The sequence below is a fragment of the Malaclemys terrapin genome, chromosome 4 (genome assembly GCF_027887155.1).
Source record: "Malaclemys terrapin pileata isolate rMalTer1 chromosome 4, rMalTer1.hap1, whole genome shotgun sequence".
NCBI classification, from domain to species: Eukaryota; Metazoa; Chordata; order Testudines; family Emydidae; genus Malaclemys; species Malaclemys terrapin.
The window spans coordinates 124651846-124796024 of NC_071508.1; the positions used below are offsets into that span (position 1 = coordinate 124651846).

At 43.6% G+C, this 144179-nt stretch overlaps 1 protein-coding gene across 2 annotated transcripts; it reads right to left on the reverse strand.

Moving 5' to 3' along the window:
- Positions 1–2600: 2600 nt before the first annotated feature.
- On the reverse strand, positions 2601–79387 carry PRIMA1 (proline rich membrane anchor 1). 2 transcript variants are annotated; one of them, XM_054028587.1, is made up of 5 exons: positions 78753–79385; positions 78291–78427; positions 70407–70557; positions 39260–39389; positions 2601–7218 (listed from the first exon to the last, which is right to left on the reverse strand). In XM_054028587.1, exons 2-5 carry the CDS (start codon positions 78381–78383, stop codon positions 7122–7124), a joined length of 471 nt encoding a protein of 156 aa, XP_053884562.1. In that variant the 5' UTR covers positions 78384–78427; positions 78753–79385; the 3' UTR covers positions 2601–7121. The 2 variants fall into 2 exon arrangements, with proteins under 2 accessions (XP_053884562.1, XP_053884563.1); XM_054028588.1 differs by having other exon boundaries at positions 7125–7996; positions 78753–79387.
- Positions 79388–144179: the final 64792 nt, after the last annotated feature.

Consider the following 144179-nt stretch of genomic DNA (forward strand, 5'->3'; position numbering starts at 1 on the left):
AGCTTGTGATGCACTATAACCCTCCCTTTCTGCAGTACTCCTTCCTAGGCAGTCATTTCCCATTTTGTATATGTGCCATAGCCACTCATCAGCACCCTCCCCCTCTCATCTCCCACCTGCTCGTGATCAGCTGTTCAGCGGTGTGCAGGAGGTGCTTGGGGGGGGGGGGAAGAGGAGGAGAAGGAGGAGCAGGGGCAGAAAGAGGCGGAGGAGGAGGAGCAGGGACAGAAAGAGACGGGGTGGGGGCGAGGGCTTGGGGGAAAGGGTGGAGTGGGGGTCGAGCACCCCCTGGGAACTCAGAAAGTCAGCGCCTCTGCGTGCAGTTGATTGTTCCTTCCTAAATAGAGTACTTTGCATTTGTTCTTATTGAATGTCATCCTATTTATTTCAGATAGATCCTTGCAGGATTCTGCTCGATATGCCCTTCCAGTTTGACTGTAAACCACTGATGATTACTCTCTTGGAACAGTTTTCCAAACAGTTATGCCCCCAGCTTATAGCAGCTATATCTAGGACAGTTGTATTTCCCTAGTTTGTATAGCTCAGTGGTTTGAGCATTGGCCTGCTAAACTCAAGGTTGTGAGTTCAATCCTTGAAGGGGCCACTTAAGGATCTGGGGCAAAATCAGTACTTGATCCTGCTAGTGAAGGCAGGGGGCTGGATTTGATGTCCTTTCAAGGTCCCTTCCAGTTCTAGGAGATGGGATATCTCCATTTATTTATTTATGAGAAGGTCATGTAAGACAGAATCAAAAGACTTACTAAAGTCAAGCTATACCACATCTACCACTTCCACCCTATCCACAAGGCTTGTTACCCTGGCAAAGACAATTATTTGGTTAGTCTGACACGACTTGTTCTTGACAAATCCATGCTGTTACTTATCACCTTATTGTCATCTAGAGGTTGGCAAATTGATTGCTTGATTATTTGCTCCATTATCTTCCTGGATACTGAAAGTAAGCTGACTGGCCTGTAATTCCCTGAGTTGTCCTTATTCCCCTTTTTGGAAATTGGTACCATATTTGCCTCCTTCCAAGTCCTCTGGAATATCTCCCATCTTCCATGAGGTTTTTGAAGATAATCACTATTGGCTCAGCTCTCTCCTCAGTCAGTTCCTTGAATATTCTAGGATGCAGTTCTTCAGGCCCTGGTGACTTGAAGTCACCTAACTTGTTTAAGTAATTTTTAACTTATTTCCCTATTCTTTCCCCCTCCACCATACAGTGAGAATTTACAACTTTACATATAAAGTTGCTATGTACATTTCACCACGATATTATTGATCAGTGAGTTATTAGTTGTCAAATGCTACCTCACAAGGCATATTTTGTACTAAGTTTACTGCAGTATAGGGTGCAAATAGTGGTGCTTTGTCACAACTGTATAATATGATATTATTTATTGCTAAACTTATTAAATTGCAATCAAGAATTTGCATCAATATTGGATTTGGTTTTTTTCCAATTCAGAAAGTTCTTTAATTAAACTGGAGTATGAAATCCTCTTCAAAGAGCCATCGAAAGCTATTAAGCGTGAAGTAAGCCTGCTACTATACATTTTTGTACTGCACAAGAATCTTCTCTTGGGCATTAAAATCAGCCAAGACCCTTATATATTTGAAAATAAGTCCCTATGCTTCCATACAAAGGGCGAGGTTCTGAGCTGGGGTAAGTTGATGTAGTTCCATTGGAGCATTGGTCCAAACTTGGCAGAACTTTTCCTTTCACTGTTATGAGTGTTAAAATGTTAAGTTAGTCTAATAGACTTATAAATTGATAATGGTGTGATGGGTAAAGAACATACTCTCAAGATAAGCAGTATTTTTATTAGGCAAGTTACAGACCAACACAGCTACCACTGAATCAGCAAAAAAAAAAAAAAAGAGGAGTCCTTGTGGCACCTTAGAGACTAACGAAAGCTTATGTCCAAATAAATGTGTTAGTCTCTAAGGTGCCACAAGGACTCCTCATTTTTTTTATTAGGCGAGTTAGAGAAATTCTGTATTTTCCCCCATATATGATACCATTGAGCCTAATAGATAGATAGAAAATGCCAGGTGCTTTTAACCCTTTTTGGGCAGCTGCAATATTTTACTAGTTTCATTGCTTGGCTCTACCAAAAAGTTACTTCTTCACCACTTTTCCCTGAAACCAAAAACGTAACAAGTTCCTGGTTCTCATTCGTATGCATCCTGCAGCCTCCTAGTCTAAGATCTGTTGGGGATTAGAGTGTGTAGAGTTGAAAGGTGAAGTCCAGCACAGAAGTCGCACTGTGGGTTCATCATTAAGGCAAGGGAGGGTGATTTCAGTACTAAGCATCTGGTATAGAGACTACAAATAGATTTTGGCTGATGCAGTGCATGTATCCACGGCTAGGAAGCTCTGGTGAAGAGGATGTCACTGGAACTCCGCTAAATACAGGATGTGGACAATAGCCACAATTTGTTTTGAAATCATAAGGCACTATATTTTTAAACAATTGTAGTTAATACAGGTGACATTAGAAAAGCCCTTAAAAAGTACTTATTTCATTCTGTTTTTCTGTTTCCCTTTGATGCACATAGATTCTCAGCTACTCAAATGACAAGACGCAGGAAACTCTTATAAGTACATTTTTATTTAAAATAAAAATTAATTATGGTGCCTTTTTAAATAGGGTACTGCACAATCTGTATATGCAACACAGTTTTTGGTACAGAACATACTTATTGAGCAATATCCTTAAATTCTAAATATACATTAATGGCTTGTTTGAGAAACATGACAACATTAATTCTGATTTTTTTTCTCTTTAGTCATTTACCACTGATACAGATTTCCCATAAACAATATTTGTTTTCTTCTGTACATGTGGTACACAGTCAAGAAGGCAGATCTCAGAATATGTACATTCATGCATTAATTTTAACACATTATCTTTGCAGTATAAAATCCTATTTTTGTTTGTACAGATGCAGGGAGTATTGTAAATATATATATTTATAATAGGTCTGATTTTTCCATTGCCTTACACTATGTATAGTATTTATACCTCTACAAAGTGAGTGTAAAATGCCACCAAATCAGAACAATAGGTTTCTACCCACGTTGTAGAGTGTAAAGGACAACACACAGTGCAAGGCTGTGGAGAATCAGGTCTGTACATGTATAATCTATACCTTAAACCTAGTAGAACTGTTTGTCCTTTATAGTCTGTTTTTGCAGCTTCTAAGCAGGGTCTGGGCTCTATGCTACTCATGTGTGTGTTGTGTCTGAGTTCGCAAGGGACTAAGCACCTTCAACTCTCTTGATGTCAGTGAGGGTTGGGGACTCGGCACTTTGCAGGATCAGAACCTTTAGAGCTGGTCTCAGCTAGGAGTCCTCGAATTGCAAATATTTATTTAAAATTAGATTTAAAAAGAGAAATCATAGTTAATCCATTGTCTCAGACATCAAATATTCAGGTAGTTTATGTGCAAGTCTGACCACGATTAGGGGTTAAAGCTATAGTCACTAAGGAAAGTCTTGTCTTGGTAACAGAGGAATGCAAATCTAGAAACTCATAACTCTCTGAGCCAGCTCCTCAGCGAGTGTAAATCACCCTGACTTCACATCAGACACCAGATCAGGATCTGGCTCATCTAGCTATACAGGGCCTTTCAACACTTTAGCATTTTAGAGGCTAAAAATACACTTTCAATCCTGTGAATTTCTATTTTGAATCACCAATTCCTGCTCTCCAGGGTCACTGTTAAAGTGCAACACTTATCTCTCAAGACTGCTATATTCCTTTCATATTTAATTAAATGTGTAATAAGGGAGCACACAAGCCCCTTTTATTGAAGCTTTGCAGTCTTAAACAAAACCCTGAACTCATCAGAAAGCTTCAGAAGTTGTCCCCCAAGGCATTACCTCACTGGCCTCTCTTTTCTGAAGATTGGAATCTGCTTCCAGTATATTTCTCCCAATGACTCTCTCAAGAGCCCCTTAAATTTTGCGGCAATGTATTTGACTGCATGTGAGGAAGTCAGGATTCTAAAAGCAGAATTATCCCTGCAGAATTTTCTACCTATTCCAAAAGCATGATCCATGAATGTTCAGAGTAAAGTCTCTTTGGTAAAGCAGAGAAGCGAACTTGCTTATTTTAACTGTTGCTGTCCTAACTTGGCCAGCAAACAATGAAAGAATTTTAGATTTGTTTGTGCACTTCAATGCATTTAAAAAGCATTCAGCAATAAGGGATCAATATTATAGTGAACAACAACTTACAATTCATGTGCCTTAGTATGCTTATTGAAACTGTCCACAAATCTGGCTCCTACTTAGCTCCTATATCGTGCTTGTCATTATATATCTCAAGCCAGTGTCGCAAGGAAGGCAAGTACCATTATTCCCCTGTGGGAACTGAGGCACAAAGAGGCAAAGTGACGTGCCAAAAATTACACAGCAGGTCCGTGGCACAACTGACAATAAAACCCAGGTCTCCTGTCCAGTGCTCTTTCCATTGAAACATGCTGTCTCCCCATTTTGTGTTCACTGTTTAGGTCACACATTCCACTGTAAATAGTTTAGGGAGCATGGGTTACATTTTGATTATATCTTAAGTCATGGGTCAGATTCTCTTTCCATTGAAATCAATGAGATTAGGATTAAGCCCATATAGTCTGTGCTTAGATTTTTTGCAAAAACATACATTTTAATAGACGTAGTGATCTGCAAACCCCTTTGTAATCTTGGCCTTACAGAGCATGTCTTTAAAGCTTTACTAGGAAATAAAGAAAATCAGTGAGCATTAAGATAAGGTGCTAATCGGGAGTCTGGACCATGATCATACTATATACTCTCAGTTATGCATGCAACCAGTCTCAAACTATGGCACAGTTATACGAAAAAAAATTTAAAAATAAAAAAGACAAAACATAAGTAACTACACCAAAATAATCTTATGGATTGAGAAACCCTAGAAAGACAGTAACATGTTTTTATTATAGTATTTAGGGGATAATTGCCTTAGGCAATTAATATTTGGAACAGTGGATTCAAATTGTAAATTCTGTTATTGTTAATTCCACTTAAAAACATATCAGTGTATTTTGTGCAAGCATACAATATAAATACAGCAGGGAAATATATGATCATGTTCTTGAGGTGAAGGGTTACTTATTTCTTTTCACACTTTGCAGTTGCATTCACTCCACCTCAAGAAAGACTTGACATTTAAAAAATAATATTCATGTACCTAAATTGCTATATAGGGATGACAGGCTGAAAAAATAATCACATAACTCCATAGATTCCTCAACAACAGTATATAGCAGCATTTTGTTTTGTCAGTGAAAGGATACATATATTTACATATACCCTATCCATTCATTAGGTAACAGAAAACTAGAGATGGGTCTGAACCAAAACTCTTGACCTGAGTACCCTGGAACTTTAGTGGGGAAGGGCTTCAGAATCCAAATTTCACAGCTTCCCCATACCTATCCAAAGACTAAACCATGAGACATGGAAAAGCCTCAAACAATGGGGTGTTCGAAATTCAGATCCAAGTTTTGCAAATCAGGCCCGTCATTATGTAAAACTGAAAATATCAACATGTTTCAGTACTGACATGCTTAATGCCAACGTGCAGTTACTTTATTTAATGAGACTGCAATGGCTTGTTGGAGTTTTTCAAAGACACAGAGACGAAGTATTATTGAAGCTTGACAGCAAGATGAGAAGCCAGAGTGTGGTATAACTTTCTTTTCACTGCATTGCTATTTTCAGTACAGTGATAAATGGAGACCTACAAATTGAATGACAAAAATAAAATTTCCAAACATCCTATGTCAGAAGGTTGGCGTGGGCAATACTGTAGACTAAACACTGGCCTTTACCCTAGGGGATTACTGATTAAGTCTAACCTGAGATCCTAAGTGAAATGAGTCTGGTGGATTCAGCTTCACTTTTAATAATCTGCAATCCATGTCACAAAAAGGTACAACACAAAGCTATCACATAGAATTTGGCACAATTGGCAGTCTCTGCTCAGGAAATGCAGAGGACTGAGCTAACACGGGCACACCGATTTACTAGTCTCTAGTAAATAGTCCTCTAAGTCAGGCCTACAAAGTCCTTGGTGGGCCAGCTCAGGAAATGAGAAACCTCCAGGAAATGACACTTGTTTTCTGCCCCAGCAGCTGATCAGTGGATAGATAAGGAGGACTTCAGTTTCCAGTGCTGCTAGTCCTTTCAACATGGTCAAGCCCAAATATTCACTCCAAACAGTAAACAAAATCCTTTCTAGAGGGATTCTCTGATGCATCTGTGTGGTGCAAATACAGTAAATGTGCAGAACATCACGAGGAGGAGAAATCTAGAACTTGTTTAAGGCTAGGAAATAAAGGATATGCAGGGGAAAACAGAGGTTGATTATGAAGTAAGTGTTCAAATCACCTTTAATATTATCTTATCTTTAATAAACTATGCTAATTGCCAATGATCATACTTTGACTTCTTTTGTTTGAAAAGTCTTCAGCCATGGAAATTGCATAGTCACCAGACTGCAGCTGTATTTCCTGGGTTAACTCACAAATTCATGCAATTTTTGGTTGCTTGGTAGATTAACGGAAACCCTTTTCCTTCTAATAATAATAGTTAATTGAGACTATGGAGCTTCTAGCTTGTAAAAGAAAACACTGCACAAGCTGGGGAAGCATGCAGGTGAAGACTTCCACCCTCTGAATCTCAGACCCATTTATAATAAGTTGCTGCAACTCTGACATATCACCTTCACATCAAAGGACCCTGTTTAAGCAGCTCTTTGTGGACAATCAAAAATAAAGAGAGGGGGGAAAAAACGGAAGCTGGAGGCATCATGATGTTGCTTTCAACAGATGTGGCATGCAGTGATTATGCCTTTGTGAGGTCTTTTTTCTGGGTAGCCCTGATTGGCAAGTTTATCTTCCCTTTGACAATCAGCAAGGCTGAAGAGCAGTCTGCTTTTCTTCTCTGAATAACTGATACGTGCACTATTCCCGAAATGAAGTCCATGGCCACAGAGCTCCTTTTATTTCCTTATTTCACCCACCTTGCGTACTTTGTGTGTGTGCTTTTAAAGTTTAACACCTCCCATGTCTTGTGGGGGTCCTGGGGATTATACTACTGCATTATCAACTGTTTTGTTGTTCTGGGAGGACGTCATTGCATATTCAGCTCGACTTGTTCCATTCTCTTCTTTTCTCAGTGGTTTCCTTGGGTGATCACAAGTTCAAGGACAAATGGGGAAGGGAAGAAGAAAGGACAGAGAAACATCTTCATTATGAATACAGACTGAAAACAAGGACATTTCAGAAATGTCATAGGCTAATAATTAGAATGTTTTCTAGATGACAAAATGTTTTATTTTACCCCTTTCTGAATATAGGTCAAATCAAATATTGTTTTCCTCCAACCTTCTGCTCTCCCTAGAACATGTTGATTCAGTTACTTATGTCGTATCATAGACTCTTTGGCTTTTCAGTCCCAATCAGTATTTAAATATGTGAGTGAATTTGCTTGCTGGAAAGACTGCCTTTGGAAAAAGAATTCATGATTTAGCTAGCAAGCAGTACGTCCTGAGTAGGGGCATTGCAAATTTTCTCACACCCCCGCCACCATAGTGCTTCAAATTTGTCCTGGAGGGAGCGCATCTTGGGTTGAGAAAGTAGCTCTGTCTCCATGCTTGTTCAGTCCTTGGCCTCTCTCTTGAAAGGACCAAGTAATGCAAACTGTGATGATGGAGAAACAGGTCCACGAGGAACTGAATTTCACCTCATTTCACATAACCCACTTAACAGTCATAATGTGACAGTTTTCAGTTGGTAACAAAATGGGTTAGATTTGAACTAGTGACTTGAAAAGCTGTGCATACTGTGATCCATTCCATCCAGTCAGGCTGACAGTTGAACCTGCCACTCTTTTTACCACTGTCATTAGTTGGTAACAGTCTACAACCTTCAGCTCTGGTAGTGGCGCACTTCCAGAAATGTGCTGTAGGGGTAGAAATCTCTACCGATAAGTAACTGAAACAACCACTGAGCAAACACATCACTGTTCCATATTTCAAAGGATCCCTGCAGAGATAGACTTGAGCATAAGTTTCATATCTGAACATTTCCCATAATGTACCATAACCATCTGTGATGCATCCTACCTCCCCCACGAATCCTCTCCTCCAAAGTGGTATACCCTTCATGTAAACATGAATGTAAAAGGTACATCATACGGCAAGGGCAAAAGCACTAGTGGTTTTCATAAAGATGTTGGCCTTTAGCTTAAGGCACTTCTACTTGTTTTGTATGGCCAAGAAGACTAGAGGAGCAAACATAATATACCATTAAAGTATCTGGTATTGATTTGAGATGGTTTTGCAAGGTAAAGCACCAGAAATAAATTATTAATACCAAGACAATTCAATACAGTACAGTTTCAACGGGGAAAAAAGTTAGTTGAAGGGTTTATGATGACTGATTACAAGACAACAAATTTGTTCCAGTAATAATGTACACAGCACCTTTTTGCATTTCCTAGCTGCTGAGTTAAGGCTTGTTAATATTAATTGTGGTTCCAGCTGTTAGAGTCAATGGTATTGGAAGGGAAAATTACAAAGCTGCTTTGAGCTCTCTTTTGGTGATTATGTGCATACTTGTCTGTAATTGAAACACATTTGCTCTGGTACTATACCGATATTTAGTTATATTAAAAAGCACCCAACCCATCTGTCATCTCTCTGAGAAGAGGAATGAAGAACTGAATGGTGCCAGACCTTTTTGCTCTTCCTCTCTCCTTCCTATTAGAAACAAAGGGACAATTTTGTGAATTATTTTTAAATCCTAATTTTTTCAATATTCAATTTTGTAAAAATTTCAAAATCTGAAATTCAGCCCTATAGTTGTTGAAAAATGGGGGAATTTTGACCATCTTATCTATTCCCCATCTTTTTCTTTCATTCATCTTTTTATGTCTAACACCTTTCTACTTTTCTCTGATTGCATTCTCTCTCTTTTTCTGCCTTCTGCATCTTTCTTCATTGCTACATGGGTCTTTTTCTTCTAGTTTTCGCTATAGTTTCTCTTTTTCTCTGTATTACTTCCTTTTTTGAAGCTCTCTTTTTTCAGACTCTTTTGTCTTTCCATTCTCTTTCCTCCTTTTCATCATCTCCTTATTTCTCTTTTCCTCCCTTTTTGCTTTCTATTCTCCTTCACTACCATCTCATGTTCACTATCCCCGCTCTTCCCTAGTTTCTTTTTTTTAAGTGTGAAGTCTATATAGAGCTGGCCTATCCATCTTAAAACTTTCTCTGGGAAATTCAGAAAGACCTACCTTCCAGTGGGTGAGGCCTCTCCAACATCAGTAGAACAGAGAGGTCTACAGAGACACTCTATGACTGGCCCTAATACACACTTAAACATTGTGTTTAAGAGCTTGAAAATAATGGAATGGGATGGTATCAAAGTCATGGCATCCTATTTTGCCTCATCACTGCTTTAGGGTTAACATTAGTAAAGCAAAACAGCTATATTATTGAATATCAATGATATAGCAATTTGGGATATATACATTTCAGAATTATATTTTTTTGTTCAGGTTTGGAGGAGTGGTATGGTTCACAAATTCAGGAAATGTATTCTCAAATGTATTGCAGGTATATGAATTGTATGCATCAAATTCTCCTCTTAATTACACCAGTGTAATTCCATTGACTTAATGGAGTTACACGAATTTACCAGATTGGTTAATTTGACCCTGTGTGTGTTAAATGCTATCATCCTTTTCCTACAATGCTGAAACTGCCATTATATATGAGGCCTAAGATCATGGGCTCTTGTTTTTCTAGATATTAGCTTCATTGAGATCCAGGTATTCAATGAGATTCCATTTTTTTTAATAGCATGCTATTTAAATGGAGCTATACCTATCTCATAGAGCTGGAAAGGACCCCGAAAGGTCATCGAGTCCAGTCCCCTGCCTTCACTAGCAGGACCAAGTGCCGATTTTGTCCCAGATCCCTAAGTGGCCCCCCTCAAGGATTGAACTCACAACCCTGGGTTTAGCAGGCCAATGCTCAAACCACTGAGCTCTCCCTCCCTCCTATGCTATAGGGGGAATACTTTTATCCCGTTTAGTGTCTGATAAGATTGTCTGTTCCTCACCTCGCTCTGTATAAAACTCTTTGAATCACCTTTAAGATGATGTTCTAGACCAGTGATACTCAGACTGAGGCTCGTGAGCCACAATGGTTATATTATACTCTTTGCAGCACATGATATTAAAACTCTGTGATTTAATTATTAATCAATCTAAGTTATTAACCAATCAGGCTGCTTTTACTATGTTATTAACCAATTGTAGTTGATAAAATAATACTTGGTCAGTCATTTTGTTGTGAGAATAATATATAAAAATAGTAACTGAAGCCATGAATTCACACTACTGTGGGTCTTTTGGGTAATGTTGATGCTAATTTGGTTCCTAGACCACTGAAGTCTGAGTATCCCTGTGCTACCGCACTGTTATTTACACATTGCCACCTCAGTACTACTTTTCATGGGGTAGGTGCTCCAGAATTAGTGAGAGTGTAAGTGGGGAACTCTTCACATCCATGATACTCACTCAGTGGCAGGAGAAACAGGTGGTTCTCTAACAAGTGGTTTGCATCTCTTTAAAGTGCAATTTACTACACACACAGAACGTTGATGTATAGCAAATCGATCAGTGTACTCTTCATAGAGAACAGTTTCAAATGAAATGTACATGCAGCTCTGCATAGCTTAAAGCAGGTGACTATGGCTCCCAGTACATGCGTGTAATGGTGCTTCAAAGTCCATAATAACCTCTCCACCATGTATGCTTTAATGTGCATGTATCCTAAAATCAAGAGAGTATCAGAACAGCCATTTAATGGATACACTTCACATGTTTATAGAACCTAATGTTAAATAAAAGCTTAACATTGAATGGTAAATCATGTTTGTCAGATAAATATACATCCTCTTCTGTGCTAGCTCTCTGCAACACTGAAATGCAACCACAACAATGCAGTGCAAGTGGCATTTTTATGTTCTTTCTTCAGCAAATTTCTTAAAGGAAAAGCATTTTGGGCTCTTGATCTCAGCTAACTAGTGAAAATAGTTTGCCTGTTTTACAAAACCCCTTAGGTCAGCTCCTCAGCTGGTGTGCATTTGGCATAGCTCCAGTCACTGTCTCCAGTAAAGCTATCTTGATTTTACACAGAGGATGGTCTGGCCTTATTTATCTCATTGTGACATGATTTTGAATGGATGTGTAAGACCTGCTGGACAAAAAGAATAAAAGATCAGTGGATAATTAATTGAAACAAGAGATTATCAGGCCTTGTAATATTTGCCACAAGTAGGTTTATTAAAACTTCAAGAGGCTGGGACCACCTAGAAATGGGAATAAAAGTTTAGTTCAGAATGGCGACATGTAAATTACAAATGTAGGGCCCAAACCTGTGACATGCTCAGCAGCCTGAATGGGAGTTAGTGTCTCTCTGTACATTGAAGCATCTCCAGGCCCCATGCTGAAGAGGCTCCATGTGTGGAATTCACAGCAGCTAAAAGGATCAGGCTCTAAAATTCAGTATCCTGCTAATACTTCAAAAAAAATTTTTTTTACTATAGAAACACAAAAAGGGAGTTTTCAGTGCCTCTGTGAAGTGAAAGCAGGTTTTATTTCTGTTGAGTTCAGCATACAGGAGTAAAAAAATGCAGTAGTATTTCAATGTGCCACAATTCCAAAATATGGTTGCTTAAAAAACTATTTACTATAAATAGAAATAGTCTCACTTTTATCCACGTCTCTCAAAGGAAAAAGAAAGAGCCAGCGTAAGTGGCTTTCTGCTACCTTTCTTCCACCCCTTCGCTCGACCCTGGAGGCAGCTGGCGTGTCCTTTCGGTCCATATAACACATTCAAGCAACCTCAATAATGACCCATTTAGGGGCTGTTCTGTTGGCCCAGGATAGTTGGAGAAAAGCAAACTCCATATTTGAACCCCCCCCATGTGGGCTTTGGGCCAGGAACTGGTGGCGTAAACGTGGCAAAGCTTCCCCTTGCCAGTGGAATCCCAAGCTGTCAGCACCATACCCTTTGTGCCATTGGTGCTGTACAAAGGGGGCAGAGCAAACTCGAGGTTCAGGCCCTAAATGAAAACTGCTGCCAAGAGGAGAGAAGGCCAAGGGATTGAACATTCCTCTGCAGTGTTAGAAAACCAAGCCTAGATGAGCATTGTGGTAGCACACAGCAAGTGAACAGTGAAGTCTATAGACCCCCAAACCAATCTGCTATCAATGGCCAAAGTGAATGGAATGGAAAAAGTAAACAAACAGCCCCAATAGTGAAAAGTACATGCAATTGTTCATTTTCTTTCAATACTAACAATAAAGGTGCTATTAATAACACAGAAATGTGCATTGGACTTAATTCTCCTCACAGCAGTTTTACACTGGTGGAGTTGCTAACTTCGATGAAGTTACTAGCAACAGACATTGGTATAAAGGAAAGAATCAAGTCTATAATTTGTAATTTTTTCCAGGTCTCTTTAAATAAAATTATATGCCATAGGGGGAAGAAATGGAGTAGATAAATACAAGTATGAAGAGAACAATTCTACAGGTAGCCCATATAAACTAGAATTGGAAATTGTAATTCTGGGTTGTCTGTTTCTCCTGTGTTTCCCAGTTACACATTTCTTTCTTTCTTTAAGGAATGTGTCTCCACCTTCTCATCAGAATTTCTGTGTTATCTGTCAGGCATCAAACGGAAAAGTAAGGAAAGAGACAATATCAGGAAATGAAATGATCATTTATATACAAGCACTTCAAAGAATTAAAACTTCCTACCTTGATTTAGAGAGAAAAAAATAAAAATAATTGACTTTCATTGGAATTATGCAAAATAAAGTCATTCTCCTTCTTCGATTGCTATGCTGCAAGTCTAGACAAGCTGACAATTTTGTTATGGGCTGGCTTTAAAACATCCTGATTTAGCAGAAGCAGGACAGGAATGGAGGAATAAGTATTATACCATTATTTAATGATGTTACTTTTATTGGTCAATCTCTCTCATTACATATCACTGACCTGTACATTTATAATAAGTTTAAAGAAAACAAAAGGGAAGCCATCTAAATTTCAGCAAAGACAAACCGTTTGAGTGCTGGATGTGAAAGCAATCCTCCAATGTGCATGAACTGATAATGACTGATGGTGAGAAGTGAATTTTCTTTATAAAAATGATCTGTGAATTACAGGACCAGCTGATGAAATAACTTTACTGCACCAAAGACCATTATTTTCTGTGACAACGGTAAAACCTAGAATAGGGATCGGCAACCTTCGGCCCGCGGCCCGCCAGGGAAAGCCCCTGGTGGGCTGGGCTAATTTGTTTACCTGCTGCATCCGTAGGCTCACCATTCCAGGCCAATGGGGGCTGTGGGAAATGGTGCGGGCCGAGGGATGTGCTGACCGCGGCTTCCCGCAGCCCCTATTGGCCTGGAGCGGAGAACCACGGCCAGTGGGAGCCACGATCGGCCGAACCCGCAGACATGGCAGGTAAACAAACCGGCCCGGTCCACCAGGGTGCTTACCCTGGTGGGCCGCGGGCCAAAAGATGCCAATCCCTGACCTAGAACCTTCAGCTGCAAAAATCTCAGATCTCTTCCATTACAGCTAAAGGAACTTGTGCCAGCTGTAGTAGTATTAGGACTTACATGTAGGGCAACCATATTTCAATTGTTTTTTTTTTTTTTATTAAGATACTTTTCTGGCAACATTTTTCAAAATTATGAAATACTCAAGTGATCCGCATTCTGGCTTCTTCTTTGGATCTGTTTCATGGGAATCAGAAAGCTCCACCAGGAGCAAAAGAGCAGATCCAAAAAAGACTGACCTCAGCTCCTGCGCCAATGCTGCACTTTCTCTCTATGGTTCTGATGCCAGAGAACTGGCAGGTACTTGCCCTCTATCTCCCCTCCATCTCCAGGGGATAAAGCAGGAGGCTTGCACTGACCAGACTGGCTCACTAACTCACCACACTCATATTGCAATGTGTGAGCTTAGGCCTTGAATAACGGTTGGTGTGAAACACACACTTGCTATGTGATGAGCGTAAAAGAGGCTGCACAAAACATTTTACATCAGTACTATCATTAATTTGTAGTTTATAAAAAAAACCCTGAACATTCTGATTGAAGAAATTAAAAAAAAAACAACAGGATATTTTAAAAGTTCTTGGGACATGATATGGAAATCTGGGACTGTGGAGTAAAACTGGGAGGAAAGGTCTTTTTACTTACTTGCTTTTTAGGCCTCCAGCCACTAGAGGAAAACCATCACATATATGAGAGCAGGTTTGAACTTCCTTCCAGTGGAGGGCAGTGCTGATACACAAAAGCTAATACCTTACTTTTACTGAGAACTTCATAGATTCCAAGGCCAGAAGGGACCAGTGTGATAATCTAGTCTGACTTCTTATATAACGCAGGCCAGGGACCTTCCCCCAACTAACTCCTTTTTTAGGAGCATATCTTTTTCTAAAAAAACCAAATCCAATCTCCATTTAAATATTGCCAGTGATGGGGAATCCACCATGATTCTCGGTAAATTATCTCATTGACTTCAGGATTTGGCTCTCTTACTAGTATGTTTGGTAGCTTAGAAAGCTTTGGGGAGTCAGATTTCATCTGTGCTGCTGGAATTTCTTTTCCAATAAATGTCTCGATCTTGGCGCTTCAGGCATTCAGTGGCCTTACAGGGAGTTTCTCTTTGGAACAGCTGATGCCAAGGAACGAGAAGGGCAGATGTACTATAACTTTACCACTTCTCTGCTGACTCTAAGGCCTGGTCCCCACTAAGTCCCCACTTCGGACTAAGGTACGCAAATTCAGCTACGTTAATAACGTAGCTGAATTCGAAGTACCTTAGTCTGAACTTACCGCGGGTCCAGACGCGGCAGGAAGGCTCCCCCGTCGATGCCGCGTACTCCTCTCGGCGAGCTGGAGTACCGGCGTCGACGGCGAGCACTTCCGGGATCGATTTATCGCGTCTTAACCAGACGCGATAAATCGATCCCAGAACATTGATTGCCTGCCGCCGGACCCTCCGGTAAGTGAAGACGTACGTAAGACATCATCAATGCTGCAGGCTCTGTAGAACACTTCTGGACGTGTTATACCAGGACTTATGCCAAAAGCTTGTGATTAGGTAGATGTGGCAAGGGGATAGGGTATTTCATGCAGAGAATTATACTTTAGTGAGACAGATGCGCACACACACACAAGTCTGCCACTAATGCAGCATTTGTGAAATTCTGGAACATGAACAATTCCACCATGTAAAAATACTGCACTGTATATACACAGGGTTGTGTTACATGAGACTGCAGACTTTGCGAAGGTCTTTAGAGAGAAATCAAGCCAAGTGTGAAGGAGATTTTATGAAACACTAACATCTTTTTATTAAATGTTATAGTTAATGACCACTTAGGTGCCAGCAATATGCATCCACAGATCAACAACTAAGGTCTTAAGGTGCAACAGTTATACCATTAATTACTCATAGGAAGTGGTTACTGGCTTAATCACCTCCCACTTTCAAAGAAAATGCTCTACAATTGCCATAAAAGGCACCTGTAGCTGTGCAAGTTTCAGAAGCACGCTCAGTACTGTTCAATTTTTTGTCAGTGTCCAATCTTCTGAATTTCCCAAGGCTTTTGTACATATTTCAAGCAGTCCAGTTTCCCAATTATGCTAGCCAAGATGTTCTAGAGATTTAGGATTCTGTACCTAAAAAATAATGTTGTCCCAATATATATCATTGCAATATATCACCCTGTTAGTTTACTCTCAAATTGGAATGAAAATAGAAAAGAATGGATGGTCTATGAAGAAAGATTGAAAAAATTGGGTTTGTTTAGTCTGAAGAAGAGAAGACTGAGGGGGACATGAGAACAGTTTTCAAGTACATAAAAAGTTGTTACAAGAAGGAATGAGAAAAGTTGTTCTTGTTAACCTCTGAGGATAGGACAAGAAGCAATGGGCTTAAACTGCAGCAAGGGAGGTTTAGGTTGGACATTAAGAAAAACTTCCTAACTCTCTGGGTGGTTAAGCACTGGAAAAAATTGCCTAGGGAGGTTGTGGAATCTCCATAATTGGAGATTTTAAAGAGCAGGTTAGACACACACCTGTCAGGAATGGTCTAGTTATTACATAGTACTGCCTGGAGTGCAGGGGACCTACTGAGATCCTTTCCAGTCCTACAACTTCTATGAATCTATGAAATTATCTGTATGATTTAGATGGGTGTACATTTCAACTACATTCTATTTTGGACCATGTGGCTTGAGTTCTGAGTTACTTACATTAAGGCCCCTTTACACCCTCTGGCAGTGTAAAAGGGGCTTTCAAACAGGGCATAAAAGTAATATACACTACTTTAAACTGCCAGAATAGTGAAAGGGGGTCTTTGTGTACAAGAGAATTTGTCTATAATTTTATAAATTTTATCTTGTTCAAATCTGATTTCAGAGCTCACCACACTTGAGTCATTAATGAAGATACATTTGGCCTGATTCTCTTCTGTAATATCAGTGGAAATCAGGAGTGACTTTACTAAAGTCAGTAAAGTTACACTGGTGTAAGTAAGAGGAGAATCAGTTCCATCAACGGAAATCTTAAGGAAGATGATCACATTCTCACCCTAACTAGTGAAACTGGTATACACGTTATATTCCAGCAGGTAGTCTGTAGGTAATATTTACACTGATTCTGATCTCCGTTTTTCAGTGTACAGTAATACCCCTATTTTACAAACTAATTGGGGATGAAGGAATTCATAAAATTGAATATCTCATGATGATGATAGGTAGGGTGCATAAATTACAGTATGGTATGCAGCATCACTTTATTTTTGTTCAAACCATGGCAAATCAATTTCTAATGCACCAAAGACATCAGAATGTGAAAAGATGTTGACTTGTTCTTCGCCATCACTTTTCCCATGTGACATTTTGTTCCCCACAAAATGCTTCATATAACTGATTGTTCGTAAGATTGCTATTTGTAAAATTGAGGTTCTGCTTTAATTCCATTAATTTATAACTTCATTCCCAATTTACCGAAGCATAACAGAGCAGATCAGGCCCTCTGAAGACAACAATACTCTCTGTTCAAGGTTCATTTATTCAGCCAACAGCAAATTTATGTGTAAAAATCTAGAAGATAGTTATCCAGAATCTTCCTTATTTAGGTCTGTGAGTCATGTTAGCATATTGTGCTTGAGCTACAGTTACACACCTGCTTGGCCCCAAAACTCCCCATTCAGAGAGGTCAGGTGTGTCTGGTGGGTAACTGATATTCTTGTTCAAAACCATCTTCCAAATTGTTAAAGAGAGATCTCATTTCAGCTGGCCTTTCACCGCCCTGACCTTGCCCAAGCCTTTGTGTGACAGATCGGATTTACAGAGGAAAAGCAGCACACATTTTATGTGTCCACATCTTTTCTATCTCTCACAGATTAAATAAAAAAAAAAAAGGACTTTCAGAATTGCATGCCCCTATTCTATTAGGCTGCGAGGAAACACATTTTCATACCATTGCAAGTCACACTGGCATCAATGGGTTTTGGATTAGGCCCCACTTGCCTTATTTCTTAGGTCAGGTTTCTACTCTGTTTTAACCCTAGAGCCTTGTTCACACATTTTCAAATCGCCAGCATTTCACACTGACCTCTGCTCTCTCTGAAGGATGTTCTTAGCTGGCCAATTTCTAGGGTAAATTTTAGCAGGCCCTGAAGGCTTGTGGCTTATTTCCACTTTTGGATGCATCACACTCTTCAGCAGTGGCCAAATCTCCCCTTCCTGTGCAAAGACTGAATATGCTGCCTTCACCCAGGGGCTCTCTCAGGGAACAAAATGCTCTTCAGCTGTTCATCAGCATTTACAAGTTCCCCGACCTTGTGTTCAAAGGTGTCAGAGAGTCTAAAATGTGATTGTCTAAGCTCTTCCTTCTCAGATCTATCCAGTCCACTGAAATCAATGGGTGCGCCTGAAGGGAAGATCTGGCCTGTTTAGATTACAAATAACATTTCTGAAACCTAAAAGAAATTACAGGGGTGGGGAGCTTATTCTCACACCATTGTAAATCAAGAGTAACTCCACAGACTTCAATGGAGTTGATCAGAATTTAGTGTGGTATAACAGCACAATCTGGACCAGACAGCCAGAGATAATTCAATCATATTTCCTACTACCACTAAGTATTCCCCCTTTAAAACTAGTGATTTAACTTCTGTTCTTTGCTTATTGTCCACAGGATACCAGCCTTTAGAAAGAAAGGAGGCATTGTCGTAATACTGGACTACTTAATAAAGCCAATTTCGTTAAAAAAATACTCATAGCAACCCAACCTAATCCTACCCCACTCCTTTCACCTCCTAATTAAAAAAAAAAAACCCTCTAAAGAGAACGTAGAAAGTAATTTCTGACTAGAGAGATTTGATATACAGCATTATCCCTTAGTTGTTTCCAGTGCAGAACACATCTTTGATAGATTTTTTTGACAGTAGAGAATAACTGAATGGGCCTAAGGTAAAAAATGAACTCAGTTTGTTGACCGTTCCCACATGGTAAAAAGCCACTAAATAAAAGAAATCAGAATTCTCTGCTAAGGGAATCTGAATTAAATAAGCTGGAGCAGTGAATTATGCTATACTACGTGCCTAAGGAAGGGCAGCCTCTCTGGAACAGAAATGAAATGTAAGCCTCACAAACAACACTGAAAGCTAAAGGGATCCCACACTGCAATTTTATTTATCCTTTTTGGAAAAGGCTGGGCAAAACAACCACCCATTACTGGGAAGAAAGATGATCTTGTGACTAGGGCACTGGAGATCTGGATTCTATTCCCAGCTCTGCTGTAGACTTTTGATGTGACTATGGGCAAGTCATTATTATCGCTGTATGGTAGCACCTGGATAACCTAACTGACATCAGGACCCCAATGTGGTAGGCACTTGACATAAAAGACAGATCCTGCCCTAAAAAGCTGAGACAATTCAAATAGACAACACGGACCAAGAATGGAGGAAATTGTTGTCCCACATTTAACAAAGAAGGGACGGAGAGATTAAGGTACTTGTCCCAGGGTAGATAGGAAACGTGTGGTAAAGCAAAGAATTCCACCCAAATCTTCTGAGTCTCAGTGCCATGCCTTAACCACAAGCTCATCCTTCCTTCTCAAATCCTTTACTCTGCCAGTTTCTTCAACTATTAATTAGCAATGAGGGTTTTCATTCATGCTGATGCAATATAGCTTGTGGCAAGTCTGACTGGAGCAGGAATGTCGTGAAGAAAACTCCCTGTAACATCTTCAGTCTTAATGAAGCTGAGTCTAAACTACCTAGGCCTCATCCAATCCCTAATCTCAGCCAGACATTGGATGAATCACTTAACTGCACTATCTGGATTTTACGAACTAGAGATGTAGAGCTGGCTGACATCTGCATACTGAAGGCACCATCTCCCCAAATAGTCTTGCATACATGTTGAACAGGAGTGGTACCAGAAAAGAGTTTTTGGTGTTCTCCCTGTGCAAGATCTCCTGGGGCAGACAAGCACAAATTGGGTGTTTCATCTGCAATACTGGAGGCAGAATTGACAGCGGGGCTCACTAAAGTTGGAGCCATGGTGTGCATGTAGTGGTGGAAGAGGCTTTATGAGAAAACAAGCCCAACCCCAGATTCTGAGTGTGTGTACTCACTGTTTTGCACTGGGCAGGACTAGTGGCCAGTCTCCCCAGCCCAGGAAGGCCTCATTGCCATGCCTAAGACTGTTTCTGGACACAGTTTGATTCTTCAAATATAAGAACATAAGAATGGCCATACTGGGTCAGATCAAAGGTCCATCTAGCCCAGTATCCTGTCTACCGACAGTGGACAGTGCCAGGTGCCTGGGCCAGCTCCAGGTTTTCTGCCGTCCCAAGCAGCAAAAAAAAAAAAGGCAGCAGCAGCGCGATCGCATCGCTCCACTCTTCGGTGGCATTTTGGTGGCAGGTCCTTTGCTCCGAGAGGGACTGAGGGACCCGCTGCTGAATTGCCGCCGAAGACCCAGACCTGCTGCCCCTTGGTATTGGCCGCCCCAAGCACCTGCTTCCTTAGCTGGTGCCTGGAGCCGGCCCTGCAGGTGCCCCAGAGGGAATTAACAGAACAGGTAATCATCAAGTGATCCATCCCGTCGCTCATTCTCAGCTTCTGGCAAACAGAGGCTAGGGACACCATTCCTGCCCATCCTGGCTAATAGCCATTGATGGACCTATCCTCCATGAATTTATCTAGTTCTTTTTTGAACTTTTTCTGATATGGTCTTGGCCTTCACAACATCCCCTGGCAAGGAATTCCACAGGTTGACAGTGCATTGTGTTTTTCCTTTAATTATCTGTTAGTCTTAAAGGTGCCACAGCACCCCTCTGTTGTTTTTTACAGATCCAGACTAACATGGCTACCCCTCTGATACCTTCCTATTATTTGTTTTAAACCTGCTGCCTATTAATTTCATTTGGTGCCCCCTAGTTCTTGTGTTATGAGACGTAGTAAACAACACTTCCTTATCTACTTTCTCTACACTAGTCATGATTTTATAGACCTCAGTCATATCTCCCCTTAGCTGTCTTTTTTCCAAGCTGAAAAGTCCCAGTCTTATTAACCTCTCCTCTTATGGAAGCCGTTCCATAACCCTAATCATTTTTGTTGTCCTTTTCTGAACCTTTTCCAATTCCAATATATCTTTTTTGAGATGGGGGGACCACATCTGCATGCAGTATTCAAGATGTGGGCATACCATGGATTTATATAGAGGCAACATGATATTTTCTGTCTTATTATCTATCCCTTTATTAATTATTCCCAGCATTCTGTTTGCTTTTTTGACTGTCGCTGAACATTGAGTGGATGTTTCCAGAGAACCATCCACAATGACTCCAAGATCTCTTTCTTGAGTGCAGCGGCGTATTAGCGCCTAGGCCAACAAGGCCTAGGCCTAGGGCGGCAAATTTGCCAGGGCGGCAAATTTGCTCTTGCCCCCTCCCCAACTCCACCCCTTCCCCAAATTCCCGGCCCGCTTCCTCCCCCAGGCACGCCGCGCTTCCCTCCTTCCACCTCCCTCCCAGGCTTGCCGCGCTGGGAGGGAGGGAGAAGCAAGTTGCAGCGTGCTCGGAGGAGGCGGAGCAGAGGTGAGCTAGGGCCCGCGGGCGCAGGGAGTAATGGGGGGCCGGGAACTGCTCCCCAGCCTGCCCCAGCTCACCTCTGCTCCACTGCCGCCGCCATGCCCCGAGTGCGCCGCAACTCCCCTTCTCCCCCCTCCGTCCCAGGCTTGCTGCGCGAAAGCGCTGGGAGGGAGGGAGGAGAAGCGAGTAGCGGCGCGTTCGGGGGATAGCGGAGGTGAGCTGGGGCTGGCCGGCACGGGGAGTAACTCTTGGGAGGGGGGGAAGGGAACCACTCCCTGCCCCAGCTCACCCCTGCTCCACTGCCGCCATCCCTCGAGCGCACCACAACTCCCCTTCTCCCCCCTCCCTTCCCGGCTTGCCGCGGGGGAGCAGAGGTGAGCTGGCAGGGGGGCGGCAAATTTGTTAATCTGCCCCTGCTTGAGTGGTAACAGGTAATTTAGACCCCATCTTTTTATATGTATAGTTGGGATTATGCTTTCCAATGTGCATTACTTTGCATTTATCAACATGAAATCAGAAAAACTTAGTCGAAACATCAAAATAAAAGCAGTTCCTCTGCCAATCCTGTGCTACAGCTCCCAGAGGCTTTCCCCCTTGCTTATCTCAGTGCTGGAAGGAGGCGACATCAGCCCTGCTCCAGGGTATACTGCTGGAACCCATCTCTCTCCTGCAGCTATGCTCACTGGGGTCTTGTAGCCCTTAATAGGGATCACCTGACCCCTTCTAAGCTGGGGCTGATAACTGAACAGGGATGGCTGGCCCCAGACTTCCTGGCCCTTGAAGGGCAGACCACCCTGTTACACATACCCACACAGCCATAGCAGGTTCCTAACTCCCTGATCTCTGCAGGCAAACATAGGTTGTGTGGGTGCGATCAGTAAGTTGTATGCACAACAATAGGTGCACACACACACGCCAACTTGAAGGTACTGACAATTTTGCATTTGCCTCATACGTGTCAGTAATATGGAAACTCCATTACATTATGCATTAGAATGCAAATGCAAAAATGTGGCTAGAAGCCAAAAATGAGAACCCTTCTCATTCTGTTCCTGTAACATTTTCCAGCCCCTTTCCCTCCCGCAGTGCAGATTGAACGACTGCTACTGTTATTTATTATTTAGTAATTATACAGTGCTTTTCATCTTCAAAGTGCTTTACAAACATTTACTAATTAAATCTGAAAAATAAGCATTACACAGACCATTACAACTTATCAGTATTAATTAGTGCTTTGCTCATTTCTTAGATTTATGTGGGTGGGGCACATGAAAATGTAGGTTGTACAAGCTTTGAGAACAGGTTTTTTCTGCTCAGTGAAAGTAGGCACAGTAAAGGCTATTTATAAGTGGGATTAGCACTTTGTTGTTCTTTTCTTTTTCAAAAAAGTGATTTATTTTTATTTTTGAAAGGGTGGAAACTACAGGGACTTGTGGTCACTCTGTACAGAAAATAGTCATTAGTATTTAAGTTCTGGACCTTTGCTCCTCTTTATGGACCAAACGCATCAATCAACTTATTGCCTACGTTTCCCAGGGCCTGGTCCCTTCTCAGTGGGCAATGGAATGCCACGGGAGTTACATATGTGCATCCAGAGGCCTACATCTCTAAGAAATACAGAACTAAATTGTACCTCAAGGATCACAGTTGTGCTGGGAATGGGAACGAAGTACAGTGACCAGATGGCATTGTCTGGAGGCACTATGCCTGCCTATGGTATAATGCTTCCACAATCTCAGTTAGGAATGAGCTAAAGATCAGACCTTGCTGCATCTTAAAAAGTGTAACACTCTGCCTTCCCCAACTGCTGCCATCCCAGTGCTGTCTACAGGGGCAGGCTCCTTCTATAGTCCCATGGCCATAAAGGACTGATGGCAACACTACGACAGTAAAGCCCTTATTCAGGGTTTACTCAGTCCTTCTTCAAGCAAAAATTCCCACTGAAGTCAATAGTTTTCTTCAGGAAGGACTTAGTACAAACCAGTGCCAATCTGCAAGGAACCTAAAAACAAAAACATGGAAGGAGAGAATTTAAGCTTGTTAAATAAGTCAGTGTTTCTGACCAGGAGGAATACTTGGGAGCAAACTCACTCTTATACCAGCTTTATAACAGTGGAACTCCATTGACTTCCATGGAGTTAGAATCATAGAACCATAGGGTTAGAAGGGACCGTAAGGGTCATCTAGCCTAACCCCTTCCAAGATGCAGGATTTGTTGTGTCTAAACCATCCAAGACAGATGGCTATCCAGCCTCCTTTTGAAAACCTCCAGTGAAGGAGCTTCCACAACCTCCCTAGGCAATCTGATATAAATGAGTTACTTCTCATTTACATCAGTATGGGAAGAGAACTGGGCCCATGAATCAGGGCCGGCTCCAGTGTTTTTGCTGCCCCAAGCGGCCCAAAAAAAAAGAGCTGTGCTCGGCTCCGAGAGGGACTGAGGGACCCGCCGCCGAATTGCTGCCAAAGAGCTGGACGTGCTACCCCTTTCCGTTGGCCGCCCCAAGCACCTGCTTGCTATGCTGGTGCCCGGAGCCGGCCCTGCCATGAATCTAGAGTCTGCTCTCACCTAGTCTGGTGTAAATCTGGAGTAACTCCTTTGGAGCCAGTGGTGTACCTGTGGATTTACATCACTGTGACTGAGTGCAAAATGTAGCCTGTAGTGTAGAAAGATTATTGGGAGTTTGAAGGATTAACAGCTGGACAATCTGTGAACTTCTAGGCTACTGACCTGAATCAAGCCCAGGTGGGTATCCAGAGTTTGGGGCTGGCAGTTGTTTGGGGGTCTGTATAAATGAGTTGCCTTTTCAGTGCTTATACGTCTACTTCACACCTTTTCTCTCTACTTAGACCCTTCCTGACAGCCTGAGCAGAAAGGCAGAGGACTGAATAAACATGGAGATTTTGCTTCCATCTCACATACAGAGTTGTTTCTTTCAGATCCGAAATAAAACACTTTGGCAAGGGGTAGTGTGGTGAACCCTGCAGTTCCAGTGCCCTTTATTATTAATTATTATTATTGTTTATTTATTATTTTATTATTACTTATTTGTATAGTGTAGCATCTAGGAGCACCAGTGTGCTAAGCACTTTACTAACACATAACAAAAACAGTCGTGGCTCCAAAGAATTTATAATCTGCTGTGCTGTTTCTGTGATTGGAGAGAGCTTCAGTCTTTAAGGGATTTCAGACTTCATTTTTCAACAGCACTAAACCCACTTAAAATGTTTATAGACAAGCATAGTAGACAATGTGTGTGGAAGAATTTGGCTGCACTCAATCATGATGCTGTTTGGGGAGGGGCACAGGGTTCTTCATGTCACAGCTAATGAACAGCAAGCTGGGCTTAGCTTTCTGTTATTGTTTCCTAAGAAAATGGCCATCCTTCATACCGCTGCCTCAAAAAGCAGACATCAAAGAGAGGAACTCCATTATCCCTATCTGAGCCACTTCACATGATTAGGCAAAGGCCCAGAATGGGAAATGACCTTTTTTCCATTCTTGCCTTTTTTCTGGCTAACACACAGTTGGTTCCAGAGTCTTTACTCCTTTTGTTAGCACTTTACCCCATCACAGGGATTTAGCGTGAAGTGTGGCTGTTGTGTGATATTATAAGGACAGTGAAGCTCCACAAATGCTTTTTGACATGGGTATTTAATACCCTGCTCTTCAGAGCCAGACAAAATGGAGCTGATTCTCCAGTTGCATATACCAATGTAAATCGGGAATAAATATATGTAACGCAATGGAGTGATACTAGTGTAAAACTGATATAAGTGTATGGAGAATCATGGCAAATGTTAGCACACTCAAGCTCCCTCCACCCACAATTCTGCCAATACAGCACGTCTACTCGTCTTGTCCAGGATCGCTCCTGAGGAGAGAACTATCAGCTGCTAGCAATACAGTCACACTGTAAAATAGTTAGGAGTACATACTGTAGAGGGGAAGGAAGATGTGGTAACAAAAATAAGATCATGTGGCTACATAGATAGCTACTGTACAATTTGATGGTTGTTGTGGGTTCCAAATCATCATAATTCCACAACCCATATAATGGCCAGGCAGAATTGCAGCCTTTGTGCTTTGGGGATCACATGGGCTCCTTTTCTCTTGGTGCTCCCAAAGGAACAGTGGGCATGAGGTGACACTCTGGCTTCACACACCTTATGCACTGGCCAGTATAACCGGTCAGCAGCATAGGGGGGAGTATAGTAAGTTGATCCTATAAAGGGCTGTAACAGTAGGCCTGCAGAGGCTGTGTTCCCCTTTGGGTAGTGCGGCTCCTTACCACCCATTCCTAGGGACTGTCCCTAAACAATGCCATTGGGCTGTTTATCAGCACATTTTGGTTTAAACTGGGATATGTGTAAATTAAGAGGATCCTAGTGTCCTTGCAAATATGACTGTATTCCTGCCCTTGTAAAAAGCACAGGACCTCACTGTAGTCAACAGAGCTGCGCGGATGTAAAAGCAGCATCACTGAGAGGAAATTCAGGCCCATGGTATTCTACAGTGTGGTCCTGATTTTCAGACGTTCTAAGCATCCACATCTTCAGTTGAAACCAGTGGGAGCTGCAGTTGCTCAGGCCCTTGAGAAATCAGGCCCCACTGGCTCCATTCCAGATGTTCTGTACCTCTTCAGTGGCAAAAACCCCAGCTATTAAACCGGCTTAAGTGGCTCTCTCAAGATTCCTTTGTTTAAGGGGAATCCCTGGGTGGTGGAGAACCAAAGTCATTATTCTGTGTCATGCTCTTCCCATGTCAAGGAGTATTCCTGGGAGAAAGAAAGTATGTCTAGGGTACCCCAGCATCTCAGTGATCAGATCCAGTGACTGCTGGAGCAGGATCCTGCCTGTAATGAAGAGTAGCTCTGAATCTGCTGTAATCATACCAGGGACTGGACTGAACCCAGGATCAGGGAAAGATCAGGTTAAACGCCATCTTGGCTCTTCCTACAAACTGTGCTGAGTGTATGTCAGGCACTCAGCTGTGCCAGTACTCTCAACCCCAAGTGTTCAAAAATCATCGAGCCCCCAAAATGCCTGAGATTGCCTTAAAATGAGATTATTACAAAAATAACATATTGGGGTCTTATTTGCCTTCCGATTTTGGAGTCTTTAGGGTACACTCATGTCATGATTTCAAGGTTTTATCCACAATCATGAAGGCTACAAACTTACTTTAAAAAAAGAAAGCAAGCCACTATTCCCATGTATTAACATGACTCCAGGAGCTGGGGCTTTAAGAAAAACACAATTACCAATGGTAAACACCATTTACCATCCTCAGGTAAAATTATGAGAGTTGGCAACACTACCTATTATCCTCAAAACATTACTATGATCCTGAGTCTCCACTTAACTACACAGGTGCAAATTGGGAATACAGTGGATACCACTTAATAGCAACCCTGATATTAACAACTTCTGAGTAATAGCAACATTTTGCTGGGACCCAATCCCATTTCATTGTCCTTAATTTTCATGGGATTTTGATACTGGCATCGGCATGTGGCTTATTGAGAACTTTTCTTTAGAAAAAAGGCCTCAGCTGCAGGCAAGTTTGCAGGGCTCCAGCCAGGGAAGGAAGCGCTGGAACATGAACACTTGGCAGAGCTTCCTTCTGTCGCTGCAATTCTGCAAATTTTCTGCGCCTGGGGACCACACAGGAGGTAAGGGTCTGGTTCGCTCATATCACCGCCTAATGGGGGAGCCCCAGCTGGAGTCCCAACTCCACAGGGCTGCAGATGGGATGCCAGGGCTTTCCATGGCAAGCAGGGGTGCTCATGGAGCTGCACGGTACCTCTTCTCACTGCTGCCCTGCCCACAGTCTCCCCTCCCAGCCTGTAGGGAGTGGTGCCAAGCAGCTCTGCAGGCTCCCACTCCCCTACTGCCCCCCTGCCCACCGCCTCCCCTCCCTGGGGAAAGCCCTGGCATCTGGGCTGCGGCCCCACTCCCCACTGCTGCTTGACTGCAGGCAGGTTTGTGAGGCGCAGAGAAGCCATGTCCCAGCATTTCCTTTCCTGGCTGCAGCCCCACAAACTTGCCTTCTGCTTATCGGCAGCTGCTGGATAATGGCAACTTTTTGCTGGCAACTGCGGCATTCATAATAAGTGGAATCTACTGTGATTCCAGTGAAGCCAACATAGTTACACCAGCATAGAACTAGCTTAAGTTGAGCATCACGTCCTAATCTTATAGTATTGGTCCTTCTGCATTTGGGCCAAGTACCATCGAGTCCTGCAGCATTTTTTTATAAGGATGCTGGGTTGACACAGAGTTCTACACATTCCTATATCCTCATCTAATGTACAACTGCACAGTACAGTGAAAAATGTCATATTCTTTAGTGCTCATGGCACAAAGTTAATGAGCCACAGAACTGACCATAATGGTCTATAGATTTCTATTGGCTTCTCAGTCAATATGCTGTAAATTAAAAGTCAACGACTGAACAACATTTTAATGAAAAATCAATTGTGCGATATGTGGGGCATTCCTCTGATGTTACAGAAACCAAGAAAGGCTTTCTGTAATTTTCTGTCATTCTGGGTTATGGGGAAAAAAAGTGACATTTTCCTTTTTATGGCAGCACTCTTTCTTCTCATCCGCATGTTTGTGTAAGTTTGTGTAATCGTAAAGGAGACAAATAGAAGATGGAGCCTACTCCCCCTACCCCCCTTAATAGCTATGCACAAATGAAGTGTTTATACAAATTCCAGACTGACAGTCCTGGAGGACAGAGTCCAGTGCTGATCCACAGAACAGATACTGTGCGGGCAGCAGCAGAGCCAACTTTCCCACACAGGACTGCTGATGTGCTTCAAACTCTACCATCTGTCGGGGTGAAAGGATTTTTCATTTGCTATGCCCATTCAATCCTTAATCTGTCCAATGAAACTGCTAACAAGTGGTAGCAGTGATTTTTGATGAGACAGTCACTTATCTACCAGGACTACCAAACTCATGTCACATAGACCATTAAACAGCCGTCAGATGGCACCAACTTTCAGTTCGTGCAGACTAAGATCCCGTTGTGCCATTGAAGTCAATGAAATGGTCTTATTGAGTCCAGTGGGATTTGGATTAGGCCTTTAGTGCTTGGTTATGCAACACTTACTCTCGCAAGTAATCACATGGAAGTCATTGCACAGTAGAGCCCACAGGCTGGACCTGAACTTGCAACTTTGAGCTAAAAGGTATTTATACCATTACCCAATGCCCTGAGATATCCAATCCCCCTCACACACAGATTTTATGTAAATTAAGGGTTGGATTCTACCACTCTTATTCACAGTGGAATTAATGTGTCTGCACATGAAATATGATAAACTTAGGTTGGGTTAGCAAAGATGTGGGTCCGACGTGTTTTAATAGCCAAATTTCATGGATTGCTGGAAGTAAGGATAATTTTCTTTTTAGACAATACTCAATTTTAATTAAATTTGGTTACATTCAGGTTCATTAAATTTTGGTCAAAATGAAATAACACAACAACAAGTGACCTGGGGAAGAGCTCTGAGTAGCTTGAAAGCTTGTCCCTTCTGCCAGTAGAAGTTGGTCCAATAAAAGATATTACCAAAATTACCTTGTCTTTCTCACATTTCTTCACAGGTAAAAATGACACTGCATGAGGTTTCATGCCGAGAGTAAGACCAGTTGTTCAGAATATTTAGTATGTGATCAGTGGGTCCATCACAAACCTCACTCCCAGGTGGCAAGAGGAGACTAAATCCATAGTGGTGTGCTTAGAAATACAAGCCAAGCAACACATGCATTGGCCTTTGTGCTGTGATTAAAGATAGCAGAGCACTCAGCCAATCCATTTATGATGACCATAAAATTATAGATGAACTTTGTATGGGAAAACTTGAGGTACTCAGGCTATAATATGTTTTCTAGGACTTACTGTTTTTTTGATTTTCTGGCCACTTCGAAATCCTTCCAAATTCCTTTTCCACTTCCTTTTCCTGCCAAATTCATCTCTGAGTCAAAGCACTACTCCTTGAGGAACTGCATTTTCTATGGGCTGATTCCTTTCCACGTTAGAGGGACCTGGCTTTGGGTCCTGGAAATGGGGTTCTGGGTGGCAGTGTATATTGAAGCTGCTTTCATAAAGGGTTTGTCTTTTGCTTACACAATCTCCATCATCACAGTCCTATGTCCCAGTCTTCTAGCTAGATGAGTTAGCTTGAGCTTTTTCCACACCTTGACTAATAATATTCCTGCATTGGCCATATTGTTGATTAATTTTAACCCTCTCATCAACCTACTAAAAGCTATTCTAATAGATGATACATATTTTTTCCATTGCACTTTAGAATACATTCTCCCTCTACCAAGAGAATACGTGCTGCCCCCAGTCTATGTCATTTACTCAGTCCAACCCATAATAAGCAGTGTTTTTCCTGTGAGTACCACTGGTTCATTTAGCTAAATGTAGAAAGGCAGTTCAATGTTCCCTTGATTATTTAGTACATCCTGAAGCCACCCTGTTAGGCCTGGGTACTGCAGCATGCAAGGTATTTAATGTCATATGTTGGATATTAGACCCTCTGGAATACCTAATTTATGAATTTTCTTGTTTGTCATTTTAAATCTGACCAGTCACTTTATTTCAACATAGTGTTTTCCTCTATTAGAATGTGATTTGAAGGTGAATGTGCCAGTTATTTAAGGAAATGCATATGTAAGTATTTACAGTATCTTTCCCCTGTGCTATGGAGCGTATATGTAACTGTTGTAGCTTAGCAAAGTTACAAGAATGAGCAAAACATCTGTTATGTGAAATTGTTAACCAATATGGGCCTGTTTTTTCCTGCTGATTTAGCAAGAGTATTTTTTGTCCGCAAACCCTTCAATATACAATTGAGAACAGAGTTATTCATCCTACCACAAATCCAGCAGACCCAAGAAGTCACTTCCTTGGGCAAAATGGGCTGCTGAAAGGTCATCTCAGAGAGTGAGGATGTTCTGTAGATTTTTAATACAGACTTTTCACACACAGAAAAATAATCTGAAATAATCTTCTAGAAAGTCCAATACCTGAAGCATCCAATGGCACAGAGACTTGGGATGTTCAGGTTGGCTATTCTCTTCATGTCTCAGGAGACAGCTGCTGTCTCTTAACTTTACATAAGAAGTCAGGAGTATTTTTTTTTAATTTTTATATAAATATCTTAGTCCTCTTATAGTAAGACAATGACATAGTAGTGAGTTACAGAAATAGGATTATGTAATGCATCACCCTCCCTCCCTCATCTCATCTGTTTACTTACCAAACAACATTTAATCCTCCTTACCTGTCTATTTCCCCCCTTCCCCCACCTCCCATCTTACTGTTGTACTATGATCTAGGTGCTTACATTGTAAGGGAACGTAGAAATGAGTTTAAGAGACAACAAGATTCTCAGCTGATTTAAATGGGCATAGCTCCACTGAGTTCATTGAAATTACATTGATTTACACCAATTGAGGATGTGGGCCACATAGTCAGGGGCGGCTCTATGTTTTTTGCCGCCCCAGGCATGGCAAGCAGCTGGCTTTTGGTGGTGCTCCTGCGGGCGGTCTGCTGGTCACGCGTCATGCCTGCGGGAGGTCCGCCGAATTGCCGCCGAAGCCGCGGGACCAGCAGACCTCCCGCAGGCACGCCGCCAAAAGCCGCCTGCCTGCCGCCCTCACAGTGACCGGCAGGCCGCCCCGCACGGCTTGCCGCCCCAGGCACACGCTTGCTGTGCTGGTGCCTGGAGCCGCCCCTGCACATAGTACTGCTTAGACAACAAGCTCACATTGAATTATCTTGAGTTCAACCAGCAATTTGAGTAATTCCAGGAGGGTCAGATGTCCATTCTCCCTCTCCCTGCATCCTAAGCTATTTACTGATTTTTCTTGACACATCTGCATTTATTAAACAGGATGCACCTATTCAAGGGAAAGGGAAGGAGTGACAGTACTTTACAGAGACATACTAGAAAAATAACTACAAATGTTTTTGAATTTGAACTGTTCATTTTCTCAGATATGCTGGTACAGCTGTTATAATACATCACTAATAATAACTGGCTGTGTGACTAGCTAGTCACGTAAATGCTCTGTGCCTCAGTTTCCCCATCAGCAAAACGCATAGAATAACATCTACTACATGTATTGTTCTGAGTTCAGACTAGTGTTCTGTACATTTCTTAGAAATTCCTGAATGAAAGATGTTGCAGGTTATGGCTGCTCTTGGTATGTAAGGGCCAGTCCTTAAATTTGGCCAGTTCTTAAATAATTTTAATGTGCCATTGAATAATTTCAGATGATAAATATCTTTCATTAAAAAAATTATCTACCACTCTGTCAGCAACAAAATAAAAAGACAGTAATAGCAACTTAACATTCCTGAGGTGTCCTTTTTGTCTAAAATATGAGGGTGCGGCCATAAAATATATAACCTCATTACAAGCACGACACATCAGTGTGTGAGCTCTCCTGGTGCTCAGTGCATGCCAAGAATACGTGCATATACAAATAGAGTACTGACAGCCAGTCATTAGGTGTTGAACATCACAATTTGCATGCACAAATACAAATTTCTCAGATGCACAACTAGGCTGTGAAAAACGATGTGCAAGAAATCTAATCTGCACTCACAATTTTTGAGGCTGTTTTGCTGCCCCTTTGGAAATCTGTCGCATATATGTCCTTCTAAGCATATAATTTATCTAGCATGTCTTTTTAAGCATATAATTTGTCTGGCACATCTCGCTGGTGTTCTAAGCATTAAAGCTGATTGATACACTTTGCTATTAGAAATGAAAACAGAGGAACTGATTACAATCTTCCTTACATCAAGGAAGATATACTGGTTATACTGGTGTAACTCCACTGATTTTAATGGAAGCCAAAAGGGTGAGACAGCAACATGCAGATTTGGCTCTGGAAATAATTTTTCACATTAAAAACACTAATACACTATTGTATGTTGTGAATTGTAAAGTTAAAGCTGATACTCTCATGAACTTCCAGCATTAAAAATAAAACAAAACCAAGGGATGCAGTTTTGATCCAGATTCAGTAAAAATGTTGTTGAGTTACTGTTGCATTGAGAATGGTCACTCCCCCGCTTCTCCTCACAGAAACATGCAGACACCAGACTGAGTTTGATTGAATCTGGCCCTTTGAAACCACCAAATGAGATTTAAGTCTCAATACAACAGGATTTTTCTTCTTTTTTCTGCTTTAAATTTGATTCTTATGAAAGTGAGGGACTAATACAGTAGACCCAAGCGCTGTGCAAATAAATCTCTGTCCAAGCTTTCCTGCAAATAACTTTTAACTCTTACTGCACCTGAGACCCATCTGATTCCTGTTATTTCATTGTCAGCTTCCTCTTAGCACCAATACTGCTAACCATGTCAAACTGCCTGGTACAGACAAACATGACATAGCAACCATTGATGGTGAAGGCTGTACAACTCACTTCACTTGTGGGCCCAACCAAATGTGAACCCAAGTTTCCAGAAGGTCCTTGCAGTAAGATTACTTGGAACAATGTCCACTGGCACAGCGACACTAGTGGGTCTGCCACTGACTTTTCCCTTATTCACACTTTGAGGGAAATATAAATCTGTATTTTTAATTCATATTGGGCTGCACTGTGGTGACTGATCTCATGCCAAATAGGCTTTTCTTTTAAGGAATCAGAGGTTAAATTGCTGTGGATGTTTTTTATGTAGACTTTTTTTTCCCCTGTAACTGATGGGCTAGCTAGAATTTTTTAATTTTGTGCTAATTGCACAAAACAAGGAATGTATGGTGATGGTGTAACCCACACACCTCCTGGGTGTGGTGTTCTGTCCCATCTACTAGTACCCAGACCACTTAGAAAGCGAGAGAATTAAATGAGTCTGTTCTACAGCCTTAGCTAAAAGGTTCAATCCTGCCGGCCGACAACTGGGGTCTGTTGGCGTTACAATGGCAAGACTTATTAGTGTATAATAGTAATAGTGGTCCATGGGCTTGGCTACACTTGCAAGTTAGAGTGCATTAAATCAGTCCCAGGTGTCCTAATTCCTGAGGTGTCCACACTGGCAAGGCAGGTAGAGCACCTGGACTCTGCAGCTGGAGAGCTGATAATCCACCTCCACGAGACGCATAAAGCTTGCTGTGCGCCTGGTGAAACACCTGGGTGTCAGTGTGGACAACATGTTGCATTACTGCACTGTGATTGGCTTCCGGAAACGTCCCATAATCCCCTGACGTCAAGTGGCCACTCTGGTCATTGTTTTGAACTTGGTTGCAGGCATGCGGATATGCCCTTTCAAAGCTCTGTTTCTGACAGCTGGCATGCTTATCTACTCTAGGGCAAAGCAAACCATTATTGTGGAATGCTGCTGCTGTGAGTGTATGTGAGAGAGAGAGAGAGAGGCGGTGGGGGGGGGGAGGGAGAGGGTCTGTTGCTCTCTGAATTTACAAGACAGCATGCTGACACACTCTCTGCCCCCCCAAAACACACTCTCCCTCCCCCCACATACACACAACACACTCCCTGTCACACTCCACCCTCCTCCCCCATTTGAAAAGCACGCTGCAGCCATTTGCACACTGGGATAGCTACCACAATGCACTTCTCTCTGTGGATTGCAAGAGTTGCTAATGTGGCCATGCCAGTGCACTTGCAGCTGACAGTGTAAACACACGGCAGTGCTTTCCCAACTGCGGTCTCCGAAGGCTGGTTTAACTCCCAGCGCTCTACATCTGCAAGTGTAGCCAAGCCCCATATTTATATTGCCGTAATGCCTAGACGCCCCAGTCAGGACCAAGATTCTACTCTTCCTGGTGTTTTACAAACATGACCCCTCTGCCAAAGAGCTAACAATCTAGGAACGCTAGAGTGCCATAAGCATGTGCAAGATTTTAAAGAACATATGAAATTATAATAATACTTGACACATGTACCCTTCAAATACTTTAATAAGCATCAGGTAATGCATCCCCATGACACCCCCGGGAAGTAGGTAAATTTTCTTATGCCTGTTCTACAGATGAGGAAACTGAGATGTTAAGGACCAGATTGTTCCGAATCCCAGCCCAGGTGCACAAGGAGAAACAGTAAAAGGAGCCTCTGCTTTTCCTAACTTGACTGTAGAGGGATCAGCTACACTGTGACAGGGAACAAAGGCCGTGCTCTCTCTTAGTACCAGTACAGGCTCTAGCTGCCCGAAATGGCATGAGGAGTGAGGGCCATAACCATGGTTTCCTCTGTACCAGCCAGGCATGGAGTGGAAAGTGCTCATGTAGCGGTCACACTGACATGCACTGCTTAGAAACTCATAGGGTAACTTCTCCACTCCACAGCTACTCCCATTCAACTCAGAGAGCCTAGGGCATCAATAGCCTCTTGTCGCTCATCCAAGCCTACAGAGAAAGTCAGTGTCAGAGCAAGGATTGGAACTGGAGTGGTTCTGATTTCTGTGCCTCTGTCTGAAGAGAGGGGATTCATGCCCCAGTGAATTCACAATCTAATTTAGCCACAGAAATATAGGATATATTGGTCAAATGAGAAAGGAAGCAGACTGCGCCAGTGTTGGAAGTCTTCATGAAGACAGGTGTGTATGGGAATGAGATTGGTTGGTGCACAAGAAGTGCGCTTCAGTTCCAGGTATAGGGTGAGACTGCAGCGGGTCATACTGAAAGGTGAACTGTCAGGTTGGAGGGAGGTCACCAGTGGAGTTCCTCAAGGTTCGGTTTTGGGTCCCATTTTATTTAATCTATTTATTACTGACCTCGGAACCAAATGTAGGAGTGGGCTGATAAAGTTTGCGGATGACACAAAATTGGGAGGTATTGCCAATTCGGAGAAGGATCGGGATATTCTGCAGGGAGACTTGGATGACCTTGTAAACTGGAGTAATAGAAATAGGATGAAATTTAATAGTGAAAAGTGTAAGGTGATGCATTTAGGGATGACTAACAAGAATTTTAGCTATAAGCTGGGGACACATCGGTTGGAAGTAACGGAGGAGGAGAAAGACCTCGGAGTCCTGGTTGACCACAGGTGACTATGAGTCGGCAATGTGATGTGGCCGTGAAAAAAGCCAATGCGGTCTTGGGATGCATTAGGCGAGGTATATCTAGTAGGGATAAGGACGTGCTGCTTCCGTATTACAAGGCACTGGTGAGACCTCATTTGGAGTACTGTGTGCAGTTCTGGTCTCCAATGTTTAAAAGGGATGAACTCAAACTGGAACGGGTACAGAGAAGGGCCACTAGGATGATCAGAGGAATGGAAAACCTGTTGTATGAAAGGAGCCTCGAGGAGCTCTGTTTGTTTACCCTAACCAAAAGAAGGCTGAGGGGGGGGCGGGGGGGGGGATATGATTGCTCTCTTTAAATATATCAGAGGGATAAATACCAGGGAGGGAGAGGAATTATTTCAGCTCAGTACTAATGTGGACATGAGAACGAATGGATATAAACTGGCTGTGGGGAAGTTTAGGCTTGAAATTAGACGAAGGTTTCTAACCATCAGAGGGGTGAAATTTTGGAACAGCCATCCGAGGGAAACGGTGGGGGCGAAAGACCTCTCTGGCTTTAAGATTAAGCTTGATAAGTTTATGGAGGGAATGGTTTGATGGGATAACGTGATTTTAGTCAATTAATCAACAGCGTGCCATCGCTGGTAAATAGTATCAATGGTCAATGAGGGTCTGGCTGGAGAATCTTGCCTGCATGCTCGGGGTTCTACTGATTGCCATATTTGGGGTCGGGAAGGAATTTTCCTCAAGGGTAGATTGGCAGAGGCCCTGGAGGTTTTTCGCCTTCCTCCGCAGCATGGGGCGGGGGTCGCTAGCTGGAGGATTCTCTGTGACTTGAAGTCTTTAAATCACAGGATTTGGGGACTTCAACAGCTGAGTCAAGGGAAAGGGGGTGGGTCAGCTTTTGTGGCCTGCATCATGCGGGAGGTCAGACTAGATGATCATACTGGTCCCTTCTGACCTTAAAGTCTATGAGTCTATGAGTCTATGTTAAAGAAGGTGCCAAGTGAAGAGTAACAGAAGATGAATAATGATATAGAGGGAGGAGGGAGGTTTGGAGGGACTAGCAGCTTTTGAAAGGCAAGTAGCATGCTTTTCATAACACAAAGACCAAGACAAAGCACATTTACAAAGTGTCACTACGGACTGAAAAGACACTGCTAGGAACAGAGAACATATTAGAATGGAACCTGCCTCAGAGAGCCACCTAGGGTCATTCCCTTAAATTCCTTTTGCATACCCCAAAATATTGTGTTTCTCCTATCTTTCTCTGGACAGATGAGAGTAATGGAAACAGGAACAGGAAATACGGTTGGGGATTTCTCAGACTTTCCAAGAAACAAGCTGTTTAATCATAACAGATGATTCTCCATGTTGAAAGTAATATCTGTTACTGGACCAACTTCTGTTGGTGGAAGGGACAAGGTTTCAAGCTCCACAGAGCTCTTCAGGTCATATTTTGTCTTATTTCCTAGGGCTTACCAATAAATCTTCCTCAAAAAGGATCAAGGCAACAACTCTTTGGGAATATTGCCAACAGCTCTAGGGCATCCATTCAACATAACTTTACTGAAAGGATTCATTGCGGAGGACAAATGCTGTAGTTACTCTGAAAAATACCCAATTTCAGTTAATGAGATTCTCTTTTATAGATATTCATCCCCACTTTGAGCAGTTCTCAGCTTAGTGTTTGTCAATAATGTAATCATCAATATAAGACTCAGCAGCTAAACTAGCATTTGGCTCAGAGAAGTGAAAACGCCTGTCAGTTCTTCCTGCTTACATTGTCTTTAACTGGTAGCTATATTGTTCTTCCCTGCAACAAGATGCCCCATAGCCTTCTGGAGGCACGCAGCAGCTCTGAACTCAGGCTTGGTCTACACTTATGTCAGTATAACTGTTGCTCAGGCCTCCGGGGCATGGAAAATCCACATCCCTGAGTGAGGCAGTTATACTGACCTAACCCAGTGTAGATAGTGTTATGTTGATGGGAGGGCTTCTCCCATTGACATAGCTACCGCCTCCCATTGACATAGCTACCGCCTCTCGGGGAGGTGGAGTACCTACACTGATGGAGAAGCTCTCCAGTTGACGTAGGTAGCACCTTCACTAAGCACTACAGAGGTGTGGCTGCACCAGAACAGCACTCTAAGTGTAGACAAGCCCTCAGTTCCGTGAACATCTTTTCTACACCCTCCCAGACAGCAGAAGATAATTGCTCTGAAGAGAGATCCCTTGCTTGGTGAATGTAGAGCTGGGGAGTTGCTTCTGCCTTGAGTGTACTTTACAACCGCAGAGTTTCTGCCAGTAACCATTAACAGAATATTTAGCATTATCTAGCCCAATGCAATGGGTGTTTGTGTGACATGGACACCTATCCACTAGAACTGGACTGAGACCACCAATGCATTTCTCATGAAGCCACTGAACAGTCATTAGAGACTAATAGCTTTCAGTCTATTGAGGTTGCGTTCGAACGATGCAAAACTTTTTACCAATTATCAATTCCATTAGCCATCCAGTCCTCTGCAAATTCTCATTTTAAAACAGTTCAGCTATTTAAGCTGGAAGTTTTAAAAGTCCTTGAAATTGATAAAAATACAGGTTTTGGCTAAACTATAAAAAGAAAAGTTGATTTCTGTATACTCACTAATAAAGTAAGTTAGCTACAGAACATTTCATTCTGCCCTCTGAATCCTCCCTTTGGCTGCAAGTGGTTACATTATTCTTCATTTCTTGTCCTGATCTGCTGGATAGGTTTTGTGGATGCTCTTAAAACATGTACAATGTTCCAACATTGAGATGTCTGTACCTGGGCTGATTTTCCATCTGTTTTTGATGGAACATTGGGTTTCTGACTAAATGAAATATCTCACAAAAGCATCTTTTTCTGCAGAAAACTTCTACTTTTGTCAAAAACTATAAAAACTTTTTTTCAGTTTTCAGCCAAAAAACAAAAAATTCCCATTCAGAAATGCTGCTGTAATGCTTCATGCTCCCATTCTTCTCTAAGGGCTGGGTCTCCCAGCCAGATCATATGTCCATGGCCAGTGACTACACTGAGGAACTGTGATAGCTCAGTAAGAGGGAAGACTGTGGTTTACCATGAGAAACATAATCCAGCCTGGGAGTCTAGCCATTAGAGAAAAGCAGGAGCAGGAGGCACCATGAAGCCATTTCTGAATCTAAATTTTTGGTTTTAAACCAGAAGGTTTTGGCCAAAATTTTTCAACTTTTGATTTTTTCACCAAAAACTCCACATTTTCCTTGGAAAATGAGACAAAAGTGATTTTTTTCAGGTGGGCGGGGGTGTGTTTTTTTTGTTTTCCAACTAGATCTAGTCTGTACCAGTGGCAGCTGGCATGGTAGAGACAGGTTGTACTAGTAGCAACTGAAGTGATCGCTACACACAGTGTGTACATGGAATTAAATTAGGACACCCAGTTCTGCATTTGGGTCTCAAGGTGACAATTTGGAACCCTGAATTAGGGATAGTTTAAGAGCCCCAAATGAAGTATCTTAGGGTTTGGGTTGCAGGGTACTGTATCTGTCTAAGCGATTGTTATTATTATTAGTGGTGGACAGTAACCTCAAATCTGAACACCTTTGAATTCTGGGGAAAATCTGAACAGGACTTGGATCCAGATCTGAACATGACAGCTGGCTCCTACTTCTATGCTGGGCCAGACCAAAACCTAGATACATATCCCAACACCCAAACTATGGAGGAAGTTCCCATTCAAATCTGAACTTCACAGATTTTCATCTTTCTCAGGACTGAATATTTGTGCTTTGAACTTCGTCGTTTACACAGGAAAAGAGTCAGGTCATAAAAACTGGCTTTATAATGAAAACACAGACAGGCTATTAACTGCAGTGATGTTACAGGATGCATTAGGGAAAGAAAACCAGGATGCAAGATGGCAGCCAAATATCTCAAAGCACTTTGAGGAGTTGATCTGCCCTAGGCACAATCAGGGTGCCCCCAGTCTTACCTTTTTATGGCTTTGTAGCAAATGATGACAACTACAAAGAGGAACACTAGTGTGGCGCAGCATACCGCAATGATTATAACCAGGCCTGGCCACCAGGTCTCTTCAGTGGGGCAAAAGGTAGACTTGGGAGCTGTAAAAGATAATGTGAAAAACATACATGAGTTCCCTCGGATAAGTAGTTTATAATCAGATAGGCTTCATTCAGCCTGAATATAGAACTGCACCAGGGCCGGAGACATGTACAAAGAGGTTATTTCACATCTGGGACCAGTTTTCTGAGCAGTAAACTCTACTTGCGGTGTACTGGATGGATATTGCTTGAGAACCACGTGGTGCAGCAAGTCATCAAGTGCTGGCCACAGTTCTTTGTGATGCTCCATCATCTACCACATTGCCTTCAGATACAAAGGGAAAGGTACAGCTCTGCTGCCAGAGAGCAATGTCTTTTCTCTTGGTGATTGCCCATCTATGGCAGGATCAGTTTTAGTTTTATAGAGAAACATCATGCTGATAAGTTCAGGCTTTTAAACAAAATTAGGAAAGGTTTATCTGGGAGAAGTAGCAGTACCTACAATCAGGGATGGAGCTGCTATCATATCAACCTTGGATGGAAGATGGTGAATTAGTTTAAAAGAACGCAGGAATTCTATTACAGTTACTAATAGCTTTTAGAGGGCTTTACTCAAAAAACATTTTTCTACTGTATTGTCACTTTTTTAATGCATTTAATTAATATCCATTAATTTATGCAGTGCTTATGAAAATATAAATTAAAAGAAGAAAAGTGTATTTATTTCTAAGGGCTAGATTGTGCCCGTAGGCAATGCCCACAGCAAGAGTAAACTGCACCAGGAGTAATCATGGGAGATATTTCACTCAGAGATAAACCTCTGCAGCACATTTGTTTCCCTTGTGGCTTGAGAGGATAGCAACACACTGAAGGTCTATAGGTAGGCTTGGCAGAATTTGATTTTTTTAACAATTAATTGTGACAGACATCAATGTTTATTTTTAAGCATTTTTTTCTTTTTTATCAATGTAAATTTTCACAATGGCACAAAATTGTGGGTTTTAATCATTGTTTCTGATTTTTATCAATTTCAGTTGTTTACGGTTGTGGGAAATTATGGGCATGTTAGACAAGAACTGTTTAATTATAGTAGACGTTGAGATTCAAAAGTCAAAGCATCGTGGTCATTAAAACACAAATTGTCAACATCACATGTCAAAATATCCAAGTAAATATCCTTAAAACAAACTCTAAATTCCCAAATAGCCTTTTTCTTATTTTTCTGATCTGAAAATTTCGACTATTATTGATGGAAACATTTTTCCGACAGTTGGTAATATGGTGAAATCTGTGTTTACCGACATCTACTAATAAAAGTGAAATCCTTCAAACTATCTACAGGGCAGCAAATGATGAAATCAGGATTGGACATTTTTCTAAAAGATCTGCTCTAGAAATTATTTTGGGGAAGTTCTATGGCCTGTCCTATACAGGAGGTCAGACAAGATGATCACGGTTGTCCTTTCTGGCTTTGGAAGCTACGTATCTATGACATCCCCTGTGCCAACACAGCTGGGACTAGGAAGAGACCATTGAACTCATTGCCCTTGTGACCTGACCAAGATTATAATTCATGTCTCCATAAATAAATACTAGCAGTGCATCAGTCAATGGGAACATCTAGGTTTCCATTGTTCAGTTAAATAAACAACTCAACAAAATGTAGCATCAGACACTTCTTAATGTCTTTTGAACGTGCTGATTTGATCTGGTGCATTTCACTCTCTGAGCCTAATATGATATCAGTCACTGACATTTTACAAATGTGGATCAAACCCTTCCCTCAAAACTGTTGTGATCAGATTTTTTGCAGTGACATGATCTGTAGGACAGCTGGGCACATTCATCCTAAGAGGGCTGCACAGAGATTTGTAAGAAAGACACTAGGTGTAACAAAGAAATCAAAATGATAAAGTCAGCCGGCTGCAGGGGTGAAAGTAACTTAAAGGACTTACCAGTATGCTGAATTCCTGAGAGAGGGTGTGGCCTCAACTGGAAGAGGTGGGGCCTTAACTGGAATTGGCGGGGACTTTAAATCCAGATTTAAAGGCCCCGGGGCTCCGGCTGTGGCTGGGAGTCCCGGGGCCTTTAAATCACCCCTGGAGTAACCAACCCTTTAAAGAGCCACCCAAGCCCTGTTGCCTGAGCCCCTGGGTAGGCGGCAGGGCTCGGGCAGCCTTTTAAAGCGCCAGCCTGGGGAAGCCGGTCCAGTTTGGCATGGCCTACCGGCTCTTTCTGGTACGCCATACTGGCCCGTACTGGTTTACTTTCACCTCTGGCTGGCTGGTAACTCTACTGGTCAGTTCATCAACTCGTGCCATTGAGGAAGTGCTACCCTTACCACAGACAACAGTTCTCCATTAATATTAATGCATAGCACTTATATTCAAATATTCAAAATATTTCACAAATATTAACTGTGAGATAGGTAAATATCATCTCTGTTTAACAGAAGAGAAAACTCAGAGTTTTCTCCTCAGTTTAAGTAACTTGAAGAGCCCAGGGTTCCCAGCTCCCAGCCCTGCACTGAGTCTACTATATCATGCATCTTTCAACTCATGTCCTCAGCAGTTGAATTTCTATTTTATTAATATGGAACTAGTTCTCGCTAAGCAGTGAACATGGGAGTTGTGTCATGAGATGGGGCGGGAATCAGCTTCAAATATTTGTAAACTATTTTTAATATTATTTATTATTTTATCGCAGCCCAGAGTGGACTGGGCATTTCAAAGAAGACATCGCAAGGTCTCAGCCTGAAGGAGCTTACAATCTAAGGGCCCCATTCTGCCACCACTATGCAGTACTTGCTGATGTGAGCAGTCCCCCAGAACTCAGTAAATGCTACACAACATGAAAAAGGGGGGCAGGATTTGGCTTTTAGATGTGACATGATGAGTGAGGGTAACAAATAATAGGGAGAGGGGATCCAGCAATATGAAAATGTGGCAACACAGCTTAGCCAAGTGCCCATCCAACACACATCTTGGTGGTTCCACCATAGTACTATTTTTTAATATGGCAAAATACAGAAGAGGAGATGAGATAGTGAATATTACTGCCAACACTGAGTGAATCATCATCTTAATATATTTATTGATGATAAGAACGATAGGAACTGCCACAATGGAGAAGACCACCGGTTCATGTAGTCTGATTCCCTTTCTCTGACAGTGGCCAGCCCCAGATGATTCAGAGGAACATGCAAGAAACCCTGCAGGACATCCACAAAAGTAAGCTTCTTCCTAATCTCTGTTAGTTAGCGGTCAATTTATGCCCTGAGGCATGAGAACTTATATCCCTTCCAAAATTCTATTTTATTTTTTAATCCTTCCTATTACAATTCTGGTTCTCCTTAAAAATGTCCAATCCTTTTCTGCTAAGCTCTTGGCCTCAATGATATCTATCTAGATTAGGTATTTATAGGACTCCTGTTACTGTAGCATTTAAGCACCTCACAATCTTTAATATATTTATCCTCACTACAACCTTGTAAGGTAGAGCAGTACTCTTATCCCCAAGTAACTTGCCCAAGATCACACAAAGTCTCTGGTGGAGCAGGGAAATGAATCCAGGTCTCCAGAGTCTAAGACTAGCATCCTACTCATCTTTCCTCAGGCTAACTGTCACAGGCCAGCTGAATGCTGTTGTGTGAAAAAGTATTTCATCAGTTTTGAATTTGCCACCTTTCAATTTCATTGAAAGTCTCATCCCCTTCTTTTATTATGAGGAAGGCCGAATAGAAATTCCTGATCTACCTTCTCACCTAAGTTTCCTCCAGGCTATCAAAGGCCGCGCGGACAGGGAGACTTGCCTCTCCCTCAGCCCCAGCCCCAGCCCCGGAGCTGCTGCAGCCTGGGACAGGCACCTCTTCCTCAGCCCCGGGCTGCTGCGGCGAAAGAAGGCTGGGGGGAGTCCTCTCTCCCTGTTGCAGCCGTGGGGCAGCCTGCACCCCAAGCCCCTCATTCCCAGCCCCACCCCAGAGTCCACACCCCCTCCTATGCCCCAAACCCCTCATCCCCAGCCCCACCCCAGAGTCTGCATCCCCAGCCAGAGCCCTCACCCACCCCGCACATCAACCCTCTGCCCCAGTCCTGAACCCCCTCCCACACTCCCAACCTGTTGGCCCCCCACTCTCCCCACACATCACCTCCATACTGGTGCACATAACAAAATTCATTCTGCACATGGATGTAAAAAATTAGAGGGAACATTCATTATTTTGTATCTCTTAATCATGTTGCCTTCTTATTTGTCTCCTTCCTAAGGTAAGCAGTCCCAATCTTTACAGTGTCTCTTCATGAGAGAGTTTTTTTCCATGTCTTTAATCATTCTCATTGTCCATTTCTGAATGGTCTCTGCTGTTTCTGCTATATCCTTTTTGAGATGGGGTGAACAGAACTGAATGCAGCATTCCAGATGAGGGCGTGCTTATTGATTCATGTAATTACACTGTACTGTTTTCACTATTATTCTGCATCTCATTCCTTATGTGTTTGAGGTTTTTGTTTGAGGTTTTTTTGCACACTGAGCAAAGGTCTTCATTGAGCAAAGGACTTTTTCTGAGCCATTACAGTTAGTTTAGAACCCAGTAAGGTATATGATTAATTCAAATTATTGCTACCTAATTCCTACCAGCACTTTCAAATTAATCATAAAAATAAGCGATATCTATTATTTGAACTAACTTATATGGTTTATTTTGTCATTAAAAGAATCAGTGAGCCAAGTGCTGTTCTCACACTGGTGCATATGTGAAAAGACTTCATGGGACTCAGTACAGTCTCTTCACATTTACACTGCTCTAACTGGGAGCTGAATCTGGCCAAATATTAGAGGTAGTCTGAACAAAAACTTGGAGCCAAACACCCTAAAACTGTGAGAAAGGTGCCTGAGTAGGATCTCATAGAGCACGTCTACACAGTGAGCTGCAGCCCGTGGCAATGCGTCTTGGAGCCCAGGTCGACAGACCTGGGCTTCCGCTACCACGCTAAAAATAACGGCGTAGATGTTGAGGCTCTGGCTGGAGCTCAGGCACTGAAGCCAAGGGAGAAGGATGAGCTCTGGCCCGAGCTGCAGCACCTACACAGCCATCTTTAGAGCAGCAGCTTGTGCCCCCATGAGCCCAAGTCTGTCCACCTGGACTCTGTGACTTGCTGCCATGGCTTGACACTCGCTGTGTAGATGTACCCATATTGGTCTCACACTGATGGAACTCCATTAACTACAGGGGAATTTATGGGCCTGAGTCTCCTCTCATGTCATTTTACATTAAATCAGAATCAGGATCCTAAACTTTGCTGGTCCCAAAAGCTCAGGTCCAAAGACCTGAAAGTTTGGATCTGAATCTGGATCTGGACTTTGTGGCTCAGGCTCATCTCTAATTAATATAACACTCAAAATCTCCACACTATCTTTGATTCTTGAGTGGACAGAGAATCACTTCAAATTATATAAAGTGGCTCATTACTATCCAGAATTAGCTAAAACACACATTGTTGTAGGTCCTGCCATTCCCAATGCAAAATAAGTCAAGAGACTTGTGATACTCTCCCAAGTTGTATTCAGTCACTCTGCATATTGGACCCGATTCTCCTCATAGTCCCAACTGTGTGAATTAGTCATTGGAGTCATACTGGTGTGAAAGAGGAACCAGACCCATCATCTATGGGTCAGATCATCAGCTGTGAATGACAACTGCCTTTGTCATTCAAACCATAAATCATAGGATGGAAAATGCCCGCCCAGCACTCTGGGGCTGGGGTTGGGAGGGGGGCATACTGCCCGCCTGACACTTGGGTTGTGTGGAGAGGGGCATGTGCCGCCCGCCCAGCGCTCAGAGGCTGGAGGTGCTTGGGCAGCCCAGGATTGGGGGGGAGGGGCTGGTGAGGGAGGGAGGCCTCTGGGCTTCGGTGGGGGTGGGCAGAGGGACGGGACAGGCAAACAAAATGTGTTTCAATACAGTCAGTTGTAAAGTCACACATCTAGGAACAAAGAATGTAAGTCATACTTACAGGATGGCAGGCTCTACCTTGGGAAGCAGTGACTCTTGACTTGGGGGTCATGATGGATAATCATCTGAACATGAGTTCCCAGTGCAAAGCTGTGGCTAAAAGGGTTAACAAGATCCCTAGATGGATAAACAGGAATATCGAGTAGAGGTAGGGAGGTTATATTACCTCTGTATCTGGCACGGATGTAATGGCTACTGGAATACTATGTCCAGTTGTGATGTCCACAATTCAAGACAGATATTGAAAACTTAGAGAGGGTTCAGAGGAGAGTCATGAGAATTCTTAAAGGATTAGAAAAGATGCCTTATAGGGAGAGATTCAAGGAATTCCATCTGTTTAGCTTAGCAAAGAGAAGGTTAAGGAGTGATTTGATCAGTCTATAAGTACCTACATTGGAACAAGACATTTTTAAGAGGACTTGTCCAATCTAGCAGATGAAGGTATAATAAGATCAAATGGGTGGAAGCTGAAGCTAGACAAACTCAGACTAGAAATAAGACACAAATGTTTACCAGTGAGGGTATTTAACCATTGGAACAACTTGCCATGGCTTCTCCATCACTGGAAAATTTTAAACCAAGATTGGGTGTCTTTCTAAAAGATATGCTTTAGTTCAACCATAGCTATTGGACTTGAAGCAGGAATTAATTCAATGAAGTCCTGTGGCCTGTGGTCACACTAGATCAAGGGTGGGCAAACTTTTTGGCCTGAGGACCACATCTGGGTATGGAAATTGTATGGCAGGCCATGAATGCTCACGAAATTGGGAGTTGGGGGGCGGGAGGGCTCCGGCTGGGGGTGTGGGCTCTGGGGTGGGGCTGTGGATGAGGGGTTGGAGGTTCAGGAGGGTGCTCTGGGCTGGGACCGAGGGGTTCGGAGGGTGGGGGGGGCAGGCTCCAGGTGGCGCTTACCTCAAGCAGCTTCCAGAAACAGTGGCATGTCCCCCCTCTGGCTCCTATGCAGAGGCACAGCCAAGCGGCTCTGTGCGCTGCCCTGTCCGCAGGCACCACCCCTGCAGCTCCCATTGGCTGCTGTTCCCAGTCAATGGGAGCTGCAGGGGCAGCGCTCGGGGTGGGAGCAGCGTGCGGAGCCCCCTGGCTGCCCCTACATGTAAGAGCCGGAGGAGGGGACGTGCCGCTGCTTCTGGGAAATGTGTGGAGTGGGGCAAGACCCCGACCCCGCTCCCCGGCTGGAGCGGGGCCAACCCCAGACCCTGCTTCCTGGCGGGAGCTGAAGGGCCAGATTTAAACGTCTGAAGGGCCGGATGTGGCACCTGGGCCATAGTTTGCCCACCTCTACACTAGATGATAACAATGGTCCCTTATGGCTTTAAAATCTATGAATATATGAAATACAAAGTATTATTAGGTTTATTCTTCATGGGCCAAATTCTGTTCTCAGTTACAGCAGCATAAATCCAAAGTAAACGCACTGACTCAGTGGTATTACCTCAGATTTACACTGGTGTAACTGAATCTGGCCTTATGAAAACAAGCTTATAAAAATAAGTACAATTAGATCAAAGGAACTGCGCAAAATAGTTCACTGTCAGAAAAAGCACACACAAGTTCCTTGCTTGACCAAATTATCCTTGCAACTCTTTTTGTAGAACACTGCAAGGAAACATTCCAACCCTCAGCTCCAGTTCTAATTTTATACTCCCAGCCGGTGAGTATTTGTATTCATTTGGCTCCCACCAAAAATTAACACACCATGGAAGACTAACCCAGCTACAGAATGTTAGTGTGAATGGTCAGGTCTCAAACTTTTCTGTGATTATTAGAAGTTGAAGGTTGTCTTTGGAAAGGAAATTTCCACACAATCACAACGAAGTTTCAATTTTCACTTAACAAATCTCAGAGTTGATTTATGACCTCCTCAAATCCTTGCTAAACTGCTAGGAGTAGAACATCCCGCCACAGCATTGGAACAGTTTGTATACATGTCTTCTGGGTCAGAGTTAAAGTCATTGTGTATGGGTAAATTGTCACATGCTAATACTGTCCCTAATGGAATGTAGGTAGTTGTGAGGCTAACGGAATATTTATAAAAATTACCCTAACTGGTCATTACTATTACTATTTATAATGCTTAGGTTTTGTAATTCTAATGCTCCTGTTATTTGTTTTGCATGAGGGTTATATTGTATTCACTGTAAGCTAATTATGTTTGAGTGTGGGACTGTGCACTAAATGTGAATGTAATGTAATCAGACTTTAAGGAGGGAAGGAATACTATGTTTCATGTGAGTGTGATGCAGAGGAGTACATGATTTTGAAGCTGTACTGTACTCCATTCCAGCACTGCACAACTGTCATCAGTCTACTCATACGCAAGGCTAATGGAGGAAGTCACTGAATCAGAACACTGCTTATTCTCTGCCTGTCAGTTCTATTGCTCATGTTCTGAGGACACAGCTATCCCAATAAAACACAAGATGGGTCTGATCCTGAAAACAGATCCCCATGAACTAACATCATTCCCACACAGAGTCCCATGAGATGCTCCCAGGACTGCAGGTGCGTGCATGTGGATCTTTTTACAGGATCAGACCCAAACAACTGGCAGTTGTGCACTGACATGATGTATAAAGGATGAATGTAGCCTCTCTCACCTCTTTACAACAAAAATGACTCCATCCCTTAAAGAGGAAGAATGCTTTTAGTATAAATCAGAACTGATTGTTGTTTTACTCTTGCTTTTATTTTGCTCTTACAGAAAAGTCAAGGGTGCTAGAATAGTCATCTCTAAGGAAAATTTGCATGTTTTTGGCAGTGTACATTCATTATGGGCTGAATCATGCAGTCTTTATGCCTGCAGAACTTCTATTGTCTGAGTAAAGATGGCCAGGTTTGGCCACATGCTTTGAATTAATATGCTTTGAATTATACTGTGTATATTTTGTTTAAAAGTCACTTTCATTTGCCTCTAAGGAACTGGAATGTTTTCTTAGGCAGGTTGGAACTGAAAGGGACCTGGTGTGGGATGGAGGAAATGTATTTCCCCATTGCCAGTATAGAGCTAGGGGTTGAAATCCCTTGTTGGTTTTACTGCCATATTGCCAAATAGTCTTGGTCAATTCACATCATCTGTCTGTTCCTTGGTATCCCTGTCTGTGAAGTGGAATAAACAGTACCTTATAACAGGGATTGTCTTAATGCGATGGACTGAAGAAGGTCAGATAACTGATGAATGTGATAACTGAGGGAGTTTTAAATATGATTGACAGATCCTGATGTGTCAGAATCTATGGCCCTGTGTCAAATCACAGGGATATTAGGAGAAGTGATGTACAGAAAGGTGAATTTTGAACACTGAAATTCGAGACTGTTCTGGGGGGTGGGGAGGGTTGGTTCATCTAATGATAGTGAAAGGGGACAATTGTGAAAGTGGAGTCCTGGTTTGAATTCAGAACCCCCTTTCCCAGCCTAAAATTTGGGGAGGGGAAGGGGGTTTGTGTCCTTAGATTTAGCTCAGGCTCCTCATGCCCCCCTCTTGCATTTCACCTACTCCACAGGGGCTTTGGACTAAAGATATGACAGAGCCACAACATTCAGAGCTGAAGTCTGGGGAAGTTTAAGTGGTCAGGGACGAAGGGTCCAGGGTTCTAGTTTAGACTTCTCTCTAGTTGGGAGGGTTATTTATATAGCACAACTTGTATTCTGACAAAATGAGCCATATGAGTGCAAAATAACATGTATACATACATAGACACCAACAACAATACCCGTCCCTTGAAATACAAAGACGAGTTTAGCTCATTCTGTACATGGTCAAAGCCTTAAACTCTGTATCATCTTGACCTCAGATTTACTAATGGATAGGCATTGTGGTTCCATTACTAATGCAGCTCTCTACACAATTTACAAAATATTGCCAGGCTGACACTGTTGCTCAGTAAGAACGATTTAGAATCCCTAGTGAGTGTCCTTACCTTCTCAAGGCTGAATTACTGTCATTTTTTTTACTTTGTGTGCCTTCTGATCAAATTAGCTCAAGGATTCTGTTTATCTAGAATGTTGCAATGCGTATCTTTACAGCTGTGCCAGGCTGGCTCAGTGAATCAATCTCATTCTAAACTCCTTACACTTGCTTCCTATAAAATTTAGCCTTGAACAGGCTGGAAGAACTTCTACTGACTTTCAGATCCTTGAATAGATATAGGCCAGCATATATAAATGATGCCTTCTGATCATACACTCTTATGTACTCAAAAAACTATAATCAATTGATAATTTAATCTGACCAGATTATAATCTCATGACAGTGGGTGCCACACTTTTCTATTAAATTGCTCTGTGTTGCACTTTTCTGTTAATTTGCACTTCCTATTACCCTGGAAAAATCATGGAGCAGGTCCTCAAGGAATCAATTATGAAACACTTAGAGGAGAGGAAAGTGATCAGGAATGGTCAGCATGGATTCACCAAGGGGAAGTCATGCCTGACTAACCTAATTGCCTTCTATGATGAGATAACTGGCTCTGTGGATGAGGGGAAAGCAGTGGATGTGTTATTCCTTAACTTTAGCAAAGCTTTTGATACGGTCTCCCACAGTATTCTTGCCGCCAAGTTAAAGAAGTATGGGCTGGATGAATGGACTGTTAGGTGGATAGAAAGCTGGCTAGATCGTCGGGCTCAACGGGTAGTGATCAATGGCTCCATGTCTAGTTGGCAGCCGGTTTCAAGCGGAGTGTCCCAAGGGTCGGTCCTGGGGCCGGTTTTGTTTAATATCTTTATTAATGATCTGGAGGATGGTGTGGACTGCACTCTCAGCAAGTTTGCAGATGACACTAAACTAGGAGGCATGGTAGATACACTAGAGGGTAGGGATCGGATACAGAGGGACCTAGACAAATTAGAGGATTGGGCCAAAAAAAACCTGATGAGGTTCAACAAGGACAAGTGCAGAGTCCTGCACTTAGGACGGAAAAATCCCATGCACTGCTACAGACTAGGGACCGAATGGCTAGGTAGCAGTTCTGCAGAAAAGGACCTAGGGGTCACAGTGGACGAGAAGCTGGATATGAGTCAACAGTGTGCTCTTGTTGCCAAGAAGGTTAACGGCATTTTGGGCTGTATAAGTAGGGGCATTGCCAGCAGATCGAGGAACGTGATCATTCCCCTTTATTCGACATTGGTGAGGCCTCATCTGGAATACTGTGTCCAGTTTTGGGCCCCACACTACAAGAAGGATGTGGAAAAATTGGAAAGTGTCCAACGGAGGGCAACAAAAATGATTAGGGGTCTGGAGCACATGACTTATGAGGAGAGGCTGAGGGAACTGGGATTGTTTAGTCTGCAGAAGAGAAGAATGAGGGGGGATTTGATAGCAGCCTTCAACTACCTGAAGGGGGGTTCCAAAGAGGATGGAGCTCGGCTGTTCTCAGTGGTGGCAGATGATAGAACAAGGAGCAATGGTCTCAAGTTGCAGTGGGGGAGGTCCAGGTTGGATATTAGGAAACACTATTTCACTAGGAGGGTGGTGAAGCACTGGAATGCATTACCTAGGGAGGTGGTGGAGTCTCCTTCCTTGGAGGTTTTTAAGGCCTGGCTTGACAAAGCCCTGGCTGGGATGATTTAGTTGGGAATTGGTCCTGCTTTGAGCAGGGGGTTGGATTAGATGACCTCTTGAGGTCCCTTCCAACCCTGATATTCTATGATTCTATGATTCAAAATGTTCAAGCCATGCTGACATTTAAAACTAGTTTAAAGGAACAATATCTGCTAATGTTTATACCTGTTCAATTGCTGATCATTTTATAGGGCTGCACTCTCAACAGCTGCATGGTGATTGGGTGCTCCCATTTGTATATGTGCAGCAGACTGCACCAACCAAGTGGGTGCACACCATTTTGCATGTGTGCAAATCCCACATATTTGCATGCAAATTGTTCATTTTTCTGCCCAGCTGTCCTGTTGGCACATGCATGAAAGTTGCATACACAAAACTTGTTCTCATGAAATCAGAAACCAGAGTGGAAAATGTCAGCCACAGTGTTTATCCTATGGTTTCCTGACACACTTTCCAAATTTCTGATCCCAGTTATACTGGTGTAAATAAGAAATAATTCTACTGAAGTCATGAGCTAAATTTGTTTTTTTTATTGCACATCTGCTGTCATTCCGTTTATATGAATGGGGTTACTCCAGTGTACGCTGGTGTGAATGAATACCGAACTTGTCTTGGTGATGTTATATTTAGTAAAACTGGGGTGAGATCAGGATTAAATTGTAAGAGCCTGAACCATTGAGTGCAATGGAAAGACTCCCATTGACTTCAGTGGGCTTTGGGATCTAGGTCCTATAAATGTAATTTGTTGATGTAAGAAAGCACAAAAGAGAAGGAGAACTCCCCTGGGTAAATGTTTACCATTCAAATTCTGCTGTTAAAAAAGCTGAATTCAGGACCAAGTCTGATTCTCATTTATACTTAGGGTATAAAGCGATACAGAGGCACTGCTTCCAGAGGTGGCAGGTGGAGCGGGGCATGCGGGGTCACGTGCCTCCCCAGATTTCTGCCAAGGTTTGCCGGGTGGTCCCCCTCTCTATGTGGCAGCTCTTGGAGCTGGCAAGCTGAAAGCTGTGGTGGCGGGGAGAGGCAGCAGCAAACAGCTGGGAGCTGAAGGGAGGAGCTGCTGAGGGTAAGGGGAGGGGCATGCCTGGCAGGGCCGGCTCCAGGAACCAGCTTCTCAAGCAGGTGCTTGGGGCAGCCGCTCCAGAGAGGGGCGGCACGTCCAGGTATTTGGCGGCAATTCGGCGGACGGTCCCTCACTCTGCCTGGGAGCGAAGGACCTCCCGCCGAACTGCCGCCACAGATCGCGATCGCAGCTTTTTTTTTGTTTTGTTTTGTTTTGGCTGCTTGGGGTGGCCAAAACCCTGGAGCCGGCCCTGATGCCTGGGGTGTGTGACTCAAGCTGTTGGGGGGGCAAACCTTTAAATCATGCCCTGCCACTATCAGCAGGTACCAGTCATTTCTGGCTGCCGCTCCAGTGCAGCTGCGCTGCAGTAGTGCTTCCCAGTAAACGCTACCTATGCCAACGGGAGGGGTTCTCCTGTTGGTGTTGATAATCCACCTCCCTGAGAGGTGGTGGCTAGCACTGTCCACACTGGGGTTAGGTTGGTATAGCTATGTCTCTCACTCCCCTGAGAGAGATGGTGGCTAGCACTGTCCACACTGGGGTTAGGTTGGTATAGCTATGTCTCTCACTACCCTGAGAGAGGTAGTTATACTGATGTAAATTCCTAGTGTCCACCAGGCCTTAAACCGCTGCATACCACTCTAGCAGTATAAAATGGCCTTAAGTAGGCCTAAATAAATTAGCCTAGGTATACATGAGAGTCAGGCCCTGAGTGTCTAAGAATAAAGGGCCTGATCCTCAGCTGGCGTAAACTGGCATAGCTCCATTAAGCCATGCTGACTTATATCAGCTGCGGATCAGGCCCAGAATAGTTCATATTTCCAGAGGTGGTGTATAAACATTTGCAGAACTGGTTCCAAGCTGCAAAGTTCAGCTCTGGATCTAAACCTGAACTTCCTCAAAGATCTGGGCTGTTCAGATTCAGGTTTTTTATTTGGGTTTATTTAACCTCTTGTAATAATGGCAATGTTATAATACGTTCTGTGACTCAATGTTAGCTCAAGAGTCCTTGAGTTGTTTACTGTATTTCGTTATATGGAAACATTTAGAAGTGTGGTTGGAAAGTTGATGTAATAAGAACATGCAGTATGTATCCAAATTTGCTCTTACAGAGAAAGTCAGCCAACATGGGGGGAAAAAACCTTTCACAAAGTGCACTGGAATGAAATTTGTTACAAATACAGATCTTCAAGTGTTACTTTTTAAAATAATTTGTGACAGCAGGAATATTACCCATGTTTTACTTTGGAGCCTCTGAGCCTAAACTGTTTAATTCATAAGATCTCACAGTCCTTTTAAAGAAGGATTATACTGGGCTAAATCAAAGCTCAAGTAAACATTCCCTTCCAAACCAAAGCAGGCCATGGAAAACAATGCTAAAAGTTTTCAAAATATACATATATACCTATATGTATTAAGGCTAACCCCCTCCAAACACACACAAACAGAGTTGACTCCATTGTTCCTTCAACAAACAAATAAAAAGCCTATTAATCTTAGAGTTAAGTGTGCTCATTGAGGGGAACCCTCTTCCTCCCCGTTGTGTGTGTGTGTGTATCAAACTACTGTCAATAGTTTTGTAGCTTCTGTGCCATTCTGAATGACTCCAGAGGATTTAGTAAGGTTTTGTCCTACCTACAGTATATTTGAGAGGTACTTTCTCTTTCTCCTTGTTATTTTTCTTTTCTTGCCAAAAGTGTTTTTATGTGGGCTGAAAAGTTGAAGAAAAATATTTCAGATGTAAGCATTTAAATGTATGTTTCAGATTATCCATTTTTAAGATACGAGTAATAAAATATTAATGGATGTGCTTCAGTGTCTTTCTGGCAGGTCCAGGGTGTCACCTCATCAGCTTCACTTCACAGTTCTTTCCCCCTAAGAATACATCGGGTGACACTTGATCTGCCAAGAGAGACATGCAGAATCATATCAGATTGAATACTAAAGGTGATGCTGATAATGGCACGAGGTGCTCAGCCAGGTTTGTTAGATTACAATCCTCTTCACAGCCTGGCAGGCAATTGCCCTTAGATACAACTTGCAAATGGCAATAATAACCCATAGTATTTCTCTTCAAACCATTTTGAAAACACTAGCTAATTAATCCTAATTATATCAGTATGAGGCAGATACTATCAATCCCCATTTTACAGATAGGGAAACCGAGGCAAGGGATATTTAAATAACAAGTCCAAGTTCAAAAGTGGAGTGAGTGAAAGTCAGAACTATGGGGTGTCAAGAGTCAGGATTAGATCTCTTTGGTTCCTAGTGTTCTCACTCTAAGAAACAGAATCATAGCAAAAGACAGCTCTGAACACTACAATAATATTAAGAGATGCCTCAAGGACAATGGGCTCAATAAAATGTGGCATTTCTGAAAGACCTTTGACTGCAAGAGAATCTGCTCTCCTGAATCAAATGATAAAATATCCCCAATACAGCGAGATGGGCAAGGTGTGCAGACAAAAGACAGATTTCAAACAAAAAGCCATTCTTGAGTGTCTGTCATTATTAACACGAAGGACGGATTTGATGCGCCTGGCACAGGAATATAAAGTAGGCTTGGATGTAAGTGTCAATAAAAGACAATAAAATAAAAGTCCACACCAGACAGGTTCATATCCACTGAACCATGTCCAAACATCTTGGCAAGGATTTCGGCAGTTGTGAATCCTCAACATCATAGTGTCATAACTCTGCTCCACTTGAGCCCTTCCCCAGGATTATATGATCAAGAACATGGCAGTTGGGGAAGCAGCCAGTCCAGAGGAATCCTGCAAACCGAAAATATCACCATGCCATCATCATCCTGCCAGCTGTGCTCATCTCTGGGATATGGATGCTACTGGGTGAGCTTTGCAACAAACAAGTTCAGATAAAATAAGAAGCAGACTAAACTTATCCCAAAATTTGAACCCAACCAAAACCAAACTTTTGTGAGATTCAGAAAAGTTCATTTTTCTTTCTTTACTTTATCACACACCTCTGAACTTTCTGTAAATTTGGACTGAAGCCAAATCAGAAATCCCATGAGATGGACTATTCATACTATATATCCAACCCAACCATAGCCAAGAAATAGTGACAAGTTCACTAGAAAGTCTGTCCTGGTGAGATTTACAGCCTGATTTCTTGACCAGGAAATGTCCTGATAATGCTTGTTTAAATACAATTGGTGGAAATTTGCAGGAGATACTTCTGTTTGTTACACTGTGCTTAGAGCTGCCACCTTTCTAATTGCTGGTAACTGGACCCCTAATGCCCTGCCCTTTTCCCGTCTCTTCCCCCAAGGGCCTTGCCCATGCCACATGGGGATGATGCTTGAGAAAGTCCTATCCCCGTGACTTTGAACTGTAGATGTTTTTCTACACTCTCCGTTTTCCCTTTTTTCTTTGGCTTTTATTTTTTCTTCTAAAAATATTTTCGAGTGAGGAACATGCTTAGTTCCAGGAAGTAGAGCTTGCAAGAGGGGTCTGAAAGGAGTGGTTCTGCAGGAGTATTGCGAACAGCAAGGAAGGGGGTGAATGGTTCAGCATAAGATTGGAAGAAGTGGGACTGTAAATATTGGGTGAAGAGTGGCAGATGCATGTAGTAGCCTGAACGGGGGGAGTGCAGAGACATGGAAACTAGTAAAAACTGTATTCTAGAGGTTGACGAATCCCAAAGATGTTTGGATTCAGGTTTAACCATACATTTCAATAAACCCCCATATTGCTGTGATATATGGTTAGCTCTTGTATAGCGCTTTTCATCTGTAGATCTGAAAGTCCTCTACAAACAAAGGTTAAGGATCATTAGCCCCATTTTACAGAGGAGATAACGGAGGCACAGATAGGTAGTATGACTTGCCCAAAGTCATACAGCAGGTTAGAAGCAAAACAAGGAAACAGATCCAATGTCTTCTGACTCACAGCCAGTGTCCTATATGCTGAACCTCACTGCCTCCCCTTGTCATTGAGATGCAAACATTGTATTTATCCATAATTACATTACAGGAGTGGAGGCAGAAAACTTCTACTGACTTGGGGCTTAGATGCCAGGCCTCTGATCCAAATAGGGACTCTGATACCATGACAGTGATCATAGTATAAATGCCTAGACCAGACAGAAAGAAGTAATGTGTTGCCTTGCCTGGTGTACGGTGGGTCTGGTGCTAGGCAATTATGGTGACTATTTAATCTGTTTTAGAATTACTGGAGAGTAAGAGTTTTATTTCTGTTCAGATTATCTTTTGTCCTTATGAATGTATTACAATACGGACAGTATAGTACCGAGGAGCTTACAATGTAAGGGTCAGACTCTGCCTCCCTTACTCATGCTGGGTAGTGATTGAAATTAGAGGGACTAGTTGAGGAGTAAGGTGTTACTCAGTGTACTTAAGGGTAGCTGAATATGGCCCCATGTCTCTTGTTAGTTTCCAGTTCTGGGGTTTGATGGGTAATTTTGCTGGTTTTGAGGTGATTTGTGGGGAGAGTGGAGTGAAGGCCATTTTCCAGCAAATTGTTTGGGGAATATAGGCCTCATGGAAGAAGTGACTTTTAGGGAGGGTTACATAATATTATACTTCTGTGTTTATATTCCGCTATGGCATTTACCTTCGGCAATTTCACAATGGATGTTCATGTTGAGTTCACTATCAGCTATCATCCCCCAGATCTTCCTCCATCATACACTTTCCTAATCAGCAGGCTCTCACTGAGAATAGTACATACCTATCCATCAAATTCTCCCTCAGCAACTGGACCACCTCGGCTTTTATCCTGATTAGATCACTCCCTACTGATTGCTGTCCCGAACAAATTAGAATGTACATCAGCAAAGTTCAGAGCCAGGATTCAGTTGCCTCACCACAGAAATACAATAGCTTTAGTGAGGGCTTGTCTACACTGGCAATTTACAGCGCTGCAACTTTCTCGCTCAGGGGTGTGAAAAAACACCCCTCTGAGCGCAGCAAGTTTCAGTGCTGTAAAGCACCAGTGTAGACAGTGCCCCAGCGTTGGGAGCCGCGCTCCCAGCACTGGTAGCTACGCCCCTTGTGGAGGTGGTTTTTTTAAAGCGCTGGGAGAGCTCTCTCCCAGTGCTGCACCGCGACCACACAAGTCATGTTAAAGCGTTACCAGTGTAGACTAGCCCTAAGTCTCATGAAGACTATGGGCCTGATTCATCACTGCATTACCCAGTTTTCCATCATGGTTGCATCAGTGTAAAACTGGAGTAATGCAGTGGTGACACTATGTTTGGTACACGGTACAGCAGAGAAGGGACAGGTTGGTCCAATGTGTAGGCCGTGGGAATCAGATCAGTGTTTTGTTATCTGCTCTGTCATTGACTTGCTGTGTAATCAAAGTTATTTAGACCAAAATTTCCAACTTGGTTGCCTGATTTTCAGAAGTGCTGAAAACCCAGCAGCTCTCATGGAAGTCAATCAGACCAGCAGGTATCCAGGGCCCTTCAAAATCAGGCCAAAAATGCCTGATGTTTTGCTCTTAAATTTCAATTCAGGCAAGTAAATAAAAGTGGCCTCGTTTCTGGGAGTTCAGGGCATGCAGGAACTTGAAAAATTAATGACATTTTTATTTTAGTGCCTGAATATGGGTATAGGAACTTAACTTTAGCCCCCAAGTTTGAAAATGCAAACTTTAATCTCTCACTACTTAGGCAGCATGGCCTAGAGGATAGAGTACTGAACTCAAGTTACCTGGGTTCTATTTCCAGTTCTGCCTCTCTGTGTCTCAATTTCCCCATCTGTAAAATGGAGATAATGATACTTATCTGTACGTAGAATGCTTTGAGAGCTACTGATCAAAGGCACGATAGAAGAGGTAGGTATTCTTATTATTTTCCCCATTTGTAAAATGAGGATAAATGATGTTCACCCCATTGTGTAAGTGCTTTCTATTGATATATATACCTGCCTGGGTTAAGTATTATTACTCTTAATAAACTCTTTTTTTCCTTATTTTTCTGACTTTCCTGGCACTTAACTATTAGGTAAACACAATAGTTGGGTAACAGTATTAATGCAGAAGAGCAGTACCACATTGCTGACCCAGGGACAGTAATTCTCAGTGCTTTAGAACAGTAAAACAACGGAGATATAGTACATGAGGTAGCACATACAGTGCCATCCACTTCATTGCACGCATACACATTCTCACATTTAAATGGCAAGTCACATACTAGGAAAATGCATATACCCCTCTTCACTAGTGAGAATCAATGGATGGTATTATCCTGTGATCCCATCAAACTATGGGCATTGTTCACGCCACAGAAGTGAGAAGAGCATACTGAAGAAGAGCCATTAAAACCTTCTAACTAAGCATGCAATTGTAATTTTGGCTCTTTGCTTCCTAAAACCGTATTAACATGTTACCACAAGCCACTATTCAGCAAACAGTTGCATTTATATATTTTCCCAGTTCTATTTTTGTCAGCACAAGTCCCCCAGGCAGGATCTAAAAATAAACACGATACACAGAGGTGCACACACAATTTTTTAAAGGATAAATTTAACGCATGTGAAAGGTGCCAGGCTGACAGCCTGGGAGGCTGATCCTCACTGTTCACAGAACCAGTACTGCATGGGTAACTGTAGTTCAAGTTTCCCTACGTTGTCCTGACAGTGTGCCCCAACTCTGCCTGGGGATCACCTCTGTGAGAGGATAGTTCAATCTCCCTGCTATTTTCAGTCCTGGGCCTCTCTGGTGAGACTGCTAACAAGGGTAAAAATTAGTGCCAGCTGTTTTGGTGGTTTCCATGACAGGCCACCTGTCCACTGTGAATTGGACTGAGACCTCACACAACTCATTATAGACAGGAACAATTTTAAGACAGGAAGTGGCTTTTTAGAAGTAGGCTTCTTGATACAAATCAGTTGTGTGGAGACATATTTTTAGACTGCAGGTAAGCTCCCTAGGGAAGGGTCTCTTTTCTGCACAGCACTAGACACCGTGGCACTTAACAAATATGAAAGAATAAGAACAATAATGGAAGAGGCAGAGGTTCATCTCCAAATTAGAGATCACTGCTGACAGGAGAGGTGCTTTCCTAGAGATCTTTCCCACTTTAGCATGTATCCATATTACCCCCCACATATCCATTTGCATCTATACATAGACTAGAGATTAGACCTCTGGAAGTTTTTAGAGACCTGCATCGCTTGCTGTAGTTCAATGACGTCTTTGTTTTTCTTACACTGTATAGCGGTACCAGAAATCAGTACCCCACACTACAGACCCAATTCAGCCCAATTATGAGGCAAAAGCAATTGCATAACCAGGACGCTGGGGCTTTGTGTACAATTTACTGTAACAAAACAGCAGGAAGGTCTGAAGTGGAGCTCTGTACACACTCTTCAGGAGCAACTGAGTTTTGCTGTGCAGCTAGCAAAAGGCATGGGTGAAGATAGTAGGCCTCTTGCTCCCTGTATCATGCAATCAGGTGTGTACAATGGCTACTCCGGCCCAGAACACTTACTCCAGACTGTGAATTGCAGTAACAGGCATTGCTCAGTAATGAACAACCTCCAAAACACATTGCTGTGTTCCAGTGGTTTATATGCTAGCCTGGGACTTTGAAAACCCTGGTTCAAGTCCCTGTATTGCCACTGACCTCCTGTATGACCTTGGACAAATTATGTAGGGCCAGCTTTTAAATGTATTATTTGCCTAAAGATTCAGTTAGGCATTTAGTGTGATTTTCAAAAGCACCGAGGGTCCTCACTCCCACTGATTTCAAAATCTCTTTGAAAATCCCACTATCTGCATTGTTAGGTGTCTAAATACCTTTAAAAGTTGGCCTTAGTCTCTCTGGGCCTCAATTCCCCATCTGTAAAATGGGGAGAATAGCACTTTCTTACCTCACAGGCGTGTTGTAAGGATAAATACATTAAAGATTGTGAGGTGCTCAAGTACTATGGTAATTGGGGCAATATAAGTGCCTTAGATAAATACAGGGACATCCCTTCCAGTCTTCTAATCCCCATGCCCTCTGATGCACGCTCCTTTCCCTGCCAGGTGCTATGGGAAGATGTGACCTCCTGTTGCCTTGGCACTACATAGCATTATTGCTAGAGGCAATTGTCTGTACAAAGTGTTCCTGTACAAACTACCAGTAGGTGAATGGCTGTCTCTGCATCATATGTAGAACAAACTGACCATTACCACAAGCTGAAGGTCTCCTCCCCCAGGAAGTCCAAATGCCACATCCTCTGTCTTGCTACATGTCTATGTGACCTGCATTTTGATACTAAATACTGCACTGAATAGTCAGTGCATTGTGTGCCAGCTACTCCTTGTTTTTCGCAAAAGTGCCGGATTGAGCCTTATAATAACAATCCTTAGTCCTTGTCATCCATATGCATCAGAACAAAAGTTTACAAAAGCGGATAAATATCCCTGTTTTACAGATGGAAAAGCAGTCACAGACAGGTTAAATTACTTGCCCAGGATCATACAGCAAGGCAGTGGAAGAACCAAATACAGAACCCAAGTTTCCCGACTCCTAGTGTACTACACTGCCTCTCCTTTATATGAGTCATAATAAATCACAGTGAATTATTTAGAAAGCCTATCAGTCTTTGGGCTCTGGCTCAGAACTGTAGAGAAGTCAATAGCTACAGTGAAATGGAGGTGAATAACGTAAAATTTATAAAGAGCTGCATTTTCAAGATGAAAGAATTTTTATGAATATGGATTTAGCTGCCACCAAAGATTTTAAAAAATCGTCTATAAGATCCTAATAGCTGTAAAGGAGAGGGCAACTTGTCACTTGACTAATTATAAAGTGGACTGGACAAAACACTTCAAAATCTACTGTACCGAACAATCCTGAACAGGAAAGGTAATGGACAACATGACCTAACAAGGCTTTTAGACAGAGAGATAGTTAGATCGGATTACACAAACCCCATAAAAGTGGAGATGTTAGCCACATGATCAATTGCAGAACCACATGATAAATGTACTGTCATGTACCTTTCATGGCCTCATCTGCTGCCTGCCCACTAATCCATCTCCCTAGGATTCAGCAGAAAATCCCAAACACCTGAACAGTTCAAGCTGCTGCCTTTTATTCTGAATCCACCTGCCTGAGAAATCTTTCCTCTTTCTCCACCAAATATGGAATTTCCTCCTGCTGAGGTGAGGATTAGCAGCATTCTGTCCTGGGCCTGAGACAGCTGTTCTATACATAAAATGTCATGATTTTAAAGTCTAATATTTTATAGCCCTGCAAGGATAGAAAGGGAGCCTTATGCTACTGAGGGGAAAACTTTGCATCTTCCAAATGAGACCCAACTTCTAGCCCTCAAAGATCCTCAAATAAAGGACTTTGAATTCATGGCATTTTTATGTATGAAAAAGCCATTATGGGTCAACTTTAGAGGTATTTATAACTTCTGTGTCCTATACAGTTGGACTCATAGTAACTAAGGCACCTGCCTTAGTGCGTGACAGGTGGAAGGATACCAAAGTTTGATGCTAAAACATTTTTTAAAATTCTAAAACACTTGTAAAATAGTATTTTTCTGTAACCCAAATATGTGGTGGTGCTCAGGTTTTATTTAATATGCCATTTTTGCTTGACAGTCTCAGGCCTCTGTACCAGACTTTCCATAGGCTGATCTGGATCACTGCCTGTTTGCAGTATAGAGCAGCTTTCAGCCTAGTGTTTCCAGTTTTAGGCTTAACCCAAAGTAAAGCCTTTGAAGACAAAAATTTCCACTCTGTTTATACCAGTGTAAATCCACACCAAATGTACTCCAACTTCAGTGATGTGATTCTGAGTGTATTCCAGTACAAGATATTCTGCATTCACATCCCTGTAAGTGAGAGAAGAATTTGAATCTGAACCTTTTGAGGGCTTTTTGTATGGAAAAAGAATTCCCACTATCCTTTGCTGTTTTAAAGGCACAATCCATATTTTTAATACTGTTCACCTGGGATTTTTCAAAATATATAGTTGTACTCTCTGCTTTTTCTATCATCCGCCATGCACTTAAGATCAATAATGCAATAAATAATGATGTATTTTTCACCCAAGTAAAAAATGTGACAAGTTTTTGTCCCAGGGCTTGTCTATATGAACAAGTAATACATGGGAAGCTGGGGTATAAACCTACCCTGTGCTAGCCTACTGTACACTAACTGTCCATGTGGATCCTGCTGTCACGCACTAGAAGTTCCCCTAGTGTGCTTTGATCTACCCTGCTTTGAAACAGAAGTAGATCAAGGCACACTAGGGAACCTTCAGTGCATTGCAGCAGGGTCCACACAGGCAGTTAGTGTGTGACAGGCTAGTGGGAGGTGGATTTACACCCCAGCTTATCGCACACTAATTGTTCATGTAGACAAACTCACAACTGAATCTAAAGCTGAATCGTATCGTGTCAACCAAACTTCAATAACTAGCCTAAACTTGAACCAGATGCCAATGCAATCACCTTGGACCATCTCTAGCTAGAAGTATAGTTTGCAAAAGAAAATATTCAGTGTTAAGTGAATATAGTGCTGTTGGAAGCGCACAGGTGGAAAGCTCTGGAGACCAAGATTTCCCTTCTATCAAATTAGCCTCTAGCTCAAAACTGCTTAAAACTGTTCATTAAAATCAGAATTTTGCTGGGCAAGGTTTAATATTTTAATGACACTATTGAAAACAATATGGTCAGAATAACTATGGAGTCAGATTCACCCAAGCTGTGTAGGGAGGTGAATTCCCCTGCACTCCAGAGGGATTCTCCCTAAGAGATGATGGACACTGGGACCTTGGTGTTTCACCGGGGAAAGGAAGCTTTAGTTGAAAGTCAAGGCTCTGTAGGTTTCAGAGTAGCACCGTGTTAGTCTGTATCCACAAAAAGAACAGGAGTACTTGTGGCACCTTAGAGACTAACAAATTTATTTGAGCATAAGCTTGCGTGCGCTACAGCATCCGAAGAAGTGGGCTGTAGTCCACGAAAGCTTATGCTCAAATAAATGTGTTAGTCTCTAAGGTGCCACAAGTACTCCTGTTCTTTTTAAGGCTCTGTAGGTGGCTGCTCTGGGCATGTGCTGGATCATTACTTACTTCACTGCCCTAAGCAGGCCTTTTCCCTCTGCAGCACCTCCTGCTTTTGCAGATGTACGAGTCCCCACTGGGTCCTCCAGCAGGGAGGAGATTGAACTTGTTTCTGCAATTGCAATATCCCTCCCAGCCCCCGGAGGACTATCTCCCATCAGAGGCCTCTGCGAGGACTTAGGCAGGTGGAAAAGCATAAACCAAACTGTTCCTCAGTCTTTTGCCTCACAGTAATTTAGATTTCATCTTGCAGTTTTGCTCTACAGGAAATGACTAGTAAGAAGGATTATGCTATAAATGACTGAGCAGCCCAAAGTACAACATTTAACTGTAGCTCTGCATTGAAACTTCCTCCGACGCTGGAGGGGGTTCAGCCTAAGAGTTGCCCTTCAGATCCACCTGGGCTACAAATGCATAGTGTGACAATCTGTACTGATGGGCCAAATCTATTTAGCCTTCCTAAGGCCCACTGAATGAACCGTGCAAGCTTTCACAAACTGAACTATATGTTTGGGCTGACACAGATGCGAAAAAGCTGCTCCATTTCTAGAAGGGTTTGTGGTTGGTTGTTTTTTTTTAATAGCATTTTCACTAGCTCAACTCATTAGTAAATTAGGCCCATTATTGTGGCCGGAAATTCAACTCCAGGGGTTCCAGAGAGAAAGGGAAAGATTTCCTGTTGAAAAACAAAATAGTACAATTATAGCCTAGAGATGTGGAGTCCCCTGCAATGATGTAATTCATTTTGGCTTTGCACTGAATTGATGGTATTGTTATCTCAACTGAGAGCTTGGGACAGACTTTTGCTGAGTTCATGAGCTGTAAAGAGCTAACCATTTATGCACATGCAAGTGTCAACAAATCAATCGCTGGCATACATGATTTCAGTTCACACATTAGCAATTATTGCAGCTAATTGTTAACTAGTGGGTGTTTAACTAACTGAACATCAGCCAAACCAATACACTCACTCCCTTATAGGGCTGTCTGGCTCTACTACTGGGGCAGGTGTGGTGGTGATACTGTGCCACCCCTTTTGGGGGTAGCTAGCCGAGGGACAGTAGATGTTGCTGATGCTGAATAAGGGGTGCAAATAGAACAAAGAGCCTTTTTGCCGCCTTTCTCTTCCTTGCACACTCTTGCAGGAGTCAATCACAATATGAACCTTGCTTTTTAGAGAGACAGGGTGGGTGAGGTAATATCTTTTATTGAACCAACTTCTGTTGTGAGAGAAACAAGCTTCCAAGCTACACAGAGCTCTTCTCCAAACATGAACACGAGCTCTGTGTAAGCTCAAAAGCTTGTCTCTCTCACCAACAGAAGTTGGTCCAATAAAAGATATTACCTCACCCACCCTGTCTCTCTAATATCCTGGGACCACCCTGATTACTACAACAACCTTGTTTTTTAGTCAGTTTTACTCAAGAAAAACTCCCATTGACTTCATGAGCATTTTGTAGCAGCTGGGACTTAAAGCCTTGATCCTCGATTTGTGAATTCTTCCCCCAGCATCTCAAATGAAGTGTTATCTTTGCAGCAATGCATCACTGAGAATCTTCCATGCTTCCACAATATTCAAGGACTGCCGAAAGGTGTGTTTTAGTTTCTGCTCAGTGAACATTATCTGAATTATCTTAACTGTTTGGGTCTGTAAAGCTGTGTTAGAAACCTTGCCCTGATTTTCTGTGGAGGGAATTAGCTGATCATTACTCCATTAGAGAAAATACAACATTTGCCTGTAATTATGTTTGACATTTGGTCACTACGTTTAACTATAGGTTTTATGCAGTCAGTTTGTAATGTAATTATTCAATAAGAAAATGGTAGGCGGAGCTCAACATTTGCCACATTGATATGATACCCAAATGTCTAAACAGACACTAAATGCAAATCTAATGCTCACATCATCCCCTCAAACACTCCTACTATTAACCATCATAAGGACATTCAAGGCCCACAATAATTGGATGTACAAATAACTTAATACTTACTGAACTTTCACAAGTAGTCTCAAACCACAATTGCAATTTTAGAATGATTTGGGAGTTACTTAAACCTCTAGCAACTAATAGTTCTACTGCAAAGTGCTTTTAAGAATTGTATCTAGCAGTTTGTGGCCTTTGCGTGGGAAGCTTGATAAAGAGCTTTGAGAATCAGGACCTAAATCTTTTCCAAGTGCCTCAGGGTTCAGACTCGTTATCTTGTAAACATAAAGATCTTGTAATCTCCCTGGGCTGATGCTTCTTGCTGAGGCCTCTCTAGTCTTTCAACTTTAATGATTTCACAGTGATTGCACACTGTGCAATTCTAGCATCAACCATTTAATAACAGCCTGTCCTGTCCCTATACTGTCCTCTCCTAGGGTTAACATATTTAAAAAATAAAAAAAGAGGACACTCCACAGGGTCCTGGTCCTACCCCTTTCCCACCCCCAGCCCTGCCCCAACTCTGCCCCTTTTAACCCCTTCCCCAAAGTCCCCACCCTAACTCCGCCCCCTCACCTGAGTGCCCCGCATTCCCCCTCCTCCCTCCCAGCCATGCGAAAAGGGCTGCCCGAGCGCTACCAGCTTCACCGTTTGCCGGGCAGCCCCCAGACCCTGCACCCCCGGCCGGCGCTTCCCCAGCACAGCTGGAGCGCGGGAGGGGAAGCGCCCAGCTGGGGGCGCAGGGTCTGGAGGCTGCCTGGCAAACCGTGAAGCTGGTAGCGCGTGGGCTTCGGGCAGCCCCCGGAGCCTGGGAGGTGAAGTGTCCGGCCGGTGGCTCAGGGTCCGGAAGCATGGGGGCTGCCCAAAGCCAGTAGCGCTTGGGCAGCTCGGCTTTAAAGAGAGCAGAAGACTCAAGGTAGGGAGCACAGCAGCCGCAGGAGGGGAAGTGCCCGGCCAGCGGTATTTTTCCCGGACATGTTCGGCTTTTTGGCAATTCCCCCCGGATGGGGATTTGATTACCAAAAAGCCGGACATGTCCGGGAAAAAACGGACATATGGTAACCCTATCCTCTCCCTCTGAATGTTGTGTAACCCCCAAGGAGATTACCTAGATTCCTGGGGCTCTGTCTGCTGGCCGCTCGGGGAGAGGCACACTGTCCCTGGTAGGGAGGGGGAGCCAAGGCAGACTCAAAGTCTGCCTGGCAACCAATAGGGAGTGAGATGCCCTTCCCAGGGAGCTCACAAAAGGGGAGAAGCCATTTTTGAGTCGGTCTGGAGCCAGCCAGGGCAAGGGCAGGACTGGCTGTGTGGGGGAGCTGGTGAGTCCCAGGCCTGCATCCAGGGTTCCTCTAGGGACCGGAAAGCAAGATCCCTCAGCTGGGCTTTTCCCTCTCCACTGATGACTCCCAGTTTGTAGAGTTTTGCTGGGAAATGTCCCCAGCCAGGCTGAGTTAGTCCTCCAGGTCACCACATGGTTAGCTCTGCTCTGGCTGCTAGTCCAGGGCTGCTGCCTGCTGTGAATGTGTCTGGATGCTGGGCTAGAAAACTACAGTTTGGATTTTAGTATAGTTGTGTAATCTGCACCTTGAGCCCTGCACCCCTTTGTGGTAAGGGGAAATCCTGGGACCAGAAGCAGCCTGACTCCTGTCTGAAAAGGATCCCTGCCAGTAGAGATCAGCCCCTCTGCAGTGACTGAGGAGTCCAGAGTCATCTCTGAACCTGACGATCATTCATGGAGTTTGTGAGTGTACCATCTTTAAGTTAGTCAGGGAACTTGTTTTGGGGACCCCCTACTCCCTGAACTGTGTCCTCAAGCCAGGGAGTAAAGGTTTGGGGATTTTATAACCTGCTGCATATTAAACCTATGGAGAGACTTACCACCTCCTCCTACTTGTGAGTCCTTTGGGCTGTACTGAACCCAGTCAGACACACTGCTTGACCACTGTGGAGAAGAATTTTGTGGCCATAAATCATCAAGGACCCCAACAAAGTACGTGTACCAATGGAATGCTAATCTTATATTTGCTACATCAGGTCACGTGACTGGGGAAAGTCACGGGTATTATCAGCATGGGCACCGATGACCCTAAAAATAGTTTTACCTTGTTATGTCATATTTGTCTCTTGTTTAATATAATTATTGTGTTGAATATATTGTATGTGTTTGTATTATTTCTTGGAAGTCTCCAACTATCTGGCAAGTAAGTGGGAATTACCCTGTAATTAAAATTTTCCTCCCAAGCTGCTCTGGTAACCCTGCCAGGAAGGAGCGAGGGGGGTGAAGGCACCGCCAAATAAATTCATAGGAAAAAAATAAAGAAGATACACCCTGCTAAGTGGGTGGCGGGATCCAGAAAAACCCAGACCTGTCCATCAACACCTGTAAGTAGATTGGCATTAAAAAAGGTAACCGGGTGGAGAGGGGGCACTACAGTTGTTTAGAGGAAACATCCATAACACTGATATTTAACAAGAATACTTGCACACTGTTGCAATAGAGGGATTGCTAGACACTTATGTTAATTCATGGCACTTAAAGTTTTGGTTTAGTCTTTTGCTAGCCTAAAATGTACTAGGGAATGGGACTTGAATTTATTTTTGATATATTTAAAACACAATAACTTGTTAAAAAATTAGTCATTTGGGGTTCGGTCGCTCAGGGAAACAGGGTCGGTATAAATGTACACAGTGTCTTCTCCAATGCTGACAAAGATTGTTCCTGATATTTAAAACCTTGATCTCCCTTTTTCAGGTTGTCAGTACACAGTATATTTTCCAAGGGTTCAAAGCACTATTATTTTGTTGCCTTAGACTCCTGTGGCATGGCAGAGATACAAGACACTCTCCTAGATGAAGATAATAGCAATCGACAGGTCTGGGTTTTTCTGCTCCTTTTCTCCTCTGCAGTAATAAACTTATGAAATACCCTTCTTCAAATGTTCAGTGAATGCCTTCTCACCCCACGTGCAAGAGTTGGTGGCCTTTGCATTAGAAGAGGGATTTGGGAAGTAAGGCACCATTAGAATCTTTGGGGATTGATAAATTGAGTGATAAATAGTCAAGAGACACTACAAAAGGGTTACATTTCCCTTCAGGTAATAACTTGAAGGGTAATAGATGTACATTGCAACACTGACCTCCCAGGGAGTTTATTAAAGGCAAAGGTAGGAATTAATAGTGTAGGTTGCCTTTTTGGAGAGACTAATTTGCAAAAATATAAGCAAATTAGATAGATACTCTGGAATATGGAACTCCTTTCTGAAGGAACTAGAAGCATCTAGGAGGAGAATCTAAACATTGCTGTAAGGCCCTAAAACAGCCTTCATGTGGAGAAAACCCATGAAGGAGCTTGGGGATGCCACAAGGGATTTTCCTCCACATTGTTCACCTAGGCCAGTCAACATAGTGCCTGTTTTGTGGGGCTAACCCTGTCTCCACCTTTCAAGGGAACTACACTGCAAGGAGAGTCTGCTTCCTGGTGCTGCCTCGGAACTTCTTGGTGTCCGAACTGAGAAGTGAATGGTCAGGCCTAGTGGTCAGGCCAGGGACCAGAGCCTGGGGCAGAGCAGGAATCAGGAACCAAGAGTGGGGTTGGAACAAGGCTGGAGCAGGAAGCAGCTGGGGCTGGAACAGGATCAGTCTGTCAGAACCACCAAGCGGCAGGGGATACTCCTCAATGTTGCTACCTCACCAGCAGACTGGTGTGGCTGCTCTTATGGGGAGCCTATATCCCTGGCCTTGGGGTCACCTGGATAGACCTTTGCCTGTGGATTGGCTGAGCCCTAGTTGATTTGATGTGGAGCCCTGAGGTAATCATACTCAGGGATGGCTCATCAGGCTAAGGCTCAGAGAGCATTCGTTAGGCTCAAAAATGACTCATTAAATTACCCCCTCTTCAAAAGATGCCTACCAGGTGTCTTTGAGCCAAGTTTATGAGGGTGTGACCAATGAAATTCTTGAAGCAGGTCAGGTGCATGTATATTTTTGGCAGGCTCCCATGAACCATCAGCTGGACCATAACCCTCCTAATCAACAGAGTACATGAGCTTTCCTTGGGAGAATTTTGGAGGCCTAGATCTGCTTCACTAGATATTCCTCCAGCCCCTGGACTACGATGGGTGGAGATGGCAGTTGTACTCATCCGAGGGAGGAGTGGTCAGTGTAATTTTTCAGCAAGTAGATGTAAAATACCAGGTGCATTTTCATTGCCCTAGGCAGATGGAGTTTGGAGGCAACAGGGCTGATCTGCTGGGTCACCCAGAATTGGACAAGATATCAGTACCCAGCCTTCAAGGAAGTTAGATTAGAGTCAAGGTATTCTGTTGGAGCCATACTTTATCTCCAACTGCGATTTGAGGGGTTGCCCACTGATGAAGGTCAACATAATGCTTCTAATCTCTTTTGGCTAACTCTAGATCCACAAACCTGTATGTCATGGGAGAAGTGGCCTCCAACTACTACTCCTGCCTATAGCTTGTAATAGCAACGGCATAATGGGTGTGCATGAGCAACATTTCACTGGGCCTAGGGCAAACTCATAACACAAGCCTCCATCCCAACCCACACAGAGAGAAAAGTACAAACATACTCACCAAGATTATATAAATAACATTTAGTCCAACTCAAGCATCCACAATTTAGTTTGATTTTTTTTTCTCCTCACAGTGATGGCCTTGTGACCAGGGCCTGGTAAAATGTACACATTTCCTCCCATTTACTTGGAGTTTGTATGCACCAGTTGGGTGGGGCTGGGGATATGTATTTTGTGTTTCCGTGCTCTCTCTCTCTCTCTCTCTCTATATATATATATAGAGAGAGAGAGAGAGAGAGAGCTGAGAGCACAGTCTGCTTGCTTGAGCTTTTCATTCTTGACATGTCTCTCACCGTTACTGTACTTTTAAATAATCAAGTTACAAACAGGTCAAGCCGACAGTTGGTTTAAACTGGCATAGCTCTATTGACTTCAATTGAGCAAAAACTAACTCTAGTCATATTGTTTGGCTTTTAGCTTATTCATGGAGACTGATTTTTTTTTGTGGTGTACGTAAGGGAAGCCACCTAAAGATCTCTAAGCTACAGACTCAGTAACAAGTGAGTCATAAAATATTTTAAAATGATCATGCAAACAAGGGGAAAATATAGAAAACCAGGTGGGGACTACATTCCCTGAGGCTAGGTCATTAGTGAGTCATTTAGCGCAAGGGAACACAAAGCTTAATGAGGGGAAGAATTTTCTCTGGATCCTCTACAAAAGCAGAACATTATTAATTGATCAGAAAATACATTTCTACTTTTACCGAGAACATTTTTTCCCATTCACTATGTGAAAAATTACAACCAAGTTTAATTGTGCCCTCTTGTACTTTTTCACTTTCCATCTGTCCAAATGCCCCCCATTTTCCACTCCTCCCTCTGACATATGGCAGTAGTACCAATCTTTACTTACTTGGGACCACAAGCAACCTAGGAGGTGGTGGGGGTGGTGGAGGTGGTGGTAATAGAGGAGGTGGTCTACACTGGCAGATTTGCTGGCAACTCTCCGTAACCTTCTCTGCTACAGACTTGGAACATGACTTCTGTGGTTCACCTTGAATGATCTGTAAAGAAAAATATGAATTAGTTCCTGGAACCGTATCTCAAGCTAAAGAGAGTTAATAAACATTACAAGATGCTTAGGGCCAAATTCTGCCCTCAGGCACACACACAGAACCCCAATAGCTTCTGTGGGCAGAATTAGGTTCTTTTTCCTTACGGCAGAAATAGGTTAAAAAAACAAGTACAAGCACATTTGTGAGTTCTGATGAGGTGACTTGGCATCTTTGGGAAGAGAATGTCATTGATAGAAGAGCTCTGTAATGGAATGGAAAGCTGCATTCAAGTCAATGGCACACACATGGCATGGTTTTCTATCTCCTCAGGAGTTCGGCAAGGCTGCGGTCTGTCACCATTGTTGTTCAATATCGATATTGAGTGATTGATGGAAAGCTTGAGGTGACAGCTGTCTGTGGCATTGAGCTGAACGCCATTCTGCTTCAATTGTCTTGTTGTCTTAGTTTGGTGAGATCACTGCAGCTGATGGCTGATCTGGTTGGTTATTAATCCAGATAAAACTAATTCCCTGGCTGTTACCATCAATCAGCCTCTATCTCCAGATTACAACCACCTCAGTATTAACCTGTTCAGGGGGGATATTGAACAGATGGCAACTGTCAAATATTTGGGCAGCATCACAGACAGTGCTAGAGGATGCTTGAAATATTTGGACACTTGTATATCAGCAGCTGCTGCCATGTTTTGGGCCCTTCTGTGTTCTCTCTGGGTACATCATGATATCAAGCTGGCTACAGTGCTGCGGACCTATAGAACCACAGTTATACCAACTCTATTGTAGAGAAGTGAAATATGAGTGCTGAGGAAGGCTGAAGAACATTTTTTTGAGGTTTTCTATTCTCATTCTCTTTGTCAGCTGCATCATATCAAGTCGCTGAACAAGATCAGAAATGAGGCTATTCCAGGCCAAACCCAGCAACTGCCTCCATCAGTACTGTTTCAGTTTTGGTAGCTTTCTTGGTATGGGCATATTATAAGAATGGAAAACCAAAGAATTCCTAAGTGTGTATATCAAGGAACGCTGCTACACAGCCAGCAATCACGTGGGCATCAAAAGCTTAGGTTGCATGACAAGATACTGCCAGTGGTGGACATAAATTGAATATACAACCATACCTAGGGTGACCAGATGTCCCGATTTTTATAAGGACAGTCCCGATTTTTGGGTCTTTTTCTTATATAGGCTCCTATTACACCCCACCCCCGTCCCAATTTTTCACACTTGCTGTCTGGTCACCCTAACCAAACCACCTTAGGCAACTTTGCCAGAGATTGACCCAGATGGTGCTCAATTTGCAAGGGAGACCAAGTCCCATTGGGATTTGCCAGGATAGTGATTGATTTATGGCAGAACTGAGGGCCAAATTAGATCTCTTTTTCTATACTATGAAAACTACCTTTTCTTTATGTCCAGACTCTATTGTGTTAGCCCTTTCACTTCTGGCTATTGTAAACATAAGACAAGACAGCCCAAACTTTGTCCATCTGAGGACCACATGAATCACACACTCATTTCAATCAAGATGGAATACCACATGCTGTGACCCATAACCTGTGTGACATGCTAATGATAAAGGTGGCTATGGGCCATTGTAGGGGCCTGTAGGTATCATTTGCCTCATGTTTTTAATTTGGTGACCCCTGGTATAAAATATACTCAGCATCTTGATACGTCAGGACAACTAGTTGTAATGCATTACAATAGTAATATAATATTTACACAATTATCAACTTTAAAAATATCGATGAATCCTAAAATGACTCATCTGAGACCACAGAAAATGTAGAAAGATTAAGCAAGAGAGGTGAACCTCTGGTAAAAGTGAAATTATGCAAGCATCCCAATAGCTTCCAATGAGTATTTAGTTCTAGAGGTCTCTAAGTCAACTTCTTTTGAAATTAATTTAAACTCCTATTTAAAATAAGAATCTATGCAAGATCCTATTTTGAGGAGATAAGACTCAGAAATTAAGAAAAAGAATGTCTAACATGCATTTTTAGACCTTGATTTAAGAGAGCACTTAAGTACATACTTAAGTCCCTGTGAAGTAAATAGGACTTAAGCATGTACATAAGTGCAGTCTTGAATAGGAGTGCTTTACTGAACCAGGGTTTTATAGAGGATGCTGTGTGGAAGTAATATTAGTAATGGTCTTTCTAGTAATTTTTGATTAACTGTCATTTGATTACAATAAAATGCATTGATCCTTGCAAAGGGAAAGTATAGTTTATGCCATCTTCTGGCCACATTAAAGTTACATACATTATACTCATATATTTCTGGCCATATACAAAAACTGCAGTTTTAACAAATGTACCACTGGTGCACACAGTACTGTTCACATGCATTGTGTACCTAAATACACCCTGTGGCTTTGGTTATTTGGAAACAGTAATTTTGTAGCTCAAACAGCAGTGAGTGCAAAAGGGAAAAGAAAAAGTGATGAGTTGGAGAGAGGCTCCGAACAGCACGCCTCAGAAGATTCAGTACCTTAAACAGCTTATCAAAATCTATGACCAAATATAGGAAAAAACAGATTTAATCACAAATACTTTCCAACTGTCTCCCTTACAATCAGGAAGTAATAAAGAGACAGTTATAGACCATCCCAAAAAGTTTCCAGGAACTTGCATGGACTCTTTGAACACTTATGAATCAAAGTGACTCAACTGTATAATCCTCCAGAGCTGGTGATAAATCTGATTGCTAAGTGGGCTTCCTTTTCTCTTTAAATTGAGCTCCCAGAGTTCACAAGCCTCAAAAGAATCTATATGTCATGTTCATTATTCTTACACTGCTTATATATAGTATTGTTGTATTAATGATAGTTTCAGCAATAGCCCAGTAGTTAAAACACTAGCTTGCTACAATGCTGAACTCTAGTGACCTGTGCTGGGCTGTGACCTGGGGTCTTTCATGGCTTTGGTTGGTAGTGATAAAATGTATACTCATCAGGGAGGTTGTGGGGCAATATCATTCCGTGCACATTGGCAGCTAACTAAGGAGGCTATCAACTCATAACTATATAGTCCCTTGTCCTGGTATTTAATTTGGTGCTTACTTTAGGTCACTAAAATTACTTGGGAGCCAGGGAAAATGGAGGTGACTAGTGATGGGATGGAATAACACTGGAGGGATTCGGAGCAAACTCTTCATTTACAGCCTAGAAGAAGCCCTGTGTATAAACATACGATGATAGTGATGGTATGGGAAGGCTAGATTGACTTATTACTCTAATTTAATATCAGCCAAGGCCAAAAGGCTCTGTCTATTTTTAGAACTATTGATTGCCTTTTAAATCCCCAGAGGCTGTTTTACAGTGGACTGGTAATAGCATGTCCTCAGAATCCAGTGGACATTTTTCTCAATTATTTTGCAGACAAGATTAACCCTATATGTGTCCAGCCATACTCAGGTGGAACATCCTATTTCTGTTTCGTTTTTGGGGTATTTTTGATGCCTTAATCCATATTGGCTATGTTTCCTCACACTGATTTATTCTCAGCAAATGGCTGAGATTCAAAGGGGTGGGCTTTCACTCCCTTGGCTGCTTTGTCACACAGCAGAGCATCTGGAAATTTTCAGTAATTATGATGAACATTGTAGATTTCACCCTTACTCAAGGGGTTGTCTTAAAGGGAAAGATGTTTAAAAACACTAAAGTTGTATAGGTTTGCTGAAAGAGGACTAACCAGAGAGGAATGAAAGCCTTATAATAGGAGAGGATTAGTTAAATATTATTACAAGGGGATTAACTAGGAGTAATTAGATAGAATTAAGAAAAAGAATATGAAAAATGTTGGCTCAGTCTCAGGAAAATCTTTACTTCTGATGATTTCTATTAGTCTTCTGATGAAAGGCCATTACTTGAGTCTTTTAAACCTAAATGTAGAAAATGTACTGTAGGGAGCAATCCTGCCCTGGCAGAGACTGATGAAACACATGACCTAAGAGATCTTTTTCTGTATCTAATGTGTACAATTCAAGGTCAGCTGCCTTTACAGAAGATGACAGGAGTGAAAGGTATGTTGAAAAAGTCTAGACCTTTTATGGAAGATTCTGCTAATTACGGACCTGTCTCAAACTTTACTGTTTGTTCATTTTGTCAAATGTTAACTTAGCCACAGAAAAACTTCAGAAACACTTCATAAACAAGGAATTTTCAGACAAATATCAGTATGGCTTCCATTCAGTTTATTGCCCAAAGATTGTCTTTGCAAGGGGTCACTAGTGATCTGTAGATCTCTTTTGACCAGGATTTGTTTCCTTGATCTTTGAGCTTTCAGTGACAGTTCCTATTGCTGGACATGGCTGAGAAGTTTTGTCTCATTGTCCTGTCTAAAAAAATTAATTCTTTTGTTTTGAATCTGGCTTTCTCAATACATTCATTAATTTGTCAGGTTGGCCTGTCAGGTTGCCTGGGCTTAGAGCTAGGTGATCTATCAGTAGCAAAGAATTTACTCCTTTCTCCATTCTCAAATTACCTATGGACAGAGCTGATTTCTATTACTGTTTTCATTATTCATAATTGTTTGAACAATTTATGTGAATGTATTTTGCATAAAGGTTAGACATTTCCTAATACTCAGGTAAATAAAAATCCGTTTGTACAAACATTCATGGAAGATTAGTTCAGGTAAAGTAGTCCATGTGCAAAGAGCAGCATGCGAAGAGAGTGATGGGAACAGAAGATAAATGAGAAAGTCAGATGGGTATCATTGACAGAACGGAGAGAGAAAGGGGGCATGACAGTGAGAGAACAGTAAGGGCCTGGAAAAGACTTTTAGCTGTGTGGACCACATGGAAAGGTTAAGTCTGGAAAATGCTATAGAGGAAAATTTGGACTTGGACTGGACCTGCACCACTGCAATTCACTATTTCTGGCAACTCTTCTACTTCCCTCAGGTGTGGGTAACCTAACTGGAACAGTATTGACAACATGCTCATGGAACCCAGGGTCTCTGGGTATGTCCTACTTTTTTCCTGAGAGTGTTTCATTAATTTCCTGAAAAACAGAAAAGTTGCTACAGAATTATTCTAGTTAGTCTGGGCAAAGTTAGGAGGCTTGGCTTATTTAGCTAAAGATTATGGATCAAATTCATCCCTTCTTAGTAAATGAAGTTACACCAGGGTTGAATATGACCCCAAATCTTGGCCCATTTACTTATAAGAACTTGTACCTGGGATGATTTTCCCTTTGAGTCTAATCTGTGATGGAAGGAAATTCGTATTGGTAAAAGAGCTAGGATCATATATGGATAATGCATGGCTCAATTTAAGGTTTAATACAAAGAATGTGCAAACCTCATGCCTCATTAAGGACACTCTTGGCTATTCCATGCATGACCTTTTATAATTGGGTGGGGTGGGCAAGTAAAAACTCTAATATGAGCAGATTGACTGGACTCACACAAAACACTAAAAATGTTGCAGTTATAAATCAAGAATCAGGCAGTAGAACTTCTAAACTATTGCAGAGGAAGGCTGGACAACTCTGGTGTGCCTATTTCACAACCTATTTAAAATATTATTGATTTATTTTTAATTAAATCACCTGAGTGACTTGTATGATGGGTGCTCATGCAAATTTTGGTGACTGCCTGATCTTTTGAAGGAGATGGTTTTCAAAATGCTGCTCTTGTCACATCATTGCATTTTCCTTAAATGTACACACTTTCAATTACAGAAACTAGTTTAGCCATCTGAATTCTAGCGCCGGACAGTCAGCAGAATGAATAAATAATTTATTGCAGTTGGAGAGCTCACAGATCTTATGAAAGACAAATGTTAAAACAAATAAAAAATCCCAGTGTAATCTTTCGGAGTCCACTAAGTTTAGAACAGAGAGTAAAGGACATTAAGTCTTTGCTATGTTTTCGCCAAAAAAGAAACTGCAGTTGCTCTGTGCTGAAACAGTACTCAACTAGCTCATCAATTACTACTTTGAAGACATATTATAAATAAAGTGTAAAATATCAAAGGGATGTGTTTTAGTTAGCTTTGCTGGTTTCCTGGTTGCCTGAATTGGAAGATCACTGTCCATTTTAGTCTGCTGTTTTTTCTGAGTCCATCTGCAGCAAGGTCACTGGTCACCCCACATTACAATCAAGGTCACACCACATAACAGTCAGAGGCTGCGAATGGACAAAGCTGATTCAGCTTTTATCCAGCGAATTCTCAGTTCAGAGACACTTCAGACACCATGCCAAAAATTACCAGAATGAGGCTTTCAGCACTTCCCCAATGTGTTCCTTGTTTTGTACATATTGCCACCTATAGTAATTACACTCTAAACCCTCTCACTGTCAACATGTTTAAAAAGATCAACCACATCTTGCTCAGAAAGAACAAGTGTTGATCACTTAGACTCCCTAGAAAAGCCTCTGTGTCTCTCTGTAATCAGCTGTAATCAAAAGAAATTGGAATTATAACTAGGCAAGCAACAGCTACATATATTGGGCTATTCCTCCCTGCTACATGCACGACTATCAGTTTCCAAAGTCAACAATTTGCAAAAATTAAAATCTGAACAATTCTCTGTGTGTATATACATAGTCTATTTTATACATGCAGAAATCCTGGCCCCATGGAAATGAGTGTGAGTTGTCCCTATTGACTTCACTGGGGCCAGGATTTCACTCATCATATAAAATACACGCACATGTGCATTCCATCTCTCTCTCTCTCTCTCTCTCTCTGTATATAATTTTAATATTTATTATTAAGACAGCACCAAAAGTGTGATTGTTTCTTTGCGGACAGAGATGGACACAAAGTATGTCCCTGGATGAGTTTACAAATCGCTGTAAGTAATGAATGACAGTATTGTTTTTTGAAGTGGTGTTGTAGCCGTGTTGGTCCCAGGGTATTAGAGAGACAAGGTGAGTGAGGTAATATCTTTTATTGGACCAACTTCTGTCGGTGAGGTGAGCTGAAGAAGAGCTCTGTGTAAGCTCAAAAGCTTGTCTCTCTCATCAACAGAAGTTGGTCCAATAAAAGATTTTACCTCACCCACCTTGTCTCTCTAGTATTGTTGTTTAACATTTGTATATATCACCATGTGCATGCTGTGCAAGTCCATCTGAACTGTAAGAGGTCACTGAAGTTCTCTGTAGCACATTCAGATATTCAGAAGTATATGAAAATAAGGAAACAATTTAAAAGTGGGGTATGTCTGAGATGCCAAAAATATAAAAAGCCATTTAAAACCACACACTTTTGAGTCAAACCCAAGCAATTAGAAGTTGTTCTAAATGCACCATTTTGACCTGTAAACTAAAAACCATCTTCAGCAGTAATGACAGACAGCCTTTAAAGGTGGCGGGAGTGCAGCATTCGGAGATCTAAATGGCACTCTGGATTTTACAGGAAGTCTTAGAGTCTCTTTCTCGGGCTCTGGGTGACAGTGATCTCCAATTTCATCTTTTTTAACTGTACAGGAATATGTATCTGTCTCTAAACACTCTCCTAATCCAGGAGATGAAGCTATCAAACACCACTTATTTCCAAACCCCACCAGGAGAGTATGGGGCAGGAAGCCCCAGGACCCCAACCAGCAGTGATTATTTCCAGCTCAAGAGAGTCCTCTCCCTTCTCCCACTCCGGGCTATGGCCACAGGGCATCAGTAAATAACGCCAGATGTTCATCTGTGCTGCCTGCCCCCTCCGACCCAACTTCTGAGTTAAAAGTGCCCGGGGCCGGGGCAAGGTTGGAGTTACCTGAATGACGCCCCAGAGGGGGTGGAGGGCACAGTGCAGCAGCAGGGAAGGCCAGCAGCAGTGGAGAAGCAGCAGCAGCTCTCTGATCAGCATCACTCCTCTGGGCGAAGGGGCTCGTCAGCTCACGACCTGGGTAACTGAACGGGGGGAGAGCGCACAGCAAAGGCGTTTCCGATCGCACTCCCAGCCGCAGAGCGCGGTGCCTCCCTCCCCGAGATCTTCCCAACTTTATTTCTAAAGGGGTGGGTGGGGAAGGGGCCTTCGGAAAGCTTCGCAGCTACAAGCAAGTCCTGGCTTCCCCGGTCAGCAAGACGCGCACCCCCTCCCCCGCCAGCTTCCCCTTCTCCCCTCCCCTTCGGGCATGCCAGCGGCGGGGACCCCCCTCCCCAAGGGAATGGGTGTTGGTGATGCTCTCAGCGCAGCTCCTGCCGTGCAGGGCAACCCGGTTGTTTTCCTTCTTACCCGGGGGGCTGGGCTCGGGCTCTCAGGTGAAGCAGGACGCTGCTGGCGCTTCCTTTACATGCCGTGGCGGGGCACCGGGTGCAGGTAGAAAAGTTTGCAGCGGGATCAGTCGCAGCTGGTGCACCGCCTGGCTGCCCCCTGGCTTTGCCTCCGCTCGCTGCTGAGCCGGATCCCTGGAGCCCAGCAGCCTCTCATCGGGGGGAGGGAGGGCGGAGGTGAGGGGCTCCTTTCTCAGAACAAGAGCTTGCCCCGCCAAAAAGAAAAAGCAAAAGCCAAAGCCCGGCCAGTCCTGTGTGTGTCTCTCTGGCTCCGAGGAGGGAGGGAATAAAACAGCCCGCCGCCCGAAAATGAACCTGAGGTCCAGCCTGCAAAATGCCACTTGGTCTCAATGGCTGGAGGTAGGATGCGAAGCCCCAGAGGATAGTCCAAGTCTCGGAGCAATCCCTCCCTCTTTCTCTCTCTCTGCAATTGCAACAAAACCGCAGGCTGCCCAAAGAAAAAGTGCCAGACCAGGAGCCCAAGCGAAATCAGCCGTGAAATCCGCTCCCTCTAGCCCCTCAGCTGTCCATCACCAGAGCCCCAAGAAACAGCAGAGAGAGAGAGAGAGGTCGGCTGTGCAGAGCCCATGGGGAGGGAGCAGGGAGGACAACAGGGCTGGAGAGGCGCTGCACATGCAAAAGGGGGGGGGGGGGGGAATATGAGAGCAAAGCCAGAGGCTCCTGGCTCGCCTGTGAATTTAATCTCTCCCCTGCCTGCTGCTGCTGCAGTGATTTTTCATACCCATCTAGCGAGCCCATTGTGTGTTTGGCACTTGGCTCGGTGCTTTTTCTTCCCTCCTAGGCTCGGCTGATGACACTCGATCGGGGATTTCTTCTTGGGAGGCTCAGGGGTTTTCTCCCACACTCATTAAAAGATCATTGCAGGTTGGAAACTGACAAGCTTCCCCTCTCCTCCTCCCCCCGCCCCATTGCTGCTGGAGGCAAGTTAGCAGCGTTTTGGGAGGCGAGTGTGGCTTTGCCAACAACTCCCCCCCCCCATGGGGCACCTCAGTGGAATAAGTGAAGCCCAGGAACACTTGCAGGTTTAATTGTTTTACTCATTTCTATACAAGTGGCTACTATAGGAGGCACAATTATAGAAAATACAATCAATTAGTATGAATGTTTCTACAGCACCTGCCATCTGAGGATCTCAAAGCACTTTACAGTATTAATGGATTTAGCCCCAGTGCACCCCAGCAAGGTCAGGAAAGTATCATCATCCCCGTTTTAAAGAGAGGGAAACAGGACAAGAGAGGTTATTGGCCTGATTTTCAAAGGCGCTAAGCACCTGCTGCTCCTATTGCAATCAAAGGGAGCTATTGGGTGCTCAGGACGTCTGAAAGTCAGGCCCTAAGTGACATGTTGATGGTCCCACAGCAAGTGTGTGACAACAGTGGTTGTAGAACCCCAGGTTTCCTGACTCCCAGGGCTGGGCCTTCCCTATCCAAGATTAAAGCACATTAATAAAACCAATATCGCAACAAAGACAAGCAAGAGGGGTAAAAAAGTCACTCAAACCTTAAACAGAGTCAGCGCCCTGATGGCCATGCGACTTGGAGCCCTGAAGGTTTGATGGGCCACAAAGGGTACAAATCTCAGTCAGATGCCTTCTGCTGGGAAGCGACATTTCTTTCAACCTGGCGTGTGGGATTATCCTGTCATGTGAGTGAATTATTTGCTGTATGGGTTTTTTTTTTTTTTTTTTTTTGGTGTTTCGTGAGATGTAATAATGAAAGACACTTTGAGACATTCGTTTCTATTGTGTTTCTATGTGATAATGAAGCACATTGGAACGTTTAAGAGCGCGTGCAGGGAAGTGAATAAAGAATCCTTTATTGTAAGGGTGGCACAGTCTTGCCTCTTTACAAAGAAGAAATAGAGTGGAAAGATAAAAAAGGAAAATGGGTTTAGTTTTTTAGTGAGCCTGTTAATGAGCAAAGCTGCAGGAGGGCCTGTGAATAGTGGCTGTTTCTGTAAGTTAGATTTATCATATGTCAACACGCTAATAAATATTTTTGCTGCGTCGATAGCTTGAGTCAATTTTTAGTGTCACACTCTGTTTCTAATTATGGAGAGAGATGGGCCTAAATCAAAATGTCTCATCTGAACACCTCCCAGACTGTGGGGTGCTTGAAATCTAAATCTGGATCCAGATCCAAATTTTGCAAATGGTCGCTGTCTTTATGATGGGCCAACGCAAAATCCTGGAACTGAACAGCTCAATTATTGCAGTGCTTGGGCTCCAGATGTGAAGTCTTAAGCCCAGCTCTAGTTATGTATTTTATACACAGGTTTGAATGAGGGAGCGCAGGGATGCAAGATTAATTTTTTTCTCTCTGTTTCTGGCAGAAATTCAGCCTAGTTAAGCAAAATTACTGTTTCATGACTCTACTTTGTGAAGCAAGAATAAAAATATGTCAATGCCATTGCAAATAAGGGCTAGAATTCTTCCCTTACACCACTATTACATTGGTGTAACTCCACTGACTTCAGTGAACTTACTCCTGATTTACACTAGTGTAAGTGTGAAGGGAATAAAGCTCAGCAATGTCTTATAAATGTACACAATGCAGGTGAACTTAATGGACCAGGATGAATTTGTCCCAATAGAACTACGTATTTATTTGTAAATGTGTGTGTGTGTGAGAGAGAGAGATGAAGGGCAGAATAGAGAGAGATGCATAGCTGATGACCTTGGATACAGTCAGCAATTGTACAATAAATATATTTTCTGTAATGATGCTGAAAAAGCTGCACTCCTTTTCCATAGGTCTACTGCATAACATACAGTGCTTAATATATTGTCCTTGTTCAATTATAGTTTTACCGAGCTGGAGTCACAAGAGACTGCAAGCTTTTCAGGCTTTCTGGTGATTTCCTGAAGGTATTTCAGCACTTGATCACAGTACAGAACATAATAAATTGCACCATCTGTATACATAGTTCTTGGTTCCTGACAGAATGAGAGATAAGGCTTAAGGCATTGTAAGCCAAAAAATATAACACAGATTTCTTTTCTTTCCATGTTTACAGTGACTTAATGTCAAAAGAACTGTGGATTCTCCTGCCATTAGCAATTGTCCAAGTACCAGCTTCACGTGTTGTTCCTTTGGCCCAAAGACACACCAGGGAACTAAGAGCACAGTGGACCAAACTCTACTCCCAGTTCCATGAGAGCAGCCACAATTTGTGTTGCGGCACTAGTGTAACTAAGAGCTGACTTTGGCCTACCTGATTGGCACCTTTTCTGCTTTGGGGTGGTAGTTTGGCATTAATGAAACCACTGGACTGCAAATATTTTAAATCAACTGTCGAACTGTGAGTCAAATCCTAGAGTCTATACTCAGGCAAATCTCCCATTAAAGTGAATGGGATTTTAGCATGTGTAAGTGCTGAGTATGGACCCCATTCTCCTCCACATATGATACCAGTGTCCTCCATTAACTCCAAGGGGATTTACTGGTTTTCTACAGAGGGAGAATAGGGCCCCAGAATTTTACCCCTGTGAGAAAGATAAATGAGATGATTGGGTCGTTAAAGAATTATAGACCTTGATTTAGCAGAGCTTAAGAAAATGTTTAACTTTAAGTGTGTATAAGTAAGTACACGCTTAAGTGCTTTTCTGAATTGTGACCTCATCAAAGGACAAAAGCACATGTTTAAAGTTAAGTTAAATTAATTTTAAGCACATGATTAAACCCTTTTGTTTAATGTTAAGCACATATTTAAGTGTTTTGCTGAATCAGAGCCAAAATTAAGAAGGACTGCGTGATTTTCTGTGGCAGAGATACTATACGTATACTGAGAGACAGGCATGGCTGAGTGGTTTGATCCCAGGACCAGTAACCAAGAATTCTTGAATTGTAATCTCTGGTCTAACAGTGACATCCTCTGTGGCCTTGGTCAAATAACTTAAACTCCCTGCCTCAGTCTCCTTATCTGTTAAATGGTGGGTGTAAAAACCCAGATACCTGAGAGCGGTGTTTTGAGGTTGAATTAGTTAATGAGTCCTCTCCTGCAACATGTGCTTAGCACCGTGCAACATTGGGCATTAGGAACCTATAAATCAACATCACCCCAGATTCTGGCTCAGTGTTGGCAAAGTGAGCCTGAAAAGTGCCATGGAAATGCAGTTTGAATTCTAGACAAGATTTGTTTGCAAAAAGTTTAATCTCTTTCAGGAAAATGTTTCTAGCAAAAGGAACACACAAAACAACACCAATATTTTACTCTTGTGATACACCCGAATAAATTGGCAACAACTTCAGGTAAACTGACAGTTACTCCAGATTTACACCAGAGTCAGAGAAGAATGTTACCCTAATGACCGTTTTGTGGGATATTTACTTAGGTCCTTGGTTTGATTAGCATTGATCAGACTAGTTTATCTTGTTGGGTTATATAAACATTTAGTGATAAACAATATAGTCATGGTAACATTCTGCTTTTCTGACTATTCAGGGAACATTACAATAACTGGAACACTGATTAGTAATAAGAATAATTATTGCTATTCTTATATTCCAGGTAGCCATTCTGGTTATGATGATCCATAAGAATAATTTTTTTTCAGTATAGACTGATTTTATGATATTATTAAAGTGCTTTGGAGACCCGGTCCAAGAGTTGTAATGCTGTAAATCTGGAGTAATATCATGGGAAATAATGAAAGCTACTACGGATTTACCCCCATGTGACTTTATCCCCACTTCTTCTGATGTAGCAAGCAGGCTTTTAGCTGGAGTGGAGACTGAATCAAAGAAAATGAAGGTTACCACATCTCAAGGAAGGGCTGTGTGGTCAGTCAAGACTTGGAAACTGCCATTTAACACTCTACTGCTTGCTAACAATATTTCTGCACTGTAGCGGGGTGGTCACCTCACTCTGGTCTAGAGGGGTTAAAAACAGCCCTGGGAGGGGGCTGTGGCTGGAGAAAGCAGCTCGTAGGCTGAGCTGATTGGGGGAAGTGGCTGCAGCTGGGGCCACGCCCCAAACAGACTCAGCTGGCCCTATAAAGGCAGGGAAGCCAGGGGTAGACAGACAGTCTCCCTCTGCTGGTTGAGGGAGAAGGGCCTGGCTGCCTAGAAGCTGGGAAAGGTACCTAGAGTGGAGCAGGGCTGGGGAAAGGCTAGAGGAGCTGGGGAGCTCCAGCCTGGAGAACCCCCAGGCTGCAGGCCTTGATAAAGGCCAGGACAGGTACTGGGGCTACAGAGGGGTAGCCTGGTGTAGGCAAGGGCAGCAGGTCCAAACCCCTCTTTGCCAGTGATGAATGGCGTGTACACTGCAGTCTTCCCCTGTGAGTGGGGGCTAGATGGTGACTGGCAGTAGCCATACTCTGAGGCAAAGTAGGGATAGTGGGTGGGGGTTCCCCTGGGAGGGGGAGACCCAGAATTGTAGGGGTACTGCTGGGGGGGGCAGCACCCAGTTAAAGGGGCACTGGGGTCCGGTAGGGACACGGGAGCCAGCAGTGGCGGCGAGACACCGGCCTGAAGAGGGTGCTCCAAGGCTGGCAGAGCTAATTCCCTGGATGACCAGCAGGAGGCGCCGCTGGGGTGAGTCTGGACACTTACATGGACATATGCCAATGAACTCAAGAAGAATTTAGTTATCTTCTTCCTGAACCACTGAGATACCTAATTTTCTACCTGGGGAAAAAAAAATTAAGAATACACAAGCAAACAAAGAAAATTATGATTGATATTTCAAAGCCTTGTCATGCCCCATAGCATAGACTCTCCATCAATCTTACAGCTATCTCCTTTTTCAAGAATATCGTTGCCCCCTTTCAAGCTGAGAAGCTAGTCACTGTTTGGGGCCCTGGGGATGCTCCAGTTGGGAGTAGAAATTGGGGACAATCAGGTATTTCTTTGATACAGTTTATTTTATTTACAGAGAATGTACAAAGTCCCATGTCTCTGAAAGGTGATGGAATCAAATAGCAGGAACAGCTTCCTTTTCTCACAGCACCAAGAACACTCATTTTTTTACAGCCTGAATCCCTCACTCAAAACCCTCTCCCCAAGTTTTGTCCAGAGTCAGACACCATACCATCAGCTACTCCTTCCAGTTGCATGTCTTTGTGTGTTCTGCCTTCCCGCTCTCCAGGGGTGCATGTAGAATTCATTTCTTACCGGTACACTGCACTCATGGGAGGTACACAAAGGGAGGCACCTGCTAAAGGGGGGGCACGTGACCCCCACATGTGACTCCTCCCCACCCCCAACCAGCCTGGGGCCCTCACGCTCACCCCGTCCCCTCCCCATGATCTGTCCCACACTACCTGGATGCGGGGAGGCCCTGTCGTCCTCCTGCTGTGCTGGAGACTGCTGAACCGCAGGGCTCTCCAGAACCACAGTAGCAAAAAGAGCAGAACGTGGGGTCACCTGGCACAGCTGTACCACCACCAGCCCTGCCCCATCCTCAGGTGGGGTTGCTGTACAGATCCCAGACAGGAGATGCAGCTGTGTGGAAGGGCTGGAGGCGGGGCTGGGTGTGGTACAACCATGCTAGAGGAGCTGACGGCGTGGGGCCACCCAGCGGTCCCGCGTTCTGCTCCTCCTTCTGGTATGGAGTACCGGCTATAAATATCTTAGTGGTACAACGTACTGTACTGTACCACCCTACTTGCACCACTACCTCTTTCTCACACACCCTCGCCCAGTACTCACCAAAAGCCCTCCATCCACTCTGTCCAAACTCCTGTGTGGATACACAACCTCTTTTATCTTAGATGGGGGGCTTCTGATTAAATCATTGTGACCATTATGTTAATTGAAGGGTGCGTTCACACCCAATCTCAATGTGGTTTTAACTCAACTCATAACAAAGTTTCACCCAGCTTGTAACAATACTATCAGGAGAACGTCACATATAACATTAGCTTTGTTATTTCTAACTTTCCAATGATACGGAACACATTAGTGCTTCTAGTGTCGATGTAGCCTACAGTGGTACAGGAGGGCCACTGTAGCGCTTCTGGTGAAGATGCTTTAAACTAACGGGAGAGAGCCCTCCCCTCAGCTTAATAACACCACTCCACCTCCTGCCAACATAACCCTGTCTACACCAGTGCTTAGGTCAGTGTAACTTACATCATTCAGGGGTGTAGATTATTCACATCCCTGAGCGACGTAAATTATACCGAAGTAAGTTCTAGTGTAGACAAGGTCTTACTATTATTTTTTAAAATGTCTTTTGATCTATGTATGTATGTATCTATTTATCTATGGTATTTATAGGTCTCCAAATGCCACAATATCTCAGTTCTTTTGGGCTTTCACCTAGAGGATCCCAAAGTATTTCACTGCCTGTGTCCAAAAATATATATAAAAAAGGATGCCTAAAGTTAGACTCCTGAGTTATATTTAGGCAGCTAAATAAATGACCTGGTTTTTTCAAAAGTTCTGAGCATTCAGTAGCTCCCCTTGGTTCAAATATATAGGGATAAGATCCCCAAAGTTGTAAGGATCTTGATTAAAATTTTAAAAGAGCTGATTGTTGTATTTTTCATTGATTTAAATTAATAGTTAATTGAATATTTGAACTGGACTTCGATTTTTAACATGAGGGGTTTCAATTAAACCTCTCATGGGTTTTCCCCCTACATAAGTCCTGGGGCATCATGATGTTAATGGAAATCAAAGTCAATGAAGCTACACTGGTTTGAGTGAGAATAAAAACAGGACCTATGTATGAAGCTACATGACATAATCTATAGCTTGTGTTCATACGTGTGTTCTTTTCTCTGTGTATGTTAAATCACAAGACACTGCAAGTGTATGTTCATGGTGAAAAATTTACTGTGCTATGACTACACTGCATGTAAGTGTGGTCTTGCATTTTCCGATTTGTTGTTATGAAATGCTGCTTGGTTAAGTGCAAAAACACATATCCTGCTTGTCCACCTTCAGTAGTTTGTCACGATTTGTTGTCTTCAGCAAATGGATCCGATTAGAGCATCATTGCTCTTTATTTATTAAAGGGAAAATATTGTGCCATTAATTATTAAAAGCACCCAAAGAAGTCCCGATATCTTGAATTCCTTCCAGACCAGAAGATAATGTATAGTGTGATACTGCCTTTCTTTTCTGTGTGTTAGTTCCTGCCCAACTTTCGCCTCTTTTTACTTTCTAGGATTGAATACCCACCCACTGCTTACGCACACCACACTCTCTATCTGCAGTTCCCTCTCTAAGATCTGATATCAGATAAAAGTAACATAGGGCTAGATTATGTCATTAATTTTCAGGCAGAACTCCTAATCAATTACATTGCAGACTTCTGCTTTAAAAATTGATAGTACATAATGGCCTGTACTTATTCCTCTGGCTATGAACATTCTGTAATTAGCTGATATAACATACTAAACATCAGTTAGTTAAATCTTTCCCAACCCTAAGTAAAAATACCTATTTGTTTATTTTGCATCACTCTGTTAAAGCTTTCATTTGTCAATTATAAGGCTGTTATAAGTGAAAAATAAAAGTAGGACGGTCATTGGCTATATTATTATTGAAACTGATAAGCCTAAGACTGAGTAAGCTTAATCATGTGACAGTGCAAATAGAACTGTCCAGACATTGAGCATGAACAGGGAATCACCTTTCTCAGAGGAATAGATAATGATCTATGTGGCTCCTTTTTGAGAGACAAGGTGGGTGAGGTAATATTTTTTTATTAGACCAACTTCTGTTGGTGAGAGAGACAAGCTTTTGAGCTTACACAGAGCTCTTCTTCAGGTCTGGGAAAGGTTCAACCTTGTCTTTAGCTGTGATGCTCTGAGTACCTTTCCCAGACCCGAGGAAGAACTGTGGGTAGCTCGAAAGCTTGATCTCTCTCACCAACAGAAGTTGGTTCAATAAAAGATATTATCTCACCCACCTTGTCTCTCTAGGGCCCGACACGGCCCAGCAACACTGGCTCCTTTTTGTTCAGTTTCATCTGCACGCATCATGCAAGAAGCTCTGCACATTCGATTGCGGATGCCACAGGTGCAGAACTCATTAAAAGGAAATGAAAATCTCTAGTTTTACTTTTCAATAAAATCCTTTTCCTGGCTGTCTCTTCACTGAACCCCTGGGAGTCAGAATCCTCTCCAAAACAAGCCAGAGGGATTTCTATCACCAACATGTATATGACTGAGCTACTTGAGATGGTTCCTTTCACATGGCTATGAGTGATCTAGAATCTAGTGGAGAATTTGGTCTAAAGGTTGTTAATGTGACATGACAGCAGCACTGAGGGCCTCATCCAGTGCTTATTGAAGGAATGTGGCTCAGGCCCTAAGGATTCTTAGGATCCAACTCTCTCATCTGGAACTCAACATGCATTGAATGAAAAAAGTGAAAGTGATGCCCTCTCCTTTCAAAAGACAGCAAATTACCTGGTACTCTATGTGCCTGCCATTAGCTAGAGGGGGGATTACTTGGCTTGATCGCTTTTCAGATGTGTTGCCGAAATAATGGCCATGGCCATTGAAAAAGTAGGAGTAGCAGCTCCCATGGTGAGCTGTCCTCCAAAGACAATGGAGGAAGCAAAATGGGAATAAGTTAAACACATTTGTCCCTTGCACAGTCATATACTTCTGGGAAACAGAATAACATTCTCATTACTATGTTTTAAAGACAATCCATTTCATAATTCATTTCTTTCCCTTTCTGTCCATGTCGTCTTTACACGTTACTTCTATTTTTATTAGAGAAGGGGCCCAACCTGTAAAGTTAGAACCCAGATTTTAAATAGCCCCCCCCTTCTGCAAAGTTCAGGGATAAATAGCTCAGCCCATCATTGTGATTGGGGCCAACCAAACATCTGGATTCATAGCCAGATTCCAAAATGTGGGGGGGTCTTTGGCTCTGGGTGCTCAGATAAAATGATGAGGATCCTGGAATAAAATCCTGTAAAGATACCAGAGAAAGAGTGAGGAGGGGGGTTGGTTTGTATCTATATATGTCTGATTTATACTGCTTTTAATTATATACTATACTCCTGCTAAGCAAAGTTAGGAGAACTACTGGGAATAACCCAGGAAGAGTTGTTCAGACAGAACTGGTTGAGACACAAATAAACAAGAAAAATAATAGCCAGTGGAATAGAGGTTCACCACACAAAAAGACTCCCTTTCTGCCTACATCTATCCACACCATTTATACAGGAGGCAGGAACACATTGTGGTGGCTGGCTGATTCCACTACATAAGGTTTTTTTTGATGATACTATAAACTACAGGAAAAGCTTGAATAATGTATGAAATTATTCAATAATTAATAAAAGTAATCAGAAACCCTCAATTGAAAGGCAGCGTTGCAAATTATTTGTCACCATTCTTCATTTGTTTCATTTCACAGCATATGCTTGAAAACGGGACAGCAATCCTTCCATTTTGATACCTAGTTCTGTGTGTCTCTGTGTTAGAGACGAGATGGGAGGGCTCCACTTATTGCTGGTGAATTGTTACTTCTGTTACAGGTGTGCAGAAAGCGACTGAAATCTCTTCCAGAAAACCAAGTGGACTGCTTTGAGAGGAAGTAATTTGCTACAGGATGGAAGAAGGAGAGGACTATTGTGTTCAGTAAGGCTCTGGCTACACTAGAGAGCTTACAGCGGCACAGCTGCAGTGGTGCACTTAAATTGGCATAAGTTATGCGGTGCAAGATGGTGGCTAATTTACACCCCTGAGGGACATATGTCGACTTAAGCTGTTGTGTAGCCATAGCCTAAGACAGTGGTCCCCAAACTTTTCACAATTATGACCCCCTTGCCTTGGTCCGCGTCCCTCCCGCGTGGGAATTAGGGCCTGGAGTGAGGGGGGTGCAGACAGGGGTAAGTGGGCCTGGACTGGGGCTGGGCCGGGAGCAGAGCCACAGCTGGGGGCTGAGGCTGGGGGTGGGACTGGGGCCAGGAGTGGAAGCTGAAGCCAGGCCACAGTCGGGAGCTGAGGCTGGGGTGTGGGCCGGGAGCTGGGGGCAGGGCTGGAGCGGAGCTGGGGGAGGAGTGTGGCTGCGTGGTGCTCCCACCCCATTCCCATTGGGGACTGGCTTGGGCCTTGCTACTCCCCCCCCCCCCCCGCATGTTCCTCTGTGCCCCCCTGGGGGACCTGTGGCCTAAGACTTGCTGAGCAATAATGTGTCACTATATTAACTACCATTAAAGAAAAGGTTACAAAAATTGCTTTGCACCCATCTTTCAATTGTATATACACTGTCTCCTGCAGTTCTTCCACAGCTCATGCACCTGGCACATTTATCTCTGGGTGGGATTCCTCCCATTGTGAAAGGTCTGCACAAAAGCCACCATGCTGCAAAATCGCCACAACTACTCAGTGTGGTGGGGCTGCAAGAGAAATGGCCAAATGCAGGGAGGAAGGGGAGAGCTACACGCCTGTGCACCAGAGAGCTAGGCTGTGCTCTGTGTCTGATTAAGCCAATCTCCAGGCGACCACTAGAGAATGGGCTGAGCTGTTTGATTTGCCTGAGGGCAGAGGCTGCTATTCCAGGTTATAGGTAGAGATAGTGGCTGGACAGTTGCAGAGAGGCTGGGCTAAAGCCCTGTGGCCTGCTGCTATTGTGCTGTATGCAGATTCTGTCTCACCTCAAACCTAAGCCCATCTCTGTTACCTTGTGCTCCCCTGCCAGTTTGTTGTATCCGGCTGTTGTCTCTCATCTGATACTTCTAGTGTAAGTGCTTTTGGGCAGGGGCTATCATTTCATTGTGTGTGTACAGTGCCTAGCCCAGTGGGACCCCGATCCTTGAATGGGGCCCCTAGGCATGACTACAATATAAAAACAATACATTGCGGACATGGCGGGGGAGGAGTGCATACATCACCCTCAGAGAATTGCCGAGTTAGGCACAAGAGAACTAAGAACACAAGCACTTTGTTTTCATAAATCCTAGAAGCCAGAGATGGAAAAGACCCATTGGATCACCAAGTCCATCCCCTGCCAATGCAGTGTTGTTTCCTCGAACGCATTCTTGTGTGCGGTGTCCCAGTTAGTTCTAAATGTCTCAAGTGAAGGATTCTGGCTATTAGAGCTCACAGCCAAGATGTTTGTCCTGCCATTAACTCTAGTTTTTACTTTTCTGACTCTCATCCCAGTACCACATTCCTTGTTACTACCCAAAACTGACTCTTCCATTTTAAGACTCAGTTTTACCATCTTCCCTCCTATTAAGTAGTATCTTATGAAACAATTATTCCCACTGACTTCACTAAATCTGGATATGGAGGAAGGTGCTATGCAGGAGATTGAGCCTGTAGCCTTGTCTATACAGGGAATGTTATCAAACAGTTCCCTCTGTTGTTAACACCAGCCAAATGTAGACACAGCCTTTGTGTTTACACTACTTTAGGCAACTATCACGTCTCCATCACTTCCTCATTTGTCACTTAGCCCAGATGTACACATCAAAGGCCAAGTTCTGCCACTCTTACCCATACTGAGTAGTATCTTACTTTGTGACTATCCTCACTGATTCCAATGGGACTACTCATGGAGTAAGGTACTATTCATTGTGAGGAAGGGGGGAAGAATCAAGTCCTAAGTTAGTCTCTCTTCATATAGCCATCGAATCCACAGTGTATTTTTGTTTAGACAGTGGCATCAGCTCCCATTATGTTACTTCCATTACAACATGATCAATCAAAATTACATCTGTTGTAGTCAGCGGCGAGTGACATTAGATACAGTACTGTAGCTTGATGTTTGTTAATGGCAGAAAAATAAATACAAGTTTGATCTTGTTGCTGAGCTAGAACTATGGTTAATACTTTACATGGATCCAGGGTGAGAGTTAAGAGCCACATATCCAAATAGCTGGGGTCATACGTCATTACAAGCTTATAACAGACTATTGATCTGTTATTACTGTGTATCTAACAGGAAGATATTACAAAACTAATTCTGGGCCACTGTTGGCAGCACAGCTCATTACCAAGCCATGCTGCAAGGTGGTAGAGGTGGGAGTAGTGTGGAGGAGACCAGCACAATATTTGGAATTCCCAAGATCCTAAGGGATTGTCCTGTGTATTTTTGGTCTGTATGTGGTTAGCAGGCCAAAGCCACAAACCTACCTACTGCTCTGCTTCCTCCGTCCACATAGCTGCTAGTTCCAGACCCAAGGAGATAAATGCATCTGGAATCACACTGAGTTTACTGAGTCACTTTTCCCCCTTCCACAAGTTTTGGCATGGAAGGGGATGATATTTCTCTATAATCTGACATTATCAAACTCTTAGCATCAAATTCAGCCCCATGTAACCAGACACAACTTTCACTGATTTCAGCAGCAATTATGCCAACTTGCTGCAGCCGGGCTGCATTTGGTCCTTAGAGCTGGCATTCCCTTTGTCTTTTGTCTCAGAAATATCTAGCACTTCTGTTCCATTCAGAAAATATATTACAGTTCTGTCTGCATTCTGGAAGGGAGACCCATCTGTTTTCCAGCTGTTAGTAATGGAAGCTGTCACAAGGTGTTACCTCTCTATAAGTCACTGCATGATATATATTTGAAGGTGCCGATGTCAACACAACAGAATGTTTTTCAATCCAGTTGGCCATTATCAACATTTCAAGGGTATTTTCTCAGAGTCTGTGTGTTTATCTCAAGAGAAAGGAGAGAGATACCAAAGATTTTCCAGCATACAAAAGGCTATATTTGGCCATATCTCAGTGTTTCCCTTTTGTCCTGCCCCTTCTCTCAGTATATAAACTATCTTTCGTGGCTGTCTAATCCGTTACATTTCTGTTAGTAGCGAGAACCCCATCACTATTGCTTCACTCAGGGGAAGTCATGCCAGTAGCATTTCAGAATAAGATTATTTATGGACTAATATGACTTCTATAAAATGATGTGTGCGCGCACACCCACACACTCTCTCTCACTCATTCACTCACCTAACCTCTTTCTCCCCATTTTGCTGTCTGTGACATGGATCTAAATAATTACCTACCTCAGGTGTGACTTCCTTCATCAGTGTTTGTAAAGCACTTTGAGGTCCCTGGATGAAAGCTGCTACAGAAGTTCAAAGCATTGTTATGTTATGAAATATTATAAATATTTAACTAGTGGTGGAGAAATGAAAGGTTCTTTCTCCCACTGCCAAATGCCTGAGCAATCTGGGTCCCCAGACTGGTTTTATAAACCAGCACATAGTGGGCCTGATCCAAAGCCCATTGAATTCAATGGAAAGACTCACCTTGCTTTGGATTAGGCTCATAATGCAGTATATGTGAGTTCTATGCTAATGCTAACAGATGGGCACAGAGGCTGAAAGTTAAGACAAACCGCCAGCTTTATATAAGGATTCCATTGCTTTTGTTATTGTGGTTCAAGCCAAATGTTTCATATAGTTTTAAGGGAGTTTTCAGTGAATCTAGGTTCACCTCTCACCCTTCAGATCAATTGCACTTGCACTCCCCAGTGTATGTACACAGGATACAGTGTGCCTATCACCAATTACATTCTTGATGCGGCTTGACAACAGTGTGTTTGGAAATGTAGAAGTGTAAGAAAAAAGCAAAGACACTGAAATGCTTTACACTGGGTCCCTGCTTTGGATGTTCTCATGCACCAAGACACAAATTACACAGACTGAAACATCACTCGTATCACACATTGTCACAGTAGCTCAAAATCACTTTCCGGGCTGTACCTCATAGAAGTAGGTATGTAAATACTAGGACCTTCCCACTTCAAGTCTCTCTCCATCAATGAGAATTCACCATCCTACAATTTTGACACACCATTGGCTTTGATCCCTGCACCAGCCATTGGAGTCTTTTGCATGTTAAAAATATATCTTCTGCTAGAAGAAGCTAAGCCTCCGATCTTCAGCGTTTTAAAGCAGTTCAGTTCAATCTGCTCCCTATTGTGTTATTAATTTTTTAAAAGTTTAGATCCTGCTCTGTTCGTTTCCCTGGGCTATCTTAACAAATTAGTATGTTTGGTAGAAGAGAGTAACAACTTACATAGGGATAGACTGAGCTTTTTGGATCAGCCCCGAATAAGGGGTTGTGTGTAACTGCTCCACCCCAGGGCCACACACCGCAGAGAATCACAGTTCCTCCTTATACACTATGGGAAAGAGGGGAAGGCAAATACTGCATCTCTTAAAAGGGTGCAGCTTCCTTCCCTCCTCACACGTGGGCATCTTCACCCACTGTAACCCTTACCTGCCCACTTGCTCAGGGTATCCAGAGAGCCAGGGCTATGCTTTGCTATAGACTCAGACTGAAGATGTGGGTAGGCGGAGCAACGGGATTACCTGTGGAGTGAGGAACTCACTCCTCAGTGTGAGTGAAGGTGTCAGAATCTAGCGCTTACGCTGTAAGCTCTTTGGGCAGGGATTGTCTTTTACTCAGGGCCAGATTGTGAACCCCTTATTCACAGGGCTGAGCATCACAGAAATAGTCGCATTGAGGTCAGCAGGACAACCCATAGGAATAACTGCTCATCAACGTCAAGAGTTCACAATCCAGTTCAATGTGTTTGTACAATGCCTAACTCTAGAGATACAAATACATACAACAACAATAATAATAGTAATAAGAAGGGTAAAGGTAGCAGAATCTGATCTTATAACTACTCAGGGATTAAGGTGCTACTTAATGAGAGTAAAAGCAGCAGCATTTGGTCCTTACTAAAGACAATCCCGTTATATTTTACATATGCCACCCAAACACACCCAAACTTTGAAGTGTAGTTTTGGAATGTTCTCTAGCACCGAGATAATGATCTAGCAGAGTGCTCATCTTTATATTGCTCACTTTCCCTCACAGAGAGTTTAATCTGTTCCCATCTTTCAAAATCCAATCTTATTTTATTGATCACCAGACCTAGCTTTACTTTTATCATGCCCCTTAGGTTATTTCTTCTTTTAATTCCCAGATGTGTCACCCAACCCTCAGCTGCCGATTTGAGGTTTGATGCTGTACAATACACCTTGAAGCACCCTTTTGAGACTGCCATTATTCTGAATTCATCCCAGTATATCCTAAGCACTTGGAGAGCCTCTGATGAAAAGGTGTTAAATTAATGCAAAGCATTATATTGTCAGCACTTTAAATCATGACAGATTTATCAGGTTTGGAATGTGAATACATGTTTTTGTGACTCAGCCATGAATAATCTGCATCTGCATACAATATTTCTCTGTAGTCAACAGACCATCCTTCTGGTTTAATCCTTTTGACCTTTGCTGCTGCAGTGGAATCTAAAACTAAATGATAGAAGTGATTATGGACTAGTTTGCTGAGTACTTGGGATATACATGGATGCATCCATAGACATGGATGGCACTTAGTCATTTTTAGCAAGTAGGCACAAAAATGTTCACCAAAGCTAATTTTTCCCCATTTGCAAACAGATGCTTCCAATTTGCTCTCTCTGAATCCAGAGTGAACATGGCAACTTTATGTGCCCTTCTAATATTGTTAATTGAGTTTATTACAGTAGTGCTGAGGGACCAACCAAGATTGGAGCCTCATTCTGCTTGGCACTGTACAAACAGAGAATAATAGACAGCCTCTGCCCCAAGAGCCTACAGACTAAACAGACAAGACAGACAATAGGAGAGGAAAGGGATATAACATACCAGCTGTAATTAGTATTAATAAGATCTATATGTAATCTTATGTCAGAATAGCTTTCCTTGGAAAAATCAGCCTAATTTGGCTTGGAGATTATGCTGCTTGTCTAGACATCACCTTAGCAATTATTTTACAGTTCACATTAAGTAAATAGGATGATAATGACAGCAACACAGCATCTAGGTTTTGAAATGACTGACATAAATGTATTTCTTTATGCCTATAGAAACTTTATTGAGTATATTAGAAATCATGGGCTTGATTCTCCACTGTTGCACCAGTTTTTCAATAGGATGAATCCACTGTTGTAAATCTGGCATAGCGGAGTGGCGATGACTGGTTCCCTGAATGCCTGTCTAAACTAGAGCTGTGAACCCAACCATAGCTGGGACCTGATCTTGCAATGAACTCTCCCAAGGCAGACCCCTGCACCCATGCAGAGTCCCATTGCTTTCAGTGGGACTCCATGGAAGCACTTGGGTCTGCCACACGGGAGCTGTTTGCAGGGTCTCTTCCCTTTGGGAGGGTATCTTAGACTAGGAGTCATTCTAGTGCACAATATTCCCTGTGCTTCATTTTCATTGTGGGAGATCTTAGACAAAGAGTGGTTAATTTCCTGCTTTGTGGGTGATTACTTTCAGAGCATATAACTGAATAAAATAATCACAGTAACTCAGAGATGTCCTTACCAGAACACCAATGTCCTTACAGTACCCTTATCCTGCACTGTAAATGCTATTTTTGTGTTGTTTTGAGTTGGCACAACTTCATACTAAATCTGCTCAGAAACTCAGAGGACACTAATGTTCAGAATGCATGTTACTCCTGCCCAACCATATCATGTTAATACTACACTTTCCTATATGTTCTGGAGGAGAGGTGGATAGAGAGAGAGAGATGCACTGTTTTCTGTATATAAAGATCTTGTTCTTTCATTTTATGCTTTTGGACCATGATTACAGATCAGATAAATTTAGCCACAAGAGTCCTCAACCTTCGCTGCTCTTCAAAAGTATTTTAATTATCATGATTCACTGGTTTCAATGAGGTAATTCATGTGTGATAGGTTACATTTATGAATAGGTGTTTGCAGGACTGGTGTTTTCGCTTTCCCTTAATGATTAATTTAAGGAGTTCATCACATTTTAAACTCATTTCTATAATCACCTAAAAATCGACTCAACCTACTCATCTAACTTACACCAGTTTTATACTCATGTGACTTCACTGACTTCAATTAAGTTGCTCCAGATTTACACCAATGTGAAAGGAGATCTCTAGCGTTGTGACATGAGGTCCTATACTCTATCATTTGTATAGCACAGATCTTTTCTGTCAGTAATTTGAATTTCATACAATCTCCCAGACAGTGTTTAAAACCTATCTCCCATTCCTCTGTAATAATATGCTTTAATGCACATTTCTTATGTCAGCCTGCACCACTGTAAGATCTCTTGTGTAGCTGCTCTATGCCAATGGGAGAGAGTTCTCCCTTCGACATAATTAATCCACCCCAATGAGGGGCGGTAGCTATTAGTGGCAGGAGAAACTCTCCCACCAACATGATGCTGTCCACACAGTGTAAGTGTCAGTGTAATTTAAGTCACTCGGGGTGTGTGTGTGTGTGTGTGTGCAAAGGATCACTTCCCACCACCACCAATAAAAATGAATAGCCCACTGAATTTGGCCACACCTGATTTGATTGTGTTGGCCTCTTTCCTATGTCTGGAGAAAATCTGTTTATCAACTTCCCCATTTTAGTTATAATTTCAGCACAACTGCATACTCCTTTGTGGGTTGACTGTACATCCATCACACCATAATTTTCCCAATGACACATTATCTGACACCTTTTAGACACACATGTGACGGAGTAGGGAATAGGGAGTTTTAACCTGGTAACGTTACATGGGAGTTTTACTAGTTTACTGTCTAGATGGTGATGGGAAATAAGGGTGTGATTTCACTGAGGGATGACACTTGATGGCCAGCACATAAAGGATGGTGGCTGCCCTTTGTAACTTGAGCCCAGGAGGGGGTTGGGGCCAGGTGACACCTTCTGCCTGGGAAACTGGACAAAGGCTGGAGCAGAAGCCGGGGTGTGTGGCTGGGTGAGGCTGCTGGAGGGAATTTCAGTTTGAAGCTGGCTGGGGACGCGGGAGGGGGGGGCCCAGAACCTGGGTCTGGGCTCTCCACCCCCCAAGAGGGACCTGACTTGAAAGGTCCTGTTTTCTGTATCTACAAGCTCTGTTTTAGACTGTGTTCCTGTAATCTAATAAACCTTCTGTTTTACTGGCTGGCTGAGAGTCACGGTGAATCGCAGGAAGTGGGGGCCGCAGGGCCCTGACTCCCACACACTCCATGACAACATATTACAACAATAGTGAGTTGGGGTACACTGAGCAGGTCAGGTCAGCTCAAACTCACTGCTACATATCAGGGACCCCCTTGTCTTTTGGCATAGGGATGCTCTTAGGGTCACAACGTGCTTATGTACTTTGCTGAAATGGGGATTCATTCAATAAATCCTTTTGAGTTAAGAACAGCAAAGTGATGTCCCCATGTTTTATAATCTAATATAAAAATAATTACTAAAGACCTGTAAAATATCAGTGTATTCTCCATTCTTTCTCCTTCCTACCTTTGCCCTCTCTGCCGCCCCCCCCCCCCCAAATCTTAGCGCTAAATTCGGCTTTTGCTTATACTAATGCAAATCCATCAACTATATTGGGGTTGTGTGTGTTTTAAAGAAATTCAAATTTAGCCCTACCCGTCTAGCTATGCTGGAGGTTCTCTGGACTAAACTGAAGATTCATCGTCAGCTGAACAGTATTGACCTTTTACCCAACAAAAGAGACTTAGTGCCAGTTATTTATAGAAGACTTAAATAATGTAATTCTCCCAAAAGGCTGGCTGCATAAAGCTAGAGCTAGCATAACTCACACATACTATAAACATATCCATGACTCATACAGCAGACAGTGGATGAACGCACTGGATTTTATTGAACTGTAAGGACTTACGGTAAATCTGCTGCTCCTTTCTCCATGTTCCACTTCCCTCCCTGCAGTGACTTACTTTTTTGCCCTATGGTGACAAAAGGGTTGAGTTTTACTACAAATCTCCTCAGAGTGGAAGATGTTGATAGTTATTCTCCACAGTTGCTTCCAGGCAGGCACTGCCAGCAGAACCCTGAAGTTTTATATCCTACCAGTTAAATGTGACCTAACTGAGAATATTCTCCAGGGCTTTTTAATTTCTGAACATGAACAACATTGTTGTGACAGTTGGTCAGGTGCATGTCCTTTGTGATGGAATGGTTGTTTTCAAAGTCTCTCAGCTCTGATTCACTTTTGTTCAATTTATTGTTGTCTCCAATAGTTGAGATTAATGTAGATTTTATTTTATAAGTGAATATGAAGTTCATTTGCAGGATATTTATTGCTCTAGCAATGCAGCAGAGATAAATCTTTTTGAAACAAAATGTCCTACTGCTTGCTCTGGGTTCTTTAAGTTTGTCTAAACACTTAAGAAGTTCACTTTTAGTCTCTGCCTAGCATCAATTCCTGTGAAGCTAGGACTTAAAAAGTAAAGTGCATTGAGCACAGTGTGTGGAGATGTGATATCCTCAGAAACCTGGTCATGCAGTCTCCTCACCTACTGATTTTCATTTCAGAATCCAGGGCTATTATTAACAAATGAAGCTTGTATCTGTGCAGGGCCCTGTGCACATTTTCATTCAATATCACCAACATTTTAGGTGGAAGGGTAGGCATGTGTAAGCAGGTACCTTTCCCAACATGCTCTGCAACCACTGTCACAATATGTCAAGTTCAAAATCACTGAGGTTATTTTCCTGAGGTTTGGCATCATTACAAAGGAGAACAACAATAAGATAATATAAGAAACAGTTTAAAATTCTCCCCAAGCCTGGTTGCTCCTACAGGTCCTCCTTTAGCACTGCTCACCCCACACCTAAAATCTTCTCTCCACAGAAAGCCACTTCACCTCCCCTATATCAAGATATGGTAATAAATCACTTATGCCAGTGAGTCAGCAGAAACAACTTAACCCTTTCCCAGTAGGATCAACAGGGTCAACACAGAATGGGTACAGTTCTCTAGTGTAAGAAATTTGGAATCCTGGTCACACTGCTCTAAGATTGATCTTCCACATGTCTGGATCTGATACATTAGGGCCAATTTTTTCAAAAGCAACTAGTGATTTGGGGTTCCTCAATTTTTGAGTGCCCAATCTGAGACAACTTAAAAATGCCTGATTTTCAGAAAGTGCGGAGAACCTGCCCTCTGAAAATTAGGCTCAGGTTGAGAACCAAAAAATGGAGGAACCCCAAAACACTAGTCACTTGGGAAAATCTTAGCCTATCTGTATAGAATTTTACTTGATATTTTATGTCCTGTGTGTAATCTGCATAGCTGAAGCTAGAAAATATAATTCTGAACACATAACTAGACCGATAGCACAGTCATGCCAGTTTCAAAATGCCATGTGACAGGGGGCTATCTGCGGTTGCTGCAGCACTGGGAAGTTTGCAGGTTTAACTGAAGTCAAATAATCAGTTTCTGTTGGGATCACTGATACTTGGGTGGCAATTGCTGGGCTAATGAGGCAATTGGCTCAATAATTGGGAGGAACAGGGAGGTAAAGAGTGGTCTTAGAGAGTGAGCTGGGAAGACGAGAGAGAGTTGTGTGGAAGCCTCTGTCTGCTGTATACCTAGGGTTCCTTCTTTGCAGTGTTGTAGCTGTGTTGGTCCCACGATATTAGAGAGAAAAGGTGGGTGTGGTTCTTTCTTTTGTGCTTAGAAACTGAAGATTAAAAGCACACAGGATGAAAGGGAAATGGCCTGTGTGTTGGTGGCTAGGAGACCACAAGAACAGGCTAGTCAGAGGTACTTATAAGTAGGTGAATGGATGCCCTATGGCATGCAAATATTTAGGACTACCTTTATTTTTTATTAGTAATAATATATTTGTTCTGAGGCTCCTGCAATTTTACCTTGTGCCATTGTGTTCTTACAAAACACAAGCTCTTGGAGTTTGTAGTTTTATAAAATACTTTAATACAAATACTTAGGCCTTGACTACACTATGGGGGAGATCAATCTAAGTTACACAAATTCAGCTATGTGAATAATGTAGCTGAAGTTGACATACTTAGATCTACTTACCATGGGGTCCACACTACACTATGTCAACGGGAGCATCTCCTGTCGACTCTCCTTGTGCTTCTCGTTCAGGTGGAGTATAGGTGTTGACAGGAGAGCGATCTGCAGTAGATTTAGCGGGTCTTCACTAGACCCATTAAATCAACCACCAATGCATCGATCCCCCGGTAAGTGTAGACAAGCCCTTATTTTTAAGTTAATAAATGATTCACTTTAACTTTACCGTATGAGAGATGCTCAGGCACTCAGGTTCTATGGATGTGGTAAAATACTGCCACCACCACTACTGGATGTATGTCTTGATGTATAGATAATATTTAAGGCCCCAATCCTGAAAAACTTACACACATGCTTAATTTGATGCATTATGAGTAGTCTCATTGATGTTAATGGGTCCTATATCAGGTCAGGTATTATCCTTAATGCATCTTAGTCCATTAAACCCTACATAACATTCTTTTAGGATATCCTTTATGTCCTATTTAGTAGACAAGTTATACACCTGCTTGATCATGTGCATTTGCAGACTTTACTTTAACCCGAGCACATATGGAGCTTCCCATTCCACCATTTCACTGTCTGCTGTGTAGTATCTGTCCTTAAACACACATGCCAGTCTGACTTTGCTCCATGAATAACCCTAATATTTTTTACGTTACCATTAGACAGTTACTAATAGTATTGCATATGTTTATTGTGGTTATGTTACACTCACCTCTGGTATCCGTTTTGAAATTCACTCTGTGCTAAATTATTTCTATTGCCACAAACTAATTTGTTGTAGAAACTGCATTCTCATCAGAGCTTTGTCCTCTAGCTGCATGTTTATGAATGTATTTTGCTTTTGCATTTTTTTCTGGTTTGAGCAGCTAGGGACATGCTTTTTCAAAACGGTTGCTTTTGGTGTATGTGTGACATTCACTAACTCCAGGGGCTGCTGTTATATCTAATGTGGAAGTCTTTATACCAGTGGTTCTTAACCTGTGGCCCAATCAGTACAGAGCTGAAGCCCATGTGACATCCTCAGAGCCATAGAGGTAGTATTGGATGCAGTCCAGAATGGCAAATAGGTTGAGAACCACTGCTTTAAGAACATAAAAACAGCCATACAGGGTAAGACCAAAGGTCCATCTAGCCCAGTATCCTGTCTTCTGACAGTGGTCAATGCCAGATGCCCCAGAGAGAATGAACAGATCAGGTGATCCATCCTCTGTCGCCCATTCCCAGTTTCTGGCAAACAGAGGCTAGGGATACCATCCCTGCCCATCCTGGCTAATAGCCATGGATGGACCTATCCTCCATGAATTTATCTAGTTCTTTTTGAACCCTGTTATAGCCTTTATACAAAAGCTGAAGAGGTCAAAGGGATCTGCAGTTTTTGAGTATACTACATTGCTTCCTATTAGATTGCTACATATAAACAAGTTTTCAACACAACTTAACCGATCACTTCCACTTGGAGGCAGGATATGATGGAAACCTGATGGCTTGTAACTTCCTAAACTTGTCATGTCTCCTGTCTTGAATATTGAAATACTGAAGACGTATTGGTTTTATCCTCGGACATCCATTTTATTCAACTGCTTTTGATGGCTACTCCAAAATGGCATGTTTCATTTTGTTTTAAGACACTTGCATAGAAAGCTGTCTAGTCCTGGAGACCTGTTGGGATTAAGTTAATTAGCCAGTACATGAAAGATTTGTTTCACTGCAAGTTAGCAAAGTAGAAGGAGTCTTCTCTTGCAGCTTGTCAGGAAAGAATGAGTCTGTGTGCTAGGGTTGTGTGTACGTGTACATATACACAGGGGGGCTGAAACAGTTTTTATAGTGGGGTTGCTGAGAGCCATTGAACCAAACTGTAAACCTGTATATCATGGAAACCATTTCAAGATGGGGGTGCGGCAGCATCCCCAGATCCCCTAGTACCAGCATTTATGCATATACATATTATACACACACAAAATAGGAGCCTGTAGCCTTACTTGTACATATTTTTGATTTCAGCTCATTTGTCTTCAGCAGAATGATTGGAAATGTCTCCTGGATCATCAGATAGCAAAAAGACACTGACAAACATATGATCTGTTAAACATGGGGTTCAGGATGGTTCCAGCTCCAAGATGTGCTTAGAGTAAAAGTACGGAAAGAAAGACCTCCCTCTAAAATAAAACCACAAGGAAAATAGAATAAGCATGAGCCGAAATGATAAATTATAGAGGATGTCATGTGGAGAAATCAAATAAATCTCTCCAAATATTTTTAGCTTGCTCAGTTTCCATTTGGTAGCTCAACAGGAGGTTCTGCAATCTCACCTGGCAGCTTATTAATACTCTACTGATTGGTAAAAATGTAGGAAGTGAACTACATGGGCATTTTGGTTAATCAGATCCTTTAGAAAGTTATGCAAAGTGACACAGGAGACACTATATGAAATTGCTACAAAATAGGATCTCTTTTTTCAGGCTCAGTAGTCTGAAAGAACTAGGGGACCATAAATCCAGCACTGTTACACAAGAAGAGAGTCCGCTCACAAAGGGTTCCAATGATACACATATTATATTCACATCTAGATTCACATTACAAATCACCCTTGCTGCTAAAGGAAAGACAGGCTCTTTCCTGTACTTGAGTGTATGTGGGGTTTTGTTTTTTTTAATTGGAGAAAATCTTGTCTTGCTTTCATTTCATTAATGGCTCTTACCTGAGCTTTTGTTTGGATCCAGCTATTTTAGAATATTTTGGATCAATATTATCTTTTTCAGCGTTTAGCATTTTGTTGACTTTTGAACCAAAAGTCTATTTCGTATGTAACTCCCGTGGCAAACTTCCTTTCAGTGAACAATTTGGATTTTTCTTTGCTGATGGCACTTTATTTTTCCTTTCCAATTCTCTTTAAACCATTGACACTAATGCTCTATAAAACTTGTTGAAGGCCCTGCTCTATGTCTAATATATATTCAGGATTAGGGAGAATTTATTATCATGTGGCAGGAAAGCAGCTTTCTTATAAATCTTGTGTACTATCTCATCAGGTGAACTCTGACTATATATCATAGACCAAAAAAAAAAAAAAAAGTTAAAATAGAACTAAGGATGGAAAAAAGCCATCACTTTATATATACTCCTAAAAGAACTCTGTAGCTCCTTTCAAAGCACAAATATTGGCCTGCACATCCAAAGTGGACTCTTAACCGAAAGGGCCCAATTGTTATGGCAGTGGAAACGAGCTGTATTCTGGCAAACTTGGCCACCAGTGAATGCTTCTGTCATAGAAGGTAGCCCAGAGCTGACATAATGGCTCTATGCCATCATCCCTTTCATGGCCCCTTGTGTGGGAAGTGTGACTAGGGTAAAAGGTATGTGTCCGGACTGGTCCCTTGGAAACATAGTCAATCAAGTTTTAAGAGAAATCAGATCTGAGGCTGCTGTAATTTATGGTAGAGGCCAGATCCAGAACAGGAAAAGCACAAAGGTGATAAACGTCCCTCTGTGCCTCCCTCTCTCCCCAAGATCCTATGCTGTGTTTAGTTTGGATGGAACTGAGAGTTGAGCCCAAGCTCATCTTAACAGCTTTATCTCTGTGTCCATATCACCTTTCAGCTAGCCACCAAGCATGAAGGGACAATGGAATCTTCTGAGAACACACAATGTTAATGATTCAAATAATGCAAAGATCTCTTTGTTATACAATGAACATATACACAGTTTGCAGCAGTGTCACCCTTTGCTGTGATGTGATCCTTGTATACCTCACAGATTAAGCAGGGATGCAGGGTTGGGCTTTGTTAGTATTTGGATGAATGACCTGACTGGAAAACCCAGGCTGCTGCAGAAAATGCTCCTGGTAATTCAATAGGTAACTCTCTTCCCCCTGAGTCATCTGAGGACCAATGCCCAGGAAATCAGTAGGGGAGCTGGAGATTTTAACAACTCTCAGATAACATGTAAAGCTATATTCCATCAGTCACCAGAGTTTAGGGGTGTTCAATCTGGTGTTTTGGTTCTGTTCAAGGTAAGAAGGAAAGAGGATCCAGGTTCCTCTTCTGGAATCCCACAAAGGTCAGGAGTGTTTGTGCTTCAGTTCAGGTCCAGCTCTAGTCTGAATGTGAGTGTATTTGTATAACTTCTACACAGTATACATGCAGACTGTACACATAAATACATACAATATAATTGGAGAGCCCAACTTGTTGAGCACCCATTCTCTGAAAATCAGACCCGTCTAAGGCACCAACAAGTGAGGCACATAATTACTTATCAAATCTTGGCCATAGAATTTGTGCTGTTTCCAGAAGAAGGGTTACAGAAGAGAACTCCCCTGGTACTGAGGGGTCTTTCATACTGTACAGTTAAAGTGATTTCAAAATCATTCTTTTCAGAAAACGAATACTCCTGTTACACAATCTCTTAATGAGCTATACAATATGTGTGCCATGAAGGATGAATCTCACAGATTAAAGTGGCAGGGTCCTGGGAACAGATAAATTCATTACCAGTAAAAAAAGAAGGATCATCCTAAGTATTGACATTTTGAAATTGGTATGGGTATGCTGAAGGTCTAGCTATTTGTTCAGAATTTATAACCTGTATAACTTCAATGACAGCAAAATGTATGTAAGTGGATCAATTTTTTTAATATGTGTAACTGTAAATCTGACAGAGAAAAACCCTTAGATGAATCACAGGTTAAACCTCTTGTTTGATGTTGACAGTCATTTAATTAGATTTGACTTTAAAAAAATCTCACAATGATGTAACATTATAAATGATGAACTCCCATTTAAATTTCTCACTGAAAACATGTCATGAAATACAAGAGCAGTCAGATGCATATGGACTGTATATTTTACAAGTTACATTGGATTACCAAGAGATGTTTTCATACTGGGAAATATCACAATTACATGTTAGTTTGGTCTAGTGGTTAAAGCTGGAGATAGAACCTAGGAGTAACCACTCATTCCAAAGCCTGGATGGCTGGACACTGAGCAAAACAAAGTCTTTGCTTTGTTTCTTCCCTTGTAAAATGGGGTTAATACTTAGGCATCTTCTCTCTTATGGGGGTTGAATTTATTAAAGTTTGCAAAGCACTTTGACAGCCTCAGGTGAAAAGGTGCCAGAGAAATGTGAAGTGTTATTGCTTTACAGATGTTCTTTGCAATTCTCTTTAAAATAAGGGACCAAAGCCTCAGCCCAGATACAGTCGTTTTGTGCTTCTTCTGTGGTGCAAAGGGACTGTAAATCTGCCCTTCTAGGTCAGCTTGGGGGAATTCTTGTGCTGTGTAAAGCTGACAGTTTCTTCTGTTTGTTCCTGCTCCAGTCAGGTCCACACAGACATATTCAACTCACTTTTTCCCCTTAAATTTCAGAAGAAGAGACATGTAACAGAGGGAGTTTAGAATGAAACAGCAGTAGGAAAACTACAGTCTTATCTTCCTTGTATAAATCAACCTCCATGTGTATCATCACACTAACTGTTTTAACCAACACTTTGTCAGTAGCTTGGCTCACTCCTATTGCATTATGAAAGCACAGACTTGTTAATTTTCTGGGTACTTTCTTAAGTCTTTGAATTTAGTGACTGACATTAATGACTCTGCCACTGGCTGTCTCGTTAGTTGACTTTCATTTCATGCTTATGCTGACAACCTTGAAAAGCATTTCAATGTTTTTAACATGTTCCCCCTTCCCAGCCTTTCAGGCACCAGCTGTCATTTCCTTTCCTGACTGTGCTCAGCAGAATTTCCACCTTAAATGTTGTTTCTCTGAAGCCAAATTGCTGTAGATGTTATCTGCTGGCAGTGGAAAGCCTTGTGTAATATTTAGCTTCACTTAAAAAAAATTAGCATTGGGTTATCTTTGCATATCTCTAAACATGAGGCCCAGAGTACCAACCTGCAAACACTTGCTACCAGACGTGCTTATTATCTGGAATAGTCTCCCTGACTATACTGGGCTTATTCACAGATCTATGCCTGGTAGTAAATCTTTGCACAACTCATAGGGCTGGATTCACCACTTCATTAGTCCATTTTTATGCCATTGTAATGTAACTCCACTGACTTAAATATAGTTATATTCAAGTAAAATCATGGTGGGTCAGGCTTATTGATTTCAATGGATTCTTCAAGGTTCAAGAGTTTTGGGATTAGGCCCTTAATTTGTACATCTTCGAGTTCATTAGAGAGAAATTGTTTTTTAAGGAGGGATGGGTCCGGTCCTACAGGTAAGTGTATATGATTTTTAAATAACAGGTACTTGATTCTGCTCTCACATACGTACACTGATGAAAATCCAGAGTAGCTCTACTGTTGTAAATGGAGTTTAAAATTCAGACAAGTGAGTGACAGGACAGTCTGGACTCAGGTGTGCGCCTCTCATGCAACCCAGACAAAGCCTGCATTCAACAGCCTGTTAATACAGGTTGCACTGTGGGTTTGGTTTTTAGATCCCTGGCGTGGTCTTTGCAAGTGCTTCAGGGTACTGGACTGTTGCAATCACAGTGGCATTTCCACACGTATGTATGACAGCTGACTCATCCTTTTCACCCCCAACCCCATTTCTATATCCAGTTACGCTCCGACGAAGGTTCATGTCTCTGGCTGGCCCATGTGAAAGGGAAGTTCTCAGTCCTTACTCCCTTGCGTAGCTGTGTGGTCCAAGTTTCACTCTAGTCCTTTGAACTTTGCTAGGTTTCAGGAAACTTTTTGCACTATCTATAGCCTGTACTTTATCATTTATTTTTTTTCAAAGAATTAGCAGCTTGTTATAAAATAAGAAATCCAGCTGTGCTTAGTCAGTGCTGACCTTAATGAAGCAATCTGGTAGGTCATACGCTTTTATTTTGTCACCTCTTTTCTTTTTCCAATCATAAAAGACCTTTCAGAAAGGAAAAATTAATGGCAAGTCATCGCTGAAATGTAGGCTAACTCTCATTACATAATTGTAACCTCTATCTCAGGGAGTTATTAGCTACGATGACATGCTTTGCATTTATTTATCTTTCCAGTGGCAGCCAGAACTTCAAAGAGCACAGATCCTTATGGGACCACTCTATCTAATTCCTAATTGGTGTAGTTATTAGTTGCTACCACAGGCCTCTTATGGCTGAATGTGCCTCGTTTAGTGTGATTCTGGAATTCAGCAAAGTGACTGGCAAAAACTTGTCTTGAATTCAATGGCCCAAGGGTTCTGGGATGAGAAATATGGCATAAACATGGCTTAGTACCCGCTCTAACCGCCTCTTACAGAGCTGCAGTGCCAATAGAGCCCAGGATCTGGACCTAAGTGTTAGATTAGGTTGAAGGTTTGTATTGTATATACAAGAAAGCAACCAAAATTAGATCTCCTCTTATAGAAATGAATGCTCCTCCTTCCACTCTTGCTTGAGACATGCTGTCAGCATGTTCTATGAATCTATTTCAGCATAATCCTGCATGGAACATATCGGTGAGAGAATTCTCTTACCAAAATACAATGTGTCTCTAGGGGCCTTCATCACTCTTGCAATGAAACCAGTCATGCTTTGTAGCCTCTGAGCTTCAAGCTCGCTCTCATTTCAGTGCACTGTCAGACTCTTAGCAATGTAAATACATTCTCTGATCAGAATGTGGTGTCTGCATTTGAGATGGTGGCTTTATAGTCCAGGGTTAAAAACATGCCTGAAAAAGGTGGAGGGAAAGGGTCCAAATTCTTTGAACTCCTCCAAACACTGCTAAAGACAGGAATAAATATTGCCCATTGACTATCTAAGACTTTAAAAAGATCAAAGTGAACAAGGCTTTCATCATAAGTTCCAGATGCTTTTATTGAAAGGTGACCTGCAGAGGGAATAAAAACACTGGGCTTGTGCTCTTTTTCACTTCTTGATGCTGTATGATGGGATTTTATATTTATTATTTCTAATTATAAAAAAAGCTTTATTTCTTGCTGCACTGCCGTGATTACAAAACATTTACCATGCAGGTTAATATGTGGAGTTATTGGCTGAGACATTGAAGTCCACACACAGCTAGGGTGACCATATTTCTCAAAGGGAAAACAGGATACTGTGTGGGGTTAGCCCGAGCCCTCCCCTCCCACCATGCAGGCTAGTGTCGCTGCTCACCTGAGCCCTGCCTGCCCCCCTGCTGGAGCTGGTATTGCTCCTTGCCCGAGTCCTGCCTCCCCCCTGCGTGGGGCTGGCATTGCCGCTCACCCCCCAGAACGTTCCTCTGCATCCCACTTTTTTTGACAAAAGTTGACATTTGTCCCATTTGCCCCAACTGATCAAGTTGGTAAGAGCAAATGGGACAAATGCCCACGTTTGCCAAAAAAGTTGGGACAGCCAGGACCAGGCTTAAAAAAGGGACTGTCCTGGCCAAAACGGGATGCGTGGTCACCCTACAGACAGCAGAAAGGTTTTTTGTAAAGTATCCATCACATTTTGTGAAAAATGCCTGTGTCCTTACCCAAAATTGCCCCTCTGCAACATGCTGTGTGCTAGCTGAGATCTGCACCCCAGTGGTGCCTGCATTTCAACAGCCTTGTATTATTGCAACTAAAGTGCTCTGGGAAAGGCAGTGTATAAATATAAGGAACTACTATTAAAAATATTGGGGGCGATCCCAGGTTGTTTTAAATGTACTAGCTTTGTACTGTTGTTCTGTTTCCCTTTTCAATGATGCTTATGTCTGCATCTTCATCCCTTCTCCTTCCCTGATCTCTGCAAGAGCCACAGTCGAGGTGTTAAGTATTTTAACTGGCCACTTTCATCTCAGGTTGCTGTTCTGTCCTCTCCTAGACGCCATGCCAGGTTTTACTGAAGTGTTACTGAAATCTGAGCCCAGGTCAGAGACAATTTAATGAAACAATGAGGTCAGGTTGGGAAGTCCAAGTTAATAATTTTAAAAGAAAAATATGTGCAGCATTAACAGTATAACAAGCCTCACTGTCTCCATGCTGTTGATTGTCTGAGGGAAGGAGAGCAAATTAAGGGCTAAATCCTGACAGCAACAGGCAAGAAATCCCCATATGGCTGAGTAAATCAGCTGCACACTGACCCAAAGATGGCTAGGCTGAAGCCATGATTCAAAGCACATTGAAGTCAATGGGAGTTCTTCTATTGACTTCAACTGGCTTTGGATTGGGTCCTAAATATGAAAGAAGGAGCTGAGACCCATGCTTCTCTGGAGCTGCTCAGATGGTAGGAAACTCAAATAAATGAGCTGGCTTAAGCATCCCTGAATGCACCCTCTCTCTGCAGCTCACAGAAGAGTTACTGCTTGCGTGCAGTTTTCTCTATCAGCTTGTCTATTGTGACATTACCTAGGGGACAATCTGGACCGATGAACAGCTGTGACCTCTTTGTTCTCCACCCTGGGGTGCCTTTTACACTGCTTTGCTGTTATACTACCACTCCTGATCTGCTCTCACATAGCCTCTAGCATGTAAGTTACTCCCCATTATATTGTATGAGTGCTGTAGCCAGCCACTCATGAATTACACTGCAGAACAACACCAGCAAATTCCCAGCCCCAGACTTTCCCCCAGAAATGTATGTCTTGTACTGCCCAGCCCTCTCCTGCACAATACAAGCTCCTATGAAGTCTGTCATTTTATGAATAGAAAATGATATGCACAAATCCTGTTATCTCAAATAGAGTTTCCCAAACACTTCAATCCAAACACACTGTTTTAGATAAAACAATAAACAAGTTTATTAACTACAGAAGGATAGATTTTTTTTAAGTGACTACAAATAATGAGACATAAGAATCCAAATTGGTTACAAGAAAATAAAAACAAAATAAAACTAATGCCTAACTTAACAAGCTAAGTGAATTCAAAGCAAAGGTCTCTCTTACCACATGTTACAGGCAATCATACTGGCTGAATTTCTTTCAGTCAGGATCCCTCCCCTAGTCTAAAGATGCTTCCTTTGTTCATCAAGTGTTGATGCCATGAGTAGAGATAAAGGGGGAGATAATTTGGGGGTCTGCTTTCCCTTCTTATAGTTATTCTAAAAGAAGAGAAAGCATCTCCAGCTGAGATTCAGGAGACAAAGTCTGTGTGGACTGGAACCCCGAGCTGTTTCTTTGTCAAGATGTGGATTTATCACTCACACCCTCTTTCCTGCCAAAGAATGGTCACTTAATAAGGTGATGGTCCATTTGATTTTGTCTCTGGGGAACTGGTTTGTGACTGCTCCCCAGATTTGGAACATGTCTTAGTAACATCATAGAGTAGAATCTTATAACTTTATACACAATGCCACACGTTTTACCAGGACAATAATGATCAGCAAATTATGAGTTTTCAAATGATCCCTCACATTTGATGGGGCAACTACAACTGCACACAGTATTTAAGGTGAAGGCCTACCATGGATTTATATAGAGGCATTATGATATTTTCTATTATTATCTATCCCTTTCCTAATAGTTCCTACCATTCTGTTTGCTTTTTTGACTGATGCAGCTATTAAGTGGATATTTTCAGGGAACTATCCTTGATGACTCCAAGATCTTTCTTGAGTGGTAACAACTAATTTAGACCCCATGATTGTGTATGTATAGCTGGGATTATGTTTTCCTATGTGCATTACTTTGTACATATCAACACTGAATTTCATCTGCCACTTTGTCACCCAGTCACCTAGTTTAATGAGATCCTTTTGCAACTCTTCACAGTCAGCTTTGGACTTAACTATCTTGAGTAATTTTGTATAGTTGGCAAATTTTTGCCTCCTTGCTGTTCACCCCCTTTTCCAGATAATTTATGAATATATTGGACAGCACAGGTCCCAGTACAGATCCTGGGGAGAGGGAGGGATTCCTGCTATTTACCCTTCTTTTGTGAAAACCAACCATTTCTTCCTACCCTTTGTTTCCTATCTTCTAACCAGTTACTGATCCATGAGAGGTCCTTCCCTCTTATCCCATGATTGCTTAGTTTGCTTAAGGTTCTTTGAGGGACCTTGTGAAATGCTTTCTGGAAGTCCAAGTACACTAATGACTGAATCACCCTTGTCCACATGTATATTGACCACCTCAAAGAATTCTGAAAGATTGGTGAGGCATGATTTCCCTTTACAAAGGCTGTGTTGACTCTCCCCTAAAATATTGTGTTCATCTACGTTTCTGATAACTCTCTTCTTTACTTTAAACCAATTTACCTGGTACTGAAATTAGGCTTACTGCCTGTAATTGCCAGGATCACCTTTAGAACCTTTTTAAAAAATAGGCATTACAATAGCTATCTTCCAATCATCTGGAACAGAGGCTGATTTAAGTGATAGGTTACATACCTCAGTTAGTAATTCCGCTGTTTCATATCTGAGTTCGTTCAGAACTCTTGGGTGAATACCATCTGTCCTGGAGACTTATTACCAGGGGGCAGAGAGAGGCGCAAGTGGCAGGTGGGGGTGTTCCTTGGGGGAGGCGAAGAGAGGTGCAAGTGGTGGGTTGGGGGGTTCCTTGGGGGAGGGGGAGAGAGGCATGGGCGGGCAGGGGGGCTCCCTGGGGGGCCAAGTGGGACCAGGGCCTGAGGGCAGAGTGGGGATGGAGTGTGGGCGTGGCCTTGGGGGAGGAGGCTGAGCATGGGCGGGTGTTGGGGCGGAGCAGGGGGTGGGGCCACCCCCCGCTTCTAGGGAGCTTCGGATGCTCAGGCCCAGCCTCCCCAAATGTGGGAGACACGTGATGCCCATGGACACCACTGATTGATTGTTTGGCAGGCTTCCTGCTTCTGATGTAATTTTAAAAAATCTTGTCTTTTTTTGCTAGTTGCTTTTCAAATTCTTTCTTGAATAAGATCTCACTGGCTGAGGTTTAACCCGGATACACTACTTCCTTTCCCCCAAATGATTGCTAGTCTATCTGGTGTGTCTACCTTTTGATGATAAAGTTTGCAATCTAGCAAGGGCGGCTTTTTTTCATCTTCACCTGACTAGGAGGTTGCAGCTGTTCTCTGTGAGGCAGAGCTAGCCTCTGTCACCTCTAGATTAGATTGTAGCAGTGCACTCTGCTTGGAACTACATTTGAATACCCTCCAGAAACCTCCATATAGGATAAAATGTCCACTGCTGCCCACTTACTTAGCAGGGTCCCAAACATGGGGTAAGCTTTCTGTTTTATTCAAATGACCCCCATACATTACTATCCCTGACCATTTCTAAAAAGTGGTGCCACATTTTCCTAAGTGTTTTGATTTGTTTTGTTGTTTAACTGAAGTGGCTTCTGCATTGCTGTGCAGCACCACAAGTGCTAGCCGGTGGTGATGGGGAGTTACTTTTTAAATGATGATGATGATTATTAAATGTCACATTGTAAAACAATAGCCCTTTAATTTGACTTCATTAAGCATCCTGTATTATAAATCTTTAATTCATTAACCTCAGCATTGTCAGCATGTTGCCACAATCAGATTCAACCTACTCAGTGTTCTGAAATGATAGATAAGGACACACTTCACACTAGGTTGTCTTCTAGTGCACCTTTTAATCGCCTGTTAAATGCAATAATCTGCCATTCCAAATCTTATTTAGCAAAGGAAAGGACACTTCACATGCTGAAAAAAGAAACACATACATGTGTAAATGCACTGCTCCTGACCCTGCAAGGCGCTTTGGATGGGTGAAAGGGAGCCAACTGCATGGAGCCCACTGGCCTAATACAGATAATTGTACATACATTATTGTGTGCTTAAAAAGATGAGGAGCAGTGTTAATTCTGGACTGTTATCAATAATTCATTGTCTATCTGTGGAATAATCTAATGCCCTTTGAAGTCAGTGGAAAGCCTCCCATTGACTTCTTTGGGCTTTGGATCAAGCCAACACTCTTAGAGGAAGGTGGATTTGATTTTCTTAAAGGTCCATTTCATCTCTAGCTACTATGATCCTATTTTCTGGGAAGGAGGAGAGAATTTATAGCCAGGTTTGTCACATCACAAGCCCTACTATACTCTTCAAACTCAAACTTTTCATATAATTATTGGACAATGAAAAGAGATATAAATAGCATCAGAACAGCAATCCATAAAGCCTCTTACATTTCTTAGGTAGCACATTTCAGCCCTTTGATATGTAAAGGCTCCAACTACTCCAGGACAACAAAAGAAAATGAAGGCATGAATTCTGCATTGTCGACGAGCTTTGGCAAAGTTTGTCAGTAACGTCACTCAGATACCCATTGCCATCATCACCCTCCGAAGAGTAGCAAACCCAAAGAGATCCCAGTGAAGTGACACGGAGCGTGGCATGCTATGGAAGCTAGCACCCAGGAGAACAGCTGCCCAAGAAATGAGGAGGGAGTCAAAATAATTACAGCAACCAAACACACTTCCTTGCACTACAAAGGGAAAGTGGAGGATCAAGGGTGTCTTTGGTGAGTTTATTTTCAAACAGGGTTATAGAAAAGGAATGAATTATTCAGACCTCCTCTTAGCAAGCTGCCTTTGTTTATAATGGATGTATTTCTTACAAACAGCAGGCCTGATGCTAGTAGAAGATGAGCACCAGCCGTTCCCATTGCACTTAGTAGGAGCTGTGGGTCCTTGGTGCCTCTCATGATGAGGCTCAAATAAATGTCCCCATGACAATTTAGCAGTGATCATGTTTTAAGTGTTACTTTGTGTGTTTCTTTAGGTACTTCTCCATTGTGGTCACGTCAGTTTGAACCTGATAGCAGTACATCTTTTATGAAGATGTATGCTGGGGTCATGCCTGATTTTTCTACCAGCTTTGGGCTAAGTGAACACAAGGTGTCACAGTGTTGAGTGTTAATCAATCTCTCTTGACAGCCAATACCTTCAGTGCAGGTGGGAACACTCCATGCTTGGGAGCATGTCAGAGTGGGGTGGGACTACTCTAAGTGGAAACAGCCTTGTCTTCTCTATAGGTTGGGATTTACTGATGAGAGAAAAAACAACAAGGAGTCCTTGTGGCACCTTAGAGACTAACACATTTATTTGGGCATAAGCTTTCGTGGGCTAAAACCCACTTCATCAAATGAGAGAGAAAGCCAGTTACAATCTGTGCATTTGAAGGCGAGAAAAGGCTGTGAATAATATTCAGCACTTCCACCCCCATGAATTTTGTGTGTGTGATTTCAGCCTCTTTCACCCCACAGCCTGACTAGCCAATAAGGGTACACTGAGCAGGTCTAAGCTTAAAAGGCTGCAGTGGTGCAGCCATGCTGTAGTGCTTCAGTGAAGACACTACTATGCCCGTGGGAGAGCTTCTCCCATCAGCGTAATTAATCTACTTCTCCGAAAGCCCTCCCTTCAACATAGTGCTGTCCACACTGGGTGTTTGGTTGGATTTTTCCGACCTCTGAGTGATTTACAGATGTAAGTTTGTAGTGTAGACCTGGCCTTAGTTTATGCCTTTACTGACAGGGGATTAATTGTGTTTAAATAGTAAAAAGGTTTGTGTTTGGTTTCAAAAGTCCTTGCCTCTCCAGAAGTGATGGATTTTTGTAAGTAATATAACAGACATGAAAACATCAATACTCCCCCCCAACCCACCCACACATACATTTTGATCCCAAAACTGTTCTCTATCGAAAATACACACTGAGAAATGAATAGCTGCCTGTTGACAATATCATGTTAAAAGAGGATCAACAAATTCAAAAAACAATGACTTTACTGGTTGGTGCTAAGAGGCATCCATTGGGATGCCTGCTCAACAGATTTTATTAACTCCAATCACTGCCAGGCAAGAACTGTGTGAAGGGCTCTCCATCTAAGTATGCATTAACTCTTAATTAGAATTTAAAATTATGCCCTATTGCAGCTATCAAGGTATTAAATGATGGTCTAATGATTTATCATAAATTTGCACAATATGAATTATAAAACTGTAACATATCAATGATAAACAGCTCAAGTATTTACAGCTATCAGTAATGGGCCTGACTCTGACCTCACTCACTTTAGTGTAACTCCACTGACTTAAGCAGAATAACTCTAGAATATATAAATTCAGAACCACACACTCAATCCCCCTGCACCACTTACCTATAGCCCCATTGATTGACTCCAGTTTAAATCAGTTGAAGATGTGGCTTAAGTGTATTTTAGGTGAATAAAAGGTTGATCCTACTCCCCTGAAATCACTAGCAAAACACTCATTAAGTCAATGGGAACAGATTAAGCCATTTGGGGAATCTCTAGTTATACAGGGCCTGATTCTTTTCTCCCTTACTCCAGTTTTACACCAATGCAACGCATTTACTTCAAAAAAGTCACTTCAGATTTACAACCTTGTAAACCAGAGGAAAACCAGACACTAGAGTAGGAAGTAGAGGGTTACTGAGTGGGTTTCTTAAAGGAAGGGTATGGAAGGGAGAGAGATTTCTAAGGTGACAAGTCTTTATATATATTCTACAATTTTCTAAACCTTCGTATGGCAGCTTCACATCTCGGCTTCTCATGAGCTTCTTCCCTTGTGTTTAAATATACCTCTCTCTAACATAAAACAAACAAAAACCCCTCAAGCTAAAGCCCAAGATAAATAGCAAATACACAATGGCATCTTGGGAAGAATGAATGATGTGAGCAGAGCAATCATGAATGTGACTATGGGAGACAATAAGAGATGGAGTAATGAGTGACACATGCAACACAACCAGTATTGGAAGTGGGGCTGTATTGCTATTGCCAACAACTAGACCAAGCAATCCCAGGAAGAATATCTAACCTTTTCCTTATTTTCCCCACAATCAGATGACATTTGTCATGATAAATCTGTTTTCCTCTAAAATGTATCATGCCAAAAATGTATCCCCAGTTGTAATACACTCTATACCAGTGATTCTCAACCCGTGGCCCATTGGCTGCTTGTGGCCCAATCAGCACACAGCTGCAGCCCATGTGACATCCTCACAGAGAGCTGCATATGCAGCCCATAATGGTAAATAGGTTGAGAACTACTGCCTCTATACTGCGGCATCCTCAGTAACTCCTTTTTTAAACTGGCTCGTCTGACATATATCCTCAAAATCCATTTCCTACAATTGTAACAAATTTCTTGATAGATATAGAAAACACTTATTACTGAGAGTGTTTATGAACAAGTGATTAGGATTATATAACCTAAGGCATCAAATGTGTCCAGTTCTGGGTGCCACATTTTAGAAAAGATGTGGACAAATTGGAGAAAGTCCAAAGAAGAGCAACAAAAATGATTAAAGGTCTAGAAAACGTGACCTATGAGGGAAGATTGAAAAAATTGGGTTTGTTTAGTGTGGAGAAGAGAAGACTGAGGGGGGACATGATAACAGTTTTCAAGTACATAAAAGGTTGTTACAGGGAGGAGGGAGAAAATTTGTTCTCCTTAACTTCTGAGGATAGGGCAAGAAGCAATGGGCTTACATTACACCAATGGCAGTTTAGGTTGGACAATAGGAAAAAATTCCTAATTGTTCAGGGTGGTTAAGCACTGGAATAAATTGCCTAGGCAGGTTGTGGAATCTCTGTAATTGGAGATTTTTAAGAGCAGATTAGACAAACACCTGTCAGGGATGGTCTAGATCAGGGGTGGGCAAACCTTTTGGCCAGAGGGCGCATCGGGTTTCAGAAATGGTATGGAGGACCGGGTAGGGGAGCCTGTGCCTCCCCAAGCAGCCAGCCATGGCCCAGCACCAGCCCCCTGCTTCTCGCCCCCTGACGCACCCCCCCCCGGGACTTCTGCCCCATCCAACCCCCCCCCCCCCCTGTTCCCTGATGGCCACCCCAGGACCTCCGCCTCATCCACCCCCCTGCTCCCTGTCCCCTGACTGCCCCTGGAACCCCCACCCCTGACTGCCCCCCGCCGCCCCATCCAACCCCTCCTCTCATTCCTGACCCCTCCCCGGGACCCCTGCCCCATCTAACCACCCCTTCTCCCTGACCACCCCCAGAACCCCTGCCCCTGACTGTCCCCCGGGACCCCCGCACCCATTCAACCCCCCCATTCCCCACCCTCTGACCACCCCGATCCCTATCCACCCCTCCACTCCCCTGCCCTCTATCCAACTCCCCCTGCTCCCTGCCCCCTTACCGCACTGCCTGGAGCACTGGTGGCTGGCGGCACTACAGCAGGGCCGCCCGGCTAGAACCAGCCACGCCACTGCACAGCACAGAACACCAGGTCAGGCCATGGCTCTGCAGCTGCGTTGCCCGGCCGCCCAGAGCATTGCACCGGTGGCGCAGTGAGCTGAGGCTATGGGGGAGGGGGAACATCAGGGGAGGGGCTGGGGGCTAGTGTCCCGGGCCAGGAGCTCAGGGGCTGGGCAGGAGGGTCCTGCGGGCCGGATGTGGCCCCTGGGCCATAGTTTGCTCACCTCCGGTCTAGATAATACTTAGTCCTGCCATGAGTGCAGGGGACTGGACTAGATGACCTCTCGAGGTCCCTTCCAGTTCGACAATTCTATGATACAAACAGCTGTGTATAGGAAGAACTGTAGAGAGAAAGCATAGACTAGTGGTTGAGGCAAGACTGGGAACCATGTGATTTGATATGTTCGTCGCTCTTCCATACACTAGTTGTGGTACCTTGTACTAATTATTTCTCTCTGTGCTCTAGTCTTCCCATCTGTACAATATGGATACTAATACATGCAGAAGAAGCCATTAAAAAGTCAGCAGTTGGCAGCAGATATGCCCTGTTATTAGCATAGCATTAACACTGCATGGAAACTATTGACAAACGTTGACTCCCTAATAGTGACGACTGTACCTAGTTCACAAGGAGGTTGAGTCTGAATCTGTTAAATGTCAAAGCACCCGGCCAACATTTCATCTGGAAAGTGCTTCTAAAATGCAGAGTACTGGTATTTTAGTAATTCAGCTCATGTGCCTTGGTGCCTTTTTGCTGACTTAGCTCTCATGAAACATTACAGTCTGATTCCAATCTAAGGCTCTGGGTACCGTATGTTGAATTATCTTGATGGAGCTGAGGCATGTGCTTTTAGTTCTTCTAACAACATTTCTTTTTCTTGCATTAGCTCTGTTACTGATAATATTGGATCAGACGTTCAGCTGATGTAAATCAGTGAGGTGCCATTGGTTTCAATGGAGCTATGCCAATTTACACCAGCCACCTAATTACCATAATAAAATGTGTAACATAATCAGCAAAGTGTTTAGAAGCAATATAAGTTAAACCAATGTGAGAGGAGAATGAGGTCTCCTACTGCTCAACAATGCGTGGTGTCAGCTCCGCAATCCCCCAGCCACATCTGCAGCTGTGAGCTTGTGCTGAGAATTGACTATTGCAGATGTTCTCTGAAAATCTCATAAATAAGACTTCTGCATGACTTTGAAAAAGGGAGCTTGTATTACAGCCTGCATCTGTTTTTGCTGATAGGCTCTGTGGACTCAAAGGGTCGGATTCTCCCCTGTGGTGCGTTTTGGATAGTCATTTACATCTGTGGAAAGGGAGTGCCAAGCGGCTGGAAATCACTAATAAATCAGAGTGGTTGCATTTTACACCTAATTTGCACAGGTGTGACTCCAGAAAATGCAAAGGAATGAAGAATCAGGTCCAGGATACCCTTCCAGTGTCTTCTCTCCCACCATCCCCCTCCTGAAAGGTTATGGTATCAAGATGACTGGTGCATCCCCATACTGGGGGAGCACAAGCTAAAGGGGAGGACATGTGACCTCCCTACCCCATGTTACCTGAGGCAGGGGAGGGGCTATGTCCTACTGCTGCACTGGCTCCCCGCCTCCCCTGGCACATTTGGCTGCTCTCCCTGGCAGCCAGGCCCAGGCGGGGAGCAGGATGGAGCTGCTCGCAGTTGCTGCTCTGTGCAGCATAGCCAGCTGCAGGGGAGAGAGCCTGATGGGAGGGGCAGCCAGTGGCAGGGAGAGGGAGGGCTCTGGCTCACGTGGCCGCTGTCCCCGGAAGCCAAGCGTGGGCAGGAGTCAGCCCACTGCTGCTGCAACGAGGCTCTCTCCCAGGAAGCTGCTGCACGGTACTAAGCAGCATCCCAGCGGGTGGAAGAGGCTCTGGCCCTGCCCCTTACACTGTCCGACTCTGGCTACTCCCCTTCTGCTCTCCGATTGCTGGGAGGGCACTTGACCCTGCATGCCCCCCGATGCGTCACCTTACTATCATAGAATCATAGAATATCAGGGTTGGAAGAGACCTCAGGAGGTCATCTAATCCAACCCCCTGCTCAAAGCAGGACCAATTCCCAACTAAATCATCCCAGCCAGGGCTTTGTCAAGCCTGACATTAAAAACCTCTAAGGAGGGAGATTCCACCACCTCCCTAGGTAACCCATTCCAGTGCTTCACCACCCTCCTAGTGAAATAGTGTTTCCTAATATCCAACCTAGACACTTCCCCCTGCAACTTGAGACCATTGCTCCTTGTTCTGTCATCTGCCACCACTGAGAACAGCTGAGCTCCATCCTCTTTGGAACCCCCCTTCAGGTAGTTGAAATCTCCTATCAAATCCCCCCTCACTCTTCTCTTCTGCAGACTAAATAACCCCAGTTCCCTCATCATCTCCTTGTAAGTCATGTGCCCAAGCTCTCTAATCATTTTCATTGCTCTCCGCTAGACTCTCTCCAATTTGTCCACATCCTTTCGGGGGGTGGGGGGAGGAAGGGACTGGACGCAATACGCCAGATTTGGCCTCACCGGTGCTGAATAGACGGGATACTAATGCAGCCCAATATGCCATTAGCCTTCTTGGCAACAAGGGAACACTTCTCGTCCACTTTAATCCTCAGGGCCTTTTCTGCAGACCTGCCGCTTAGCCAGTTGGTCCCCAGCCTGTAGCGGTGCATGGGATTCTTCCATCCTAAGTGCAGGACTCTTCACTTGTCCTTGTTGAACCTCATCAGATTTCTTTTGGCCCAATCCTCCAATTTGTCTAGGTCACTCTGGACCCTATCCCTACCCTCCAGCATATCTACCTCTCCTCCCAGCTTAGTATCCTCCGTGAACTTGCTGAGGGTGCAATCCATCCCATCATCCAGATCATTAATGAAGATATTGAACAAAACCGGCCACAGGACCGACCCCTGGGGCACTCCGCTTGACACTAGATGCCAACTAGACATCGAGCCATTGATAACTATCCGTTGAGCCTGACGATCACCACGAATTTTCAGAGATAATGGCCAATAGCTCTGCAATCACATCAGCCAACTCCCTCAGCACCCTCGGATGCATTGCATCTGACCCCAGGGACTTGTGCATGTCCAGCTTTTCTAAACAGTCCTTACCCTGTTCTTTCACCACTGAGGGCTGTTCACCTCCTCCCCATACTGTGCCGCCCAGTGCAGCAGTCTGGGTGCTGATCTTGTCTGTGAAGACCGAGGCAAAAAAAGCACCGAGTACTTCAACTTTTTCCACATCATCTGTCACTATGTGGCCTTCCCCATTCAGTAAGGGGCCCACACTTTCCCTGACCTTCTTCTTGTTTCTATCATACCTGTAGAAACCCTTCTTGTTACCCTTCACATCCCTTGCTAGCTGCCGCTCCAATTGGTCCTTGGCCTTCCTGATTACACCCCTGCATGCTCTAGCAATATTTTTATACTCCTCCCTAGTCAACTGTCGAAGTTTCCACTCCTTGTAAGCTTCCTTTTTGTGTCTAAGCTCACCGAAGATATCTCTGTTAAGCCAACCTGGTTGCCTGCCATATTTGCTATTGTTTCTGCACATCGGGATGGTTTGTTGCTGCACCCTCAATAAGGCTTCTTTAAAATACAGCCAGCTCTCCTAGACTCCTTTCCTCCTGATGTTCACCTCCCCGCCCCTCAGTTTCCTGAGGGTGTCAAAGTCTGCTTTTCTGAAGTTCAGGGTCCGTATTCTGCTGCTCTCCTTTCTTCCTTTTGACAGGATCCTGAACTTGACCATCTCATGGTCACTGCTGCCAAGGTTGCCACCCACTTCTACTTCCCCTACCAGTTCTTCCCTAACTCTTCTAACATGTTGTTCTGCTTCTGCTAATCCCCATCCAGTGCAGTTGGCCAAATATGCCCAATTATACCTGTACAACACAATTGGCAGAAATTGGCCCTATGTGTTTAGCCATTTAGTGGTGGCTGTACATTGCATTGTACTCTGGTTACAAACACAGTCCTATTAATAATTATGTAAAATGGCTGTACAAAGTTAAATAAGCACACTCCATATTAAGTAGTGCAACTCTTAAGAATTCTCTAAACAACTGTGCTTAAAAGTAGCTTAAACAAGCTTCCTTTGCCGTACGTAATGTATTTATTATTATAATAGGATCAAATGTATACTAGGCCCTTTACAGATGAGGTCTGTTCTGAGTAGGTTACAGTGTAAGACCCCACTTCCTGCAACTGGATCCTCACACATTGACCCTTGTACCTAGAACTGGTTGGAAACTGAGCCAGAATTCTTTTTCATTGAAAAATGCAACTTTGTAAAAGCCAAAACCTTTTGGGAAAACACATTGATTTTGACAAATCAGTCAACAGGAAGAATTTTCAGGTCCAGGGTGGACTGTCAGAGAGGGCGCAAAAACCTGACCTTCCTGATCCAAAACTGGATGTTTGGCACAATTCTGTTTCATGAAAACATTCTGATGTAGAACAAAAACATTTCATAACCCCAAAAGTGGTCATGAAATGGAATGGTTGTTCTCCAGCCAGCTCTACTTGTACCCACATAGAGCCCCACTGATCCAATTTGGGGCCTTGTTCGGGAAGGGGGGTGTAATTCAAACCTGGCTACACTGCCCAGTGGCAAGTCAACAGCCATGTCACCCAGTGGTGAGGGTCAATGGCTGAAAGTAGGGGAATCCAGGCCCTCCCTGCTCCACCGAATTCCTACCCAGGGCCCTGTGAGTAATAGTTCAACAGTGCAGTCAGGGAGAGGGCGTCCCTAGGCCTGCTTCCTGGAACACTTTTTACCCCAGATTCAGTTCCTACACTGGCACCACTGATCTGCATCTGGATTCTCCCTGGAATCCTATGATCATGCTCCGGAGGGTTTTCCTCTCTGTTGTGGCTCATTGCTCCCAGCCCCCATGGGTGAAGAGCCTGTGGTGGCATTGTGGTGGGGCCTGTCTCGGCCACATGAAGCCCCAGTGGCTTGTCTACGGGAGCTTGCAGCACATGACTGCTCCCCTGCTCGGCCCACTTAGACTTAGCTGAGATGTGCATTTTGAACTCAGCCTCCAATCTGAGCATGCCCAGCAGGTATGGTTGGGCAGGGCCTTCTGGTCCCAGAGCTGCTCACTGACCCCTAGTTCACCAGTGTGGGGCTCGTGCACCCCATCACACCTTCCCACTCAGACTAGGACCTGGCAGTGCGTCTTCCTCCTGCTCTCCTTCTCCATCCCCATTTTATAGCCAGAGCTGCCTCCTCAATTGTTGAGTAATTCACCTCCCACGGGAACAGTTTTCTGCTCAGAAAATTCTCCTCAGAAAATATCAGATGTTCCTCACCTTCTACCTCTTGTGATAATGTGGTCCTGAGACCCACTGTTCCAACACGTTTGTCTGAAGAATGAAAGGCTTTGAAAAGTCAGGATGGAAGAGAACTGGCCCATGGGTTAGCCCAGGGGTGGGCAAACGTTTTGGGCCAAGGGCCACATCTGGGTGGGGAAATTGTATGCAGGGTCAGGGCAGAGGGTTGGGGTGCGGGAGGGAGTGCGGGGTGTGGGAGGGGGTGTGGTGTGCAGGAAGGGGCTCAGGGCTAGGGATTGGGGCAGAGGAGGGGTGTGGGGCATATGAGGGGGCTCAGGGAAGGGGGTTGGGGTGTAGGAGGGGTGCAGAGTGTGGCAGGGGGCTCAGGGCAGGGGGATGGGGTGCACAGGGGTGCAGAGTGTACGAGGGGGCTCAGGGCAGGGAGTTGGAGTGCAGGAGGGGTGTGAGGTGCAGGCAGGAGGCTTAGGGCAGGGAGTTGGCGGACGGGGTGCAGGAGGGCTTCGGGCTCTGGGGAGGCAGCGGCGCGCACCGGGGCCAGAGCAGGCTCCCTGCCTGCCTGCCTGCCCTGTCCCCGGCCCCGTGCCGCTCCAGGAAGCACTGCGGCCCCTGGGGAAGGTGGGGCGGAGGGCTCCATGTGTGCTGCCCTTGCTGCGCCTCCAGGTACCTCCCCCGAAGCTCCCAATGGCTGCGGTTCCCTGTTCCCGGCCAATGGGAGCTGTGGGGGGCGGTGCCTGGAGGCAAGAGCAATGCACGGAGCCCGCTGCCCTCCCGCCTGGGGCCATGGTGCTGGCCACTTCAGGAGAGCGGCACGGGCCTTGTGGCATCACGGGGGGCAGTCCTGCAAGCCATAGTTTGCCCACCCCTGGGTTAGCCAGTTCTTCAGTGTTCTGAAGGCCTTGTCACATGCCTTGGTCCTTTGCATCTTCCTGGGACAAGTGCCTTCCTCCAGGTCAGTAAGGAGGGGTGGCTATTGTGACAGTCAGGTACAAACTGCCTGTAATAGCAGGCTAGTCCCAGGAAACATCGCAGTACTTCTTGGTTGATGGGATTGGGCAATCGATTAGTGCCTGGACCTTGTCCACAAGGGGGTGTAGTTGGCCTAGTCCCATGCATACCCAAGATATGTCACTTCTCTCTGCCCAAAGTGGCAGTTGGCAGGATTTGCGGTAAGCCCCTCCTTCTCTTGGATTTGGGTGACTGTGGTGACATGCTGTATATGGTCTTCCCAGCTGTGGCTATAGATGATTGCTATCAATGTAGGTGGCTGCATACTGGTCATGGGGCTGCAGCAAATGCTCCATCACTTGCTAAAAAGTGGGCCCGTGTAGGCCGAAGGGCATGGGCTGAAAAAGTAGGGAAGGTTGTCTTTTCCCAGGATGCCTTTGTCAGGGGGATTTGCCAGTATTCTTTGGTTAAATCCAGTATCTCTAATAGCTCGTCCACACAGGGCATTGGGTACATGTTGAACCTCGACATAGCGTTGACCCTTCTAGAGTCTATGCAGAACCTCATTGAGCCATCTGGTTTTGTCACCAGCATGATAGGGCTCCTCCACTCACTGTTGGACTCTTTGACACCCCTCTCCCTTCGGTCAACATAGTCTGGACCATCTCACACACCTTTTTTTGTGTGTGGAGGGGTCGGCCATTCTCGTGTACCCTCTGTCCAGGCATCATTGCAATGTGGTGGTAGGTGAGATGTATCCTCTCTGGGAGAGCCAAAAACACTGCTGGGAAGGCTGAGTCAGCTGAAATATTTGAACTTTCTGCACCAGGCTGAGCTCTGACCTCATTGACATGGGGACTGGGTCCAGAGATGTCATAGCTTGAAGATACAGGGCTATCAGAAGGTCCTTCTGAACCTTCTAAGCCTTCAGGAAGTTGACATGATAAATTTGCATCTCCTTTTGTTTCCTGGGCTGAAAGATCTCATACTCAACTGGCCCAACCCTCCTTACCACTTCAAACAGCACCTGCCACCAGGCCAATTGTTTTGACTCAGATATCAGGAGTAACAGCAACATCTGGTCACCTGGTTCAAACATTTGCAACAGTACCCCTTTGTTGTATGTATGTTCTTCGATTTGCTGGGATTTCAAAAGGTTTTCCTTAGCTAAGCCCCTTAGCGTTCTCAGCCGTTCTCATAGTTGGAAAATATAGGGCACTGAGCCCATGACCTGCAGTTCCTGCTCTATCCAGGAAGCCTGGGAAGAGGTTCAAAATCCCCTAGGGCTGTCTCCCATATAGAAGCTCAAAGCTGAGAACCCTGTGGAGGCTTGGGGGATCTCCAGTATGGTGAATAGCAATGATAGCGGTACTTGGTTCCAATGCTGTGGGTCTGTGTTGATAAATTTCCTCAACACGGCCTTCAGGGTCCTATTGAACCATTCCACCAATCCATCTGTCAAGGGATGGTAAATGGAGGTCTTGAGGGCTTTGATCCTCAGCAATTTGCAAAATTCCTGCATTAGTTTGGATGAGAACTTGGATCCCCAGTCCGTCAGTATTTCCCTTGGTATTCTGATCCTTGCAAAGACCTTCATGAGTTCATTTACCATGGTGGATGTATTTGTTATGCACAGCGGGACGGCTTTCGGGTACCATGTGGCATAGTTCACTATCACTAATATGTGATGGTACCCCAATGCGCTCTTCTTGAGGGGCCCCACTAGATCCATTCCTGCATGTTCGACGGGTTTGCCCACCACTGGGAGTGGAAGCAGGGAGGCCTTTGGCATCCCTTTGGGCCCTGCTAACTGGCATTCTGGGCAAGAGGCACAGAAATCACACACCTATTTGTGGATCCCTGGCCAAAAGAACCTAAGGCCTCTCTTTCCAGTATCTTTTCTTTCCCCAAGTGCCTGGCACACAGCATCAAGTGGGCTACGTGGAGAAGCCTCCAATGAAACCTTCCTGGACTTGGAGTTGAGACACCTGGGGTTTTGTTCTTAACTCTGCTGCAGACTTCCTGTGTGACAAGTCACATAATCACTCTGTGCTTCATTTCCCCATCTTTATAATGGGATAATTGTTGAATATTTGCCTTGATTTCAATGCAATTACTCCTGATGGACACCAGAATAAATGAGCAGAGGGAAGCTCAAGCTCATAAAGCCTCCAGGAGAGACCATATGTCAGTACATAGGAAAATCGTATAGCTACATACACACATCTTTGAAACTGGGAGTGAATCTGCAATGAGGCAGGACTAGAAAGGGGCATCCTTCTCAAACTTTGGATCCAGTCTTAGAAATGAACTTTCCCAAAGTTCAAGGGTGTTTGGATTCAATGTTGGATGCATCTGTATCAGAACTCCTCCACAGTTTAGGGGTTGAATCCATTGTTCCAGAGTGGAACAAAGCTCTAAGCCTAATAAAAGGGTGAGCAAGTCTCCAAGGACAGCAATCCAAAATGGCAGTACACTTGCAGCATTTCCTAACACAGATTTGAGTACAGGAAATGTTAAATTTCTCACTTAGGGTCTACTCAATTGCAAAACTGAGCTACGCTTGGTTTTGAGCTAGCCTTTAATTCACCGTGGTCTTGTTTAAAATTGACAATATTTTACTGAGAATGGATAAGCCAGTCATTTTTATAGGTATTTGAAAGCCATTGAATTGGTTATGCTGGTTGCAAAATCGCTCTTCACTACATTATAGAGTAAGATATATTTTTGTAAATGCACAGTGCTTGCTGCTTCTGTTTCTGAAAGCCTTATGGTTCGGCAAGACTAATGCCTGATAAATAGATTGTCCCTAAATTTTGGCCAAACCCCAAAGATGTCTGCACTTGAAGGCTTTTAATGCAGCTTTCTCCTGTTCTTGATCACTTTACTTTCCACTGTCTAGTATTCTTGGAGTTGTTCCCCCTGTAGTTCATTCTGGCAGTGAAATTCTCCCATGCAGGGTTTTTATTTTTTCCCCCAAGCTGTAATGCTTGAAAATCACAGCAAGGAGTGTGATCAAGAGATAATCACCCCCCTGTGGAGATATGAAGTACAAGGTGCAGATGAATATCTCACATTCCTGGGGTGGTGTTATCCAGCAATAACCACTCTCCCGGAGACATCTCAGAGTTACTGTCTTATTTAGTAAATGTCTTATTTAGAAAAATAAATTACCATGACGGCTGGAAACTGGTGGAAACTGATTTTCTGTGTCACTTAAATGAATGGTACAGAGAGCGAGAGTATTTCAGCATTTCCCATCAAGCCATGTTCCATTAGTGTGAGCTGATGTAAAATTGTATTTAATTATACGATGGGTTATTTTTGTCAGGGAGGGGCAGGGATTGAGAAAAGGACATTGAAATCCTTAGAGCAGGGCCAGAGCTACCCCAAGTGCCATAGCTAGGCCACTGATCTACAATGCTACCTGCAGCCATGCCCTACGTAGTAGATGCTTTGTCTTGATCAGAGTGTTTTCTGAGATGGGCTGTCACATGTTGGGTTCCATGGTCCCTGCATTAATGATCATGGTGATGGCAATCTGATCTATTTTTAAGCAAGGTATATGTAGCCCTCCAACTTCTGGTACGTTGGTAATGCAGAACGTTCCCTCTCCCTCCTCCCCCAGGTGAGAGTTGCCACCACTGTATTTTTAAAATACAGGGCAGACCTCAGAAGTCCTCAAGCTTCTCTCTCTCTCCAGCTCTGAGCACTGCATGCCAGATGGAACAGTGACCCGGCCAAAGCTGAGTGGTATTGTGACCCGGTGCAAAGAAGAGGGGTGACTGGGCCAAATTTGAATGGTGTTTTGACCCCATGCACCAGGTTGTAATGCCACTCAAATTTGGCCCAGCCACCTCTCTGGCCCGGATGCCCCTCCATTGTGCCAGAGAAACTTGAGTGGCATTGTGGTGCGTGTGCCAGGCCAACTTGCCAACCAGCAGCACTTTGTCAAGTGAAGTGCCAGAGCACAATTCAGTCCTGGACTTCAGGTGCTGGAGCAATGGTCTGGAAACTTCTGGCCAAAAAAAGGCATAAACGACAATCCGTACTGACTTAGTATGGGACAGGGCATTTTTTAATTAAATAAGGACCATCCCTTATAATACTGAACTTTTGGCAACAGATGCTTCTGTGGTTGGGCAAAGTTTTAGAGCAGGGGGCAGTTTTAGGTTAAAGAGACTTTGTTGCCAAATTTGGTTGGTGTTAATGGGTTTAGGCTTGTATTTGTTAGGAGTAGGTCGTGATATCTGTGCCTGGGCCAGCATTATTTCTTTTGTCAGTCCCTATCATCAGACCTTAGATTCCACATTTAGCTTTGAATAAGCAACACTGGAGATTGATTTATGGCTGATTCTTTGCTTTTCTGTAAACTTTCTGTAAACTTTGTGCTACCAGTATGTGCATTCCTGTTAGCATTTGTAATGTACAAAAATCAAGGGACATGATCGTTCCCCTCTATTCAACATTGGTGAGGCCTCATCTGGAGTACTGTGTACAAGAAGAATGTGGAAAAATTGAAGGAGTCCAGTGGAGGGCAACAAAAATTATTTGGGGGCTGGAACACATGACTTATGAGGAGAGGCTGAGGGAACTGGGATTGTTTAGTCTGCAGAAGAGAAGAATGAGGGGGGATTTGATAGCTGCTTTCAACTACCTGAAAGGGGGTTCCAAAGAGGATGGATCTAGACTGTTCTCAGTGGTACCAGATGACAGAACAAAGAGTAATGGTCTCAAGTTGCAGTGGGGGAGGTTTAGGTTGGATATTGGGAAAAACTTTTTTACTAGGAGGGTGGTGAAGCACTGGAATGGGTTACCTAGGGAAGTGGTGGAATGTCCTTCCTTAGAGGTTTTTAAGGTCAGGCTTGACAAAGCCCTGGCTGGGATGATTTAGTTGGGGATTGGTCCTGCTTTGAGCAGGGGGTTGGACTAGATGACCTCCTGAGGTCCCTTTCAACCCTGATATTCTATGATTCTATGATTCTGTGAAAAGAGTGTAAAAAGTCGACATGAAGACAGAGAATTGTGTTGATACTATTTTAATTCAAAGCACAGAAAGATTTAAGTCTCATCAGTTGAGTCTGGCGAGAGATTCACTGTGTTTGAGCTCAACTTTTTCTCCAGGTTATTTAGAGATAGGCACAAGTCACAAACGTTGGATATGGTACTGGATTCTGAATGCCTCAGAGATCAGGGGATTTAGTCTCTAATACTAGTTTAGTGTCTAATACTAGTACCTAAATATTTAGTACTTATGAACATGACTCATGACTTATGGCTGCTATGAATAATATTTTATGCCATTTTCTGTAACTGTTATTAGTGGGTCTCTACAAATCCATGCTTCATTCTTATGACATAGAGGAGGGATTTACATAACCAGAAATGCATCTGGAAAGACAGTCTTGTTAATAAACATTGTAATGAACCTGCTGGCTCATTCCTGGGCACTCTGTTTCTACTCAATATGACATCCATCCAATAGAGGGGTCAAAAATCCCTTCAGCATAGGGAAGGGAAATACTACTGGAGGCCAGGAGGAATCCTGGCTCAGGCAGAGGGAAGCCAGAGGCTGTGTGTGAGCTGGAGCTGGAGTAGGAGGCTGGAAGCAGCTAGATTCCTGGGAGCTGGGGCTGCAGGGCCTGAGAGCTCAGCTAAGACATACCCTGTTATGGGCAGGGAACAGCAGGGGCCACAGCAGGAGGACACAGGGCTGCAGTCTGTAGGCAGGAGGACAGTGCAAAAGGGTTACACTGGGACTCTGGTGCTTTCATGCCCCTGGACTGTACATCCCCTAGGAGACTGGGTTGGGAACTGAAGCAAGTGGGACTGGGGTATTTGCACCTTTAATGCCTGGCAGCCTGACTAACAGAATCCTCCTTTGTCACTCGAAGGGTGCGAGTGCACTTGTCTCAGAGTGTGTGGTACACACAGGTGCTACAGGCAGCTAGGGGGAGGTGAGCCACAGCACAAGCAGCCACTCCCTGCAGTGGGGTCGGGTACAGCGGTATCAAGGCTACCTTGGACTTCAGTTCTCATTCCACTGCGCAACAAGGGTACTTAGAACTTCATGGAGGCTGTGGAGCTAGGAGCCAGATCCTGTTGCTCCCAAACACAGGCCCCTCCCACTTGAGGGAGGCCCTCTGTCTGCCTGCAGTTTAGGGCCTAATATGCAGTAGAACAGGTTTTATGCTATCCATCAGGGTGCAGTGTTACACATTGGCCCACTCATTACAGGACATGAATCTGACATAACAATTTAATACAAGATATCAAACCAACTTATAGTTATAAATATCAGTAAGTATCATGACACCCTGTGAGCTATCAGCATGTAAAGCATCATGTCACCTACCACTGGCATGCAGACACCTCTGGGGAGGCACAAAGAGGCTATTCAGCAATGCATAGCAACAGCACCCAAGATTTTGGGGGCAAGAAATAAGGAGGCTTGTATCCAGCTAGGAAATAATACTGTGCCGAATAAATTCCTGAGTTGGCCAAGCCACCAGGGCTAACACACCTGCCCTTGTCAAAAGCGTCTGGGGACCACAAATGAACAGGATGTTTTATTGTATACCTCATTGGAAAGAGATCCCTTCCAGCAGCACATTGTCTTCTAATTCCGTAGGGAGACACTGGTAAATTACTGACTCAGAGGGAAGAGTGGCACATACTAAATTATGAACATTACGCCCTGCAACACATACTTGTTCGTCGGCAGTCTCCCACTAAAATGCTAATAAAGCAAAAAGCAAAATTCAAAACAACGCTTACAGCACAAACTAATATTAGCTGCATTTCATAGAATGGCCCTTTTCAAGACATTAGGAAGAGACCATGGAAGAGACCAATGGTCCCTTTCATCCTGTAACCTGCCTGTGTGCTGCAGGGGAATAACTACTGCTGGATTTGCTATACTGCCATCTAAATGTCTCACTAAGGAGTCCTGGGGGCTCTTCTAGTTAAATGGAAATTTAGTTATAAAAACTCTTGGTCTGAGTCCTTCTTATTTATCCTGCTGTAAATCAAGAGTAACTCTAGGGAGGTCAGTGAAGTTCAGAATCAGGCCCATTATGTTTACACATTGATCTTGAGATCTAACCAGCTAGTTTTGATTATCCTGGGCTATAAACTGGCATTTGTGGATATACATTTTAGATTGTCAATGCCTGAGTAACATTGCATTTGTGAACTCAGCAGGATACTAATTTTAAATGATTAAGGCGGTCTTGGTGAAGGGAATTCATTGTTTGTGCCAGGAGCTATCCCCACCTGACTGAACTCTCCTAGAGTGCAAACATCTCCTTTCACATGAATTTTCGTAACAGGAGCTGTTTGAGATTTTATGTTCTGATTCACTGCTGCGGGGGTGTAAGAAAGGCCTGTGTTGGGCTGGCTGTGGCCACAACCTTCCTGTGTGTGGTTTCCATTTGTAAAAAAGGAGATACAGAAGCAGAGCCTGATTCTCCTCTCACCCCAGTTTTAGGTCAGTTGGCAGAGACTCATGGTTTTTGTAGCTGAAGGTTCGGGGTAGTCGCCCCAGTTTTCCAGTGGCAAGTGTAAGTCTTTGTGCCATTAATAATAATGGTGTTTGTGTGCTGCAGATCACAATTCTTTACAGAAGTGTGTGTCCACTGAGACTTCAGCTGACTTGAGCCTAAGGGCTGGGCCTTGTCCTCGGGTAAATGAAAACCCTTTTCGTGTGACAGATTCTGTTTACTTCTTGTTACTTTAATAAACTATCCTTATTTGAGACGGAACAACTGTGATCTCAGGACTCTGTTAATGACCAGGGCAGCCTACCCCATGTTCTCAGAGAACCATTCTTTTGTTAGCAAGCTGCCAATTTAGTACTTTAGTACACAGCCACAGATATTTTTGTTGGGTTTTGATTATATACTTAACTGAGATCTCAGCAAACACCTCTGTGCCTTTTGGCCCTATCACCTTTTCATTGGCAATTAGAACAAAAGGTTATTAGATCATAGAGAGCCTTATGTACTATAGTGCTCTGGGGAGCATTAAACGGATCCATCAAGCTATAGTAGTAGCAGAGGTAATCAGTCTGTTGCCAAAGACTATGCACAAAGGGAGCACAGATCATACCATACTTAAAAATGTGTTCCTATTTTAAATAAGGTTTGATTAAAATCTTAAGTTGAGATGTTCAGAAAATTAAGGGTAAGAGGTGGGGATACTCTGGTTGTTTACTGACTGGCTGTTTATTTTTCGGTGCAGTGGGAGTTGAGGTTGATCTGGTTTTGGAGGTACTGTGCTTTTGCCAATTGTTATGGCGCCCAGAGCCTGGGATATATTTAAAAATCAAAAGAAATAGAAACAGTAAATAATAACGAATGGAAACAGTCTGCATATACGGCCTGATTCTCCAGAAGTTCCTGCAATAGTGCTGGCTACAGTAGTGCACACCTACTTTTCATACATACTAGTGATAATGTGTTTGTGTGTGTACAGCCTGGGGCGGAGTGGGAATTGGGCACCCTCCAGGGAAATTAGAAAGTCAGAGCCTCTGCTTCCATTAGCCAAAGTGAACCATATATTGTTCTGTTCTCGGGTTCTATGGGGATCCATGGATAGATGGAGGAATAAATGGATTGAGATGTGGTGCTAAGAAGCCTTTTTCCTCCCCTATTTTAGAACATATTGTAGAATATCTGGGTGGAATAGCCCCAAGGCTGGAGGAGAGTAAAGGTTGCTTAGTCAGCAGTCTTGCTGAGAGCACAGTTTAGAAGGCCATATCCTCCTGTCCTGCCAAAGACGAGTGAGAAAATTATATTAAAAAAGAGAATGAAAGTGAAAAATAAAATCTTGTGTTCCATTCTGTGTTGCACCTCTTTGTCTGCATACTGTGTTTTTAGACCAGACTAGGTGCTTCAGACGAGGAAAAACCTACCTTATTTGAATTTTATTTGTAATATATTTGGGGGCAAGATTATGCCTTGTTTGATGATCTCACAGGGAATTAACAGGGTTTAAGGTATCTCCTTTCTCTTCTGCATGGGCTATGTGCCTGGCAGTCCCAGCGTGGGGTGGGGGAAGCAACCTCTGTGTAGCCCCTACTTCCCTTCCTCCACAGATAGGTGGGGGGTGGGCTAGTAGGGGCAAGGAATAGGCAGAGCCTTGGCTACTCCCCCACAATGCAGCAGCCCACACAGTTGAGCCAGCCTGGCGGGGATGTAACGTTACTGGTATAGAATCATAGAAATGTAGGGCGGGAAGGGATCTAGAAAAGTCAAGTCCAGCCCCCTGTACTGAGGCAGAACAAAGTAAGCCTAGACCATCCCTGACAGGTGTTTGTTCAACCTGTTCTTAAAAACCACCTTTAACAAGGTAACAGGTCTTGTGGATGGAATGGAAGCAGTAGATGTGATATATCTCAACTTTAGTAAGACATCGGATACTGTCTCACATGAACTTTTCATAAGCAAACTGGGGAAATATATCCTAGACAAACTTAGTATAAAGTGGGTGAACAACTGTTTGGAAAAGTGTACTCAGTAGTTATCAATGGCTCGCAATCAAGCTGGAAGAGCATATTGAGTGGGGTCCTGCAGAGATCTGTCCTGCATCTGGTTCTATTCAATATCTTCCAAAATGATTTGGATAATGGCAGAGAGTACACTTATAAATAAGGCCCTCCAAATACACAGCCGTGAAATCTGGTCTCACCTATCAAATCTGGCTAGTATAGGGGAGGATCAGGGCTCGGGGATCTGACCATATGCCGGTCTCCAGATGCTAGTGCTGGCTGGGCTTGGGAAGGACGGGACTTATTCTTCTCCTGCAGGGGCTGCTTCTGGGGCTGGGTCAGACCCATCTCTAGGGACCTTCCCCAGCTGCAGGTAGCTCCATGGCTCCTGGCTGGGAGTCCAGCTCTGAAGGCAACATGGTCGCCAGCAGCAGTGCAGAAGTAAGGGTGGCAATACTGCAATCCCCTACAATAGGCTTACAAATCCCCCCCCCCAACCCATTTTTGGGTTGGGACACCCACAGTTACAATACCATGAAATTTCAGATTTAAATATCTGAAACTGTGAAATTTATTATTTTAAAAATCCTATGACCATGAAATTGATCAAAATGGACTATGAATTAGGTAGGACCCTACTTATAACATTTGTAGACAATATCAAGTGCTTTGGAGGACAGGATTAGAATTCAAAATGATCTTGGCAAACTGGAAAAATGGTCTGAAATAAACAGGATGAAATTCAACAAGGATAAATGCGAAGTGCTAAGCAAGAAATAATCAATTGCACATAGAAAATGGGAAATGACTGCCAAGGAAAGAGTACTGCAGAAAAGGATCTGGGGGTTATAGTGGATCACAAAATAATAATGAGTCAATAATATAATACTCTTGGGGGTGGGCGAGAAGCAAACATCATTTTGGGATGTATTAGCAGGAGTCTTGTAAGGAAGACATGAGAGGTCATTGTGGGTACCATGCTTCAGAAAAGATGTGGACAAATTGAAGGAAGTCCAGAGAAGAGCAACAAAAATGATTGGAGGTCTAGAAAACATGACCTATGAGGAAAGATTTTAAAAAACTGGACACAGTTAGTCTGGAGAAGAGAAAAGGGGGGTGGGGAGGGACATAAGTCTTGAAGTATGTAAAAGATTGTCATAAAGAGGAGGGTGATAAATTGTTGTCCTTACCTTCTGAGGACAGGACAAGAAGTGACGGGCTTAAACTTCAGCAAGGAAGATTTAGACCTTAGGAAAAACTTTCTAACTGTAAGTGTAGTTAAGCACTGGAACAAATTACCTAAGAAGGATGTGGAATTTCTGCCATTGTAGGTTTTTAAGAACTAGTTAGACAAATACTTGTCAGGGATGTATAGATAATACTTAGGCCTGCCTCAATGCAGGGGACTGGACTAGATAGGGTTACCATATTTTGAGTGTCTAAAAGGAGGACACTCCACGGGGCCCCGGACCCGCCCCAACTCTGCCCCCTCCCCTGCTTCCCGCGAACATTTCATTCGCGGGAAGCCTGAAGCAGGTAAGGAGGGGGTGGGGGGAGGAGGCGCGGCCCAGTCTGGCCCCCCCTGGCATCTCCAGCCTGGGTCGGCTCGGGCTGAGCACCCCCGGCTCGTCCAGCACTGCCGGTTCCCAGCCCGGCCCCCGGCTCGGCACCCCCAGCCCCCGGCCCCGCCGTCCCGGCCCCGCCGGCCCAGCACCGCCGTCCCGGCTCCGGCTCCGGCTCCGGCCCCCAGCCCAGCACTGGCCCCGCATATCCCGATTTTCCCGGACATGTCCGGCTTTTTGGGATTTCCCCCCGGACGGGGATTTGGAGCCCAAAAAGCCGGACACGTCCGGGAGAATCCGGATGCATGGTAACCCTAGGACTAGATGACATAACAAGGTTCCTTCTAGTCCTACATTACCACGAGTCTATGATGGGGATTCCACCCCCTCTCTTGGAAGCCTATTTCAGAGCTTAACTACCCTTACAGTTAGAGAGTTTTGTCCTAATATCGAACCTACATCTCCCTTGCTGCAAATGAAGCCCACTACTTATTGTCCGACCTCCAGTGACCATGGAGAACAATAGATCATCTTCTTTATAACAGCCCTCAACATATTAGAAGACTTATCAGGTCCTCCTTCAAGTCTAACAGGCCCAGGGTTTTTTTTTAAACCTTTCCTCCTAGATCAGATTTTTCTAAACCTTTTATCACTTTTGTTGCTCTCCTCTGGACTCTCCAGCTTGTCCACATCTTTCTTATAGTGTGGCACTCGGAAATGGACACAGTATTCAGATGAGGCCTCACCAGTGCTTAGTAGAGCAGGATAACTATCTCCCTTAAAACACTCCTGTTAATACACTCAAGAATATTAGCCTTTTTCACAACTCATAGACTTTAAGGCCAGAAGGGACCATCATGATCATCTAGTCTGACCTCCTGCACATTGCAGGCCACAGAACCTCACCCACCCACTCCTGTAATAGACCCCTAACCTCTGGCTGAGTTACTGAAGTCCTCAAATAATGATTTAAAGACTTCAAGTTAAAGATAACCCACCATTTACACTAGTTTAAACCTGCAAGTGACCCATGCCCCATGCTGCAGAGGAAGGCAAAAAACAAACAAACAGGGTGTCTGCCAATCTGACCCAGGGGAAAGTTCCTTCCTGACCCCAAATGTGGCAATCAGTTAGACTCTGAACATGTGGGCAAGACTACACTGCATTGTTGACCCATTCAATTTTTTGATCCACTGTAATTCCCAGGTTTCAGAGTAGCAGCCGTGTTAGTCTGTATCCGCAAAAAGAACAGGAGTACTTGTGGCACCTTAGAGACTAACAAATTTATTAGAGCATAAGCTTTTGTGGACTACATATGCATATGCATCCGAAGAAGTGGGCTGTAGTCCACGAAAGCTTATGCTCTAATAAATTTGTTAGTCTCTAAGGTGCCACAAGTACTCCTGTTCTTTTTGTAATTCCCAGATCATTTTCAGTCATACTGCTACCTAGCCAGCTATTCCTCCGTTTGTAGTTGTGCATTTGATTTTTTTTTCTCTAAGTGAAGTACTTTGCACCTATCTTTATTGAATTTCATCTTATTAAATTCAGATCAATTCTCCAGTTTGTCAAGGTCCTTTTGAATTCTAATCCTGTTCTCCAAAGTGTTTGCAGCCCCTTGCACCTTGGTGTCATTTGCACATTTAATGAGCATATTCTCCATTATCCAAGTCTTTAATGAAAATATTGAATAGTACCAGACCTAAGACTGACCTGGCTGAACCCCACTAAATATACCCTCCCAGTTTGACAGCAAACTACTAATTATTACTCCTTTAAGTATAATCTTTCAATCACTTGTGTGCCCACCTTCTAGTAAAATTTTTTTCAAAGGCGCCTAAGGGGCGTAGGAGCCTAAGTCCCACTTTCAGAAGTAATTAGGCACTTAGGAGCCTGCATAATTTTCAAAAGTGGCTTTTAATGAGACTTCAAACTTAATTGCCTAATCACTTCTGAAGAATGAGCCTTAGGCCTTGTCTACACTACGAGAGTAGTTCGATTTTACTTAAATCGAATTTTTGGAATCGATATTGCAAAGTCGAACGTGTGTGTCCACACTAAGGACAGTAATTCGACTTTGTGAGTCCACACTAACGGGGAAAGCGTCGACATTGGAAGTGGTGCACTGTGGTCAGCTATCCCACAGTTCCCGGAGTCCCCGCTGCCCATTGGAATTCTGGGTGGAGCCGCAAATGCCTTCTGGGTAAAAAAAAGGTGTCCAGGGTGCTTTTGGGTAACTGTCGTCATCCGTCCATCACTCCCGCCCTCCCTCCCTGAAAGCGCCGGCGGGAAATCAGTTCGCGCACTTTTCTAGTCAGTGACAGCGCGGACGCCACAGCACTGCGAGCATGGAGCCTGCTGCAACCATCACTGCAGTTGTGGCCGCTCTCAACGCCTCGCAACTTATCATACACCTTTCCCTGAGGCAGATGCAGAAAAGTCAGGCGAGGAGGCTACGTCAACGCGGTGATGGCCTGAAGTCTGAGAGTAGCACAGACCTCTCAGAAAGCAGGGGACCCAGCGCCGAGAACATCACGGTGGCAATGGGTCATGTTGATGCCGTGGAAAGGAGATTCTGGGCACGGGAAACAAGCACTGAGTGGTGGGACCGCATAGTGCTGCAGGTCTGGGATGAATCCCAGTGGCTGCGAAACTTTCGCATGCGGAAGGGAACTTTCCTGGAACTTTGTGAGTTGCTGTCCCCTGCCCTGAAGCGCAATGACACCCGGATGCGAGCAGCCCTGACTGTCCAGAAGCGAGTGGCCATAGCCCTGTGGAAGCTTGCAACGCCAGACAGCTACCGGTCAGTCGCGAACCAGTTTGGGGTGGGCAAATCTACCGTGGGGGTTGTTGTGATGCAAGTAGCCAAGGCAATCGTTGATGTACTGCTGCCAAAGGTAGTGACCCTGGGAAACGTGGAGGCGATCATAGATGGCTTCGCAGCGATGGGATTCCCAAACTGCGGTGGGGCCATAGATGGAACTCACATCCCTATCCTGGCACCGGAACACCAGGCCAGCCAGTACATTAACAGAAAGGGCTACTTTTCCATGGTGCTGCAAGCACTGGTGGACCACAGGGGACGTTTTACCAACATCTACGTGGGATGGCCGGGCAAGGTTCATGACGCTCGTGTTTTCAGGAACTCTGGTCTGTTTAGACGGCTGCAGCAAGGTATTTACTTCCCGGACCACAAAATAACTCTTGGGGATGTGGAGATGCCTATAGTCATCCTCGGGGACCCAGCCTACCCGCTAATGCCCTGGCTCATGAAGCCCTATACTGGCGCCCTGGACACTGAAAAAGAACTCTTCAACTACCGGCTGAGCAAGTGCAGAATGGTGGTGGAGTGTGCTTTTGGCCGTCTCAAGGGGAGATGGAGAAGCTTACTGACTCGCTGTGATCTCAGCGAAACCAATATCCCCATTGTTATTGCAGCTTGCTGTGTGCTCCACAATCTCTGTGAGAGCAAGGGGGAGACCTTTATGGCGGGGTGGGAGGTTGAGGAAAATAGCCTGGCTGCTGATTACTCACAGCCAGACAGCCGGGCGATTAGAAGAGACCAGCGGGAAGCGCTGTGCATCCGGGAGGCTTTGAAAGCAAAGTTCCTGAGTGAGCAGGGTAACCTGTGACTTTAAAGTTTGTGTATTGAGAAGCTAAACCTGCCCCCATTTCTTTGCCCAGTTAATGTTGACTATCCTATCCAGTTACATACCCCCTTCACCCCACTTCCAACACACATTTCAAAATAAAAATAGTTCTACTTTGTTAAAGCACACCGTTTTCTTTAATACTGTATTCGCGGGAATTTTTTAAAACTGGGACGCAGACTGTGGTGCGGAGCGGGTGTACTGTAGTGGCGCGAATGCAGCTTCTAAACTCAAGGATTGACAGGCTCCGCTGCGGTGGGATGGTTGTTTCAACGGAGCCTGTCACCCCTCCTGATAGGGACTGTGTGTATGGGGGGGTCTATGTGACTTTGTGGCAGGGGGAGGACGGTTACAGATCCCCTGCTGTGTGGCTCTGTGATCCTGCCTAAGGACCGCCGCTTAAGATCTGTAACTGCCCTCCCCTGCCACAAAGTCACAGAGCAACCCACCCCCCACCACATAACATGAAAACAACCTCCCAGACTAACCAGGGTAACTAGTCACTGCATCACTGCACTATGTATGTGCCCTGCTGCTGTGCCTGCCCCCGACTATATACCCTGCCAAAGGTGACTGTCCTGTCGAATTACCAACCCCCTATCCCCCCCTCCTGCAAAAGAACATGATGGAAACAGTAGTTAACAGAAACGTATTTTTTATTATCAACCAAACATGGAACTGGGAAAGTGAAACTTGGACGGGGGCTTGTGTCAGGCGGGAAGGAAAGAACTTGTCAAATTTTGGGGAATGAGAGCCTTCTGCTGCTCGAGCTCTCTGCAGGGGTGGAGTGAGAGTTAGCAGGGACTCTGCCGCCTCTCCTTCTGTGCACTTTGGGTGAGGGGAGTATGGGACTTGGTGGCGGGGGAGGGCGGTTAGAGATGGACTGCAGCGGGGCTCTGTCCTCCTGCCTCCGTTCCTGCAGAACATCCACAAGGCGCCGGAGCGTGTCCGTTTGCTCCCTCATTAGTCCAAGCAGGGTTTGAGTCGCCTGCTGGTCTTCCTGACGCCACCTCTCCTCCCGATCCATGTTGGCTTGGTGCATTCGGGTCAAGTTCTCCCGCCACTGGGTCTGCTGTGCTGCCTGGGCTCTGGAGCAGGCTATAAGCTCCGAGAACATGTCCTCCCGTGTCCTCTTCTTCTTATGCCTAATCCGCGCTAGCCTCTGGGAGTGTGATGACAGGCTAGGTTGTGAGACAGTCGCAGATGGGGCTGTGGGAATGGGAAAAAGGGAGTGAATTCCTCAGAAAGATAAATGTAGTTGTGAACAAAGAACATAGTCTTTCTCTGTTAACAAGACCATGCACAGCACCTCTCACATGCGCACTCAGCACAAGGTCGAATTCTCGGCCTTCGCATTCAGTGCCTGGGGTCTTGCACAGCACATTTGAGAACCGTGTCAGGACAACGGAATTTCTGTTGCAGGCAGACATGGTAAGCCGTAGACTTGTGGCAGCTTAAAACTTTAATATTAGCAATGGCCTCATTTCACATTGAAATCAATGTCAGTCCCTGCTGCCAGCAATTCGGCAAGCAGGAAGTCTGCTCCTGTCCCACACCCTCGCGGCTGTCCCCGGGAACGATCCCTTTCGGCTGCCCCTCTCCCGCCTCCACCGCGTGGCTGCAAACCAGCGGTTACAGTTCTGTAAAGGAACGGCAAAGCAGTCCCAACACTAACATTCCCCTACCTCATTCAAAGCAGGTCATCATGAGCGACATCACCCTCATGAGGATCTCTGACAGCGAGAAAGAGAGAATGCTCCGGGAAAGCCTGCAAAGACCAGGGCCGTATGCCGCCATGCTGTGCAGAGCAATGATTCCAGAGTACTTGATAGTCTCGTGGCGTGGCAACGTGTCCTACTACGGAGGACCCAATAAGGCCGCTCTCCCCAAGAACCTAATGCAGCGGATTTCCAATTACCTCCAGGAGAGCTTCCTCGAGATGTCACAGGAGGATTTCTGCTCCATCCCCGGACATATAGACCGCATTTTACTGTAGCTGCTGTAGCAGTGACTAACCAGTAGAGCGGCTTGGGCAGGACAATCATGCAAAACCGGACATTGCTAGATTTTTTTTCAATAGTTGCACTGCCCATGACTGAACCGTTAAGCTAATCAAACTAATCATGAGAAACCCATTTTTTAAATTGTTAATATTCCTGTTCTGTTACAAATAAATGTTTAGATTTTTACAACACTTACTGGCTGATCCTTCCCCAGATTCTGTGTCCGGGGTAATGGCTGGGGAGGGTTGGTAGGGGATCTCTGTAAGGGTGATGAAGAGATCCTGGCTGTCGGGGAAATCAGCGTTGTGAGCGCTGTCGACTGCCTCGTCCTCCTCATCTCCTTCCTCATCTTCCCCGTCCGCTAACATGTCCGAGGATCCAGCCGTGGACACTATCCCATCCTCAGAGTCCACGGTCACTGGTGGGGTAGTGGTGGCGGCCGCACCGAGGATGGAATGCAGTGCCTCGTAGAAACGGGATGTCTGGGGATGGGATCCGGAGCGTCCGTTTGCCTCTTTGGTCTTCTGGTAGCCTTGTCTCAGCTCCTTGATTTTCACGCGGCACTGCGTTACATCCCGGCTGTATCCTCTCTCTGCCATGTCTTTAGAGATCTTCTCGTAGATCTTTGCATTCCGTCTTTTGGATCGCAGCTCGGAAAGCACGGACTCATCGCCCCACACAGCGATGAGATCCAAGACTTCCCGATCAGTCCATGCTGGGGCCCTCTTTCTATTCTGAGATTGCACGGCCATCACTGCTGGAGAGCTCTGCATCGTTGCCAGTGCTGCTGAGCTCGCCACGATGTCCAGACAGGAAATGAGATTCAAACTGGCCAGACAGGAAAAGGAATTCAAATTCAAATTTTCCCGGGGCTTTTCCTGTGTGGCAGTTCAGAGCATCCGAGCTCGTACTGCTGTCCAGAGCGTCAACAGAGTGGTGCACTGTGGGATAGCTCCCGGAGCTATTAGCGTCGATTTCCATCCACACCTAGCGTAATTCGACATGGCCATGTCGAATTTAGCGCTACTCCCCTCGTCGGGGAGGAGTACAGAAGTCGAATTAAAGAGACCTCTATGTCGAACTAAATACCTTTGCGGTGTGGACGGGTGCAGGGTTAATTCGATGTAACGGCGCTAACTTCGACATAAACGCCTAGTGTAGACCAGGCCTTAGGCTCTATGTCCCTTTGAAACATTTCCTCTAGCAGCTTATTTCCCCCTGGGGAGGGAGGTAGGGATCGAAGTGAATATTGAGAAACCTAGTGTCACACCCTGGTTGCTCTATAAACAGACCAAGACTTATTCAGGCCTTACTCAAGCAAAAGTCCTCACTGACTTCAACATGTTATCTGAGTGAGGACATTGAGACATCTCTCCCTGTGTGTTGGCACTCCATTTCGCCAGCATATGCCTTGGTTATTCTCATGTAAATTGTGCAATTTACAAAGGGCCATATCCTGGTCTCACTACGGGGTGAATCTGTAGTAACTTCATTAAAGCCAGTGGACATACTCTTAATTTACAGTAGTGTAAATCAGATTGTCCCTAAATAATGTACTGCTTGACTTACACAGTGAGACAGATGACAGTGCTGACTTAAGACTTAAGAAGAATAGAGTATTAATGATTTAAATGACGTAGGGTAGTAGCTTGGAATGCATCGTGATCTCAATGCACTTCAAACACTAGCTCTGAAACCACTGCACTAGCTCCTATTAGACTGGTACTTCTACAGCTATCTATTTAATGGTCTGAATAAAGAAACTTTCTTTTGCTGGATTTTTCACAGTGCACAATTTACAGCTGCAAAGCCCCAGTTTTGTGGGGGATGTACTTTACAAGGAGGTACAAAAACAGAGCAGAATGCAATAAAAATATCTTCAACCTAATTTTACTCTCAGTTGCAGGTCCATAATTTTCCTTGGGGTTTCCAATCTACCACATATATTAAAAGCAAACTCTGTCCTGGCTTAGGGCCCAATCCTACCTACTCTATTATTTAATTATTTATTAATAATACAGTTGTATTACCACAGCACCTAAGAGCTCCTATTATGCTGAATGGAAAATGGTAACCTCTCTGTAGGTTCATAGATTTTAAGGCCAGAAAGGACCACTATGGTGATCCAGTGTGACTACCTGATCTACTCCGACTTCTTGGTTTGTTTTAAAATCATTCTGTAGAATTTAATAGAATTTTTTATCTTGCTGCTACTTTAATGAAATGGCCAACGAACAAGGGAGCCAGTAGCAATGTGTACATTGTACCTCAAGGAACTGGAATAGGACCACACTGTTTTCTGAGCTACAGCCAGCAATGGAACTTGACTCCTTCCTTCTTTTTACTGGGGCCCCTGGGTTTATGGAAATGAGTGACCAGAGTTTAGTCTCCATCCACTTGCCTCTTTAGTACAGGGCCATAACCATTCTCTCCTTCAGCTGTTTACTGTACATTGGGCACCTACAAGTAGGAGAACAAGTGTGAGAGTTTTAGCTGAGATTGAAATAAATCCCCCTGGCTAGATGCAAATATTGTCTCCATAAACTCTTACCTGGAGATGAATCACACCTTTGTTCTTGTAAAGCTATGCTAATGAATGACTTTAATGACCTTGACTGAATGATCCCCTGCATCTCACTCAGGGTGCAGCTAATAGATTTGGATCCAAATTTCAAATCTGCCCCCACCCCCTAAGAAAAGATATGGGGATTGACTTCAGCCCATTAGCGATGAGGGTTGTTTGCAAATCTTAGACTTCAGACTGTCACAGTGGGTGAAAATCACCCTTGGGCAGAAGGCCGGCACAAGGCCTATTTTGAGAGTCGCATAAGCTATCAGTCTAGATGCTTATATGGCCCTCACTGCCATGGTGGCTGAGTGGCTCAGATTATTAAGGGGGTTTTTAGCCTCATAACACTCTTGCGAGTTCGGGAGGAATTATCCCCATTTTACAGATGGGAAACTGTGCAGGAGGATAGATGATATGACTTGCCCAATGTCACAGCTGTGCAAATAACTGACGTTTGTTTGTTTGTTCGAAATTGTAAAGAAATGGCTTCAGGTCAACCTGAAAAATTTGGGGATTTTTGACAAATCAAAAAGTTAAAAACCATAGCCTGCTTTGGTGTGAATAATGTTTTTTCAATTTTGCGCAATTAAAAAAATTGAAGGAAATTTTGAAAGTCACTTTAAATTGAAATGTTTCATTTAAAAATGTCAACAAAACCTTTTGCCTCTTTTCTGGTTTTTTTTTTTTTTTTTTTTTTTTTGGACATGAACAATTTGGCAAAACTAACATAGGTTCACAAAATATTTTGGAGTCACCGAAAAACTTCATCCAAAAATGTTGGCCCAGCTCTACTCCTGAGTCATAAGCCAATGCCCTAGCTACTAGACCAGGGTAGCCAAACCATGGCTCATGAACCACATGCGGCTCTTTTACAACTTGCAGCTTGTGGAGCCCTCCATGTCTCTCCCCTCATTCTCCGCCTACCAGACAGCGGGTGGAGGAGCTTGGGGTCTCTGCCCTACAGCGGGGTGATGCGGCTTCAGCCCCGCAGGGCACACCTTCCCA

Bases quoted from the DNA above. Each gene is read 5' to 3' on its own strand.
- PRIMA1 (XM_054028587.1), bottom strand. From the start codon at position 78,383: ATGCTGATCAGAGAGCTGCTGCTGCTTCTCCACTGCTGCTGGCCTTCC. The intron at 70,558-78,290 runs GTAACTCCAACC...TTTTCTTTACAG, and splicing joins CCCTCTGGGGCGTCATTCAG to ATCATTCAAGGTGAACCACA. The intron at 39,390-70,406 runs GTAAGTAAAGAT...TATCTTTTACAG, and splicing joins TAGGTTGCTTGTGGTCCCAA to CTCCCAAGTCTACCTTTTGC.